Raw genomic sequence first — 144179 nt, 5'->3', positions numbered from 1 at the left:
TGAACCAGTCTGAATATGTAGTAGATGAACAAGTCTGACTATGTAGTAGATGAACCAGTCTGACTATGTAGTAGATGAACCAGTCTGAATATGTTGTAGATTAACAAGTCTGACTATGTAGTAGATGAACCAGTCTGACTCTGTAGTAGATGAACCAGTCTGACTATGTAGTAGATTAACCAGTTTGACTTCGTAGTAAATGAACCAGTCTAACTATGTAGTAGATGAACCAGTCTGACTATGTAGTAGATGAACCAGTCTGACTATGTAGTAGATTAACCAGTTTGACTTCGTAGTAAATGAACCAGTCTAACTATGTAGTAGATGAACCAGTCTGACTATGTAGTAGATGAACCAGCCTGACTATGTAGTAGATGAACCAGTCTGACTATGTAGTAGATTAACCAGTTTGACTTCGTAGTAAATGAACCAGTCTAACTATGTAGTAGATGAACCAGTCTGACTATGTAGTAGATGAACCAGTCTGACTATGTAGTAGATGAATCAATATGACTATGTAGTAGATGAACCAGTCTGAATATGTAGTAGATGAACCAGTCTGAGTATGTGAACCAGTCTGGCTATGTAGTAGATGAACCAGTCTGACTATGTAGTAGATGAACCAGTCTGACTATGTAGTAGATTAACCAGTTTGACTATGTACTAGATGAACCAGTCTGACTATGTAGTAGATGAACCAGTCTGACTATGTAGTAGATGAACCAGTCTGACAATGTAGTAGATGAACCAGTCTGAATATGTAGTAGATGAACAAGTCTGACTATGTAGTAGATGAACCAGTCTGACTATGTAGTAGATGAACCAGTCTGAATATGTAGTAGATGAACAAGTCTGAATATGTTGTAGATGAACCAGTCTGACTATGTAGTAGATGGACCAGTCTGAATATGTAGTAGATGAACAAGTCTGACTATGTAGTAGATAAACCAGTCTGACTATGTAGTAGATGAACCAGTCTGAATATGTAGTAGATGAACAAGTCTGAATATGTAGTAGATGAACCAGTCTGAATATGTAGTAGATGAACAAGTCTGAATATGTAGTAGATGAACCAGTTTGACTATGTAGTTGATGAACCAGTCTGACTATGTAGTAGATTAACCAGTTTGACTTCGTAGTAAATGAACCAGTCTGACTATGTAGTAGATGAACCAGTCTGACTATGTAGTAGATGAACCAGTCTGAATATGTAGTAGATGAACCAGTCTGACTATGTAGTATGTGAACCAGTCTGGCTATGTAGTAGATGAACCAGTCTGACTATGTAGTAGATGAACCAGTCTGACTATGTAGTAGATTAACCAGTTTGACTATGTACTAGATGAACCAGTCTGACTATGTAGTAGATGAACCAGTCTGACTATGTAGTAGATGAACCAGTCTGACAATGTAGTAGATGAACCAGTCTGAATATGTAGTAGATGAACAAGTCTGACTATGTAGTAGATGAACAAGTCTGACTATGTAGTAGATGAACCAGTCTGAATATGTAGTAGATGAACAAGTCTGAATATGTAGTAGATGAACCAGTCTGACTATGTAGTAGATGAACCAGTCTGAATATGTAGTAGATTAACAAGTCTGACTATGTAGTAGATGAACCAGTCTGACTCTGTAGTAGATGAACCAGTCTGAATATGTAGTAGATGAACCAGTCTGAATATGTAGTAGATGAACCAGTCTGAATATGTAGTAGATGAACCAGTCTGAATATGTAGTAGATGAACCAGTCTGAATATGTAGTAGATGAACCAGTCTGACTATGTAGTAGATGAACCAGTCTGAATATGTAGTAGATGAACCAGTCTGAATATGTAGTAGATGAACCAGTCTGACTATGTAGTAGATGAACCAGTCTGAATATGTAGTAGATGAACCAGTCTGACTATGTAGTAGATGAACAAGTCTGACTATGTAGTAGATGAACCAGTCTGATTATGTAGTAGATTAACCTGTCTGATTATGTAGTAGATGAACCAGTCCGACTATGTAGTAGATGAACCAGTCTGATTATGTAGTAGATGAACCAGTCTGACTATGTAGTAGATGAACCAGTCTGACTATGTAGTAGATGAACCAGTCTGACTATGTAGTAGATGAATCAATCTGACTATGTAGTAGATGAACCAGTCTGACTATGTAGTAGATGAACCAGTCTGACTATGTAGTAGATGAACCAGTCTGACTATGTCTTAGATGAACCAGTCTGACTATGTATTAGATGAACCAGTCTGACTATGTATTAGATGAACCAGTCTGACTATGTAGTAGATGAACCAGTCTGACTATGGAGTAGATGAATCAGTCTGACTATGTAGTAAATGAACCAGTCTGACTATGTAGTAGATGAACCAGTCTGACTATGTAGTAGATGAACCAGTCTGACTATGTAGTAGATGAACCAGTCTGACTATGTAGTAGATGAACCAGTCTGACTATGTAGTAGATGAATCAATCTGACTATGTAGTAGATGAACCAGTCTGACTATGTAGTAGATGAACCAGTCTGACTATGTAGTAGATGAACCAGTCTGACTATGTCTTAGATGAACCAGTCTGACTATGTATTAGATGAACCAGTCTGACTATGTATTAGATGAACCAGTCTGACTATGTAGTAGATGAACCAGTCTGACTATGGAGTAGATGAATCAGTCTGACTATGTAGTAAATGAACCAGTCTGACTATGTAGTAGATGAACCAGTCTGACTATGTAGTAGATGAACCAGTCTGACTATGTAGTAGATGAACCAGTCTGACTATGTAGTAGATGAATCATATAATTATTTAGTTGGTAAGCCAGTGTGGTTATGTAGGTGAATCAGTTCATCATCTATGTTGCTGAGTTAGACTGTGTAGATGAACTTTCTTCCAATTTTAAGATAAATAATTACCGCATCCTCTTTCGTCTGAGTTGTCACCACAGTCATCATAGCCGTCACATTGCCAGGAGGCATATACACAGTCACGATTTTCACAGGGAAACTGATGAGCTTGACAACCTGAAATTACGCAATTACTGTATGCTTATTGTTTTGTTTTTACTGGATGTAACACGTGATTATAGGTCGGCTTTTACAAATTTGCTTATGCTCGTGTGTAAAAAGTTACTTAAACATTTGAATTAATCTTGTTCAATGACTAAACAAAAACTACTAAGTTTTCTTTTCATTCAGCCCCCCCTCCCCTTCCCCCCTTATTTCAATGTAAGGCATTGCAGCGACACTCGTGCTAGTTATTTGCCAATACTAGGCTTTGATTGCATAGCGGTTGCTGGCCTGGGATTTTAATCGCATAAATGCGAGGTCAACTACAACCAAAGTAAAACATTTTTTTTATATACTTGCAATATTTTTAAATTTAAAGGTATTGTTTATTACCACAGTATTCTTCGTCTGAGTTGTCACCACAATCGTCCCAATTGTCACACCGCCATGAATTGGGTATACACCGTTTATTTTCACATGCAAATTGGTAAGAGTCACAGACTGTAAGTAATGAAAGCGACAAAATTACTCTTGCACTTAACAACAATTATCTATTGAGATAAACACAATAAAAATGTAGAAACGAATAAAAAAATGTATAAATTGAGAAAATGCATGTATTTAATATGCGATGCAAATTCAATTTAAAGTCACGCGAACGACGAGATGATCAACAAATCATGAGATCTCAATGATAATAAGACATATTTTACTCACATCCACGTTTATTCAATAATGTCTTTATGTCATTAGATTTGGACTGTAACTCGGATTTGGAACTTTTTGCGTGGGGCGGCCCGGTCATCTTCTTTAGTTTCGGATTAGCCATGGTTTTTTTAACACTCTCCGATTTGGTGTGCTTTTCTGGAAGCTGGGCGCGTGTTTTTTTCTTACCATCAATGGTGAGTTTGAATAACTCTTTGACAAGTTTCTTGTGGGTGTCACCAATTTTAACGGTATCATCGTTGATCGTATTCTTGGTGTCAATGTTTGATTTATGCTGTTGGATGCCGCGTAGTAACTTTTTGTAATCTTTTTCCTAAACGTATTGCAAAAAAGATCATAATTTAACAAATATTAAAGCAATCATTTATGTTATATAATATTATTTTTTGATATGGAATGTTTACATCTACCAAGCAATCAGTCTTTTCGAGGCAGCACATTTTATGGTATCCATAGTCTTTACTGTATCAAAACATGGCATGTGAGTCGTGGCATCTCGTGTTTGAACTAAAGTTTATTATACCATTGACTGTTAAAAAAAATATCCTGAACTTAAAGATTTTGATGTATTTTTTCTGCATGTCTCTGGGTATGTGTGTTACATGGCTCCTTTTGTATGAAAGGACAATGGGTCAATGACCAATAAATATTGCACCCAATACATTAGCCAACGGTTACGGTTTCATTTTCACGAAGTTTGTAGACAGTTTTCTCCCAAATAGCAATGTCGGCCATCTGACCGCTGCAGTGTAAATGACATAGGAAGTTGTATGGTTTGATAGTGCAGTTTTATTATGAAAATATTTTTTTTAATCATACCAAATCCTGATAATGCTGTATAAATCGGGAAAAACATTTTGAGAAACAAAACATAAAACCCCTATCGATGGAATCGTCTTCAAACAAATATGTAATTTTATGCGAACTACGATCGCCGGAACCTCGGCAGTATACTAATTTCCTTTTGTTTTAAATATTTATCAGACAACCCATTCTAATAAAAGAACCGAGAGAGTTTCCTAACTGTTCTTCTAGTAACCGTGATTAGCCCTGCATCCACGACGTTGTAAGACTATAAATAGCGCCCACTCTAGTCTGATGTTAATACATGTATGTATCAACGTGAACCATTACAAATCACCTTATTGGCTCACTCGGTAAATTAACCAACCATCTGCATATTCCATCGGTCTTTAAGTAGTCGTCATATTCCATATTGCCATGCCATACCAAAATGCCATATTTTAAACAGTGAGCGGACGATCGAACTTTTACTAGTACTTCGGCCCTCACCTATCGTTAACGGTACATATAATACCAGCTTAATAGAACCGTGAGCCCCCAAGGCTCTTGCGTATAGACACACACCTCCATTGGTGACTTTTACTACTACTTAATATCAGAAATACTGCTACTAAAATATCGGCCAACTGTCTGTTGCTCAAATGGAATGCGGACCATTTCATATGCTAATTAAAACCATTATGCGTACCCTCTACAATGTGTTCATTCACCCCTTTGTCTGGGCCTCAAGAATCGTATCCATGCAACACAAAGTTTGTATTTAGTCTCCAAATACAATGTCAAAAGTGCGGGTAAATCTTCGGCACGTGTTTTGATAACACTTTGAACAACATAAATTCGAAATCTAAGTTTATAAGATAAAAACATACACAACAACAATTACACAATTAAAGAGATTGGCACATGAAAAGGCTGGCGTACGTGACAAAATAATGTCAGCCATACCGCATTCAATTCGCTATATAATTCAACCTAAAATGTTAAGCCATAAACTGCTATGGGCGAATTGAGCAACTATCTTTTATAATTGTTTGGTCTGATCGCCATTAGCATAGAGGCTGTTGCGTCGGACTCATTATCGGAAGACCAGAGTTGAACACAAAATTGTCGACTATTACCCTCTATGAATGTGCCACAGACTAAAAGGGAAAGTTCAGTGAACTGATGTGATTCATTCATTAGTGAATGCGACATTAGAAGAACCTTCGGTTAAGATCCACAGGTGACTGTGTTCGATCGGACCTGCTTAACACCGGGATAGCACAATGAATTACCATAATGCCATTATGGCAGCAAGATGGTCGCACAGTCACCTCACGTAGTCCTCAACATGAATACAACTCTATACAACCAAACGTACTATATGTCAGCATTCACACTTTATATTTTTATATAAAAAAGTCGGGAGAGACAACAGTGGAATTCGATATCCGGAACTGTAGCACAACAACGTTAAAAAACTATCCCTTGGTTATACACCACACCACAAGACATATACTTTCTTTTTAAGTGATCGTTGTTTATTGTGTTCCCCTCTCAATTAGGAACATTTACCTACCTCAGGTTTCGCTGCTGTATAGAGTACAGTGCATGCCAACAGAATAGTCACAATGACCAGCCATCCCGTCTTTGACGTAGCGTCCATAGTCAAACACTCATGGGTCTAACTGAGGAAACCAAATCGAAAGCGCACAGTGTGTGTGGGAGGAGTAAGTGTGCAGGGGTCAAGAGAAGTGACAAGTACGCTACCATCTAGTCAGTAGCGGCTTCAAGATGTTACATAAATCTGGTTGAACCACATAAAGTGAATTGTTTTTGTTTCCTCAATTTCCAGTACTTTTTTTCATGTGCCAAATGCTGTTGACTGTTTATTGGTGATGATGTATATTCGCAAAATACTTATTGGAACGTCCCTAGTCATGCAGGGATTGTTTCTCGAACAAAAGCCAGTCTCAGTGTTTATGATCTTAAAGGCCGATAGATCATAGCATCAAAGTGGGAGAAATGAATAGTCCGATCCATACCAATTAATTTGATCTACGTTCTACGTTCTTCATCGAACTAAATAATGCCTCATTGTTATATACACCACCAATCTACGAATTGACGATTTTCTTTCATAAATGGAAGCCATGGTGTTACTAGCCTAAATTCTGAAAGTTTTAGGTATTTTAAGTCATAAAGCCGGTTTGGTCAACAGACAATTAAAGAGTTTGTTTGTGGTAAATTATGTTTACGTTGCTTAATTAAAGCAGCCAGTGTACTAGTATAAGTAGCTAACGCCATGGGGCATCCGGGAGTTGTTTTGGGCCACGCCCTCGTAACCTTCCTCCGTCTCGCGGTGTTTCCCACTCTGATAAACTGGTACGTTAAGAGGAAATGTGAAATGTAGTTTTTTCAGGAAAAGTGGTGATAAGGAATCCCCATATAGCACTAAACCTTCACAGTATCGAGACAGTGTGATGAGATTATCGCGCGAATAACGCGTGACAATGTTGCCGCGTCTGACGTGTTCTTGTATGATGTAATATATATACGCACTTTTTCGGAACACGTCATGTACAGCCCTTTACGGACGGGTGGCGTCTATCAAATATATGTATTGCCTCTTAAAGTTTAATTTAAGGTCAATGTCCGGTGACACCTCGAGTTCACGGGTACATAGTAAGCACTGTAATACAATACACTTGAACTCGCAATGTATGACGAACTGGGAGACATGACGCTAACGTATTGTGGTGCGCGTACGTGTGACGGCAAATAATCTATTAATGATATATTTTTTTGTCAAAATAAAAGAAATTCTTCGAGCATAATGGCTCAAACAGAAATCTGCACATCGCTAATTGATTTCATTTTTTACTAGCCCTGAGTACAGTTTTATATACAGTCCTCCTTCCGCTGATCATTCGCCCCAACATAACTCACCGTTTTAATTCGAATAAAGGTAGTATAAGTCGATCGATAATTGCTGCCGATATCATGCTGTGTGAAGCCGCGATTAACTGCAGAACATTTTTTTACCGATGCACTTTTTTAAATAATGGATTAATTTACCAATATTTAACGCGTTTCAACGCTATTTTTAATGATTATTCACAAATTTGAGACGAAATATCGTTTGTTAATATGAATGGAATCACATGAAACTATGATTATCATATTTACGCAGAAAACAACGATGGAATCAGCCGACTAGATGCAGATACAACCGCCAATGATTTTTCGCCTTTCAGAATTATCAAGAAGAACAAGGGAAAACATCAGACGATCGTAGATGGCGCTCCGTAAATTTGCAGTTATAGACAGTGTTTATGATACAAATTGCAATATACATCCAAACTAATCTTGTGATTATATAGAAATTGAAATTGTCCAAAACAAAACGTTCATACAACTGAACGCAAGGTGGGTAATGTTCGACTTCGCATTCGACTGTTTCTTTATATTATAATTCTCCACCGCTCTCAAAGTAACTGTTCTTTCTTTCTCCACGGAACTTTAAACAGCTTGAGAAAATATTTACATAATAACTTTCCCATCACGTTACAGTACATTTTGTCGTCATTTTATATACCTTTTCTACCACCAAATTCAACTTCCCATTTTCTTCACAATCCTAAACCACAGGAGAACATTTATGACGTCATTGGCGACTTTTCCGTCATTTTAGAATATTTTCCGACACTCTAACAAACTTTTCTTGCCGGTGTGATTTGTTAATTGAGACAGATATTGCGCTTTGACGCCTCCTACTTTTCTGTCATTTTAGATTACTTTTTCGGCTTTATTTCGTCTCGCTCCACTTTAAGCATTTAGCAAAGGTTATGCGTTGATATGATTTATACGATTATTTTAGATTACTTTTTCGGCCATAACTTGTCTTTCTCTCACAACAGAACTTTTAAATAGCTCGCACAAAAACCGTTTAAAACATAAAAGAAATCAGATTTGCTTTGACCAGTTCCAGTTAACATTGAAGCCACGTCAGTTTGAAATATAAAATGTTCAGAGTGACCAAATGCGCATTTGTCCGATGAATTGGCACATGTGCATACATTTAAACCCAATGCGGATCACAATCCTGGGACGATACATGAGCCACACAGACTCAAAGAATATGCTAGTACGTAGAACATCATATGTTCTCTATATCCATGGTTCAACTATCGTGCTTTCAACGACCCGTGGAAATGTTATATTTTAACCACACACATAATATACAAAATCTTGTTCACTCTCTGAGATACTATAATATAAATGCGCGGCCGACCTATTAGGTACTACAAACTTGTTGGTACCGTGACCAGTCGCCTTTCTGTAACATATTTCATGTTAAACTTGCAAACCAGGGCTGACGAAAGAAGAACCACAGCTTATGGGCGGCCTCATTTCTTAGGTAGAATTATGTTAATGATGCGATGACGTGACATTATAAGTGCTTGAGTACATATAATTCATAGAAACCACTAAATATCATCGATTTTATTCATAACTGTCTATATTCAAATTAAATATGCTAATCGTTATCTAGAATATCAGCAAATTTGCATATAATTGTGTATGTATTTATAATAACCTTTATATTCGTCACAAAACATGCGCACGCTACTACTGTAGTAGCCAACGGGGTTATACAACAAACTCAGATCCGCATCTGCCACTGTTCGACACACACGATTGCAAAAAGACAACTTTTTCTGAAAAATAGTGTCAGCCATACCGCATTCAATTCGCTATATAATTCAACCTAAAATGTTAAGCCATAAACTGCTATGGGCGAATTGAGCAACTATCTTTTATAATTGTTTGGTCTGATCGCCAGTAACATAGAGGCTGTTGCGTCGGACTCATTATCGGAAGACCAGAGTTGAACACAAAATTGTCGACTATTACCCTCTATGAATGTGCCACAGACTAAAGTGGAAAGTTCAGTGAACTGATGTGATTCATATATTAGTGAATGCGACATTAGGAGAACCTTCGGTTAAGATCCACAGGTGACTGTGTTCGATCGGACCTGCTTAACACCGGGATAGCACAATGAATTACCATAATGCCATTATGGCAGCAAGATGGTCGCACAGTCACCTCACGTAGTCCCCAACATGAATACAACTCTATACAACCAAACGCACTATATGTCAGCATTCACACTTTATATTTTTATATAAAAAAGTCGGGAGAGACAACAGTGGAATTCGATATCCGGAACTGTAGCACAACAACATTAAAAAACTATCCCTTGGTTATACACCACACCACAAGACATATACTTTCTTTTTAAGTGATCGTTGTTTATTGTGTTCCCCTCTCAATTAGGAACATTTACCTACCTCAGGTTTCGCTGCTGTATAGAGTACAGTGCATGCCAACAGAATAGTCACAATGACCAGCCATCCCGTCTTTGACGTAGCGTCCATAGTCAAACACTCATGGGTCTAACTGAGGAAACCAAATCGAAAGCGCACAGTGTGTGTGGGAGGAGTAATTGTGCACGGGTCAAGAGAAGTGACAAGTACGCTACCATCTAGTCAGTAGCGGCTTCAAGATGTTACATAAATCTGGTTGAACCACATAAAGTGAATTGTTTTTGTTTCCTCAATTTCCAGTATTTTTTTTATGTACCAAATGCTGTTGAATGTTTATTGGTGATGATGTATATTCGCAAAATACTTATTGGAACGTCCCTGGTCATGCAGGGAGTGTTTCTCGTACAAAAGCCAGTCTCAGTGTTTATGATCTTAAAGGCCGATAGATCATAGCATATGAACAAATCAGAGTGGGAGAAATGAATAGTCTGATCCATACCAATTAATTTGATCTACGTTCTACATTCTTAATCGAACTAAATAATGCTTCATTGTTATATACACCACCAATCTACGAATTGACGATTTTTTTTCATAAATGGAAGACAAGCCATGGTGTTACTAGCCTAAATTCTGAAAGTTTTAGGTATTTTAAGTCATAAAGCCGGTTTTGTCAACAGACAATTAAAGAGTTTGTTTGTGGTAAATTATGTTTACGTTGCTTAATTAAAGCAGCCAGTGTACTAGTATAAGTAGCTAACGCCATGGGACATCCGGGAGTTGTTTTGGGCCACGCCTTCGTAACCTTCCACCGTCTCGCGGTGTTTCCCACTCTGATATACTGGTACGTTAAGAGGAAATGTGAAATGCAGTTTTTTCAGGAAAAGTGGTGATAAGGAATCCCCATATAACACTAAACCTTCACAGTATCGAGACAGTGTGATGAGATTATCGCGGGAATAACGCGTGACAATGTTGCCGCGTCTGACGTGTTCTAGTATGATGTAATATATATACGCACTTTTTCGGAACACGTCATGTACAGCCCTTTACGGACGGGTGGCGTCTATCAAATATATGTATTGCCTCTTAAAGTTTAATTTAAGGTGAATGTCCAGTGACACCTCGAGTTCACGGGTACATAGTAAGCACTGTAATAAAATACACTTGAACTCACAATGTATGACGAACTGGGAGACATGACGCTAACGTATTGTGGTGCACGTATGTGTAACGGCAAATAATCTATTAATGATATATTTTTTTGTCAAAATAAAAGAAATTCTTCGAGCATAATGGCTCAAACAGAAATCTGCACATCGCTAATTGATTTCATTTTTTACTAGCCCTGAGTACAGTCCTATATACAGTCCTCCTTCCGCTGATCATTCGCCCCAACAGAACTCACCGTTTTAATTCGAATAAAGGTAGTATAAGTCGATCGATAATTGCTGCCGATATCATGCTGTGTGAAGCAGCGATTAACTGCAGAACCTTTTTTTACCGATGCACTTTTTTAAATAATGGATTAATTTACCAATATTTAACGCGTTTCAACGCTATTCTTAATGATTATTCACAAATTTGAGACGAAATATCGTTTGTTAAAATGAATGGAATCACATGAAACTATGATTATCATATTTACGCAGAAAACAACGATGGAATCAGCCGACTAGATGCAGATACAACCGCCAACGAGATTTCGCCTTTCAGAATTATTAAGAAGAACAAGAGAAACCATCAGACGATCGTAGATGGCGCTCCGTAAATTAGCTGTTATAGACAGTGTTTATGATACAAATTGCAATCTACATCCAAACTAATCTTGTGATTATATAGAAATTGAAATTGTCCAAAACAAAACGTTCATACAACTGAACGCAAGGTGGGTGATGTTCGACTTCGCATTCGACTGTTTCTTTATATTAGAATTCTCTACCGCTCTCAAAGTAACTGTTCTTTTTTTCTACAAGGAACTTTAAACAGCTTGAGAAAATATTTACATAATAACTTTCCCATCACGTTACAGTACATTTTGTCGTCATTTTATATACCTTTTTCTACCACCAAATTCAACTTCCCATTTTCTTCACAATCCTAAACCACAGGAGAACATTTATGACGTCATTGGCGACTTTTCCGTCATTTTAGAATATTTCAAACAAACTTTTCTTGCCGGTGTGATTTGTTAATTGAGACAGATATTGCGCTTTGATGCCTCCTACTTTTCTGTCATTTCGTCTCGCTCCACTTTAAGCATTTGAGACAAAGGTTATGCGTTGATATGATTTATACGATTATTTTAGATTACTTTTTCGGCCATAACTTGTCTTTCTCTCACAACAGAACTTTTAAATAGCTCGCGCAAAAACCGTTTAATATTTCAAACATAAAATAAATTAGATTTGCTTTGACCAGTTCCAGTAAACATAGAAGCCACGTCAGTTTGAAATATAAAATGTTCAGAGAAACCAAATGCGCATGTGTCCGATGAATTGGCACATGTGCATACATTTAAACCCAATGCGGATCACAATCCTGGGACGATACATGAGCCACACAGACTCAAAGAATATGCTAGTACGTAGAACATCATATGTTCTCTATATCCATGGTTCAACTATCGTGCTTTCAACGACCCGTGGAAATGTTATATTTTAACCACACACATAATATACAAAATCTTGTTCATTCTCTGTGATACTATAATATAAATACACGTCCGACCTATTAGGTACTACAAACTTGTTGGTACCGTGACCAGTCGCCTTTCTGTAACATATTTCATGTTAAACTTGCAAACCAGGGTTAGCTGACGAAAGAAGAACCACAGCTTATGGGCGGCCTCATTTCTTAGGTAGAATTATATTAATGATGCGATGACGTGACATTGTAAGTGCTTGAGTACATATAATTCATAGAAACCACTAAATATCATCGATTTGATTCATAACTGTCTATATTCAAATTAAATATGCTAATCGTTATCTAGAATATCAGCAAATTTGCATATAATTGTGTATGTATTTATAATAACCTTTATATTCGTCACAAAACATGCGCACGCTACTACTGTAGTAGCCAACGGGGTTATACAACAAACTCAGATCCGCATCTGCTACTGTTCGACACACACGATTGCAAAAAGACAACTTTTTCTGAAAAATAATGTCAGCCATACCGCATTCAATTCGCTATATAATTCAACCTAAAATGTTAAGCCATAAACTGCTATGGGCGAATTGAGCAACTATCTTTTATAATTGTTTGGTCTGATCGCCAGTATCATAGAGGCTGTTGCGTCGGACTCATTATCGGAAGACCAGAGTTGAACACAAAATTGTCGACTATTACCCTCTATGAATGTGCCACAGACTAAAGTGGAAAGTTCAGTGAACTGATGTGATTTATATATTAGTGAATGCGACATTAGAAGAACCTTCGGTTAAGATCCACAGGTGACTGTGTTCGATCGGACCTGCTTAACACCGGGATAGCACAATGAATTACCATAATGCCATTATGGCAGCAAGATGGTCGCACAGTCACCTCACGTAGTCCCCAACATGAATACAACTCTATACAACCAAACGCACTATATGTCAGCATTCACACTTTATATTTTTATATAAAAAAGTCGGGAGAGACAACAGTGGAATTCGATATCCGGAACTGTAGCACAACAACATTAAAAAACTATCCCTTGGTTATACACCACACCACAAGACATATACTTTCTTTTTAAGTGATCGTTGTTTATTGTGTTCCCCTCTCAATTAGGAACATTTACCTACCTCAGGTTTCGCTGCTGTATAGAGTACAGTGCATGCCAACAGAATAGTCACAATGACCAGCCATCCCGTCTTTGACGTAGCGTCCATAGTCAAACACTCATGGGTCTAACTGAGGAAACCAAATCGAAAGCGCACAGTGTGTGTGGGAGGAGTAATTGTGCACGGGTCAAGAGAAGTGACAAGTACGCTACCATCTAGTCAGTAGCGGCTTCAAGATGTTACATAAATCTGGTTGAACCACATAAAGTGAATTGTTTTTGTTTCCTCAATTTCCAGTATTTTTTTGTTATGTACCAAATGCTGTTGAATGTTTATTGGTGATGATATATATTCGCAAAATACTTATTGGAACGTCCCTGGTCATGCAGGGAGTGTTTCTCGTACAAAAGCCAGTCTCAGTGTTTATGATCTTAAAGGCCGATAGATCATAGCATATGAACAAATCAGAGTGGGAGAAATGAATAGTCTGATCCATACCAATTAATTTGATCTACGTTCTACATTCTTAATCGAACTAAATAATGCCTCATTGTTATATACACCACCAATCTACGAATTGACGATTTTTTTTCATAAATGGAAGACAAGCCATGGTGTTACTAGCCTAAATTCTGAAAGTTTTAGGTATTTTAAGTCATAAAGCCGGTTTTGTCAACAGACAATTAAAGAGTTTGTTTGTGGTAAATTATGTTTACGTTGCTTAATTAAAGCAGCCAGTGTACTAGTATAAGTAGCTAACGCCATGGGACATCCGGGAGTTGTTTTGGGCCACGCCTTCGTAACCTTCCACCGTCTCGCGGTGTTTCCCACTCTGATATACTGGTACGTTAAGAGGAAATGTGAAATGCAGTTTTTTCAGGAAAAGTGGTGATAAGGAATCCCCATATAACACTAAACCTTCACAGTATCGAGACAGTGTGATGAGATTATCGCGGGAATAACGCGTGACAATGTTGCCGCGTCTGACGTGTTCTAGTATGATGTAATATATATACGCACTTTTTCGGAACACGTCATGTACAGCCCTTTACGGACGGGTGGCGTCTATCAAATATATGTATTGCCTCTTAAAGTTTAATTTAAGGTGAATGTCCAGTGACACCTCGAGTTCACGGGTACATAGTAAGCACTGTAATAAAATACACTTGAACTCACAATGTATGACGAACTGGGAGACATGACGCTAACGTATTGTGGTGCACGTATGTGTAACGGCAAATAATCTATTAATGATATATTTTTTTGTCAAAATAAAAGAAATTCTTCGAGCATAATGGCTCAAACAGAAATCTGCACATCGCTAATTGATTTCATTTTTTACTAGCCCTGAGTACAGTCCTATATACAGTCCTCCTTCCGCTGATCATTCGCCCCAACAGAACTCACCGTTTTAATTCGAATAAAGGTAGTATAAGTCGATCGATAATTGCTGCCGATATCATGCTGTGTGAAGCCGCGATTAACTGCAGAACCTTTTTTTACCGATGCACTTTTTTAAATAATGGATTAATTTACCAATATTTAACGCGTTTCAACGCTATTCTTAATGATTATTCACAAATTTGAGACGAAATATCGTTTGTTAAAATGAATGGAATCACATGAAACTATGATTATCATATTTACGCAGAAAACAACGATGGAATCAGCCGACTAGATGCAGATACAACCGCCAACGAGATTTCGCCTTTCAGAATTATCAAGAAGAACAAGAGAAACCATCAGACGATCGTAGATGGCGCTCCGTAAATTAGCTGTTATAGACAGTGTTTATGATACAAATTGCAATCTACATCCAAACTAATCTTGTGATTATATAGAAATTGAAATTGTCCAAAACAAAACGTTCATACAACTGAACGCAAGGTGGGTGATGTTCGACTTCGCATTCGACTGTTTCTTTATATTAGAATTCTCTACCGCTCTCAAAGTAACTGTTCTTTTTTTCTACAAGGAACTTTAAACAGCTTGAGAAAATATTTACATAATAACTTTCCCATCACGTTACAGTACATTTTGTCGTCATTTTATATACCTTTTCTACCACCAAATTCAACTTCCCATTTTCTTCACAATCCTAAACCACAGGAGAACATTTATGACGTCATTGGCGACTTTTCCGTCATTTTAGAATATTTCAAACAAACTTTTCTTGCCGGTGTGATTTGTTAATTGAGACAGATATTGCGCTTTGATGCCTCCTACTTTTCTGTCATTTCGTCTCGCTTTACTTTAAGCATTTGAGACAAAGGTTATGCGTTGATATGATTTATACGATTATTTTAGATTACTTTTTCGGCCATAACTTGTCTTTCTCTCACAACAGAACTTTTAAATAGCTCGCGCAAAAACCGTTTAATATTTCAAACATAAAATAAATTAGATTTGCTTTGACCAGTTCCAGTAAACATAGAAGCCACGTCAGTTTGAAATATAAAATGTTCAGAGAAACCAAATGCGCATGTGTCCGATGAATTGGCACATGTGCATACATTTAAACCCAATGCGGATCACAATCCTGGGACGATACATGAGCCACACAGACTCAAAGAATATGCTAGTACGTAGAACATCATATGTTCTCTATATCCATGGTTCAACTATCGTGCTTTCAACGACCCGTGGAAATGTTATATTTTAACCACACACATAATATACAAAATCTTGTTCATTCTCTGTGATACTATAATATAAATACACGTCCGACCTATTAGGTACTACAAACTTGTTGGTACCGTGACCAGTCGCCTTTCTGTAACATATTTCATGTTAAACTTGCAAACCAGGGTTAGCTGACGAAAGAAGAACCACAGCTTATGGGCGGCCTCATTTCTTAGGTAGAATTATGTTAATGATGCGATGACGTGACATTGTAAGTGCTTGAGTACATATAATTCATAGAAACCACTAAATATCATCGATTTGATTCATAACTGTCTATATTCAAATTAAATATGCTAATCGTTATCTAGAATATCAGCAAATTTGCATATAATTGTGTATGTATTTATAATAACCTTTATATTCGTCACAAAACATGCGCACGCTACTACTGTAGTAGCCAACGGGGTTATACAACAAACTCAGATCCGCATCTGCTACTGTTCGACACACACGATTGCAAAAAGACAACTTTTTCTGAAAAATAATGTCAGCCATACCGCATTCAATTCGCTATATAATTCAACCTAAAATGTTAAGCCATAAACTGCTATGGGCGAATTGAGCAACTATCTTTTATAATTGTTTGGTCTGATCGCCAGTATCATAGAGGCTGTTGCGTCGGACTCATTATCGGAAGACCAGAGTTGAACACAAAATTGTCGACTATTACCCTCTATGAATGTGCCACAGACTAAAGTGGAAAGTTCAGTGAACTGATGTGATTTATATATTAGTGAATGCGACATTAGAAGAACCTTCGGTTAAGATCCACAGGTGACTGTGTTCGATCGGACCTGCTTAACACCGGGATAGCACAATGAATTACCATAATGCCATTATGGCAGCAAGATGGTCGCACAGTCACCTCACGTAGTCCCAAAAATGAATACGACTCTATACAACCAAACGCACTATATGTAAGCATTCACACTTTATATTTTTATATAAAAAAAGTCGGGAGAGACAACAGTGGAATTCGATATCCGGAACTGTAGCACAACAACGTTAAAAAACTATCCCTTGGTTATACACCACACCACAAGACATATACTTTCTTTTTAAGTGATCGTTGTTTATTGTGTTCCCCTCTCAATTAGGAACATTTACCTACCTCAGGTTTCGCTGCTGTATAGAGTACAGTGCATGCCAACAGAATAGTCACAATGACCAGCCATCCCGTCTTTGACGTAGCGTCCATAGTCAAACACTCATGGGTCTAACTGAGGAAAACAAATCGAAAGCGCACAGTGTGTGTGGGAGGAGTAATTGTGCAGGGGTCAAGAGAAGTGACAAGTACGCTACAATCTAGTCAGTAGCGGCTTCAAGATATTACATAAATCTGGTTGAACCACATAAAGTGAATTGTTTTTGTTTCCTCAATTTCCAGTATTTTTTTTTTGTTCATGTGCCAAATGCTGTTGATTGTTTATTCGGTTTATTGGTGATGATATATATTCGCAAAATACTTATTGGAACGTCCCTAGTCATGCAGGGATTGTTTCTCGAACAAAAGCCAGTCTCAGTGTTTATGATCTTAAAGGCCGATAGATCATAGCATCAAAGTGGGAGAAATGAATAGTCTGATCCATACCAATTAATTTGATCTACGTTCTACGTTCGTAATCGAACAAAATAATGTCTTATTGTTATATACACCACCAATCTACGAATTGACGATTTTTTTTCATAAATGGAAGACAAGCCATGGTGTTACTAGCCTAAATTCCTAAATTCTGAAAGTTGTAGGTATTTTAAGTCATAAAGCCGGTTTTGTCAACAGACAATTAAAGAGTTTGTTTGTGGTAAATTATGTTTACGTTGCTTAATTAAAGCAGCCAGTGTACTAGTATAAGTAGCTAACGCCATGGGACATCCGGGAGTTGTTTTGGGCCACGCCCTCGTAACCTTCCTCCGTCTCGCGGTGTTTCCCACTCTGATATACTGGTACGTTAACAGGAAATGTGAAATGGAGTTTTTTTCAGGAAAAGTGGCGATAAGGAATCTCCATATAGCACTAAACCTTAACAGTATCGAGACAGTGTGATGAGATTATCGCGCGAATAACGCGTGACAATGTTTCCGCGTCTGACGTGTTCTAGTATGATGTAATATATACGTACGAATATAATTCATAGAAACCACTAAATATCATCGATTTCATTCTCAAAATAAATTTGCTAATCGTTATCTAGAATATCAACAAATTGCATATAATTGTGTATGTATTTATAAAATTATAATAACCTTTATATTCGTCACAAAATATGCGCACGCTACTACTGTAGTAGCCAACGGGGTTATACAACAAACTCAGATCTGCATCTGCTACTGTTCGACACACACGATTGCAAAAAGATAACTTTTTCTAAAAGGCAATGGTATCTACGATCATCAACGCTAGGTGTTGGTGCCATGTGATTGTGTTTTTGACATTGGTAGCCGTGTACGTATGTGGTTTTGGGACGGGGGCACCCCAAAATGCGTGTGGTTCCATGATACCGCAACACGGGGAACAAAGCGGTACATTAGAGATGCAAAGTATGGACACCTGTCCATACTCACTTAATGTTTCACGGGCCGAGTTTGAACCAGGCGAAGAAATATACGGTAAATATAATTTAAGATACAAGATGCGTATCTGTATTTATATCAAGCAAAGAAGATACAAATATAAAAATTAAATATTTGAAACTGAGACATGTCATTTTACTCGCCCCAGGCATTTGGGTGTGGCAGTCTGTACGAGTTTCCGCTTACTGTACGCTGTCATAGCGGGGATATAATAGTGGTTATTTCCAACTAAGTAGATACAATTTCTGTATACAACTTGTATGTTGAGATTTAATTTATGGTTTATACGTCGAATATTTTATTTACTCTCTTGAAAGAAACAAGTATCAAATATGAGATCATGCGTTGAATCACGTGACATCAATGTAGTAACAACAATGAATGACGACTCCACTGAGACCCGCTTTTCCTTGGACGAATGGAAACATATTGATGCGGTTTATACGGTCGCATGAATGTAAACATTTGAACGTCCTTTTTAATAATTAGTAACTTGGTAAAAAATTGAATCTGTGTCACAAAATGGCGGAAAAGCAGCCGAGATGGTCGTCACTTTGTGCAAAACCAACAAAAACAAAACGACAAGTGTGACCGTGTTCACGTCGTTTGCGGGTTAAACTGATCTGATGGAAAGTTTGCTGTGACCGTTGATTCCTGTCAACAATACCAAGCCATCATGTCACAATAGATAGGAGTAATTTCAATGTTTATTCAGGCCTAGTATTGCCGCCATTCGACACTATAACCATGAAATGATAATATTTGCTTGCAGTGGAAGTTACCGGCGACATTTTCCGTGGAATATTAGTTCAGGCACATGAACCTCAGAGTGACACACCCGTCGGAACATTCGGTCCACCACCAGATGGCGCGCAGCATCTTGCGTGTTCAAGCGAACGCGATAGTCTTACTCATACAAACTCGAATTTAAAAACCGGAATAACATTTACGTGGATTGCGCCACAGGCAGGCAGTATTCCTGGAGGTGCAGTAGAATTTGTGTAAGTAGTAGTTTACTTTCATATACCATGGAAGGTACTAACGTTAGTTAGTTAGTATATGCATATACTGAGAAGATATAGACGGGGGGTGCTGCATTCTCGTAAATATTGAGAAATTATGTCAGAAAACTGACCTCCACATGTGTTAGAGTTGAAACCTTAATACACTGACGTGACTTCTACGAACAATAATTGATTTTGTGTACGTATTTGAAGACAAAATTATTTAAAAGAACAAAATATGATTGTCCTCGAGAGTTGTCAACACATTATTCCAAATAGCCCCGAAGGTATTACATATTATGAAGTGATGCGAAGTAAGCCAAGCCATCATTACCCACACAGAATACATAATTGAACCTGTTACAATTTGAACATAACCAAAATTAGCGGCCTTGCAGTACTCCAGGATTCAGTGCATGATTAATATAAATAATGAAGGGTAGTAATAACAAAGCTTTTTTTAGTAGATGTTAATCAAAGTATATTTCTTGATAGGGCAACCATTGTTCAAAGTGTGGACGTGTTTTGGACCGATGTTTTATCTCAGCAGATATACCTAGCTGATAGCGGCCACGATTATACCACTGATCCGGAGGGAGGTACCAGTGACAACGGGGATTTGGAAGGTAACACTTTCATTCGAAATGGCATGGCATATAAACACGTAGATAATTGAAGTAAATGTATTCATTGATTAATGCTTTGTCAAAACAATGATTGGTATCTACACTGAGAATAACTGAATTTCTCAAACTCACCTGTGGTCTTTTCAAAACAATACATTAAAAGTTTTACCCAGTTGTACGCAAAATGGCCGGCATTTGGAAACAAATCGCTACGGTGGGTAGCTGCACCAAACCATTTTCTGAATTAAACACATTGATGAAATCTATAAACCATCAACATATTTTTGAACGTTTAGTTGAACCATTTGCATACTAGTATGCAATGATTTTGTTGATTCATATACTGTATTTTACGTAGATGAACCATGGACACGTTTAACATATTCTCAGAATACAATTGAGATCGTTACTGAAATGGAAAGGGGTATGTCGTGAATATTATGTAATATCATTTTGGCTTAGTCGATTAATTCATCGAATACTAACTATTAGTCTACACCTTGCAATATTTTTTGACTTTTCTTTTGATGAGACGGAAACAATGTTTATATAGGTTAATGCGAAAAAACATTTTTCATATAATTTTCTTATAACTTTGTTCAAATTTGACGTCATATAGGTGAAGATGACGTCACAATATCTGACAATGGTGTAATCACTGATGGTAGCGAAGTTGCTAACGAATATAATGAAGGTAAGCGTCACATCGCTTAGCCATTGTGACATCTTAACATTTGGTGTTAATATTTGTTAAAACCCAGTTTTCAGAAGTAGATTGTCCGGTGCACCATATATTAAAGGCTTCCAATTCCGTAACTTAAATCTTTCTAGACTATACCCTCAATGGAATATCAGACACACATAAACGGGGAATAGTGATTGTAAATTATTAGCAGAGACTACCGCCACGCACATTATTGTATTCTCACAAACGATGATGGTACCACATAAACTGGTAATCGTTATTTTATGATCTGTTTCATAACATTATGATAACTGCTTGCTTATTTAAGTTCTTCTTCTTAATTAAGTAAGCACTGATGAAGATGCCGCAGTGGTCGAAACTTCAGATGACGATGATGTCACCATGTTAGAAGGCACCACTGGAGATAAGAGAGAGGGTAGGTATCATAGCATATATCTGATCTGATGTTTATTTTGATATCTTGCTTTAGTTAACAATAAGGCACATGTCATTCATCTTTCAATCAATTTCAGAGTTTTATTATGAGTAGAACAAACTTAAAATTGTACATATATTAAACACGGATAGAGAGATTTAATATAGTCTTTATCTGAATAACTATTGAATATAAATAGTGGTAGGAATTTAAATTTTCATTTTTCCTCTATAATTGATTATTTATACAGTAGCACTTTTAGAAAATTTCGCACCACATAATAATTTAACAATCTGAACCTGGATGTGAGTTTTGAATAGACAAATTTATCAATGATATCCATATTCGGTAATATGCAATATTGTTGTTTTACTCAATAGCGACACAGAACACAGTTAACGCTTCAAAATGTTTGATTGCTTAAACAGAAATGATCGAAATTATCGCCGTATTCAAAACACAAAATGTAAAGTGAGCAAGCGAAATAGCCAAGACAAACACTACGTATTTTTTTTTTTACAGACACAAATAAAATTGTTAAAGAAGTTTCATGTAATTTCTCAGTCTTCCTCCAAACCGTCCACCGGGTATTACCCAAGTATTCTAACACACAGATTCACTGTCCATTTTTAGATACACCAATAATGTAACAAATCTAAACATAGCCTCACCGTTCATACTACCGGACTTATATCTGTATTTTATTACTCATTCCCGGGCTCATTCTTACGGGCTCCAAATACTTACCTCAACACGGTGTTACAGACGGTTTACTTGTTCTTCGATGCCATTCATTCAATGGGTAGATTTTGATCGCACGTCGAACAAGTCATATCTCAGGGGATCTGTTGTAACTCAATAATTAACGCACCAAGTCACTCTACACAAGTGGCGTATCGATTTTAAGTGTTCACGCCACTTTTGGCGACAAACCATCACTTTTATGCAGTTGTTCTGTTTCGTCGTATTTAATAATTTCGTTCGATAATTTGTGCGGAATTTGTTGTAAACTAAAACTTAGTTTAACCATTGGTCTACACATGCTTCTAAGAATCCTATTATAAGTATTTCAACCATAGAAAACAAACATATATACAAAATATTATATGAAACCAATATAGTTTATTTTGAAGGATAACACAATATTAAAAACGTATACATTCTTTGTGGCGTGAATAATTGTACATTTTATTTTCAGAGCTCGTGACCCTGACTGTAAAAACTCATTCTTCAAATCGTAACACCACTTCTAACAAGTACGTAGATGTGGATGCAGGCAAGTTTTACCAGTTGAATATTATTCTTAATATGTTATTACTCTTGTGCTTAATGCCAGCTAAATGTTATTCATTATGTAAAATTATTGAAAAAAAACAGAACGAGAGAGTTTCATATATTGCTACCAGGTAATACAGTAAAATACTTGTTTATCAAAATTAGAAACAAATTATATATTTACACACATGGATATATCACTTTAGATCAACTGACAGTTTACAATACCTGTACCCAACTTACAAACTTATTAAAACATGCATTTGCGACAAAGAGAAGGAATAGTTCATAATGTATTTTGAAGAATGATGCAAAATAGAACTGCTATAGTACGCGTTCGTCAATATTTTCCAAAACACGGGAATTTTAAAAAACATGCCTCTTTAAGTTTTGTTTTTTGAGAGTTTCCACTAAATAAGTGGGTCGTTCTCATAGCATGTCATTTATTTCAACATGCATAATCATTCTGTCTAGATGCCACAAAAGATAAATTAATTTATTTTGAAATTGCAAGAATACTTCATTGCTATCTGAACAGAAACAATATTATTCATAACAAGTTTTGACAGGGTAATCTGATATATACGCTCTAATAGGAAGTAATTATCTAAATGGGCTTAATTATAAAATAAAAAACATTCATTCCATGGATTCGATTCTTAGACCCTGTGACTCTTCATGACAGAATGCCATGCAAATCTAAATAGACGATCCTTGTTTAATTTTTAATGATATGTCTCAAGCCATTAACACAATTGACGTTTCCACGCTTCGCAATGAATACATACCATATCAGGGTGCTCTGCTTTCAGCTTGGGATCATAATATGTAGATTTCGACATCACGGATGCTACTCAAACATGAACCCCTTGTACTGATTATGACACAAACAAAACATATACGAAGACACAAAAGTCCCGTAAACAATTAACTTTCTGTGAACCATCAGTGCTATTATTATACACGGGTTAAGGAGAGGTTGGAATTGTAAATCATATCGTTGTGTTTCTATTTGCATACAGATGAGAAGAACAAAGCCTGGAGACTGACTGGCACTACTCTCATCATATGTGCATTATTCATTACTATTGTGATGTAATGCATACCAAGGGACTGTTACTTCAATGTATGAAATTACAGAAATAATCAATTTGGCAAACTAATAATTATATTTGTTATTGTATATAAAGAAAAATAGAATTTATTTATGTTATTTCTATAAAATTTCAATTATGTTCGATTAGATTCTTCGCCAGTTCGTTAATATGATATTGACATTTACTTTTATGACTTGCTTTGTTAAGGAATAATAATAATGTAGTATCCGGGTTAATTAAGGCTATATGCAAACACATCATAATACAACTGTTTCAAAGGTGTTACTTATATGAAGGACCAATGTACTGTCTTTGACAGAGATCGCAATTTGAAAGTTAAAGTGTTACAATGTCTCCTCGCATAACAATACATTTTCTGATTAACATTACCAGTGACACATATAATGCGTACACGTGTATGGAATAATGCCAGTATTTTATATTTATCAGGATTGTTCTATGACAGTTGCGATGTTTGTCTATGGCGGTACTTGTAACTGATGAATACATCTAAATAAATGCGTATGTCTGTGTTTTATCATTCTCGCTTATTGGTAAAATTAATTCGATCCGTTTGAAATAAAGCGCTTAATAGGCTTGTATTACAATTATTGTGTGTGTGTGTTTTTTTATTTTAGCTACACTGTGTGAAGCATGAAATGAAACTACAGGACATTTTTTTTACTTACTTACAATCAATAAAATTAATACAAAAATAGAATTGAAAAGCAAAGTAAGTTACATCAACAATTAAACATTTACACACATATAACAAAACACCAAGTATGAAAGTCGTAATAAAACATTCAGGAACTTGGTCGCTAAATAACTAGTCAGCGGGCCCCACTTCAAAATAAAAATTTGTTCGCGTAAGATTTCTTTCTCAACGTTCATTTTCATCTTTACATTTCTGATAAAAATTTTTAAAGGAGTTAAATTTGTATAGCGACTCGTATATAACACGTACTAGTATTTTCCTATTGAAATGAGGTAATTTGAACAGGACATTATAACAGTAGATGTGAAAACGTCTTGGGGCGAAATTTCTAATTTGGCTGAGAAATGAAATTCGTTCTGTGTGTGCGTGTCTGCTGACAGTGGTAATTCGCGTTGCCATAGTGATGAGCTCCAATATCGTACGTGTTCATATGTTGATAATTTGTTAGTATCTATACAACCTGATAAGTGTCAACATTGCCACCAAGCAAAATGTGATCACGGTAGACTGCTGAATCAATGTTTACTTGAAGTCAACGTATTGGACCATGAGAAACTACTACTGTACAATTAGTTTCATACCGTATCACCAAAACATTAATAACATTACTGCATCAATTTTGATAGATTTACTGTTTTGTTTTGTTTCAAAAATATTTACCATTAATACATATTTATCAAGGCAATTGATTGAAAAACGATACTTATATACTCACTATTGACTATAGTTGATTATTTGTTTCATATTTTTGGGCATTGATATCATATAAAGAGTTCTTGGTAGGTCAGGACTTTTGAATCCTGAAAACCATTATTGCGCATTAAAATGCTTCACACAATTGCTTCTCATATATCCAAGCAATGTTACTAACAACACATCTGACGATTTGTGTAAAATTGACAAAATGAAACAAATAATGTATGGATAGATTCTGATTGCAACACATATCACATAGGATAACATCCTGATACAATCGGTTCTCCACTTTGCTAGACTTTTTATACAGTGTGTGAAAATATGCCATGTATGGATGGACAAATCAGTGCAAAGTTCCTTTAGTGTTCATTGAAATGTTGCGATTAATTACAGCAATTGTCGACTTTGGCAAAATAGGTGGCTGTTATAATTTCAACTAAAACAGTTTTCATGTGGTTGGTCAATTGTAGCCTTTACCAGGTCGTGTGGTGTATATATAATGAAATTTAGTAACTTAAATGTCACGTTTGCGTGCAAATTGGCAAAACTAAAGTCTGCATACATAACTGGTACAATTTTGAGGAAAGCTTACAAAGTGGCAAGCAAATTTGTTACTTAATAATTACGTGGAAAATCTGTGAAGTTGTGTACAAAGTTGGTAAATTTCGTGAAAAGTCTGAATTGTTATCTGACAGGTTTGCAAAGATATGTGTAGCGTTGGCAAAGTTACATGAAAAGCCTGAAAACTTGCTTTGAATGTTCGTATTGCTAGGTGAAATGTGTGTAAAATTTGGTGCCAAGTTTCGTGAAAAGTTAGTAACGTGTTAGCCACCACAGGTGTTTAGGTACAAAGACGCATTTAGGTAAAAAGACGCATGTTGCGAGCAAAGTTGACAAACTTACGTGGATAGTCTGCATTTCTACGTGGCGAGTTTTAAATATTACGTGAAAAGTGCATTGCTACATAGCAAGTTTGCAAATGTAAGAGTGCGAAGTTGGTAAATTACAAAAAGCAAACAAAGTTGCGCGCAACGTTTAAAAAGTGTGGAAACTCTTCATTGCTACGTGTCAAGTCTAAAAACTTGCGCACAAAATTGATAAACTGAAATTAGTTGAAAAGCCAGAAACGTTTGAGCTACGTTGGTAACAGAAAGTACACGGAAAACCAGCAAATTTGCGAACAACTTTGGTAAAGCCTGGCATGCAAAGTTGTCAAGGTGGAATGTCTTTATTTCTACGTGGGAAGTCTACATCGTTGCGTACAAAGTTGAGTTGCTAAAATTACGTGGGAAGTTGGTATACGAGGAAGCCAACAAAATTGCACGCAAAGTAACATAACAAAGTTTGAAATAATTACGTGTATTGCTACATGACAAGTTTGCATTTTTATGTGCGCAGATGGTAAAGTTACGTGGAAAGACTGAAAACTTGGGTGTAATGTCATAGAAAATCTGCATAATTGCGCGAAAAGTTTATAAAGGTGCGTGAAAAGCCGACAGAAGCAAAAACTGCAAAGTTGGCAAAGTTACTTAGTAAACTGCAGTTGCGTGCAAAATTAACATGGAATTTCCCTATTGGTACGTATCAAGCTTGCAATATTAGGTGCAACGTTGGAACTGTAAAGTTGATAAAGTCTTAGCAATGATTTACAAAGTTGTTAATGCTACATTGCAGTGTTGGTAAATTAAATAGATTGCCACAAAGTTGCGTGCAAAGTTAGAAAGTTACGACGACGACGTGATCGTTGTTTATTGTGTTCCCCTCTCAATTAGGAACATTTACCTACCTCAGGTTTCGCTGCTATATAGAGTACAGTGCATGCCAACAGAATAGTCACAATGACCAGCCATCCCGTCTTTGACGTAGCGTCCATAGTCAAACACTCATGGGTCTAACTGAGGAAACCAAATCGAAAGCGCACAGTGTGTGGGAGGAGTAATTGTGCAGGGGTCAAGAGAAGTGACAAGTACGCTACCATCTGGTCAATAGCGGCTTCAAGATATTACATAAATCTGGTTGAACCACATAAAGTGAATTGTTTTTGTTTCCTCAATTTCCAGTATTTTTTTTGTTCATGTGCCAAGTGCTGTTGATTGTTTATTCGGTTTATTGGTGATGATATATATTCGCAAAATACTTATTGGAACGTCCCTAGTCATGCAGGGATTGTTTCTCGAACAAAAGCCAGTCTCAGTGTTTATGATCTTAAAGGCCGATAGATCATAGCATCAAAGTGGGAGAAATGAATAGTCTGATCCATACCAATTAATTTGATCTACGTTCTACGTTCGTAATCGAACAAAATAATGTCTTATTGTTATATACACCACCAATCTACGAATTGACGATTTTCTTTCATAAATGGAAGCCATGGTGTTACTAGCCTAAATTCTGAAAGTTTTAGGTATTTTAAGTCATAAAGCCGGTTTTGTCAACAGACAATTAAAGAGTTTGTTTGTGGTAAATTATGTTTACGTTGCTTATTTAAAGCAGCCAGTGTACTAGTATAAGTAGCTAACGCCATGGGACATCCGAGAGTTGTTTTGGGCCACGTCCTCGTAACCTTCCTCCGTCTCGCGGTGTTTCCCACTCTGATACACTGGTACGTTAACAGGAAATGTGAAATGGAGTTTTTTTTCAGGAAAAGTGGTGATAAGGAATCTCCATATAGCACTAAACCTTAACAGTATCGAGACAGCGTGATGAGATTATCGCGCGAATAACACGTGACAATGTTTCCGCGTCTGACGTGTTCTAGTATGATGTAATATATACGTACGAATATAATTCATAGAAACCACTAAATATCATCGATTTGATTCTCAAAATAAATTTGCTAATCGTTATCTAGAATATCAACAAATTGCATATAATTGTGTATGTATTTATAAAATTATAATAACCTTTATATTCGTCATAAAATATGCGCACGCTACTACTATAGCCATCGGGGTTATACAACAAACTCAGATCTGCATCTGCTACTGTTCGACACACACGATTGCAAAAAGATAACTTTTTCTGAAAGGCAATGGTATCTGCGATCATCAACGCTAGGTGTAGGTGCCATGTGATTGTGTTTTTGACATTGGTAGCCGTGTACGTATGTGGTTTTGGGACGGGGGCACCCCAAAATGCGTGTGGTTCCATGATACCGCAACACGGGGAACAAAGCGGTACATTAGAGATGCAAAGTATGGACACCTGTCCATACTCACTTAATGTTTCACGGGCCGAGTTTGAACCAGGCGAAGAAATATACGGTAAATATAATTTAAGATACAAGATGCGTATCTGTATTTATATCAAGCAAAGAAGATACAAATATAAAAATTAAATATTTGAAACTGAGACATGTCATTTTACTCGCCCCAGGCATTTGGGTTGGCAGTCTGTACGAGTTTCCGCTTACTGTACGTTGTCATAGCGGGGATATAATAGTGGTTATTTCCAACTAAGTAGATACAATTTCTGTATACAACTTGTATGTTGAGATTGAATTTATGGTTTATACGTCGAATATTTTATTTACTCTCTTGAAAGAAACAAGTATCAAATATGAGATCATGCGTTCAATCACGTGACATCAATGTAGTAACAACAATGAATGACGACTCCACTGAGACCCGCTTTTCCTTGGACGAATGGAAACATATTGATGCGGTTTATACGGTCGCATGAATGTAAACATTTGAACGTCCTTTTTAATAATTAGTAACTTGGTAAAAAATTGAATCTGTGTCACAAAATGGCGGAAAAGCGGCCGAGATGGTCGTCACTTTGTGCAAAACCAACAACAACAAAACGACAAGTGTGACCGTGTTTACGTCGTTTGTGGGTTAAACTGATCTGATGGAAAGTTTGCTGTGACCGTTGATTCCTGTCAACAATACCAAGCCATCATGTCACAATAGATAGGAGTAATTTCAATGTTTATTCAGGCCTAGTATTGCCGCCATTCGACACTATAACCATGAAATGATAATATTTGCTTGCAGTGGAAGTTACCGGCGACATTTTCCGTGGAATATTAGTTCAGGCACATGAACCTCAGAGTGACACACCCGTCGGAACATTCGGTCCACCACCAGATGGCGCGCAGCATCTTGCGTGTTCAAGCGAACGCGATAGTCTTACTCATACAAACTCGAATTTAAAAACCGGAATAACATTTACCTGGATTGCGCCACAGGCGGACAGTATTCCTGGAGGTGCAGTAGAATTTGTGTAAGTAGTAGTTTACTTTCATATACCATGGAAGGTACTAACGTTAGTTATTTAGTATATGCATATACTGAGAAGATATAGACGGGGGGTGCTGCATTCTCGTAAATATTGAGAAATTATGTCAGAAAACTGACCTCCACATGTGTTAGAGTTGAAACCTTAAGGTAGCGAGACTATTATTTGTGTTGAAAATTACGATTTTCAAATTTATTTATTAATTGATGAAATGCACCATAAACTTTCATATGATAAAGTCAATATAACATAGAATGTCATGTAAGTTGGTTAAAATGTAGATTTTCTGAAGGGAAGCAAGGCAGCCTCAGTAGTGTTTTCCAAAATCAACAACACAGGTTTAATCTGTGTGCCTATAAGTTTCAAAGATAAACTCAAGACAAAGCAATGTTAGGATGTGTTATCAGTGGCTATCTGACACACAATGAGTGTTTCCAAACATTTGAGTGGTTTGTCTCCGCCCCTGTTTGTTTCACAGATTAGTCATTTGCATATGAATGTGTCAGACACAAGGTCACACAGCCACTGAAAACAATCATTGATTTTGGTGTTTTCATATGCCGAATTTATCCAATTATAGCTATCCCATTCCTTTATTTTTTTGGTTTCCAATAGCCTTACACATTTGGATGTCCCTACACATGGTAAAACAGACCTTGATGGGAAAACAAATTGATTGTGCCGATAAACAAGCTTGAAAATCTTTGCTGTTACTTCATGGACGTTTTCTAGGAGTTTATGTTTTTCAAAATACAAGGTCTTTAACAAAAAATAACGTATACTTATTGTCGTCGGATTAACACCGAATTTTCACAGCTTTAAGGTGACAATGAGAGGAACTTGAATGTGTCCAGACAAACTATTTCATCGATTATTTACCAACGAGTTGTGGTTTGAGTTGGGGGGCAATGCGACTAAAACAGTAATTGAAATTCAGGACACTATTTTTTAAAACGCGTTGCTTGAATAAAACTAACCAGACACATTCAATTTACCAGACTATTGAACAACTAGGAAAAGTGAAAAAAATACTTCTTATCGCCAGCATAAATGCGTAATTTTTTTTTTACAGAAAAAGTAATGTTTCACCTTTGATTGAGTAACGCGTCGTAGAATGCAGATACGGGCATGCAAAATACACTTGTGAAAGGCTTGAAGTCTGGCGATTCTAAAAATATATACTTTCCCGGGTCTATTTGTAGTCATTTAGTCACAATTAGAAGATGAAAACAAGTATGCAAATAATAGTCCCGCTACCTTAATACACTGACGTGACTTCTACGAACAATAATTGATTTTGTGTACGTATTTGAAGACAAAATTATTTAAAAGAACAAAATATGATTGTCCTCGAGAGTTGTCAACACATTATTCCAAATAGCCCCGAAGGTATTACATATTATGAAGTGACGCGAAGTAAGCCAAGCCATCATTACCCACACAGAATACATAATTGAACCTGTTACAATTTGAACATAACCAAAAATAGCGGCCTTGCAGTACTCCAGGATTCAGTGCATGATTAATATAAATAATGAAGGGTAGTAATAACAAAGCTTTTTTTAGTAGATGTTAATCAAAGTATATTTCTTGATAGGGCAACCATTGTTCAAAGTGTGGACGTGTTTTGGACCGATGTTTTATCTCAGCAGATATACCTAGCTGATAGCGGCCACGATTATACCACTGATCCGGAGGGAGGTACCAGTGACAACGGGGATTTGGAAGGTAACACTTTCATTCGAAATGGCATGGCATATAAACACGTAGATAATTGAAGTAAATGTATTCATTGATTAATGCTTTGTCAAAACAATGATTGGTATCTACACTGAGAATAACTGAATTTCTGAAACTCACCTGTGGTCTTTTCAAAACAATACATTAAAAGTTTTACCCAGTTGTACGCAAAATGGCCGGCATTTGGAAACAAATCGCTACGATGGGTAGCTGCACCAAACCATTTTCTGAATTAAACACATTGATGAAATCTATAAACCATCAACATATTTTTGAACGTTTAGTTGAACCATTTGCATACTAGTATGCAATGATTTTGTTGATTCATATACTGTATTTTACGTAGATGAACCATGGACACGTTTAACATATTCTCAGAATACAATTGAGATCGTTACTGAAATGGAAAGGGGTATGTCGTGAATGTTATGTAATATCATTTTGGCTTAGTCGATTAATTCATCGAACACTAACTATTAGTCTACACCTTGCAATATTTTTTGACTTTTCTTTTGATGAGACGGAAACAATGTTTATATAGGTTAATGCGAAAACACATTTTTCATATAATTTTCTTATAACTTTGTTCAAATTTGACGTCATATAGGTGAAGATGACGTCACAATATCTGACAATGGTGTAATCACTGATGGTAGCGAAGTTGCTAACGAATATAATGAAGGTAAGCGTCACATCGCTTAGCAATTGTGGCACCTTAACATTTGGTGTTAATATTTGTTAAAACCCAGTTTTCAGAAGTAGGTTGTCCGGTGCACCATATATTAAAGGCTTCCAATTTCGTAACTTAAATCTTTCTAGACTATACCCTCAATGGAATATCAGACACACATAAACGGGGAATAGTGATTGTAAATTATTAGCAGAGACTACCGCCACGCACATTATTGTATTCTCACAAACGATGATGGTACCACATAAACTGGTAATCGTTATTTTATGATCTGTTTCATAACATTATGATAACTGCTTGCTTATTTAATTTCTTCTTCTTAATTAAGTAAGCACTGATGAAGATGCCGCAGTGGTCGAAACTTCAGATGACGATGATGTCACCATGTTAGAAGGCACCACTGGAGATAAAAGAGAGGGTAGGTATTATAGCATATATCTGATCTGATGTTTATTTTGATATCTTGCTTTAGTTAACAATAAGGCACATGTCTTTCATCTTTCAATCAATTTCAGAGTTTTATTATGAGTAGAACAAACTTAAAATTGTACATATATTAAACACGGATAGAGAGATTTAATATAGTCTTTATCTGAATAACTATTGAATATAAATAGTGGTAGGAATTTAAATTTTCATTTTTCCTCTATAATTGATTATTTATACAGTAGCACTTTTAGAAAATTTCGCACCACATAATAATTTAACAATCTGAACCTGGATGTGAATTTTGAATAGACAAATTTATCAATGATATCCATATTCGGTAATATGCAATATTGTTGTTTTACTCAATAGCGACACAGAACACAGTTAACGCTTCAAAATGTTTGATTGCTTAAACAGAAATGATCGAAATTATCGCCGTATTCAAAACACAAAATGTAAAGTGAGCAAGCGAAATAGCCAAGACGAACACTACGTATTTTTTTTACAGACACAAATAAAATTGTTAAAGAAGTTTCATGTAATTTCTCAGTCTTCCTCCAAACCGTCTACCGGGTATTACCCAAGTATTCTAACACACAGATTCACTGTCCATTTTTAGATACACCAATAATGTAACAAATCTAAACATAGCCTCACCGTTCATACTACCGGACTTATATCTGTATTTTATTACTCATTCCCGGGCTCATTCTTACGGGCTCCAAATACTTACCTCAACACGGTGTTTACGGACGGTTTACTTGTTCTTCGATGCCATTCATTCAATGGGTAGACTTTGATCGCACGTCGAACAAGTCATATCTCAGGGGATCTGTTGTAACTCAATAATTAACGCACCAAGTCACTCTACACAAATGGCGTATCGATTTTAAGTGTTCACGCCACTTTTGGCGACAAACCATCACTTTTATGCAGTTGTTCTGTTTCGTCGTATTTAATAATTTCGTTCGATAATTTGTGCGGAATTTGTTGTAAACTAAAACTTAGTTTAACCATTGGTCTACACATGCTTCTAAGAATCCTATTATAAGTATTTCAACCATATAAAACAAACATATATAAAAAATATTATATGAAACCAATATAGTTTATTTTGAAGGATAACACAATATTAAAAACGTATACATTCTTTGTGGCGTGAATAATTGTACATTTTATTTTCAGAGCTCGTGACCCTGACTGTAAAAACTCATTCTTCAAATCGTAACACCACTTCTAACAAGTACGTAGATGTGGATGCAGGCAAGTTTTACCAGTTGAATATTATTCTTAATATGTTATTACTCTTGTGCTTAATGCCAGCTAAATGTTATTCATTATGTAAAATTATTGAAAAAAACAGAACGAGAGAGTTTCATATATTGCCACCAGGTAATACAGTAAAATACTTGTTTATCAAAATTAGAAACAAATTATATATTTACACACATGGATATATCACTTTAGATCAACTGACAGTTTACAATACCTGTACCCAACTTACAAACTTATTAAAACATGCATTTGCGACAAAGAGAAGGAATAGTTCATAATGTATTTTGAAGAATGATGCAAAATAGAACTGCTATAGTACGCGTTCGTCAATATTTTCCAAAACACGGGAATTTTAAAAAACATGCCTCTTTAAGTTTTGTTTTTTGAGAGTTTCCACTAAATAAGTGGGTCGTTCTCATAGCATGTCATTTATTTCAACATGCATAATCATTCTGTCTAGATGCCACAAAAGATAAATTAATTTATTTTGAAATTGCAAGAATACTTCATTGCTATCTGAACAGAAACAATATTATTCATAACAAGTTTTGACAGGGTAATCTGATATATACGCTCTAATAGGAAGTAATTATCTAAATGGGCTTAATTATAAAATAAAAACCATTCATTCCATGGATTCGATTCTTAGACCCTGTGACTCTTCATGACAGAATGCCATGCAAATCTAAATAGACGATCCTTGTTTAATTTGTAATGATATGTCTCAAGCCATTAACACAATTGACGTTTCCACGCTTCGCAATGAATACATACCATATCAGGGTGCTCTGCTTTCAGCTTGGGATCATAATATGTAGATTTCGACATCACGGATGCTACTCAAACATGAACCCCTTGTACTGATTATGACACAAACAAAACATATACAAAGACACAAAAGTCCCGTAAACAATTAAGTTTATGTGAACCATCAGTGCTATTATTATACACGGGTTAAGGAGAGGATGGAATTGTAAATCATATCGTTGTGTTTCTATTTGCATACAGATAAGAAGAACAAAGCCTGGAGACTGACTGGCACTACTCTCATCATATGTGCATTATTCATTACTATTGTGATGTAATGCATACCAAGGGACTGTTACTTCAATGTATGAAATTACAGAAATAATCAATTTGGCAAACTAATAATTATAATTGTTATTGTATATAAAGAAAAATAGAATTTATTTATGTTATTTCTATAAAATTTCAATTATGTTCGATTAGATTCTTCGCCAGTTCATTAATATGATATTGACATTTACTTTTATGACTTGCTTTGTTAAGGAATAATAATAATGTAGTATCCGGGTTAATTAAGGCTATATGCAAACACATCATAATACAACTGTTTCAAAGGTGTTACTTATATGAAGGACCAATGTACTGTCTTTGACAGAGATCGCAATTTGAAAGTTAAAGTGTTACAATGTCTCCTCGTATAACAAAACATTTTCTGATTAACATTACCAGTGACACATATAATGCGTACACGTGTATGGAATAATGCCAGTATTGTTCTATGACAGTTGCGATGTTTGTCTATGGCGGTACTTGTAACTGATGAATACATCTAAATAAATGCGTATGTCTGTGTTTTATCATTCTCGCTTATCGGTATAATTAATTCGATCCGTTTGAAATAAAGCGCTTAATAGGCTTGTATTACAATTATTGTGTGTGTGTGTTTTTTATTTTAGCTACACTGTGTGAAGCATGAAATGAAACTACAGGACATTTTTTTTTACTTACTTACAATCAATTAAATTAATACAAAAATAGAATTGAAAAGCAAAGTAAGTTACATCAACAATTAAACATTTACACACATATAACAAAACACCAAGTATGAAAGTCGTAATAAAACATTCAGGAACTTGGTCGCTAAATAACTAGTCAGCGGGCCCCACTTCAAAATAAAAATTTGTTCGCGTAAGATTTCTTTCTCAACGTTCATTTTCATCTTTACATTTCTGATAAAAAATTTTAAAGGAGTTAAATTTGTATAGCGACTCGTATATAACACGTACTAGTATTTTCCTATTGAAATGAGGTAATTGGAACAGGACATTATAACAGTAGATGTGAAAACGTCTTGAGGCGAAATTTCTAATTTGGCTGAGAAATGAAATTCGTTCTGTGTGTGCGTGTCTGCTGACAGTGGTAATTCGCGTTGCCATAGTGACGAGCTCCAATATCGTACGTGTTCATATGTTGATAATTTGTTAGTATCTATACAACCTGATAAGGGTCAACATTGCCACCAAGCAAAATGTGATCACGGTAGACTGCTGAATCAATGTTTACTTGAAGTCAACGTATTTGATCATGAGGAAGTATACCGGAGTTAACCGAAGGCTATTAGATAATATTTTGACAGAATGAAACATTTTACGGAAACTACTACTGTACAATTAGTTTCATACCGTATCACCAATACCATTAATAACATTACTGCATCAATTTTGATAGATTTACTGTTTTGTTTTGTTTCAAAAATATTTACCATTAATACATATTTATCAAGGCAATTGATTGAAAAACGATACTTATATACTCACTATTGACTATAGTTGATTATTTGTTTTATATTTTTGGGCATTGATATCATATAAAGAGTTCTTGGTAGGTCAGGACTTTTGAATCCTGAAAACCATTATTGCGCATTAAAATGCTTCACACAATTGCTTCTCATATATCCAAGCAATGTTACTAACAACACATCTGACGATTTGTGTAAAATTGACAAAATGAAACAAATACTGTATTGATAGATTCTGATTGCAACACATATCACATAGGATAACATCCTGATACAATCGGTTCTCCACTTTGCTAGACGTTTTTATACAGTGTGTGAAAATATGCCATGTATGGATGGACAAATCAGTGCAAAGTTCCTTTAGTGTTCATTGAAATGTTGCGATTAATTACAGCAATTGTCGACTTTGGCAAAATAGGTGGCTGTTATAATTTCAACTAAAACAGTTGTCATGTGATTGGTCAGTTGTAGCCTTTGCCAGGTTGTGTGGTGTATATATAATAAAATTTAGTAACTTAAATGTCAAGTTTGCGTGCAAATTGGCAAAACTAAAGTCTGCATACATAACTGGTACAATTTTGAGGACAGCTTACAAAGTGGCAAGCAAATTTGTTACTTAATAATACGTGGAAAATCTGTGAAGTTGTGTACAAAGTTGGTAAATTTTGTGAAAAGTCTGAATTGTTATCTGACAGGTTTGCAAAGATATGTGTAGCGTTGGCAAAGTTACATGAAAAGCCTGAAAACTTGCGTTGAATGTTTGTATTGCTAGGTGAAATGTGTGTAAAATTCGGTGCCAAGTTTCGTGAAAAGTTAGTAACGTGTTAGCCACCACAGGTGTTTATAACCTTGGTACATTTAGGTAAAAAGACGCATGTTGCGAGCAAAGTTGACAAACTTACGTGGATAGTCTGCATTTCTACGTGGCGAGTTTTAAATATTACGTGAAAAGTGCATTGCTACATAGCAAGTTTGCAAATGTAAGAGTGCGAAGTTGGTAAATTACAAAAAGCAAACAAAGTTGCGCGCAACGTTTAAAAAGTGTGGAAACTCTTCATTGCTACGTGTCAAGTCTAAAAACTTGCGCACAAAATTGATAAACTGAAATTAGTTGAAAAGCCAGAAACGTTTGAGCTACGTTGGTAACAGAAAGTACACGGAAAACCAGCAAATTTGCGAACAACTTTGGTAAAGCCTGGCATGCAAAGTTGTCAAGGTTGAATGTCTTTATTTCTACGTGGGAAGTCAACATCGTTGCGTACAAAGTTGAGTTGCTAAAATTACGTGGGAAGTTGGTATACGAGGAAGCCAACAAAATTGCACGCAAAGTAACATAACAAAGTTTGAAATAATTACGTGTATTGCTACATGACAAGTTTGCATTTTTATGTGCGCAGATGGTAAAGTTACGTGGAAAGACTGAAAACTTGGGTGTAATGTCATAGAAAATCTGCATAATTGCGCGCAAAGTTTATAAAGGTGCGTGAAAAGCCGACAGAAGTAAAAACTGCAAAGTTGGCAAAGTTACTTAGTAAACTGCAGTTGCGTGCAAAATTAACATGGAATTTCCCTATTGGTACGTATCAAGCTTGCAATATTAGGTGCAACGTTGGAACTGTAAAGTTGATAAAGTCTTAGCAATGATTTACAAAGTTGTTAATGCTACATTGCAGTGTTGGTAAATTAAATAGATTGCCGCAAAGTTGCGTGCAAAGTTGCAAAGTTACGACGACGACGTGATCGTTGTTTGTTGTGTTCCCCTCTCAATTAGGAACATTTACCTACCTCAGGTTTCGCTGCTGTATAGAGTACAGTGCATGCCAACAGAATAGTCACAATGACCAGCCATCCCGTCTTTGACGTAGCGTCCATAGTCAAACACTCATGGGTCTAACTGAGGAAACCAAATCGAAAGCGCACAGTGTGTGGGAGGAGTCATTGTGCAGGGGTCAAGAGAAGTGACAAGTACGCTACCATCTGGTCAGTAACGGCTTCAAGATATTACATAAATCTGGATGAACCACATAAAGTGAATTGTTTTTGTTTCCTCAATTTCCAGTATTTTTTTTGTTCATGTGCCAAGTGCTGTTGATTGTTTATTCGGTTTATTGGTGATGATATATATTCGCAAAATACTTATTGGAACGTCCCTAGTCATGCAGGGATTGTTTCTCGAACAAAAGCCAGTCTCAGTGTTTATGATCTTAAAGGCCGATAGATCATAGCATCAAAGTGGGAGAAATGAATAGTCTGATCCATACCAATTAATTTGATCTACGTTCTACGTTCTTAATCGAACTAAATAATGCCTCATTGTTATATACACCACCAATCTACGAATTGACGATTTTTTTTCATAAATGGAAGACAAGCCATGGTGTTACTGACCTAAATTCCTAAATTCTGAAAGTTGTAGGTATTTTAAGTCATAAAGCCGGTTTTGTCAACAGACAATTAAAGAGTTTGTTTATGTTTACGTTGCTTAATTAAAGCAGCCAGTGTACTAGTATAAGTAGCTAACGCCATGGGACATCCGGGAGTTGTTTTGGGCCACGCCCTCGTAACCTTCCTCCGTCTCGCGGTGTTTCCCACTCTGATATACTGGTACGTTAACAGGAAATGTGAAATGGAGTTTTTTTTCAGGAAAAGTGGCGATAAGGAATCTCCATATAGCACTAAACCTTAACAGTATCGAGACAGTGTGATGAGATTATCGCGCGAATAACACGTGACAATGTTTCCGCGTCTGACGTGTTCTAGTATGATGTAATATATACGTACGAATATAATTCATAGAAACCACTAAATATCATCGATTTGATTCTCAAAATAAATTTGCTAATCGTTATCTAGAATATCAACAAATTGCATATAATTGTGTATGTATTTATAAAATTATAATAACCTTTATATTCGTCACAAAATATGCGCACGCTACTACTGTAGTAGCCAACGGGGTTATACAACAAACTCAGATCTGCATCTGCTACTGTTCGACACACACGATTGCAAAAAGATAACTTTTTCTGAAAGGCAATGGTATCTACGATCATCAACGCTAGGTGTTGGTGCCATGTGATTGTGTTTTTGACATTGGTAGCCGTGTACGTATGTGGTTTTGGGACGGGGGCACCCCAAAATGCGTGTGGTTCCATGATACAGCAACACGGGGAACAAAGCGGTACATTAGAGATGCAAAGTATGGACACCTGTCCATACTCACTTAATGTTTCACGGGCCGAGTTTGAACCAGGCGAAGAAATATACGGTAAATATAATTTAAGATACAAGATGCGTATCTGTATTTATATCAAGCAAAGAAGATACAAATATAAAAATTAAATATTTGAAACTGAGACATGTCATTTTACTCGCCCCAGGCATTTGGGTGTGGCAGTCTGTACGAGTTTCCGCTTACTGTACGCTGTCATAGCGGGGATATAATAGTGGTAATTTCCAACTAAGTAGATACAATTTCTGTATACAACTTGTATATTGAGATTGAATTTATGGTTTATACGTCGAATATTTTATTTACTCTCTTGAAAGAAACAAGTATCAAATATGAGATCATGCGTTGAATCACGTGACATCAATGTAGTAACAACAATGAATGACGACTCCACTGAGACCCGCTTTTCCTTGGACGAATGGAAACATATTGATGCGGTTTATACGGTCGCATGAATGTAAACATTTGAACGTCCTTTTTAATAATTAGTAACTTGGTAAAAAATTGAATCTGTGTCACAAAATGGCGGAAAAACGGCCGAGATGGTCGTCACTTTGTGCAAAACCAACAACAACAAAACGACAAGTGTGACCGTGTTCACGTCGTTTGCGGGTTAAACTGATCTGATGGAAAGTTTGCTGTGACCGTTGATTCCTGTCATCAATACCAAGCCATCATGTCACAATAGATATGAGTAATTTCAATGTTTATTCAGGCCTAGTATTGCCGCCATTCGACACAATAACCATGAAATGATAATATTTGCTTGCAGTGGAAGTTGCCGGCGACATTTTCCGTGGAATATTAGTTCAGGCACATGAACCTCAGAGTGACACACCCGTCGGAACATTCGGTCCACCACCAGATGGCGCGCAGCATCTTGCGTGTTCAAGCGAACGCGATAGTCTTACTCATACAAACTCGAATTTAAAAACCGGAATAACATTTACATGGATTGCGCCACAGGCAGGCAGTATTCCTGGAGGTGCAGTAGAATTTGTGTAAGTAGTAGTTTACTTTCATATACCATGGAAGGTACTAACGTTAGTTAGTTAGTATATGCATATACTGAGAAGATATAGACGGGGGGTGCTGCATTCTCGTAAATATTGAGAAATTATGTCAGAAAACTGACCTCCACATGTGTTAGAGTTGAAACCTTAAAACACTGACGTGACTTCTACGAACAATAATTGATTTTGTGTACGTATTTGAAGATAAAATTATTTAAAAGAACAAAATATGATTGTCCTCGAGAGTTGTCAACACATTATTCCAAATAGCCCCGAAGGTATTACATATTATGAAGTGATGCGAAGTAAGCCAAGCCATCATTACCCACACAGAATACATAATTGAACCTGTTACAATTTGAACATAACCAAAATTAGCGGCTTTGCAGTACTCCAGGATTCAGTGCATGATTATTATAAATAATGAAGGGTAGTAATAACAAAGCTTTTTTTAGTAGATGTTAATCAAAGTATATTTCTTGATAGGGCAACCATTGTTCAAAGTGTGGACGTGTTTTGGACCGATGTGTTATCTCAGCAGATATACCTAGCTGATAGCGGCCACGATTATACCACTGATCCGGAGGGAGGTACCAGTGACAGCGGGGATTTGGAAGGTAACACTTTCATTAGAAATGGCATGGCATATAAAAACGTAGATAATTGAAGTAAATGTATTCATTGATTAATGCTTTGTCAAAACAATGATTGGTATCTACACTGAGAATAACTGAATTTCTGAAACTCACCTGTGGTCTTTTCAAAACAATACATTAAAAGTTTTACCCAGTTGTACGCAAAATGGCCGGCATTTGGAAACAAATCGCTACGGTGGGTAGCTGCACCAAACCATTTTCTGAATTAAACACATTGATGAAATCTATAAACCATCAACATATTTTTGAACGTTTAGTTGAACCATTTGCATACTAGTATGCAATGATTTTGTTGATTCATATACTGTATTTTACGTAGATGAACCATGGACACGTTTAACATATTCTCAGAATACAATTGAGATCGTTACTGAAATGGAAAGGGGTATGTCGTGAATGTTATGTAATATCATTTTGGCTTAGTCGATTAATTCATCGGATACTAACTATTAGTCTACACCTTGCAATATTTTTTGACTTTTCTTTTGATGAGACGGAAACAATGTTTATATAGGTTAATGCGAAAACACATTTTTCATATAATTTTCTTATAACTTTGTTCAAATTTGACGTCATATAGGTGAAGATGACGTCACAATATCTGACAATGGTGTAATCACTGATGGTAGCGAAGTTGCTAACGAATATAATGAAGGTAAGCGTCACATTGCTTAGCCATTGTGGCATCTTAACATTTGGTGTTAATATTTGTTAAAACCCAGTTTTCAGAAGTAGGTTGTTCGGTGCACCATATATTAAAGGCTTCCAATTCCGTAACTTAAATCTTTCTAGACTATACCCTCAATGGAATATCAGACACGCATAAACGGGGAATAGTGATTGTAAATTATTAGCAGAGACTACCGCCACGCACATTATTGTATTCTCACAAACGATGATGGTACCACATAAACTGGTAATCGTTATTTTATGATCTGTTTCATAACATTATGATAACTGCTTGCTTATTTAATTTCTTCTTCTTAATTAAGTAAGCACTGATGAAGATGCCGCAGTGGTCGAAACTTCAGATGACGATGATGTCACCATGTTAGAAGGCACCACTGGAGATAAGAGAGAGGGTAGGTATTATAGCATATATCTGATCTGATGTTTATTTTGACATCTTGCTTTAGTTAACAATAAGGCACATGTCATTCATCTTTCAATCAATTTCAGAGTTTTATTATGAGTAGAACAAACTTAAAATTGTACATATATTAAACACGGATAGAGAGATTTAATATAGTCTTTATCTGAATAACTATTGAATATAAATAGTGGTAGGAATTTAAATTTTCATTTTTCCTCTATAATTGATTATTTATACAGTAGCACTTTTAGAAAATTTCGCACCACATAATAATTTAACAATCTGAACCTGGATGTGAGTTTTGAATAGACAAATTTATCAATGATATCCATATTTGGTAATATGCAATATTGTTGTTTTACTCAATAGCGACACAGAACACAGTTAACGCTTCAAAATGTTTGATTGCTTAAACAGAAATGATCGAAATTATCGCCGTATTCAAAACACAAAATGTAAAGTGAGCAAGCGAAATAGCCAAGACGAACACTACGTATTTTTTTTACAGACACAAATAAAATTGTTAAAGAAGTTTCATGTAATTTCTCAGTCTTCCTCCAAACCGTCCACCGGGTATTACCCAAGTATTCTAACACACAGATTCACTGTCCATTTTTAGATACACCAATAATGTAACAAATTTAAACATAGCCTCACCGTTCATACTACCGGACTTATATCTGTATTTTATTACTCATTCCCGGGCTCATTCTTACGGGCTCCAAATACTTACCTCAACACGGTGTTTACGGACGGTTTACTTGTTCTTCGATGCCATTCATTCAATGGGTAGATTTTGATCGCACGTCGAACAAGTCATATCTCAGGGGATCTGTTGTAACTCAATAATTAACGCACCAAGTCACTCTACACAAATGGCGTATCGATTTTAAGTGTTCACGCCACTTTTGGCGACAAACCCTCACTTTTATGCAGTTGTTCTGTTTCGTCGTATTTAATAATTTCGTTCGATAATTTGTGCGGAATTTGTTGTAAACTAAAACTTAGTTTAACCATTGGTCTACACATGCTTCTAAGAATCCTATTATAAGTATTTCAACCATATAAAACAAACATATATAAAAAATATTATATGAAACCAATATAGTTTATTTTGAAGGATAACACAATATTAAAAACGTATACATTCTTTGTGGCGTGAATAATTGTACATTTTATTTTCAGAGCTCGTGACCCTGACTGTAAAAACTCATTCTTCAAATCGTAACACCACTTCTAACAAGTACGTAGATGTGGATGCAGGCAAGTTTTACCAGTTGAATATTATTCTTAATATGTTATTACTCTTGTGCCTAATGCCAGCTAAATGTTATTCATTATGTAAAATTATTGAAAAAAAACAGAACGAGAGGGTTTCATATATTGCCACCAGGTGTGCTATATTATTGTAATAAATACAGTAAAATACTTGTTTATCAAAATTAGAAACAAATTATATATTTACACACATGGATATATCACTTTAGATCAACTGACAGTTTACAATACCTGTACCCAACTTACAAACTTATTAAAACATGCATTTGCGACAAAGAGAAGGAATAGTTCATAATGTATTTTGAAGAATGATGCAAAATAGAACTGCTATAGTACGCGTTCGTCAATATTTTCCAAAACACGGGAATTTTAAAAAACATGCCTCTTTAAGTTTTGTTTTTTGAGAGTTTCCACTAAATAAGTGGGTCGTTCTCATAGCATGTCATTTATTTCAACATGCATAATCATTCTGTCTAGATGCCACAAAAGATAAATTAATTTATTTTGAAATTGCAAGAATACTTCATTGCTATCTGAACAGAAACAATATTATTCATAACAAGTTTTGACAGGGTAATCTGATATATACGCTCTAATAGGAAGTAATTATCTAAATGGGCTTAATTATAAAATAAAAACCATTCATTCCATGGATTCGATTCTTAGACCCTGTGACTCTTCATGACAGAATGCCATGCAAATCTAAATAGACGATCCTTGTTTAATTTGTAATGATATGTCTCAAGCCATTAACACAATTGACGTTTCCACGCTTCGCAATGAATACATACCATATCAGGGTGCTCTGCTTTCAGCTTGGGATCATAATATGTAGATTTCGACATCACGGATGCTACTCAAACATGAACCCCTTGTACTGATTATGACACAAACAAAACATATACGAAGACACAAAAGTCCCGTAAACAATTAAGTTTCTGTGAACCATCAGTGCTATTATTATACACGGGTTAAGGAGAGGTTGGAATTGTAAATCATATCGTTGTGTTTCTATTTGCATACAGATAAGAAGAACAAAGCCTGGAGACTGACTGGCACTACTCTCATCATATGTGCATTATTCATTACTATTGTGATGTAATGCATACTAAGGAACTGTTACTTCAATGTATGAAATTGCAGAAATAATCAATTTGGCAAACTAATAATTATAATTGTTATTGTATATAAAGAAAAATAGAGTTTATTTATGTTATTTCTATAAAATTTCAATTATGTTCGATTAGATTCTTCGTCAGTTCGTTAATATGATATTGACATTTACTTTTATGACTTGCTTTGTTAAGGAATAATAATAATGTAGTATCCGAGTTAATTAAGGCAATATGCAAACACATCATAATACAACTGTTTCAAAGGTGTTACTTATATCTCAGACTAGTAATACAACAGACTCGCAACGCGGTGTTTTCTTTTGAAGTAATGCGTGCTACGTTTGTTTAGGTTATCAGTTCTTATCGTACCGAGTAAACGTTGCTGAGCAACAACATTTTCATTGTATTTCACAAAATAACGCGAGATCTATTCATATTACAATCAACTATCGCGATGCATCGCGAGACATAAAGACAGGAAGTGACATAGACGACAGGAGTTGTCAGTGAACTTCGAAAATGGCATTTACGGAAAAATTTGGCGAATCTGAAGACGATAATTACGAGTGGGAAGCTATTTTAGGAGAACATTTTGACGAAGATAATGACAATTTCTCTGTAGAACTTTGCAACCCCTGATCGATCTCGTGTTTTTCATTTCCTGAAATTAGGAATAAAAAGAAATATACTGGGCTATTTTTATACAAAACTATGACGGAAGTCAAACAAAATCAGTGAAACTCGAAATAGCAACAATACTGACACACAATAGAAAATTGAAACAGTCACTGAACAACGCGTAGATCGCGTACTATGAAGTCGAACGCAACAAAAATAACGCACCTCCAGTTTTTACCGTTATTGGATCACGCTGATTCGCTGAGAGAGATATGTACATGACACTAGCTATCTCATGTTTCGGCATCCCGGAACACAAAAACAAAACGGGTAACACACAAGGAAGTATGATCGTTCAAAACGCAGCGATAAGCTCTCTCCAAATAAATGTTGGAAACCTTCCGCAAAATCCGCAACAGCGAGAAATATCGTTTCAAAGTTGCTCATTATATATTCAAAAACTATTTGAGGTAAACACTAAGACATTCAGTTACTTGTAACTCCCCTGATTCTTGGTCGATTCTTAAAATTCTTACACAGCTGCAAAGGTCAAAATGTCCAGAACGCATCTCCCGTTTTTTTAAATATATCCGGATCCGTTTTACGAAGAAATACGCAATTTCCGAAGGAGCGCGAAGTGTGCAGAATATCCAGTGCTCGGTAAACTTCGACGGTGTCTATGCCAATGCTGCAGAGCGTGGCACGCATAGCATATACAATTAAGCCGATTAACACCTTAAACAATAGGCGTTGCGAGTCTGTAGTATTACATGTACTAGTCTGAGCTTATATGAAGGACCAATGTACTGTCTTTGACAGAGATCGCAATTTAAAAGTTAAAGTGTTACAATGTCTCCTCGCATAACAATACATTTTCTGATTAACATTACCAGTGACACATATAATGCGTACACGTGTATGGAATAATGCCAGTATTGTATATTTATCAGGATTGTTCTATGACAGTTGCGATGTTTGTCTATGGCGGTACTTGTAAAATGAATACATCTAAATAAATGCGTATGTCTGTGTTTTATCATTCTCGCTTATCGGTATAATTAATTCGATCCGTTTGAAATAAAGCGCTTAATAGGCTTGTATTACAATTATTGTGTGTGTTTTTTTTTATTTTAGCTACACTGTGTGAAGCATGAAATGAAACTACAGGACATTTTTTTTATTTACTTACAATCAATTAAATTAATACAAAAATAGAATTGAAAAGCAAAGTAAGTTACATCAACAATTAAACATTTACACACATATAACAAAACACCAAGTATGAAAGTCGTAATAAAACATTCAGGAACTTGGTCGCTAAATAACTAGTCAGCGGGCCCCACTTCAAAATAAAAATTTGTTCGCGTAAGATTTTTTTCTCAACGTTCATTTTCATCTTTACATTTCTGATAAAATTGTTTAAAGGAGTTAAATTTGTATAGCGACTCGTATATAACACGTACTAGTATTTTCCTATTGAAATGAGGTAATTTGAACAGGACATTATAACAGTAGATGTGAAAACGTCTTGAGGCGAAATTTCTAATTTGGCTGGGAAATGAAATTCGTTCTGTGTGTGCGTGTCTGCTGACAGTGGTAATTCGCGTTGCCATAGTGATGAGCTCCAATATCGTACGTGTTCATATGTTGATAATTTGTTAGTATCTATACAACCTGATAAGGGTCAACATTGTCACCAAGCAAAATGTGATCACGGTAGACTGCTGAATCAATGTTTACTTGAAGTCAACGTATTGGACCATGAGAAAGTATACCGGAGTTAACTGAAGGCCATTAGGTAACATTTTGACAGAATGAAACATTTTACGGAAACTACTACTATACAATTAGTTTCATACCGTATCACCAATAACATTAATAACATTACTGCATCAATTTTGATAGATTTACTGTTTTGTTTTGTTTCAAAAATATTTACCATTAATACATATTTATCAAGGCAATTGATTGAAAAACGATACTTATATACTCACTATTGACTATAGTTGATTATTTGTTTTATATTTTTGGGCATTGATATCATATAAAGAGTTCTTGGTAGGTCAGGACTTTTGAATCCTGAAAACCATTATTGCGCATTAAAATGCTTCACACAATTGCTTCTCATATATCCAAGCAATGTTACTAACAACACATCTGACGATTTGTGTAAAATTGACAAAATGAAACAAATACTGTATTGATAGATTCTGATTGCAACACATATCACATAGGATAACATCCTGATACAATCGGTTCTCCACTTTGCTAGACTTTTTATACAGTGTGTGGAAATATGCCATGTATGGATGGACAAATCAGTGCAAAGTTCCTTTAGTGTTTATTGAAATGTTGCGATTAATTACAGCAATTGTCGACTTTGGCAAAATAGGTGGCTGTTATAATTTCAACTAAAACAGTTTTCATGTGATTGGTCAATTGTAGCCTTTACCAGGTCGTGTGGTGTATATATAATGAAATTTAGTAACTTAAATGTCAAGTTTGCGTGCAAATTGGCAAAACTAAAGTCTGCATACATAACTGGTACAATTTTGAGGAAAGCTTACAAAGTGGCAAGCAAATTTGTTACTTAATAATTACGTGGAAAATCTGTGAAGTTGTGTACAAAGTTGGTAAATTTCGTGAAAAGTCTGAATTGTTATCTGACAGGTTTGCAAAGATATGTGTAGCGTTGGCAAAGTTACATGAAAAGCCTGAAAACTTGCGTTGAATGTTCGTATTGCTAGGTGAAATGTGTGTAAAATTTGGTGCCAAGTTTCGTGAAAAGTTAGTAACGTGTTAGCCACCACAGGTGTTTAGGTACAAAGACGCATTTAGGTAAAAAGACGCATGTTGCGAGCAAAGTTGACAAACTTACGTGGATAGTCTGCATTTCTACGTGGCGAGTTTTAAATATTACGTGAAAAGTGCATTGCTACATAGCAAGTTTGCAAATGTAAGAGTGCAAAGTTGGTAAATTACAAAAAGCAAACAAAGTTGCGCGCAACGTTTAAATAGTGTGGACACTCTTCATTGCTACGTGTCAAGTCTAAAAACTTGCGCACAAAATTGATAAACTGAAATTAGTTGAAAAGCCAGAAACGTTTGAGCTACGTTGGTAACAGAAAGTACACGGAAAACCAGCAAATTTGCGAACAACTTTGGTAAAGCCTGGCATGCAAAGTTGTCAAGGTGGAATGTCTTTATTTCTACGTCGGAAGTCTACATCGTTGCGTACAAAGTCGAGTTGCTAAAATTACGTGGGAAGTTGGTATACGAGGAAGCCAACAAAATTGCACGCAAAGTAACATAACAAAGTTTGAAATAATTACGTGTATTGCTACATGACAAGTTTGCAATGTTATGTGCGCAGATGGTAAAGTTACGTGGAAAGACTGAAAACTTGGGTGTAATGTCATAGAAAATCTGCATAATTGCGCGCAAAGTTTATAAAGGTGCGTGAAAAGCCGACAGAAGCAAAAACTGCAAAGTTGGCAAAGTTACTTAGTAAACTGCAGTTGCGTGCAAAATTAACATGGAATTTCCCTATTGGTACGTATCAAGCTTGCAATATTAGGTGCAACGTTGGAACTGTAAAGTTGATAAAGTCTTAGCAATGATTTACAAAGTTGTTAATGCTACATTGCAGTGTTGGTAAATTAAATAGATTGCCACAAAGTTGCGTGCAAAGTTAGAAAGTTACGACGACGACGTGATCGTTGTTTATTGTGTTCCCCTCTCAATTAGGAACATTTACCTACCTCAGGTTTCGCTGCTGTATAGAGTACAGTGCATGCCAACAGAATAGTCACAATGACCAGCCATCCCGTCTTTGACGAAGCGTCCATAGTCAAACACTCATGGGTCTAACTGAGGAAACCAAATCGAAAGCGCACAGTGTGTGGGAGGAGTAATTGTGCAGGGGTCAAGAGAAGTGACAAGTACGCTACCATCTGGTCAGTAGCGGCTTCAAGATATTACATAAATCTGGTTGAACCACATAAAGTGAATTGTTTTTGTTTCCTCAATTTCCAGTATTTTTTTTTGTTCATGTGCCAAGTGCTGTTGATTGTTTATTCGGTTTATTGGTGATGATATATATTCGCAAAATACTTATTGGAACGTCCCTAGTCATGCAGGGATTGTTTCTCGAACAAAAGCCAGTCTCAGTGTTTATGATCTTACAGGCCGATAGATCATAGCATCAAAGTGGGAGAAATGAATAGTCTGATCCATACCAATTAATTTGATCTACGTTCTACGTTCGTAATCGAACAAAATAATGTCTTATTGTTATATACACCACCAATCTACGAATTGACGATTTTCTTTCATAAATGGAAGCCATGGTGTTACTAGCCTAAATTCTGAAAGTTTTAGGTATTTTAAGTCATAAAGCCGGTTTTGTCAACAGACAATTAAAGAGTTTGTTTGTGGTAAATTATGTTTACGTTGCTTATTTAAAGCAGCCAGTGTACTAGTATAAGTAGCTAACGCCATGGGACATCCGGGAGTTGTTTTGGGCCACGCCCTCGTAACCTTCCTCCGTCTCGCGGTGTTTCCCACTCTGATACACTGGTACTTTAACAGGAAATGTGAAATGAAGTTTTTTTTCAGGAAAAGTGGTGATAAGGAATCTCCATATAGCACTAAACCTTAACAGTATCGAGACAGTGTGATGAGATTATCGCGCGAATAACACGTGACAATGTTTCCGCGTCTGACGTGTTCTAGTATGATGTAATATATACGTACGAATATAATTCATAGAAACCACTAAATATCATCGATTTGATTCTCAAAATAAATTTGCTAATCGTTATCTAGAATATCAACAAATTGCATATAATTGTGTATGTATTTATAAAATTATAATAACCTTTATATTCGTCACAAAATATGCGCACGCTACTACTATAGCCAACGGGGTTATACAACAAACTCAGATCTGCATCTGCTACTGTTTGACACACACGATTGCAAAAAGATAACTTTTTCTGAAAGGCAATGGTATCTACGATCATCAACGCTAGGTGTTGGTGCCATGTGATTGTGTTTTTGACATTGGTAGCCGTGTACGTATGTGGTTTTGGGACGGGGGCACCCCAAAATGCGTGTGGTTCCATGATACCGCAACACGAGGAACAAAGCGGTACATTAGAGATGCAAAGTATGGACACCTGTCCATACTCACTTAATGTTTCACGGGCCGAGTTTGAACCAGGCGAAGAAATATACGGTAAATATAATTTAAGATACAAGATGCGTATCTGTATTTATATCAAGCAAAGAAGATACAAATATAAAAATTAAATATTTGAAACTGAGACATGTCATTTTACTCGCCCCAGGCATTTGGGTGTGGCAGTCTGTACGAGTTTCCGCTTACTGTACGCTGTCATAGCGGGGATATAATAGTGGTTATTTCCAACTAAGTAGATACAATTTCTGTATACAACTTGTATATTGAGATTGAATTTATGGTTTATACGTCGAATATTTTATTTACTCTCTTGAAAGAAACAAGTATCAAATATGAGATCATGCGTTGAATCACGTGACATCAATGTAGTAACAACAATGAATGACGACTCCACTGAGACCCGCTTTTCCTTGGACGAATGGAAACATATTGATGCGGTTTATACGGTCGCATGAATGTAAACATTTGAACGTCCTTTTTAATAATTAGTAACTTGGTAAAAAATTGAATCTGTGTCACAAAATGGCGGAAAAACGGCCGAGATGGTCGTCACTTTGTGCAAAACCAACAACAACAAAACGACAAGTGTGACCGTGTTCACGTCGTTTGCGGGTTAAACTGATCTGATGGAAAGTTTGCTGTGACCGTTGATTCCTGTCATCAATACCAAGCCATCATGTCACAATAGATATGAGTAATTTCAATGTTTATTCAGGCCTAGTATTGCCGCCATTCGACACAATAACCATGAAATGATAATATTTGCTTGCAGTGGAAGTTGCCGGCGACAATTTCCGTGGAATATTAGTTCAGGCACATGAACCTCAGAGTGACACACCCGTCGGAACATTCGGTCCACCACCAGATGGCGCGCAGCATCTTGCGTGTTCAAGCGAACGCGATAGTCTTACTCATACAAACTCGAATTTAAAAACCGGAATAACATTTACATGGATTGCGCCACAGGCAGGCAGTATTCCTGGAGGTGCAGTAGAATTTGTGTAAGTAGTAGTTTACTTTCATATACCATGGAAGGTACTAACGTTAGTTAGTTAGTATATGCATATACTGAGAAGATATAGACGGGGGGTGCTGCATTCTCGTAAATATTGAGAAATTATGTCAGAAAACTGACCTCCACATGTGTTAGAGTTGAAACCTTAAAACACTGACGTGACTTCTACGAACAATAATTGATTTTGTGTACGTATTTGAAGATAAAATTATTTAAAAGAACAAAATATGATTGTCCTTGAGAGTTGTCAACACATTATTCCAAATAGCCCCGAAGGTATTACATATTATGAAGTGACGCGAAGTAAGCCAAGCCATCATTACCCACACAGAATACATAATTGAACCTGTTACAATTTGAACATAACCAAAATTAGCGGCTTTGCAGTACTCCAGGATTCAGTGCATGATTATTATAAATAATGAAGGGTAGTAATAACAAAGCTTTTTTTAGTAGATGTTAATCAAAGTATATTTCTTGATAGGGCAACCATTGTTCAAAGTGTGGACGTGTTTTGGACCGATGTGTTATCTCAGCAGATATACCTAGCTGATAGCGGCCACGATTATACCACTAATCCGGAGGGAGGTACCAGTGACAGCGGGGATTTGGAAGGTAACACTTTCATTCGAAATGGCATGGCATATAAAAACGTAGATAATTGAAGTAAATGTATTCATTGATTAATGCTTTGTCAAAACAATGATTGGTATCTACACTGAGAATAACTGAATTTCTGAAACTCACCTGTGGTCTTTTCAAAACAATACATTAAAAGTTTTACCCATTTGTACGCAAAATGGCCGGCATTTGGAAACAAATCGCTACGGTGGGTAGCTGCACCAAACCATTTTCTGAATTAAACACATTGATGAAATCTATAAACCATCAACATATTTTTGAACGTTTAGTTGAACCATTTGCATACTAGTATGCAATGATTTTGTTGATTCATATAATGTATTTTACGTAGATGAACCATGGACACGTTTAACATATTCTCAGAATACAATTGAGATCGTTACTGAAATGGAAAGGGGTATGTCGTGAATGTTATGTAATATCATTTTGGCTTAGTCGATTAATTCATCGGATACTAACTATTAGTCTACACCTTGCAATATTTTTTGACTTTTCTTTTGATGAGACGGAAACAATGTTTATATAGGTTAATGCGAAAACACATTTTTCATATAATTTTCTTATAACTTTGTTCAAATTTGACGTCATATAGGTGAAGATGACGTCACAATATCTGACAATGGTGTAATCACTGATGGTAGCGAAGTTGCTAACGAATATAATGAAGGTAAGCGTCACATTGCTTAGCCATTGTGGCATCTTAACATTTGGTGTTAATATTTGTTAAAACCCAGTTTTCAGAAGTAGGTTGTCCGGTGCACCATATATTAAAGGCTTCCAATTCCGTAACTTAAATCTTTCTAGACTATACCCTCAATGGAATATCAGACACGCATAAACGGGGAATAGTGATTGTAAATTATTAGCAGAGACTACCGCCACGCACATTATTGTATTCTCACAAACGATGATGGTACCACATAAACTGGTAATCGTTATTTTATGATCTGTTTCATAACATTATGATAACTGCTTGCTTATTTAATTTCTTCTTCTTAATTAAGTAAGCACTGATGCCGCAGTGGTCGAAACTTCAGATGACGATGATGTCACCATGTTAGAAGGCACCACTGGAGATAAGAGAGAGGGTAGGTATTATAGCATATATCTGATCTGATGTTTATTTTGACATCTTGCTTTAGTTAACAATAAGGCACATGTCATTCATCTTTCAATCAATTTCAGAGTTTTATTATGAGTAGAACAAACTTAAAATTGTACATATATTAAACACGGATAGAGAGATTTAATATAGTCTTTATCTGAATAACTATTGAATATAAATAGTGGTAGGAATTTAAATTTTCATTTTTCCTCTATAATTGATTATTTATACAGTAGCACTTTTAGAAAATTTCGCACCACATAATAATTTAACAATCTGAACCTGGATGTGAGTTTTGAATAGACAAATTTATCAATGATATCCATATTTGGTAATATGCAATATTGTTGTTTTACTCAATAGCGACACAGAACACAGTTAACGCTTCAAAATGTTTGATTGCTTAAACAGAAATGATCGAAATTATCGCCGTATTCAAAACACAAAATGTAAAGTGAGCAAGCGAAATAGCCAAGACGAACACTACGTATTTTTTTTACAGACACAAATAAAATTGTTAAAGAAGTTTCATGTAATTTCTCAGTCTTCCTCCAAACCGTCCACCGGGTATTACCCAAGTATTCTAACACACAGATTCACTGTCCATTTTTAGATACACCAATAATGTAACAAATCTAAACATAGCCTCACCGTTCATACTACCGGACTTATATCTGTATTTTATTACTCATTCCCGGGCTCATTCTTACGGGCTCCAAATACTTACCTCAACACGGTGTTTACGGACGGTTTACTTGTTCTTCGATGCCATTCATTCAATGGGTAGACTTTGATCGCACGTCGAACAAGTCATATCTCAAGGGATCTGTTGTAACTCAATAATTAACGCACCAAGTCACTCTACACAAATGGCGTATCGATTTTAAGTGTTCACGCCACTTTTGGCGACAAACCATCACTTTTATGCAGTTGTTCTGTTTCGTCGTATTTAATAATTTCGTTCGATAATTTGTGCGGAATTTGTTGTAAACTAAAACTTAGTTTAACCATTGGTTTACACATGCTTCTAAGAATCCTATTATAAGTATTTCAACCATAGAAAACAAACATATATAAAAAATAGTATATGAAACCAATATAGTTTATTTTGAAGGATAACACAATATTAAAAACGTATACATTCTTTGTGGCGTGAATAATTGTACATTTTATTTTCAGAGCTCGTGACCCTGACTGTAAAAACTCATTCTTCAAATCGTAACACCACTTCTAACATGTACGTAGATGTGGATGCAGGCAAGTTTTACCAGTTGAATATTATTCTTAATATGTTATTACTCTTGTGCCTAATGCCAGCTAAATGTTATTCATTATCTAAAATTATTGAAAAAAAACAGAACGAGAGAGTTTCTTATATTGCCACCAGGTGTGCTATATTATTGTAATAAATACAGTAAAATACTAGTTTATCAAAATTAGAAACAAATTATATATTTACACACATGTATATATCACTTTAGATCAACAGACAGTTTACAATACCTGTATCCAACTTACAAACTTATTAAAACATGCATTTGCGACAAAGAGAAGGAATAGTTCATAATGTATTTTGAAGAATGATGCAAAATAGAACTGCTATATTACGCGTTCGTCAATATTTTCCAAATCACGGGAATTTTAAAAAACATGCCTCTTTAAGTTTTGTTTTTTGAGAGTTTCCACTAAATAAAGGGGTCGTTCTCATAGCATGTCATTTATTTCAACATGCATAATCATTCTGCCTAGATGCCACAAAAGATAAATTAATTTATTTTGAAATTGCAAGAATACTTCATTGCTATCTGAACAGAAACAATATTATTCATAACAAGTTTTGACAGGGTAATCTGTTATATACGCTCTAATAGGAAGTAATTATCTAAATGGGCTTAATTATAAAATAAAAACCATTCATTCCATGGATTCGATTCTTAGACCCTGTGACTCTTCATGACAGAATGCCATGCAAATCTAAATAGACGATCCTTGTTTAATTTTTAATGATATGTCTCAAGCCATTAACACAATTGGCGTTTCCACGCTTCGCAATGAATACATACCATATCAGGGTGCTCTGCTTTCAGCTTGGGATCATAATATGTAGATTTCGACATCACGGATGCTACTCAAACATGAACCCCCTTGTACTGATTATGACACAAACAAAACATATACGAAGACACAAAAGTCCCGTAAACAATTAACTTTCTGTGAACCATCAGTGCTATTATTATACACGGGTTAAGGAGAGGTTGGAAGTGTAAATCATATCGTTGTGTTTCTATTTGCATACAGATAAGAAGAACAAAGCCTGGAGACTGACTGGCACTACTCTCATCATATGTGCATTATTCATTACTATTGTGATGTAATGCATACTAAGGAACTGTTACTTCAATGTATGAAATTACAGAAATAATCAATTTGGCAAACTAATAATTATAATTGTCATTTTATATAAAGAAAAATAGAATTTATTTGTGTTATTTCTATAAAATTTCAATTATGTTCGATTAGATTCTTCGCCAGTTCGTTAATATGATATTGACATTTACTTTTATGACTTGCTTTGTTAAGGAATAATAATAATGTAGTATCCGGGTTAATTAAGGCAATATGCAAACACATCATAATACAACTGTTTCAAAGGTGTTACTTATATGAAGGATCAATGTACTGTCTTTGACAGAGATCGCAATTTGAAAGTTAAAGTGTTACAATGTCTCCTCGCATAACAATACATTTTCTGATTAACATTACCAGTGACACATATAATGCGTACACGTGTATGGAATAATGCCAGTATTGTATTTTTATCAGGATTGTTGATGACAGTTGCGATGTTTGTCTATGGCGGTACTTGTAACTGATGAATACATCTAAATAAATGCGTATGTCTGTGTTTTATCATTCTCGCTAATTGGTATAATTAATTCGATCCGTTTGAAATAAAACGCTTAAGAGGCTTGTATTACAATTATTGTGTGTGTGTTTTTTTTTATTTTAGCTACACTGTGTGAAGCATGAAATGATACTACAGGACATTTTTTTTTATTTACTTACAATCAATTAAATTAATACAAAAATAGAATTGAAAAGCAAAGTAAGTTACATCAACAATTAAACATTTACACACATATAACAAAACACCAAGTATGAAAGTCGTAATAAAACAAAACAATCAGGACCTTGGTCGTCCAAATAGCTAGTCAGCGGGCCCCATTTCAAAATAAAAATTTGTTCGCGTAAGATTTCTTTCTCAACGTTTATTTTCATCTTTACATTTCTGATAAAATTTGTTAAATGAGTTAAATTTGTATAGCCACTCGTATATAACACGTACTAGTATTTTCCTATTGAAATGAGGTAATTTGAACAGGACATTTTAACAGTAGATGTGAAAAAGTCTTGAGGCGAAATTTCTAATTTGGCTGAAAAATGAAATTCGTTCTGTGTGTGCGTGTCTGCTGACAGTGGTAATTCGCGTTGCCATAGTGATGAGCTCCAATATCGTACGTGTTCATATGTTGATAATTTGTTAGTATCTATATACAACCTGATAAGGGTAAACATTGCCACCAAGCAAAATGTGATCACGGTAGACTGCTGAATCAATGTTTACTTGAAGTCAACGTATTTGATCATGAGGAAGTATACCGGAGTTAACCGAAGGCTATTAGATAACATTTTGACAGAATGAAACATTTTACGGAAACTACTACTGTACAATTAGTTTCATACCGTATCACCAATATCACATAACATTACTGCATCAATTTTGATAGATTTACTGTTTTGTTTTGTTTCAAAAATATTTACCATTAATACATATTTATCAATGCAATTGATTGAAAAACGATACTTATATACTCACTATTGACTATAGTTGATTATTTGTTTCATATTTTTGGGCATTGATATCATATAAAGAGTTCTTGGTAGGTCAGGACTTTTGAATCCTGAAAACCATTATTGCGCATTAAAATGCTTCACACAATTGCTTCTCATATATCCAAGCAATGTTACAAACAACACATCTGACGATTTGTGTAAAATTGACAAAATGAAACAAATACTGTATTGATAGATTCTGATTGCAATGAAACACATATCACATAGAATAACATCCTGATACAATCGGTTCTCCACTTTGCTAGACTTTTTATACAGTGTGTGAAAAGCTGCTAAGAAAGTCTGTGTTGCTATGTGGCTAGCCAGCTATGTTATATGCAAAGTTGGTAAAGTTACATAGAAAGTATACAAAATTGCGTGCAAATGACTTAGTCCAGCAAAGTTGCTTGCGACAGTTGTCCATCTGTAAATTGGCATGCAAAAGTGTTAAAGTTACGTGAAAAGCCGGCAAAGTGGCAAGCAAAGTTAGTACAATTACGTGGAAAGCTACATGGTTCCGTGCGAAGTTGATAAAGTTGCGTGAAAAGTCCACATTGAAACATGGCTAGCAAGCAATATTGTTTACAAACATTGTAAAGTTACATGGCAAATTTCCGTATGACATTATTAAATTTACGTTTAAAATCTACAAAATGTTGTGCAAAGTTAGTCCAAGCCTACAATATTATGTGCAACGTTATTCGAATTGCGTGGAAGGCCGGCAAAAGTGCATGCCACGTTCATCAAGATAGCTGGAAGGCCGGCAAAAGTGCATGCCACGTTCATCAAGATAGCTGGAAGGCCGGCAAAAGTGCATGCCACGTTCATCAAGATAGCTGGAAGGCCGGCAAAAGTGCATGCCACGTTCATCAAGATAGCTGGAAAGCCTACAAAGTTGTGTGTAAAAGTTGTTAAAGTTGCTCGGAAATTTCGTATTGCTAGGTGGCGAGTCGGCAAGGTGGCGTGCGACGTTGGAAAACTTACGTGCAAATTTAGTCAAATTACGTGGAATACCAGCAAAGTTGCATACGACCTTTGCCAAGTTAGGAGTAAAGCCTGTAAAGTTGCGTGCAAAATTGGTAAAAGTGGTTGGAAAGTTGTGCGCAAAAATAAAATGAAAGTTGGTACAATCACGTTGCAAAATACAAAACAAAATGCAAACAGCCAGCAAAGTTGCATGCAAAGTTGTTAAAGCTGCGTGGAAAATCCGTACTGTTAAGTGGCTACTCAGCAAAGTTTCTTAAAAAATTTTGTAAAGTTACGTTGTGAACAAAGTTGCGCAAAGTTTGTAAAGTCACTTGCGAAGCATTACTACCGGTACATAGCATGTTTGCAAAGTTGAATGCAAAGTTAATAAAGTTACGTGGAAAGCTTACAAATTTGCTCGATAAGTTGTTAAAGCTACAAAGAAATGTCTGTTTTCTATGTGGCTAGCCAGCTATGCTGTGTGCAAAATTGGTAAAATTGCATGGAAAGCAATGCAAAGTTGCCTGTGACGTCGGAAACTGACATAACAAATTTACAAAATTGCAGATAAAATTCTCATAACAGTACTTGTATATTGTATCGGTTGCCATGCGAGATGATCATGACCGCAATATGTTAAAAACAGCGTGCACACTTGTGAAAAACTATTGAAAAGTTGGTGACGAGGCTTGGAGTATGTTGTTGTCAAGTTGAAAATTGGAGAAGCTGATTGAAGCGCAACAGTTGTAATATATACATTATATCACTCGAACGTCATCGGAAGCATGTCAGGGTCATAGGCCAAGTCTCGGTTCAATAACTTCAATTGTTATATTTATATTTTGAATTTTTTACAAAGTCGACAAGTGTCAACTGTTTAAATGTCAGTATTACTTGCGTGAGAGATCAATTGAACAAACGGTGCAATTGATTATATCACTCGACTGTCATCAGAAACATGTCGAGGTCATAGGTCAAATCCCGAATCAATAATTTCAATGAATATGAATTTTGAAAATCTTCCAAACACTAAATGGCCAATTAAATTCCGCCAACATAAATGTTATCGATTGGTTGCATAATGTTGATGGGGGTAAATATATTATATTATATATAATTTCAAGAAAGTGTAATATACATAACTTGGAGTAGAATATGTGCTAAGATTCACACTATAAGTATAACCTGAACAAGAGAACTGGTGATGGTTGTAGAACCATAACTGCCTCAGCTCAAAGACTGTTATGTAATACAAGGGAATGTAAAGGGAAATGTAATGTAGTGTTACCTCTGTGTAATTTACAATATATCTGTATTAACCTTCACTATTAAGGACAATATGGGAGTAGAAGCAGTGTTCTCCCCACATAGAACAAAGCATGGCGGTACCGCCATGCTTGGCGACACGGCCGCCACGCTTGGGCTCGGACCGCCATGCTTACAACTTCACCACCATGCTAATAGGATGCATTGTTTACATCCATTTGACCCGCTCACACGTAGCACTGCATAAATTAACACTGTCAACGCCACCGTGGTTTGAACTTGCCAGGACGAATTAAACAGTCCCATTGTTAAACACGTGTGAAGTACAGACGCTGTCAATGGGGAACAAATTGTCACTCAAGTTGCAAACACCGAGATGCTATATGACAAAACATGTAAAGGAAAAAAAGGTGATGCCGCCCGGCTAAAACGTACAATCACCGCTAGCACAACACAGAAACGGAAGCGTGTAGAAACACAGAAACGGCGTGAGGCTGGTTTTGATGAGTCGTGGAAGAAGACATTTCCCTGGTTAAGGTCAACTTCAGATTGTTCAGGTAAGATTTCGTAATTTTAGAAATAAAATGCCAGTAGGTGTTTGTTTTGCCGATCGTAATAACACCGAACATGGTAGGCCTACACCGATTTCAATCAACATCTTAGACGCGAGGCTGGTATAGACACGGCATGAAAAAAAACCATCACTCGTTACTGTCAACTTTTTTTAGATTATTTATGGATATCTTCATAGATTAATGGGTACGCGTATGTTATAATTTGTCCAAGCAAAAAAAAATTCTTCCGGTCACATGTTGACCTGTGTGGGTATTTCCAAGATGGCGGCCTCTCAACGTCTTGCGAACGACAGCTGCTATCGTCATGAGCTATGATCAATGGAATCCCGATTTCTATACATACCAGTAATTCTATCGTTACGTTTTAATTTTAATTGAATAGTGACCTCATGTTTTTTTCCTCGAAATTCCCGAGTCCTTGTCGTAGACCTGACAAAACCAACATGTAAACAACATGTTTTGCAGACGGTATGCTATCCATACGGCACTGGGTTCCCGATCGCGACACAATTCAATCGTTATGTTTACATTTATTTGAACCTCAATCCTCATTGTGTTTTTTTTTTATTTTTCATTTTTTCCCACTAGGAATGTTGTGCAGTTTATGCTCAAAGCACAACATGATTGCAAAGAGTGGGTCTTCTTTATGGAACAAAGTCCCGTGCACGTCTATGACGAGTTTAACTACAGCATGGAACTATAGTTCCATGACTACAGTAAGGCAGCCAATGTTTGGAGCACAGCAAAGTCAAAGAGGATTAGTTTAGACTAAGTTTTATGGAACAGTTCACATTAAATGACGATCTTGTCAAATTATGGTATATTATGTAAAGTATTATGTAATTTAAATAAAGTCTCTCATACATTTTAATACTCTCTTGTATGTTTGTTTTTGTGAGAGTGAATCCTGAAAAATATGCAAATTAGTATGCAAATTAGTCCGCCATGCTTGCCTCTGAGCCTGGGGAGAACACTGAGAAGCAAGGCTACGCAAATTTGCGAAATAGTAGTTAGTTAGAATTACCACACATTGTTGGATATAAAGAAGTGGAATATTAACCCAACAAACATACTCGCACATATCCATACATGTCTTATTGTGTGGGGCAAAGTTGTCATGTACACATTCATAATAACTGGAAATGGTTTCACAACAGAAAATAAGTGTTATTGCTGTAAATAATTATGAACAATAAAAACTGAAATTTAGAAAAACTATGAACAAAAAATAATGAAAGTCTGTGATTTTCTGCACAGTTTCCAGGAAATTATTAACCGAACCATAACATTTATAAAAAGCACAGTGCTGAGATTCACTTCGAGTATATCAGAAATATAATCTTACAATTGCATACGAGTCGTCAAAACGTACAGTTTGGTGACATAATTCAAATTTTGTATAGTTCAATATGCAATATATACAACCACCCATGCACTAGTACATTTTGACCATAAACCCTTCTTTCACATTGTGCAAATACAAACAAGACGTTAAACTTTCCTGACAGTAACATGTAAGCGTTGTATTAACCCGAATGAAAAGTTTTGAGTCACGGCGAATACTTCTATCGAGTCGCCCATTTAAAAACCGCTTCAACTAGCCAAGGCCAATCAATAATGTGCGGGGTCATTAATTAAATAATATTAATTTTATTAACACTTGCACATTCCCCGGAGGGGTTGGCAATGGCTATAAATGTTTAAGAAAGAATAAAAAGTTAAAAAAATTAAATAAATAATATAAAATAAAAACATACAAAAAACTAAGCTAATACATTACTGTAACAGAGAAAGAAAATATTAAGACTAAATTATTATACAATAAAAAGATAGAAAAAATGCAAAACTTAACTGTGAACGAAAATTGTCACTGGGGTTGCTGTCTTATTTCAAAACACTTCTTTAGGCACCTTGCTACAGGGAGTGTTAGACCACTGTTGTTTAGCAAGGCTGTGAATTGTGTCTTTGGTGACAAATTTTGGTTTTTGCCATTTCAAATAAGACATTTCTATCGGGGGTACAACTTTTGCATGACATCATTAGGTGATATTCATCTTCTACTTGATTCTGATCACAAAGGTTACATAATCTATTAGCAAGGGGTATTCCGTTGTGTCTGTCAGTCACAATATTTTGCAGGGTAACAAGGTAGGTTTCAAAAGCAAAATTGTTTTTTTTAATTCTCTGTATGTTCTTAATTTATTTATATTTCATTTTGGTTTGATTAATTGTCGTTTTGTAATTCACTTTTCCAAGTTGATATAAATGATGTTTGTATATTTTTATTAATTTGTCCTAATTGCCTTGTTGTTAGAATTTCATTGTTGTCAACCAGGTTATACTGGTTGATGTTAATCAAAAGGGAGTCTACCATTTACTATTAATTTCTTAATATTAATAATTTATACTATTAAACTCAAAAACATCGTAATGTTATTACTTCTACACCAGGCAACACCAATTAAAACCAACATCGATTTAGAATTACTGTGGTCAATGACATTGATATTTGTTGCTTTTCCATATAGCAGCAGTTTCCCTTTTTTAATAATCAAAACTACCCTTGATACCCTGGAGAAGTATGTCCATTGTTTCATAACAACGACTATCCCAAGAGATTTTCGTATTCTCAATTTCTCAAGATAAACGTCCCACGGTACGAGGTTTTACCCAGAATTCAACACGTTCTGTACCAACGCATATTGCTATGCGCAGAACTGAAATTCTGGCATCGTTCTGCGCAAAAACCGTTTTTAGCGCTTGAGTTGTTTCCGGGTTAGCCTTCCATGTGCTTATCGTGCGATTTATTGTACCAATATCACATTTTCTGGACGTATTCCTACACAATCATGCTAAGAGTATCCAAAAGAGTCAAGCAGGCAAGTTTAGCCGCAAAATTACGTGGGAAATTGGCTTCAACTGCTCACTCGATCGCCGATGTTGTCCGTCGGCACACAAGGTCGTTCGCTTTCTGATCTTTCTTCCGAGATTTTGACTCGAATATTCGGGTTTTGTTGCTTTTTTAATGACAGTGATGACTATAGTTCACAGTTCGAGAAAGTTAAAACGATGTGCTCACTTCGAATGGTTTGTAGGCGATTTTATGCTATCGCGTCGAATGATTTGTTCGTTATGGGAATGACGGCAAGCTCTATTGCCAGCCGTGCTTTTCACAGATTTAAGCTGATGAAGGCGAGATCGCTCGTTGCTAATGAAATAGGGTAACTTTCCGATTTGATCATTCAAAAAGGGCCATCTCAAGTAAGACAAGTGGTGAGAAATTTGCTGGAAAATTTAAAGGGTCACGAATGGGATGATTCAAAGAAATATTTGGAAGTCTCTCTTGCAGTTCTATTTAGCACGAAAAGATCAGCAATTTCTAAGAAAGCCACTGGGAGTCGAGCCTTAAAATCTTAAATCAGCACCAGGCAGTAGGTGAAAAGTTGTCTGGATTTGATGAGAGTGCCCTTTGGCAATTACGATTAAATAAAGATAAAACATTTGCCAAATCAGTATTATCTGTATCATTTTTCAAGGAAGCCATTACATCAGATATTCTGCCTCCTTCTGTTAAATTGGCTTTAATAGCAGCACCATCTTCCCAGAAATTAGATCCAACTACAAATGACACTAAATTATGGAATGATTCTGAAGCAGAACACATATTTATCCATCTAGGGGGCGGTCTATCTGAATCTGACAATGATGGTTTAGAGAAATCTCTGAGAACACAAGAAAATGTTCCAAGAATTCTCAAATTAACCACTTTGTGAAATAATTTGAAACGGTTCCACACTATGGTGTCAGAAACTGCCTCTCAAAATAAAAAGGGCTGGTTTGTTCATGATATTGAAGGCCTGGTTTGGAGAAGTGTCCTCAACATATTGACTGAAAAGAAATTGGATTATGACCTTGATGAAAATGAGAGACAGAAGTTAGAAATATTTGTAGGTGAGGGTGGCCACACTTTCCAAGATTTCAAGGGAGTGTCCCAAAATTTCAAAGTATTTGCCATCAGTGGTGCTATACGTCTGATAAAATATAATGGTAATGAAGTATGGAGAAATCCAAATCCAGTCTTCTGATGCAAGCCACATTCCATTTGCCATTATAAATGCCCCAGAGAGTGATGCACTGATAGAAGTTGATATTCTTCCTGTTCTGGCATGCACTGAAAAATTTGCCCAACATGATATAAAGGGGATGAAATACTGTAGAAAACTGGAACGAGATGAAAAGTATAAAAGTTTGGTCTTGCAGAGAAAGAATACCAGTTTTTTCTGCAATTTATGTTTGGCTACAGTTCATAAATGTCACAATCCAAATCATGAATGGGATATGTCTATCACTCATGCGGACGCATGCGGATATGAATTCATGGGCAGAAGAAAAAAGTAATGGTCAGAGTAATCATCCTCTTATAAAGTATGACCCCATAAATGAATACACTATGGATCACCTTCATGCTAAATTGAGAAACATGGGTAAACTAATTGACAAGCTCTTCAACGAGGCTCAAAAGATCAACCAACAACTGGAATTTATACAAAAGTTTGCAAAGTTATCTGAAGATCAAAAACATAATGTGAAGCAATATGAAACAAAACTGGTCGACCAATTTGATACCAAGGTTGACATTAATGAAGCAAATCATTCAGCAAAGTTACTTCAAGTTACTAAAAAGGATGATCTTAACAAACTTGATAAGAAACTTGAAGCAGCTTCACTAGCATTTGAAATTAAATACACTGAACACACTGAAGTGAATTTGTTGGATTCTGCTGAATCACATTTTGAAATTTTATTTGGCACACACAAGGAATACAAATGCACACTATGTGCATCACATCTCCATGTTGTATATAAAATCAAGCCAGGTATCACTCGTCACATGCAAACTGTCCATGGTAAGTTCAGCACAAAAGATCTGAAACAAAACACAAGATGCATTACTAATCTCAATATTTAATATCAAAAATCTGTCATAATAATAAATTATTATTTACACTTGGTAAAACTATTCCAAAGTCAGCCTAAATTGCCAAATTTGTAATGACACTATTTTCTATGAAGTCTTTGACTGTAAAAAATGGGGCATGTGGAGGGGGCCTGGCACATTTTCTTTGAAAATCATTTGTTATTAAACTAATCTCAATATTTAATATAAAAAATCTGTCATAATAATAAATTATTATTTACACTTGGTAAAACTATTCTAAAGTCAGCCTAAATTGTCAAATTTGTAATGACACTATTTTCTAGGTATTAATTCTTCAACTTCAAACACATCAATGTGTGTCACGTTTACTGGAGAAATGGGGCAAGTGGAGGGGGCGTGGCACATTTTTTTTGAAAATCATTTGTTATTAACTATATTTAGTATATTCTCACTTTAATATTACATAATTTATTATGAATAATATGTCAGAAAATAATATTGAGAGAAACGAATGAAATGCATTGGTATCAAAAACAGATACATGGAAAATGTTCATTTTATCCCTATACCCATAGTATCTCAATAGTGTATATATTTATTATCTCAATAGTGAATATATGGTATGCAAATTAATGACAAAATACATTATGACACTTTATTCACTACTCCTATGAGGGACATAACGTGTATATGGTCGATCTACATATCGTTGTAAAGCTCTCGAAATCCCCAACAAAATTACGTTTTTCATTTTCACGACCAGCATTTTTGCAACAAAAAAGGCGCCAATAATTGAAGAAATCGAACGTTATTTTCTAAAAATTGCTTTTTTTGTGTGTAAAACGTAAAAAAAGGAACTTACCGAACGTAACTTTGTGAGCCGCCATGTTGACAATCCATAGGAGGCACTCTCGCGGTAATTCTAACATAACAGTGAGAGGAGTAGGCCAAAAACCACCAAAAATGCAGTAATTTCGCATAATCAATTATAGTCTATAACTATTTATTGAAATGGTTAAAACGATCCGGGTAAAAAACTTTAAATACATCAAAAAAATGAGAATTCCAGTATCAAGTTGGGAATGAGGCTGGTGGGTCAATTGAGGTCATAGAATGGTAATAGCGTGTATGCTAGTTTTTCTTTCAATTTGAAATTGCGCCCTCGTGCGGAGATAAAGTGTATATTGGATGGTACAAAACGCATTGAACTCTGGGATATCACATTTGCCGTGCGTCCGTCCCAGGGTTGTTTTGTTTACTAGAAGGAAATGTCCTTTGACAGCATTACTTGAATTAATTTCCATTGCACAAAAAGCAGCAAATACTCTTACTGAAGCACAGAATTGGCATGATTTTTTCCCGGCCATTCACGCAAACTGCAAATCAAGACTTTTACGGCATCCATAGTTGTTGACAGCCGATGGATGATGATGGATGTATTGTGACGTATTTTGACCCCCGGATTCTGACCTTGCATTCAACTTGCCACATTTACTTTCATACCCGTTCAATTTCCTTTCATTATTTCATCCAGATTAAATGATATTTTATATTTAAAACCAACCTTTATTTTACAGTCACTCAAGTTTTCACTTTTCTAAAATTATCTTACTGATCAAAAGACTTTTCACTCCCATCATGCAATCTCCCATAGTACTTCCGCAGACACAGCGGCGATCACCAACATATCTACAAATACTAGTAACCTCGCTCTCAGGAGCTGAGGAATAAACTCAGCATAAACGATTGGGGTTACCATATCTAGTACCGGCCATATGACGCGCTGGATAAGCGTGACCCATTCACCCTGATTATAATGGAATCGTCGTATCACGTGACTGCTTGCTCAGCTGGACTTGGCGCTGCTTTTCAACAACTCGTTACCGATTGTAGTTGTTTGTCGAGAATCCTGCCGGAGTTCTTGCCGCCATGTCCATCTTTGTGGTAAAACGCGGTATGTGAAATTACCTTTAATTAATCATGGTCTTCCCAGCACTGTTATCTTTTTATGGTACGTTTTAACTTGCCTATTTCGATAAATTTCAGTCACTGACCCTTCTTTTTTTGTTTTTGATCCTAAAGATGGCCGTTCGGAGAAGGTGATGTTCGATAAGATCACTTCCAGGGTGTCCAAACTTTGCTATGGATTAAATTCCGAGTTTGTGGAACCGGTGAGTATATATACGTCATTTTTGTGCCAAGTAGCAAGGTTTTTGAGCAAAATTCTGTTTGTTTGTTGTCAACTTAAAAATTGGCGGGAAGATGTAAACGAACGATTCCGGACTAGATAAATAAAACAATAATGCACTTTACTTAATTTGAGTCTTGTTCGTCTTCTGAATTTTTGCTATAATATATATATATATATATAGAAATTAATTAATTATTGTTGCTACAGTGACGCAACATTAATTTGCCCTTGCACCATACTTTTTACTACCAATAAATTATACAACTTCAGTTCCAAACCACCCACCCTAGTAAAAAACTATTTAATATTCATGTTCAGGAATGATGCCCAAAATTCACGATTGCCTGTTGTAATGTCTGGTTGTTGGAAAAGGAAGGACTGGCAGTTCTGTTTTTCTTTCTTTTGGGGGGGGGGGGGGGCTGAGCAGCTGCTCTTTTGCTTGAAGAACAATGTCATATGTGTGGTACTTTTTGTTTGAATAAACCCAACAACCAAGAGTGTCACTAGTTGTACATTTTTTTATTATTATTCCACTTCTAAGCCAAAATGACAATTGTTCTATCATATTTGAAAAAAAAGTTGTAATTTTTTGGTCAAGTATTATTGGGTCATGTAACATATTTAAACTATTAACATGCAACATCCAAGAAAAAACTGATTGCTTGAACACAAACTAACAATTCATCTGCATTCCTGACCGGATATCATACAGTAAACAACTATTAAAACAGTAAAGTGATTCTTATTAAAATTGTGCCCATTTCAGATCTCAACTTTTCTAAATAATGTAAACCACTCTGTCCAAATTTAATCACATAATTTTCCCACAGCGTGAATTGTTTATTTGAAGGAAAAGTTTGGTTCCAGCATCTCGAAAACATAACTAAGGTTGTGTTAACATTCAGTAGAATGTCTCACTCTTTCTTTATTTTTAGCTTGGAGAAATTTTGCAAAAGCAAATTTCTCTTGAGTAATCACTTGCCTAAAAACTAATGGTCTGGTGTTTACATTGAATCTTATTTTTTGATGAATCATCCAACTCATTCAAATTATTTGTTTGATAAATATGTCCTTTGTAAAGGCATTTATCCAACCTTTTTGCTGGATGGCCTGGCACATACTCAGAATGGAAAGGGAACAAATCCCAAAAATGGCCCCGAATTTAATTCCTCTCGGCAAAAGTAAACTTGGATGCCCCAAAACATGTTGCAGACCTGTTACAGCTGAGCTGGCAGAGATGAGACTTTGGCTAGGTACAGCAGGCTCTGCAAAAGACAAGTCCTGTTGGAACTGTATTGTCACAGCTTTAAGTCTCGCAGAGCAGTAGTAGTAGTACTTGACCATTTTATCTTCTTGGTAAAAATCATCTGTATTTCAATTATGTAACATTTCACATGCTTTGATTGCTAGGCCGCGATTACCATGAGGGTGATAACTGGTGTTTATCCTGGTGTAACTACAGTGGAATTAGATACATTAGCTGCAGAAACTGCTGCTAGTATGACCACCAAACATCCTGACTATGCTGTATTGGCCGCAAGAATTGCAGTCTCTAATCTACATAAAGAAACTAAGAAAACCTTCAGTGGTAAGTTAGTATGTGTAGTGAATGACAGCAATTTTCAACATATTAGAGAAACGGCATACATTAGTTACATTGTGGTTGTTGCATCGCATCAGATTTACAATTGATAAACCAGAGCTGAAATCCTGCCTGTATACCAAATGCCTGGACAAATTTCATTCAAACTTCACACATACATCAAGATGCACATACACGTCCATTGTTGTGTAATTAGATTCAAGATTAACACGTGTCGTTATATACCAAATGTTCATCAAGCAGAAACTTAAAAGAAATGTAATAAATATCATGTTAATTTTATATTTTATTGAATCTTTATCAGGATATAAAGTGAAAAAGCTTGTACATTTTTTTTTAATAAAAACATAAAAAGAAACTGCATACACATTTAATAAACTAAATGTTCTCAAATATTCATCAGCCCTTTTAATACAAAAAATGTGTTTAATTTTGATGTTTGTTAATGTCAACCAAATTTGTTTTCAGCCGTAATGGATGATTTATTCAATTATGTCAACCCAAGAAATAATAAACCTTCTCCGATGATCTCCACAAAAATTCATGATATAATTACAAATAATGCTGAGGTAAGTGAGGAATTCTGAATTCGTACTCCTATCAAGATTTATGTACCTCTGCACTTATGACATCTTTTAACATATTTTCTATTTCTTTTGCAGCGTCTTAACTCTGCAATCATCTATGATAGAGATTTCAACTACAATTTTTTTGGCTTCAAGGTGAGTAAAGGCTTTTTAAATAAAAAAAATACTCAAATCATAGATCTGTCTTACTGCTTAATAGCAAACCTCACTTGCGAGGAATATTTATCTGGAGGTGGATGAATACTGTAAAATACTTTATTTTAGCTGGAATTTATTTTTGCTGAGATTATTTTTGTGTTGTCTATAGTTTATTTTCACTGAATCCACTGAGAGAAAATACTTTCCAAGTGAAAATACTTTTCCACATGAACATGAAGTATTTCACAGTATTAATTTGTACTCTAATTACCTGCAGCGTGATACTAGATACTAATTTCCAATTGTTCTTTTGCTCTGAGACTGTTGTATTACTTATATTTTGATGGTGTTCTACAAACTGATCAAGAAATTCAAGTTTGTTTTTAGGCCATCATAAAATAATATTGAATCACTTCACCCACTGCTGTAAGTCTCCATGACTACCAATATACAGTGAGTGGTTTTGCTGGTTCATACATATTCTGTAAGTTTCCACGACTACCCATATACAGTGCGTGGTTTTGCTGGTTCATACATATTCTGTAAGTCCCCATGACTACCAATATACAGTGAGTGGTTTCGCTAGTTCATACATATTCTGTAAGTCTCCGTGACTACCAATATACAGTGAGTGGTTTTGCTGGTTCATACATTTTCTGCAAGTCTCCATGACTACCCATATACAGCGAGTGGTTTTGCTGGTTCATACATATTCTGTAAGTCTCCGTGACTACCAATATACAGTGAGTGGTTTTGCTGGTTCATACATATTCTGTAAGTTTCCACGACTACCCATATACAGTGCGTGGTTTTGCTGGTTCATACATATTCTGTAAGTCCCCATGACTACCAATATACAGTGAGTGGTTTCGCTAGTTCATACATATTCTGTAAGTCTCCGTGACTACCAATATACAGTGAGTGGTTTTGCTGGTTCATACATTTTCTGCAAGTCTCCATGACTACCCATATACAGCGAGTGGTTTTGCTGGTTCATACATATTCTGTAAGTCTCCGTGACTACCAATATACAGTGAGTGGTTTTGCTGGTTCATACATATTCTGTAAGTCTCAGTGACTACCAATATACAGTGAGTGGTTTTGCTGGTTCATACATTTTCTGCAAGTCTCCATGACTACCCATATACAGCGAGTGGTTTTGCTGGTTCATACATATTCTGTAAGTCTCCATGACTGCCAATATACAGTGAGTGGTTTTGCTGGTTCATACATATTCTGTAAGTCTCCATGACTACCAATATACAGTGAGTGGTTTTGCTGGTTCATACATTTTCTGCAAGTCTCCATGACTACCCATATACAGCGAGTGGTTTTGCTGGTTCATACATATTCTGTAAGTCTCCATGACTACCAATATACAGTGAGTGGTTTTGCTGGTTCATACATATTCTGCAAGTCTCCGTGACTACCAATATACAGTGAGTGGTTTTGCTGGTTCATACATTTTCTGCAAGTCTCCATGACTACCCATATACAGCGAGTGGTTTTGCTGGTTCATACATATTCTGTAAGTCTCCATGACTACCAATATACAGTGAGTGGTTTTGCTGGTTCATACATATTCTGCAAGTCTCCGTGACTACCAATATACAGTGAGTGGTTTTGCTGGTTCATACATTTTCTGCAAGTCTCCATGACTACCCATATACAGCGAGTGGTTTTGCTGGTTCATACATATTCTGTAAGTCTCCATGACTACCAATATACAGTGAGTGGTTTCGCTGGTTCATACATATTCTGCAAGTCTCCATGACTACCAATATACAGTGAGTGGTTTTGCTGGTTCATACATATTCTGTAAGTCTCCATGACTACCAATATACAGTGAGTGGTTTTGCTGGTTCATACATATTCTGTAAGTTTCCACGACTACCCATATACAGTGCGTGGTTTTGCTGGTTCATACATATTCTGTAAGTCTCCATGACTGCCAATATACAGTGAGTGGTTTTGCTGGTTCATACATATTCTGTAAGTCTCCATGACTACCCATATACAGTGAGTGGTTTTGCTGGTTCATACATATTCTGTAAGTCTCCATGACTACCAATATACAGTGAGTGGTTTTGCTGGTTCATACATATTCTGTAAGTCTCCATGACTACCAATATACAGCGAGTGGGTTTTGCTGGTTCATACATATTCTGAAAGTCTTCTTGACTACGCACTGAATGGTTTTTCTGTCTTTTTTTTTTTTTTTTTTTGGTGCATTATTATCTTTAATTTTTGTGTACTCAGACTCTTGAAAGGTCATATTTGTTGAAGATAAATGGTAAAGTTGCTGAACGTCCTCAACACATGTTGATGAGAGTATCTGTTGGAATTCATCACAATGATATTGAAGGTGCTATTGAGGTGAGAATTATATCTTGTACATATTAGAAAAATGTGTATTTGATTGAAAAATCATGTTTTGAAATAATTTCATTTGTATTCTATTGTACATTTCAGACGTACAATTTATTGTCAGAGAAATGGTTTACCCATGCATCTCCCACTCTATTCAATGCTGGCACTTGCCGACCACAGCTTTCAAGGTAGAAATTCACTCCACTATTCCTGACATACAAGAATTTATTCAATGTTTTTCTTAAACACAGGTTGCAAAATGTTGTTTTGCATATCATTTGGGTAAACACCACAAAGATGCAAATTCCTCTCAAATTCAGATTGACACAGGTTTTTAGCCAGCCATCTGTCTACTTGTTTTTAGCTACCCTGTCATCGCAGATGACCCAGCAGAGCTGTTGGTATGAGGGTTTTTCTTTAAACAACTTCTTCAAAAGTACTTTCACCAATTACATTCATATTTGTACCAAATGTACTTGGAGTGGTCCTCTCAGATTTATTAAATTTGTGTCAAAATGTGCAAATTTGGATTTTTAGTGAATATTTTTGGTAAAAAATGTTATTTTCAACAAGTAGTCCAAACCACAGTCAACCACAATGCCACTTTACTGATTCTTGTTCCATGATAATGAAGACAGTGGAGCTATTTCAACTGTCAAGTTGCTTGTTTAGACGTGCAATCCACATTTTAGACACGTACAAAATTTCTACAAGCTTGTCCAATTTTGATTGAAAATTACCAGTGAATGACGAAATAACCATAAATAATCAACAAAACATTGTTGACCTGTGGTAAGACTAGTAACTATCTTTCATTTTGAAAGTTTTTAGACAGGCACTTTCTATTTTCTGGCTATAACTCTGGATTGAAATGTTATGTAGTATTAAAGTTTGCTGCATTTTTTTTTTTTGAGTGCAATCCTGGTTAATTATTGGACCTGGTAAAATAAAATCAAACTAGACTCTTTGAAGTAGAGGCACCCATACAAAGCCAAAATTTATGAAAGTCGTAGCATATTCACATAGGGAATATCAAAGGTCATCATGACAATTGCCTTTGTAATGTTTAGGCCCTTCCTAAGGTTCATTGTTTACCATCTGTCTAAATCAAACTAGGTTATGAGGTACATTTATACCACTCGATTGTAGTGTTTCGTCCATGCTGGCAGTGGTTATGAAAACCCAAATATTATCACAAATATTTAGGAGACCATATTGTATTTTGTAGCTGTTTCCTGTTGACCATGAAAGATGACAGCATTGAAGGAATCTATGACACCCTAAAACAATGTGCCTTGATATCTAAGAGTGCTGGTGGCATTGGAGTGAATGTTCACTGTATTAGGGCATCTGGTAGTTACATTGCAGGGGTAAGTTTCTTCCTGTTTGCAACTGAAATCGTCAACTTTCATTATGTTGTAACAACCCTGTACAAGTTTCATTTTAGGCCACACTGATTTAATTTTATGGATAACATCCTCTGGAGACCCCAAAACTAATGCGAGAGGGCGAAAAAAAAAAATTCTGCCAAAAAAAAAAATGCTGCTAAAACCACAGGACTGCGGAGCTGGTATTACGAATTGAACCACAGAACAGAGTGTACTAAAAAAACAACAAGAAGTCTTTATTTGTAGGAGGTACATGTTGATGTACACCTCTCGTACTGTATTACTGTCACAGGTACATGTATAACCATTTCAGACAAGCTCTAGTACATGTAGTCATGATGAAGTATCTTCAGTCAGAAACACTGCATTCAAGGTACAGCATGCACACCATTTTCAAGTCGAGGCAGAATGTACACATGTACATGTACATATCACTACTTTATGACAATAACTAACTGTGTACAAGCAAATTATCCGAATCAGAAAATAAGAAGAAAATTTTCTTCACCTCCAAAGCGGAACTTCCTCTGCTTTTTTTGCAGTTTTGTGGACTTCAATGCTAACAAAACAACCCAACTGACTTGTCGCCTGACCAACTTTTAGGCCACCATACACCTCCACTCCTCTCCCATTTCTCTCATCGTTGCAGAAGAAACGCGGGATAGCCACTGTGGACAATATGTTGTCAGCGCGAAACCCGCTTGCTGCTACTGACCTCTCGTATAGCTGTGTAAACGCCACATCTCCCTGGCCGACATCAATTGCAACGTCTACAACAATCCCTCAGTTTTTCCTCTGAACTTTTATGCTCGCGTATTTTGGTGGTGTGATCGCCATGTTGGAATCATTTACGTCAAAATTGGCATGTTTTGAGGTAGTCCAAAATGAGTTTTACGACAAGCCGGCGCTTTGTGGCAATGCGAGTCGGCAAGTTCCGACAGAAAACCGATCTGCGTAGACTCGTCGTCGGAGATTTTTTTTTCTTTTCTTTTTTTGAGAACAGACGAAAACTAATGCGCGCGGATGTCATCCATAAAATTAAGTCGGTGTGGCCTTTAGGATCTGTTTGGAAAATAGATTTTCCTGGGTTTTTTTAATAAACTTAAATGATGGAAAATTCATTTAAAAATAGAAAAATTGTATAAAAAAAACAAGAGGAGAAAGCCTTGATCACAATAAAAGTTTTATAAATCAAAATGGCTGTTAGAATTTAAATTGACCAATCTAGAAAATATATTGACATCATTTGTTTAATTAAAATTAGTTAATTCATTAGCCAATTAGCTTGTGCTAAATTTTGAATAAGTAGGCATTTGCAGTTGCCATGTCATGTGCATTGAACATAGACAATGTTGAGCTTTTGAGCCAATTGCTATTAACTTATTGGTCTGTATAATTTACCCTTTTCACCACCTAGATTTTCTAGCCCAAGTTTTTCAACAATATTTTCTTATATTAGGCTATGTTTGTCTTAGTCTTCTAATAGAAAGTGCAGACTATAACTGTACTATTTTGTGATCAAGAGAAGGAACTGATGGTGAAACGGTTAAGGTACAGCTTTCTGCCTTTCACTGTAGTAATTCACCAACATTTGGGAAGAAAAAATTTTCATTGAATGCGTTAATGTTTTAAATCTGAATCAGTTTTCACATGTAAATATGTTGATTCACTGTCAATCTTCCTGACTAGATTGAATAAAACCTCTGTCAACCAATGACACGTGGGTGTAATATCATTTTTTATTTGATAGACAAATGGCAGCTCCAATGGTCTACTTCCCATGTTGAGGGTGTATAATAACACAGCTCGATATGTTGACCAAGGTGGAAACAAGGTAAGCAACAAATCTCAGATTTCAATTTTCTCAAACGAATATAAGCAGATTAAAAAAAAATGTATCCAAGCCTGTTTCTAGTTTATGCAATGTACGTACAAGTCCTGCCCCTTCATTACATTAAATTTGGTATTCTTTAGAGGGTTGTATTGGAGCTTTCTGAGCACGAGTACTACAAATCACGGCTTAAGGCATAATGCTCCTTCTGCTATACACAGGGTTTAAAATTAGTGGTTGCCCCAACAACCCTTTCTATGTGTACAACCAATTTTGGGGGATTTTTAGTCCCCGTTCGGACGTAGTCCGAAAACGGGGACTTATGTTTTGCCCTGTGTGCGTACGTCCGTCTGTGATCACCTGTATCTCGAACATGCATGGACCGATTAAGTTCAAACTTCACTCATACATCACACATTATATGGGACATATGCACATGCATTTTTTTCATGATCCGATTAACGATAGCCGAATAGCGGCCATTTTAAGGCTGAAAATGCATCAAAATCGCACATTTTCACCATTCCGGACCCGGATCTCAGTTATGCATGGACGGATTTCGTTCAAATTTGGTACATAAAATGGCCGACTGGCGGCCATTTTGTTTTAAAGAATTCAGTTCTGGATCCGTATCCAAGGCATGTCTGGATTGATCGAGTTCAAACTTCACACACACAAGGTACATCATGTCACAAATATGTATGTGCATTTGTTTCATGATCTCATTAACGATAACCAAATGGGGGCCGCTTTAAGGCCGAAAATGCATTGAAATCGCACATTTTCACTATTCCGGACCCGGATCTCAGTTATGCATGGACGGATTTCGTTCAAATTTGGTACATACATTAAACATAATAGGACCTTGATGCACGCCATTTTTTTTTTTCGGATCAAGTTCGAAATGGCCGACTGGCGGCCATTTTGTTTTAAAGAATTCAGTTCTGGATCCGTATCCGAGACATGTCTGGATTGATCAAGTTCAAACTTCACACACACATGGTACATTATGTCACAAATAGATATGTGCATTTGTTTCATGATCCGCTTAACAATAGCTGAATGATGGCCATTTTAAGGCCGAAAATGCATCAAAATCACATATTTTCACAATTCCGGAACCGGATCTCAGTCATGCATGGATAGATTTTGTTCAGATTTAGTACAATGTGTTGTACATATGCAGGTGCATTTCGGTCATGATCTGCTTTGAATGTATATGTCACTCAAATATGAACGGAACGGGGACGTGTCATTGACAATGACTTGTTTAAATTTGGCCCTGATAGTCTAGTGAACATGTATATAAATATACTTCGTTGCCGTGCATAATAAGAAAAGTAATGGCTATTTTACCACTTTTTGATGGGATTTGTATAAAAACAAACTTACTTTAATCGTAAATGACTAACCCAGTATGGATGTTGAAAGTACAATACAATTAGAAGAAATCACTCATTCCATTGTTTGAACTTCTGCTTATGTATGTATTACATTGTATAAGTATCAACCAAACATGCAAGATCTGACCCAGTAGAAATTTTATTAATGTGGTAGAATTGTCTCCCACCACCATTTCTCTAGAGTATCCTAGTGATTAATTAATAGATTTATATTTTAGCCAAATCAGTTTTGACTTGCACTAAAATGTATTCACTAATATCAGCAAAGTTGGCATTTAGGCTAATTTCATTGAAAACAATATATCATAAGGATTATTTCTTCTTTTTAGCGTCCTGGTGCCTTTGCCATTTACTTGGAACCATGGCATGCAGACATCTTTGATTTCTTGGATGCTAAGAAAAACACAGGAAAGGAAGAACAAAGAGCAAGAGATCTTTTTTATGCTCTGTGGATTCCTGATCTGTTCATGAAACGTGTTGAGACCAACCAAGATTGGACATTGATGTGTCCAAATGAATGTCCTGGTCTTCATGATGTCTGGGGAAAAGAATTTGAAGACCTCTATGAAAAGTAATGTTTTTTTTAGATTTTAAGACTTTCTTGTGTAAACACGTTTGGCTGTAAAATTGCCATTTGAACAACTGAATTCTCGGTGGGCTGATGTGCCACCTAATGTTCTATGTTGCTAAACATTCACCATATATTTCTATGGGCTCTGCAAGCTGTTGTGGAACACCAGCCTAAATCTGGGAAAACACCACAAACTAGAGTAATTCTGAGCAACCAAATTTATACATGTTGCATATGTAGGAGTCATCTTGTTGTACTGTTCAGAAAAGTTCCAACAACTATTCCAAAGTAGTTTTGTCTTTGTTTTCACATGAAAATTCTTGGATGTTCACTCCCAAAACTAGTAACTCTGGCCAAGTAAATATATACCGATAAGCAGCATACATTTTCAGACAGGTTAAAAGTTTTATGTAAGTCTTTGAACCATTTTCGCCTACAACTGTCTTTCTACTGTGACTCACCAGAAAATGTTATTCTACAAGTTGTTTAAATATGTACATTTTTTGTTATCCAAGGGCTTGACCCTCTTAATTGAGATTTTCGAGGCCAAAATCAATAAAATTGTCTGGGCATTACAGGAATAATGTAAGGAATATATCAAAGGGCACCAAGACAAAACTCATTGGGCATTGAGGCAATTACCTTTCAGCACTCCGTGAAGTTCAAGCCCTGATATTCCATCCACATTGGTACCAGTGGCATATCAAAAAATGTCAGCCTGAATAGGTGTGTATAGCATCATATTCAACTGTTTAATTGTTGTACTTTCAGATACGAGAGAGAAAATAAAGGTACCAAGACCATCAAAGCCCAGTTGCTGTGGTATGCAATTATTGAAGCACAGACTGAAACTGGTACACCATACATGCTGTATAAAGATGCTTGTAACAGGAAATCCAACCATCAGAATTTAGGAACAATAAAATGCAGTAATCTTTGTACTGAGATTGTGGAATTCAGTTCTCCTGATGAGGTCAGTCAAATTAAAAAAAAAAATTGTATAATTGTAACAGTACAACTAGAGTACGTCACATAATATTTGCCTGAGACTAGCCTGGCTAGCTATCAACATTATTACAGTACAACTTGGAACAACATTGCATAAAAATCACCAGAAATTAATTTGGCTAGCTATCAACATTACAACTTAGCACAACATCACATAAAAATCGCCAGAAACTTAACCTGGCTAGATATCCTCATCACTGCAGTACAACTCAACATAAAAATCACTAAATGCCTATCACTTTAGTAGTCAGGCAATATTTCAAGCCTATAGTACAAACTGGAATTGTCATTTACAACGACTTCTATTAAGCACAAATTGATGCAGGAAATTTGCTTTTACCCGAATACACAATGTATAGGATCCAACTAGACTAGTCTGTGACAGTGTTTTACTACATCACTAAACATATTTAACATATTATTTATTGCTTAAAGGTTGCTGTGTGTAATCTGGCTTCCATTGCTGTGAATATGTTTGTTAAACCAGACAAGACGTATGATTTCAAGAAACTGGAACAAGTTACAGGAGTTATTGTTAGAAATCTGAATAAAATTATTGATGTCAACTTTTATCCAGTGAAAGAGGCAAGTATTTTACTCTAGTTACTCACCTATACAGCCCTGTGTATGGCCAACTTGGTACAAGTCTGCATTCATATGCATAGTCTAGTGCATGGCCAACTTTGTACAAGTCTGCATTCATATGCATAGTCCAGTGCATGGCCAACTTGGTACAAGTCTGCATACATATGCATAGTCTAGTGCATGGCCAACTTTGTACAAGTCTGCATTCATATACATAGTCTAGTGCATGGCCAACTTTGTACAAGTCTGCATTCATATGCATAGTCTAGTGCATGGCCAACTTTGTACAAGTCTGCATTCATATGCATAGTCCAGTGCATGGCCAACTTGGTACAAGTCTGCATACATATGCATAGTCTAGTGCATGGCCAACTTTGTACAAGTCTGCATTCATATACATAGTCTAGTGCATGGCCAACTTTGTACAAGTCTGCATTCATATGCATAGTCCAGTGCATGGCCAACTTTGTACAAGTCTGCATTCATATGCATAGTCTAGTGCATGGCCAACTTTGTACAAGTCTGCATTCATATACATAGTCTAGTGCATGGCCAACTTTGTACAAGTCTGCATTCATATACATAGTCCAGTGCATGGCCAACTTTGTACAAGTCTGCATTCATATGCATAGTCCAGTGCATGGCCAACTTTGTACAAGTCTGCATTCATATGCATAGTCTAGTGCATGGCCAACTTTGTACAAGTCTGCATTCATATACATAGTCCAGTGCATGGCCAACTTTGTACAAGTCTGCATTCATATGCATAGTCCAGTGCATGGCCAACTTTGTACAAGTCTGCATTCATATGCATAGTCCAGTGCATGGCCAACTTTGTACAAGTCTGCATTCATATACATAGTCCAGTGCATGGCCAACTTTGTACAAGTCTGCATTCATATGCATAGTCTAGTGCATGGCCAACTTTGTACAAGTCTGCATTCATATGCATAGTGCATGGCCAACTTTGTACAAGTCTGCATTCATATGCATAGTCCAGTGCATGGCCAACTTTGTACAAGTCTGCATTCATATGCATAGTCTAGTGCATGGCCAACTTTGTACAAGTCTGCATTCATATGCATAGTCCAGTGCATGGCCAACTTTGTACAAGTCTGCATTCATATGCATAGTCTAGTGCATGGCCAACTTTGTACAAGTCTGCATTCATATGCATAGTCCAGTGCATGGCCAACTTTGTGCAAGTCTGCATTCATATGCATAGTCCAGTGCATGGCCAACTTTGTACAAGTCTGCATTCATATGCATAGTCCAGTGCATGGCCAACTTTGTACAAGTCTGCATTCATATGCATAGTGCATGGCCAACTTTGTACAAGTCTGCATTCATATGCATAGTCTAGTGCATGGCCAACTTTGTACAAGTCTGCATTCATATGCATAGTCCAGTGCATGGCCAACTTTGTGCAAGTCTGCATTCATATGCATAGTCCAGTGCATGGCCAACTTTGTACAAGTCTGCATTCATATGCATAGTCCAGTGCATGGCCAACTTTGTACAAGTCTGCATTCATATGCATAGTGCATGGCCAACTTTGTACAAGTCTGCATTCATATGCATAGTCCAGTGCATGGCCAACTTTGTACAAGTCTGCATTCATATGCATAGTCCAGTGCATGGCCAACTTTGTACAAGTCTGCAATTCATATGCATAGTCTAGTGCATGGCCAACTTTGTACAAGTCTGCAATTCATATGCATAGTCTAGTGCATGGCCAACTTTGTACAAGTCTGCATTCATATGCATAGTCTAGTGCATGGCCAACTTTGTACAAGTCTGCATTCATATGCATAGTCTAGTGCATGGCCAACTTTGTACAAGTCTGCATTCATATGCATAGTCCAGTGCATGGCCAACTTTGTACAAGTCTGCATTCATATGCATAGTCCAGTGCATGGCCAACTTTGTACAAGTCTGCATTCATATGCATAGTCCAGTGCATGGCCAACTTTGTACAAGTCTGCATTCATATGCATAGTGCATGGCCAACTTTGTACAAGTCTGCATTCATATGCATAGTGCATGGCCAACTTTGTACAAGTCTGCATTCATATGCATAGTCCAGTGCATGGCCAACTTTGTACAAGTCTGCATTCATATGCATAGTCCAGTGCATGGCCAACTTTGTACAAGTCTGCAATTCTATACACAAAGTTACTTTAGTTAATTGCCCCAATCCTATGTATTTCAGGCATGTTAGGAATGTATGATATACTTAATATTGAACAGTGCAGTTCTTGTTAGACTTGTAATTCGGTTTTCGTCATATTTCAGAATCCGTCTGACCGATTCTATTCATTCTTTGCATGTGCCTAGTACTTTATGTGGGACATGTGCACATGCAGTGGTTTAGTGATTCGATTCAAAATGGACGACTGGCAGCCATCTTGTTTTTTGAAAATGGCGTGTTCATTCAAAATTGGTACATATTAGGATACATGTCCATGACAATTTCCTTCGCAATTGGATAAAAGATGGCAGGCATCTTGTTTGTTTTTTTAAATGTGGTATCTTGGACATGCTTTGTCAGTTTTCATTCAAATTTGGCACATACTTTATACATGTTAGGATACATGTCCATGACAATTTATCAATGACAATTTGGATCAAGGATGGCCGATGCACAGCCATCTGACTTTTTGGCTTTACTACTATATTTCCAAGATTTATGTACCATTTGTATTTGGCACATACGTCTTACATGTCACTTTGTTTATAATCAGATTAAAGGTGGCCGAATAACGGCTGTTTTTATTTTTGGCCATATTACTATATCTGTCACCCATGTATCATTTTCATTGATATTTAGCATGTCATAAATGGATACATGTACATGTCAATTCAATTTAATCAAATATGGCCGACTGGCGGCCATCTTGTTTGTTTAAAATGTGATATATTTGACATGCTTTCACTTGTGATCTATGTTTTTGTTTGCTATGTCTTAAACTAGAGGTCGTCACGCAACACGTGTTCTAATTTGATGTAAATGAACAATCTGTTGTATACGCCACTCAGTTTCAAGGACATGCTCGCGACAAACCCTCCACTTTAATATGACAAGCACAAAGAGAACTTTCAGAAATGTAACGAGGACTGTCATTTTCAATGACTTGTTTGTCTAGGAGCCATAAATTAACCCAAGTTTATGAAATCTTTTTCTTGCAGGCAAAAAATAGCAATATGCGACATCGTCCCATTGGTATTGGTGTTCAGGGTCTTGCTGATGCATTTATATTAATGAGGTTTCCTTTTGACAGTGATAAAGCAATGTTATTGAATAAACAAATATTTGAAACTATATATTACGGTGCCTTGAAAGCCAGTTGTGAATTGGCTGAACGAGACGGAGCATATGAATCTTATAAATTTGGAGATGGATGTCCTGTTAGTAAAGGAGTAAGTAATTTTTATATTACATTTTCTGACTGAAGACTGCTTTAGAACAATTCAGTGTTTCCTGTGCCGTGTTCAGGTATTGGAGATATTCCTGTCTTTTGTTCAGTACAATTGTGTTGGTCTTTTTGAGATGTCTTTTGTATGTTACTTGTCATTGCTTGCTTTGACAACCTTATGGTTCATTAGATGACAAATTAATAGGTTCTCTCGTACAATGTCATTTTGTATTAACAGATCTTACAGTATGATATGTGGGATGTAACTCCAACCGATTTACATGATTGGAATGCACTGAAGAAAGACATTGCTACACATGGTTTACGTAATAGTTTATTATTAGCACCTATGCCAACAGCTTCAACTGCACAGATACTGGGTAACAATGAATCAGTTGAGCCTTATACAACCAATATCTATTCAAGAAGGGTCTTGTCAGGAGAATTTCAGGTTTGTATTTTGATACCTTGTTTATATTTATAGATGTTAAAGCGAGTAGGGGTCCCAAGGAATAGTCCCAAGCAACGATAACATGTGATAAAAACGCAAAGATCTCGTGGGTAGACGCTTGTTTGTAAACAATGACACGCTTTGGCCATCTAATGAATGCACAGGTGACTACTCGCTTTAAGGATCAAGTAGTTGTACTTCGAATGACTGTTGGCTCACCATGTTAAGCAAGATGCAGAATTTTTTGAGTTACAAAAATGATCACTCCCATATTTTAGAAACCATGCTCAAATTGTAACTTGTGTGTTCAGTTAACAGAGTTACTGGCAACATACCTTTTTTGTTTCGTTTAACATTGTGTATTTCTGCTATTCAAAGTTTGGTTAACTAAAATTAGTTACTAAGTGTGAATGTTTAACAAAAATAAAAATCTGTTGTCAGTAACTCGAAGCTACAATTTGGGCGTGATTTTACAAAAGTGGGCGTGGTCTTTTTTGTAAATCAATGTTTGTTACTCAATATCTGTAACTCTAACAATTCAGTATCTCCTGTATGTATAAACAGAACACGTGTGTTGTTGGTCCCTTCCATTGTGCTAGGTTGGTAAAACCTTGTACCATGGCCACCAGTTGCCTGTCTTTATTTAAGAATTTCCTCAGAGTTTACTAATTATCTTTTCAGGTTGTGAATCACCATCTACTGAAAGACTTGACTGAGATGGGTCTATGGAATGATGATATGAAGAATTTGTTGATTGCTAACAATGGCTCTATTCAGGTACTAATATTACCCAATAGTTCTTATCACTGTTAAAACTGTCATTAGTGAAAGTATAACAATTAGATCAACTAATTTGTTGTTTGTTTCAGAGCATCGATGGAATTCCAGATCATATCAAGAAACTGTACAGAACTGTGTGGGAAATCTCTCAGAAGAATATTTTGATCATGGCTGCAGATAGAGGAGCATTCATTGATCAAAGTCAGTCATTGAACATTCATATTGCAGAGCCAAACTATGGAAAACTGACCAGTATGCACTTCTTTGCATGGAAGCAGGTATGTTTTTTTGTGGGGCGTTTCAAAGTCATCTTGTATAGATGTTTTTTTTTTAATCGCATAATTAACATTTATCCTTTTCACCACCAGCTCCCTCTTTTCGTCACCAAATAGTCCTGTTTTTAGTCCGTACTTTCCTTCAGTACTTTGGAACAATAATAGCCTTTTTTTTTTTAGGAAAAAGCATTTGATCATGCAATGTGGAACACTTTCTACATTAAGGTAGCGAGATAGTTTTTTGGCATGGAAAATGTAAACATCTATAATCGGAGTAAATTTTACAAGAACCTATACAATCTATATATGTTTGGAAAGCCCTTGACTTGTACTTTTCTATTATTAATATTTTGTGAACACTGTGTTTGTTTTAGCGTCACGTGATTCTGAAAATCGGCGCGGCTGATAATTAACTAACGTGAATACATTTTTAAATGTCAGCTCTACGGTCATGCATGCGGCCAAAAACTTTACACTGTTTTGAAGCAAAGGTCATGAAGTTTAAATCCGTATTTCTATTTTTTAAATTAAGTTTTTTTTTCCTCTCCAAAAATGGAAAATTTCAAGCACGTTTTTTGGTGTTGAAGTTAGTGTATACCGGTGGTTTGCGCGAGGTTTGTGAAAATACGCGATAGAATTTCGCAAAAATGTAAATACGGATACGAAGCCAACATATTCGAGAGTACGGAAAGCCAAACGGCGACATCGTAGCGCTACTCACTGAAACGCCATTTAAAATTAGGTCAACGGCAATTGCCAGAAATCGAACACCGAGAAATCGGCACTTTTATGATTTTAAACTTCAATCAAGGTTAACTCCCGTTTTAGCAGCAACAATTATATAGGTTGGCAGTAAATAAATTACCTTGAAGGTTGTTTTCAGAAAAAATCATGATTCGACATTTATGTCTGTGAAAAAACTGTATTTTTACCGTTTTCTTTCACGCTATGGAGTTTTGACACGGTCTGTGCTGATAACGAACGGTGACGTCATTCATTACAGCTGGGATTATGCAAAGTGGGCGGTTCTGTTTGCAGGTAGCAAACAACACAAATACTACACTGGGCAGTTGAAGTGTTTGTCAACATAGCGTATTTATGTTTGGGCCGTTTTATTTGCAAACTTATTTTCTTGAGTATTCCACAAGTTTCAAAGTCTTTTAGAGACACAAGAACACTTTCCGACAATAATCAGACTCCCGCGAGCAAACTTGCGCAAATTACGGTAGAATAAGAAAATGGAATGACGGCTGTGGGGTAAGTTTTTTTATGTGTGGAATTGGAAGAAATGCAAAGTAAATTTTCAACACGAAAATATTGTAAATCATCATCCGACGAGACCGTTTTTGTTGGACTTGTTATTTTCGGGATGGACCTTTTGTAGTGTTCGTGCAAGTTTAGTTTTCATTTTACCTGAATAAGCCTAAAGCGATTTTCAGACAAATTCGAAGGAAACGCTGCCCCTCCTTACCAAAGTGTTCGTCTTACAGCACATTTACATGCACTCTTTTTGCAGGTACGTCGGACTTTGGTTTGATTTTATTTTAAGATAGTAACAACCACCATCAGCTAAATTCAAGTCCATTTTGTTCGCAAATAATTGTGCTGCATCAAGTTTTAAACTTGCCACTTTATCGTGAAGATTCTGGCGATCTCGGCAAAGGAAGCTACCGTAGTGTGGCTCCCCAACAGCAAGTATATTGCGGATAACTCTTTTTCTCATGATGATAACAGTGATCAATCACTGTCAACAGACTGTAATATTTGTTTCAATTGACGACTCTTTCAACGTAATTCGACCAATGAAAATGCAGTGTTCTAAAATATTGACAGACTAAACAACCCCACGTGGTTTCTTGTTATGGCTATGACGGGGCTTCAAAGTGTCTTTTTGTCGTCTTTTTGATGCTTTAACCGGACTTTTCTGGTCTGTTTATAATTCACACTTACGCATTGAATACGTCGTACTATCTTGGGAAACATCCTTTACCATTGTGAGTACCGCCGTTGAGGAAACGAAAACTGCTGTGAATGACGGTGGAGTCAATGAAAGTAAATTACTGAACAGCAAACTTCAAGAGGTGTTAGCTGGGGAAGCTAACTGTGGAGAAGAAGATGGCGAATTTGACTTTTTAGACGAAGACAGTTTGAAGGTGAAGATATCACAGATGCCCTTCAAGTATTTGTGAATGACGCTGACGAATCCGACGTTGGGGGCTTTTAGTTTTACAGCCAAAACAAAGTCAGCTTGGACTTTCAGTTGCGAGACGTGACCCCCAAAAAAACGCAGCGAGTGATACATTTCGAAGACAAAAATACAAAACAATCGCAATCAAAGACGCCGACCACGCGCGTTAGAAATAAATAGAACACGCTGTTTCACTGGCTTCTTTCACTCACGCAATATAATTATGCTATTTCCAAACGCTTATATTAATCACTGTAAAAGTGGATATATTCAAACCAGCCATCAAATTAAAAATTCGGATCTCGTTGAATGTCAATCAACACGGAACTCGGTAAGGGTCAAGGCCCCCTGATCTGATCCTAAAAAGCATATAATGTATCAAACAGAAATAAAAAAAAATAAAAAATCTCCAACTGTGACATTGTACTTTTATTTTGACAACAGATTTATTAAAATAACATTTAGAACATAAATTTGTCTTTCCAAAATATTTTTAAAAAAATCTTAAAAAATACCAAACTGCCGTTAAACGGCCCGGGCGAATTTATGGCAAAATCCGGTAACATGTGATACACTCATGTACTATTTTGTTTATACAAAATTTGTTGTGTTTCGAAAATGTTTTTTGTTTTTGTTTTTGCTGTACAGCTTCCTCCTCTTGAAACGAAGCAGTGCACACATCTTATCAGCTGTGTGTAAACTACAAACAGATATCTTATCAGTTGTTTGTAAATAGCTTAGCCCCAGTTCAGTTATGTTTGTTACCATGAATATTAATGAGAAGCACTCATGGGGTGTACACTGGATAAACAAAAAACTTGGGTATTTGTTTGCACACAAGGAAAAAACCAGTTTACTTGTACAAGATATTATTTTTTCAATAAAATAAATACACTAATGTATGTGGCATGCCTTATGGAGCTATGCTTGTGATTTTCAAAAAAAAATGTGAAAAGTGCCCAAAAAACTATTTCGCTACCTTAAGTCATTGTGTCAATTATGGTAGAGGAACAGTTTGCATACAAAACCATCTTGTTGGAAATTGTGAGCGTTATTTACAAGTATTGTTCAGACAAGCTACAGAATTTTTGATCTAAATTAATGGGGCTACAGGAGATCGGCCATGACAGTTGGATCCCAATGCACATCTGGTTATTAGTAGTAGTACACTTAATCAAAGATGAAATTGATTAATACTCTATTTATTAGGCTATTTTAGTACCCTATTTAACAAAAATATTTTTTTTCTAAGATTGAAACGTTAGAGAAATGATTGCATTTCATGTTCGTAACATTGGTTGACACAAATATTTGTCAAACGAAATTTCATGCATTCTTATTCTTTCACTGTTTTGGTATAAATTATGCAAAAAATGTCTGATTTAACAGTACTTGATTCTCCAACCTGTCGCCTACATTGTTTTCAGTTAACTTTCTGAAGTAGTAATCTTACAAATGTTTAATTTTTTTTAACAAAGGGCTTGAAGACTGGCATGTATTACCTTCGTACACGTCCGGCAGCCGACCCAATCAAATTTACAGTTAACAAAACCTCCTTGAAGCCAACAACCAACGTTGAGGCAGCAGCAGAAAAGGAAGAAGAAAACCAGGCAGCAATGGTGTGCTCCTTACAAAACAAAGATGACTGTTTGATGTGTGGTTCCTAAATATCTCAGTATAGCTGTAACCTAATACTATTGGTATATATATACACAAGTATTCACAGTACTTTGGTTTATAAACTAAGTAAACCAAAATTTTGTCTGCCAGTTCTGATACAACCCCTATAAACAATACACTGCCATATCAAAAGGTATACATCTATTTATTTTTTACTATGATTTGTCCATAACAGTACAGTCGCTCTTCAACTGTCTGAGCTCCAGGAATCTGACAATTGACTATAATATTGATTTGAAATATACTTCAGATATTTGATTGTATTTATACCCTAAATTGTTTTCCTCCCAGTAGATACCAAATATATCACAGATTGCTGCCTACATGTTCATCATTTTAGATTGAGATTAGTTATATTTTTGTACTATGTTAATTCATTCTTTCACTGTCAGCTGAGTGGTCTTTCATTCCTGAAATATTGGTGAACTTGCTACATGTATGACCTTGTAATTACACACTTATTCAAATACAAAAATACCTGGAGTTTGTCACTCCAGTCGCAGACATCACTGCACTAACCTACTTTAGGGAGGACGTCAAAAGATCGATGTCGGATAAAAAACTTAATTCCTTTAGTTTTTTTCCAAACCCCCCTACCCCCACTAAAACTTAATTGATAAATATTGGTCATGGCGTCAGACTACATTCACTATTAAATACAAATTGATAATCGGACAGTAGTGTTGCATAGCAGTTGGTTGTCGGGTGGGTGTAAAGAGTTTACAAGTGCACCTCATTTGACGCACAGATTTACACTCGAACCAAACCATTTTTCTGTTGTTTTTTTCCCTTTTCGGTTATTTCTGTCCATGATTGGATAGAACTACAAATACTCCAAGATTTTTTTGACTTCATTAAAAAATAAAATCGTTTTTGTAGGATGGAAACTTTTTGAGGTCAAAAACCCCCACCCCCCACCCCCAAACTAAAGGAAATAAGTTTTTTATCAGACATTGATATTTTGACGTCGTCCCTTATGATATACGGATTTCTGTAGTTCATATATTTTACTGCACCATTATGCTTCCTTGGGAAATCTTCATTTTCTCAAAGGTAATTTTCTGCTGTTTTTCAATTTGCTGGAAGAAACTAGTCAATATAAAATCTTGTGGAAATGCATTTGTCATTGTACATGACCAGCTTAGAGCAGACACAACAATCAATTTAATAAATTATACATTCTTAATCACGATTTATAGTGTAAACTGGTTTAATTGCCCATGTGAAATCAATTTATTACAATGTCTAATGCTTTGAACGCTTTGATTTGACTTCATTGTCTTCAGTGTACAATTTAAACTGTACCTGTATAATACATTTATGTTGAGAAATAAAATATTTTCACAAGCAAAACCTTGTAAACTATAGTGTTAAGAAAGCCTGTCTACTCTGTAATGCAGATGATTCACTTGCATCATGGGAAAGAATTTGGAATCGTGCTGGATATATAGACCAAAATTTAGCATTTCTACCATTTAGGATCCGAGAATGTTTTTTCTAGGACTTTATTTGCCACATGCCTAGACTACCGGTAGTTGAATTCACATTTTGGGGATGTCCGTTCCCTACAGACTTGACATGCTTTGTTGTCATGCTTGACAATGTTATTTTATACATTAATTTCATACATTTGGTGTGTGTGTGTGTTGGTGAGAGTATTGTAGACCAGTCCCTAAAGATAAATGATTTGATAAATTAGTTCTAGGATTATGGTAAAGGTTTGGTTATTATACAGTGTATTGACCTAAAGCCAAAAACAATTTCTTTAAATTCATCTTGGGAAGTGCTGTATTGAAATGCATTAGTGTTGTGATACTGGAGACTTTCATTAAAGTTAATACTGTTAACATAAATGAGTGCTTTGTTTTTCAGCAGTGCTACATTTAGATATATACTCCTTCAGTAAATTCTAAAACTACAGCAAGACTAAGCTTTTACCAATTTACAGTACAGCAATGTTGCTTTCTCAAAATCAAGCCAACGTTTTTCTTCCATCTTGGATAACACATTTTGAATAATTTGAACGATTCATTGCACTTCATGAAATTAAGTTAATCGTGTGTTTTTTTTGAATTTCATGATTTTTAAAGTGCTTCGCAAATTATTGTTCAGTCTTTTGACGTTTGCTGAAAAGTTCATACCTGATCTAAGCAGTCGCCAGTTATGAATCTGGACATTAACCACTTGTGTAGAAAGAAAATTGAATGGAGACTTCATTGACTGGTTCTTGTGGGGTTTGGGTGATTAATCGTTGGAGTTTCACTGTTAATGTTGGAGGTGTTGTACCAAAACGTCATGGCAAAGAGTTAATTAAAAAAAAAAAAAAAAGGACTATGCTTAAAATACTGCATTATTTTGATGCCAGTGGAATAAATTTGTATAATAGTTTGTACTCTTTTGTGAATGTTTAAAGAGACGATCATCAGAAATGGCAGTGAATACACACAGTGAAGGTGTCTACAAGAATCTAGCAGCCCCTCAAATTGAAAAAGCATTCTGGTAGGTTTAAGCCAGTTCGATGAACAAGAATTGTCGTGCACTAAAGGTTGCAGGACAGTGGAGCCATTTTATCAGTCAGATCACTTTATTTTTTTTAAATAGAAAATGTCACTAGTTGAAAAAAATATATGGAAGAAATTTAACTGAACTTCCCCCAACTCTGTATACTGGTAATTCCATTAACTCCACATTTTTTTCACAAATGTTTAACGTGCATTAACTGACATTGAAATACCAGGTTCTCATTCATTGGCTAAATGTTATTGTGTGGAAAATCATCAGTTAGCGGTGAATTGATGTCGCGACGTGAACGGATACCCAGTACAAAAAGTGCACAATAGTACTACCGTAGTATTGTTAAAATCTGTTGTGGAGTAGAGCGCCCTCTATCTGCACATCGATATTTGGGTCTTGCTTTAGATGAGGGCAGTGCAGTCTTTAGCCTGGAATCCAGCCATTCAGTTTTCTTCCCAGTGCGCTCAAGAATGGTCTGGTCACAGTCCCTCTAAGAGTAACATCATGCAGTTTCAGATCTTTAGCACTGCCAGGAATTGAGTAGGCAGGCTTTTTGGGGGGGGGAGGCTGATGAGAATTTATTTACGGGCGCAATTTCGTTTTTGATTTACTGAACTTACTCGACGTGTTGTCAGCGGGTTGGCCCCTTTTATAGTAAGAAAACTGCGTGCAACCATATTTGTTTTCAAAAAACATTTACCTTTTGCTCGTGTGGTTAGTTCGTATGTTCGTATTTTGAGATATCACGGTAATATGTTCCGTTTTGTTTTGAGTTTGTGATTGCAAGTGTACGCCCGGGGACTATGATCAACTGTTCGCAGTCTCGATGGGGGGGGGGGGGGGTATCGGCTGGTATCTAGTTAAAGAAATAGGCAAGGGATGAATGCTCTAGCCAGCTCACATATTTTGAACTCAAAAAAAATACAAGGTGCGCTGTAAAATATTTTGGCTAAAGAAATCGCCTCATCGTTTTAAAAACAATGTGACCAGAAACATTTTTTTGCGAGAAATTGCAAGCTCGGATAATTAGTGTGGAGGTGTTTGCACCATTTGAATACTAAGGTGTGAACCATCAAAAGTCAATTAACCTGCCAGTACCTTATTTAGTAAATGTGCTATGTCAGCACCTTGGCCATATTGTCTTTCTCTCCAATCCTGATTGGTTAATATTTATACTAATAAACCAAGTCTTAGTTAGTCCTTTGAGGTACATGAAGGCGATGAGAAAATATTTCTGAAGATGAAAACTCTGGATCAGCTGAAAAATAAATGCTATTTTAACACAAGAGATAGTCTGATATTTGTATAGTAAATGTCAAAGCCATATATATACACGATAAAAAATGATATCTTGAAGCAATGTTCATCAACTTATCTCACTTGATTCGATCATAATACCTAAACTACTATAATTTTACGAATGATGTCTTTGTTATCTTCTAGAGAATGTTATATCGATCGTCATTCACACATATTCCCGTCAATGTACGTCATTTTGCCCTGAAATCCAATATTCTGCCTGGCACCATATATAAATAATTTAATGTTGAGTTTCCATCTCATGTGCCGGTGGTTGGACGCACGCACGTGAGTGCCTGTGTGGGTGTGTGTGGGTGAGCGGAATTAACACACAGACAGCTCGAAGCTAGGACCCGCTCGAGTAGATATGGTTTATATTTTCAGATTCAGATACTACTTACGAGTGTTCAAAATACATATCACGTTCTCACTAGCGAACTCGATCCGGATAGAGATGGATTTGAATCCCGGCACGTGTCGAACCTCGTGTTGGGAACGGTCGGAACAAATTCAGCACGTGCTCAGTTTTTGCGTATATCGGAGTACTTTTCATTAGAAGGACCAGAAATGGAATGGAACAGAGCCGGGAATGGAACAGAGCATGAGCCGGGAATGGGGAAGGATAAGGGTCGGTAATGGAACAGGGCAAGGTCTCAGACCGGGCAGGACAAAAACAAATACGAATGACTGGGAGTTGAGTACATACAACTTCCCAGATTGCGTAACTAAAATTTGTATTGTATTTATTTATTTGCCATAGACAGGTTGTACAAAGAATTAAAAACATACGACAAGAGAGAGAGAGAGAGAGTACATTACGATACAATAAGTATTAAAAAAAAATTAAAAAAAAATGAGCAACTGATCCATGGCTGGGGTAACAGAAGATAGCAATCGTAATGCTAGACAAGTCTGTTCCCCTGTATACAATTATTTCAATGAGAAAAAAATTACAAGGGCGTAGTATTCACCTAACACAATTGATTATTACAAAAATGATATAAAGACTGGTTACAACAGTAAATAAATAATACATAGAACTAAACATAGAAATACAGAGTAAATAAATAAGGAAATAAATTAATCAAATGTTAATGAGTTTCAAATGACTGGGTAGAGCATTCCATAGTCTTGAACCATTATAATCAATTGAATATTGACCTTTATGCTTAACATGTGGTTTCCAAGTGAGGTATCTATCCAGAACCACACCAAGATACGTTGTTTCGTCAACTTTGTTTAGAATGGTATCATTCATATGGATAGGCTGATTGTCATGATTTACTCGTTTATGTGACGAGGAAAATAACATGTAACTAGTTTTGTTTGAGTTGACAGTTAATTTGTTATCATTACACCATTTGTTAACCAAAGACAGATTGTACTCTATATCTGGTACAGGAATGGAATGTGATGTTAGTGTGTGAAACAAGTTAGAGTCGTCAGAAAATAATTTAAATTGGAAGAAAAGAGAGGATTTATGAATATCATTTATATATAAAAGAAAAAGTATAGGACCTAAAACAGATCCTTGATAGGTTGGGTTGAGGAATGATAACCATCTACCTGAACATATTGTCTACGGTTAGATAGATAATCTTTAAACCAATTTAGAGGAGTACCCCGGATGCCATAATTGAGTAACTTGGATAGTAATATTAAATAACAAACTAATATCCATCAAATATCCTTGAAAAGCTTTTAGTTGATCTGGCATATACTTCGTGGTAGCTGTTGACGTATGTAACACTGTAACAAGAAGAATCCAGCATACTGAAAAATTCATCTCAACTAACGCATGGGCATACGTTGCCTGGACGACTCAAATTTACATATAAGCTTTAATACGAGAGAGACTATGAAAGCTATAAAACAAAGTTTTGATTGTATGCAGTGTACTTTATTGTACTGACACTAAATACTATATTATCAATTTCATCTGTGATCTTTATTTGGAAATTGAGAAATTATAGGAGCCTGAGAAAAAAACAATCAACAGGAACTTTTGGTCACAGTCAGAGAATCGGACCAAAAAGTGGGGCGCTATATCGGAGAAAACACACTATCTCGTGGTGCTACATACACGGTCAGAAAAATGCTATTTTCATTATTTTGATGTTTTGAGAAATTTCACTGGTATTTAATTTCACAAACTTGGCAGGGAAATAAGTTCTATTGTCATTCTACTTATGTTCACGTAGATTTAATTTAGCGAATTTTACTTATTCAGCGAAAACAGCGAAATTAAACACCAGCGAATAACTAAGGGCATTCACAATGGTGATAACAGTATATACACCAGACACGGACTGTCATATGACGCATGCACCGTGATAGAAACACGTTATGAATGATTTATGGATCGTGAATCTTCACGTATTTTATCAAGAGTGCATAGAAATTGATATAACAAAATGTTGAAATGTGAGCAAAAGGTCAGAGTGTTGAATGTGCTAAGTGAGACGCTATAAATCTACTAGGTGTCAACTATGTTCAGGAATACATTCCAGGGAATATTCAAAAAAAATGTCGATATTTGGATTAGTGACGTCATTCCCACGTCATCAACACAAAGCCGATACCTGGACGTCTTTATATGATGACCTTGCGCATATAAAGAAGACACATTAGGTGTTCTAAATTCTTATGATGTCACGGTGACGTCGGAACAGCCGTTTCCATATTTCCCCTCCAAGTTTTAAGTCACGTGGTATATGAGTTTGTCTTTGTGACGCCAGTCTTCAAGTGTCTGTGGCGATATAGTTTCCCTGGCGACAGTATTGAATGGTTAAGTTTTTCCCATGAAAAATACAAAATATTATTAACAAATGCAGGCATGATGACCAAACCAATATTACAAGCTATATTCAAATTGTAGTTCTTATTTGATTGCTGACTTAATAATACAATACACCATGGAAACATCATGATACAAAATACAACTATAAAAACAACATATTTGAAAAAGTGAAGTAAAAAGTGTCTTAATTCAAGTAAATAATAATTCGGTCGATAGAGGGCGTGTCTGATCCGGAAATCAAATTTTAAAAAATAAAATGTTTGGAAAATATCTACGATTTTTTCACAAAAACAATCTTGTTTTTTTAGTATAAATACATACATCATCGGACCCCATGAGCGAGTTGTCATGGAACTGATCTGTAATATCAGAATGACGTCAATTCGATCGATTATCGATTGGGCGATATAGATGAGGTCCATTGCTACGATTCTACTTAGATAGCTGTAACAGCTAATATCGATTATATACGTCATTCCGCAGTGCCAGCTGTCATCACGTGTTGACACTGGGGCTTGTATTTAGCAGCAAAGTCCCTAGGATCTGGAGATACTCGCATAAAAAAGAAAAATATGCAGATTCTGCTGTATCCCCATCCCATCTCTCCTTATTTCACTGTGTACTCAGTACACTTTTCATGGAGGGATTATGAAGAACATTGAGAACATTGAGTTGTGACATTGCATTATAGTCAAAATGTGCAATTAATATGCCCCTTCCCCCTAATTGTCGACATAAAATTGAATTCTCAAGGCGTACAAAGATTCGCCACGAGTTGACATCCGTTCTACAAAGGAAATGACACATGAAGGGTTTTAACACATAGGTGCATGGTGATATGGTACTTGGCATATACCCCCGGTATATATTTATGATAATAGCATCCAAATAACTGGAAATTGTTTTTTTTCGAATTATTATTATAAATTGTATATTTATTTATTCGCTGTGGTACTAATTTTAAATCGGGGGCTCACAATAGATGTACATATACAGGAATAAATCAATTAGGAGCGGGGAAAAATATGTCTGAAAGTGCAAATAATTACAAACAGTTATCAAAAACGTATTCATATTCCACAACAGCGATACGTACAGTACTCTATATCTATACATTTTCTTTTTTCGTATGTAAGATCTGGGGTGTGTGATCTTGCCCCTTTTAAATTGTTCATGGAATTGAAATAATTTTCAGACTTGTTTTGTTTCATCATGTTTGCTTTCCACTTGAACTCATCTATATCTTCACATCCTTTTTATTGTATAATATGGTAAGTTTGTAATCTGTGATTAAACCTATTTTAATGCTTGTACATTAGTTTTACCCAATCCAGAGCATCCGCAGAGGGCGCTGTTTATCAGGTCATTTCCGCGTGTTGGTAACTTAGCATGGGATGTTTGTTTGCATTAAGGCGTTTTAGTCGATAATTAAAGGATGTATTCGACAGGAGGTGGTTTATGTCTAAAACTATCTAAATCGGCTAAAATAACATGTTTACAACTTTATAATCTATTATATGCTGATGAACTGTATGTGTTTAATTAAATTAAATAATATTTAAATTATTATTATTATTATTATTATTATTATTATTATTATTATTATTATTATTGTTGTTGTTGTTGTTATTATTATTATTATTATTATTATTATTATTGTTGTTGTTATTATTATTATTATTATTGTTATTATTATTATTATTAAATTAATCCTACGTAACTATGCCTATAATGCTACAATAAGGAGAGGGGTAAAACTGTTCGTCAGGAAATCCCAAATATTCACGTACATCATCGTCAAATACTGGTTACACATCTTAAGTATGAGTCAAAAATATGGTAAATCTTATTGAAAAGATTATGAAGGTCAGTTAACCCTTTGTTCACACATATTTACAATCAAGATTTCTGTTTAAAACGTCGCGTGGTTAAGAAATCACATTGATCGTCACTCCTGATATAGTTATTGCTTTGTGTGTGTGTGGGGGGGGGGGTATGTGTTGCTGTTAGAAGACGTGACTTCCTGCAATCATTTATATCAAAATGTCAGCTGAATATTGATACTTGCCACTTGACAAAATCATCCATATTGTTTAATCAAGAATACAGGATATCCACTTCAGAAACAAACAAACGAATTTGTTGTTGTTTTTGTGGCCTGGAGTGACCTTTTTACGTTTGAGACTGTCTGGTCTTAATATACATAGATAAGGTATCTGGTTTACTTGCAGTTAACATTGTTATCTCCGGCACGTACGATCGCTTGTGTATCTAAAAATAGCTTCTTCATTGAGTAGATTCACGTGATCACGTGGTTTAATACAAACACACAGTGTTTAACGGGAAGGCGCGTGATGGGTAAATATTTATGTTTTTCACTGAATAACTGTTAGTACCGCGCCGATCGAAATTAATCACATGCCCTATGTAAGTGTATTGTTTTGTTGTTGTTATCGATTAACGGTATTGGTCAGTAGCACAATGGGATTACGGCGTGGATATTAATCGCCGAATGCTCATCAACAACAATCTACAGTAGTAACGCGTGTATAAATCCACCTGCTGCTCAGTCTAGTCACGTGATAGACCGCATTTAGCGCAACGCAACAACAATGTAGGGGTGTTTATGATCCACAAATATGGTGTAAGTTTGCGTTGCGATTACTGCAATAATACAATTTGTTTATGTGTCACAGAACAGATGATGTTTAGTGCCGCAAGGGAAACACGGATTTTGCCGTTAAAATTAATGCAAATGTTTCAATTGCACGAAACTCCTTCATTTGGTAAGACAGTATTAAATCTCAGCAAACATTCAGTGACGACATATTTACAGTTTGCAATGCAGTGACAAAGAAACAGACAATACGCCTTTCCTATAAAATGCGCCCTCCAGTGACGAGGCGGTGTTATGACGTAAATAGATGACAGAAAGACAACTCAAAGCGTCGACATTGTTTTTATCTTTAGCCATACAACAATGATGATGGTTTTTGGGAGATTTTACCTAACCTAGATTATGAACGTCTACACAACCAAACACAACTGTCGATTTAAGCGATATTTCCTTCACCCAAGTACGTCATTTTAACGCCATGGAAGCGCTCTAACACTAGAGCGCGCGATTTATAGGAAAGGTTATAAACCAGCATGGTCGCGCGACTTCTATGTCGATGATTAGGTATTGATTTAACATATTGGCCAACCATGAACACTAGTACAGACAACATCCCTTTCAACCATCCAATATTTATTAGAAATTATTTTGGAGCAACTTATTATTGAGTATTAATCGTACAATATTGTGCATATATAATCAGAGGTACATACGTAATATTTGAGCGGAATAATGCGATGCAGAACCATGACAATAACAATAACAGGGATGTGACAAAATTCTTGTATCAAATAAAATAGGCTTAAGGCTATTTTTGTATCTATGGAGACGTTATGCATTTAGTAGCTGTTCTCCGTGTTACCCACTGCACCCTGACTGTGTTCACTGGAGCCAGACGAGCCGTTATAGTATACAAACCGCATATAATTTATTGTCCCTTTACGCAAACAGCTTTGTTTTTTACACTCTCCCACGTAGTGGCACTATTGGAAAACAACAATTCGTCTCTGCTGCGATATTAGGTTGACACAAATAATATTATATTGCGTTTAGGTTGACACAAATAATATTATATTGCGTTTTGTTATTCAATACTTTGTATTTACGTATTTATTACTGGTGTATATTTCATTTTATCTTTTCCGCTGTGCAACGGACACGTGTATGGCCTTTAATACAACTGTTCGTTTGAATACAGTTTCATTAAAATGTCATGGAGACACCGATTTAGAGGATAGTGTTATTGCATAGTTGAGAATCATTCTTTCATGTGAAATACTTTTATTATTTCATAAATTCTTGGCTATATTTAATTGGCGCATAGACCTTATTTTTAAGGTCTATGATTGGCGCGATGGAATTATGATGTTGTTTGGGTATTCCCATTATCCCTGAAGAACGAGCATAAACATTGACCAACTTGGCCTTGAACATTGTGTTAATTCAAATCACGTGGTCTTTACACAAAATGGAATTTACTATCAGTTGTGTATCAATCGCTCACATATCACGAATCGTGTTCACGGTCTTGTATGTACTCGTGGTGTTTAAAATTGTTGAGATTCTTTATCCCATCAACATAAATGTTTGCAACTAGTTACCATGGTAATACGTATGGATTAAGGTCTTATTGATCGCCTGTTATGCGACGTTCAATGTTCTAGGGTTCGTTGAAATGACCTCATGAAAAGAGAATAGAATGGTCACGTGGGCAACCATTCGAAACGTGCAGACTATTGAGCTTCATTTTCACTTTATTGAAACATCGAATCAGAATTTATAGAATTACAGGATCAATTCTGTATTTTATTTTATTTGACTTTAGATGAATGCACCTACACTATAAATATTAATGTATATGCGCCCTGGTATTGATAGAGAAATGAGAATGTCGTCTGCGTCGCGTGTCACGTACGCTTGAGTCCGTATTTCTGCCCTGTTTAATCTCGTCATAGACCCTGCTGGTGCGAGATTTTGGATTTTTTGTCAGCATTTTTTTTTCACACAAATTTTTCGATTTTGTCAGAATAGTAAAACGCACGTGGAAGGTCACGTGTTTTGTTTCGGTGTTCGATCAAGGCACTATATAAGTGGTTCATATTACCTTCGTTCCAAGGACAAAGTACCATACTAGTCTATCACCAAGCGTAACCTGTTTTCATTGTCGGGGATTATTGACATAAACAGCTACTTCAATTTTCGTATTGCAACAAGTATACAATAATACTAATTATTTGGAAATGCAGCACAAAAGTCACTATGTTTAAACGTCCGCCACTATGCTAAATTGAGATTATTTTAAAATTTCAATTTAAATTGAATTCACTTGTGTCACAGAAATTCCCACTTATAGATCACAAAGTTTACATTAGTGCTACAGAAACTCAATGTTGCCATGGTTTGTACATTCATGGTGTTACTGAGGAAACCGGATGAATAGTTTGGGTAAAAGAGGGATAACCCTACAAAGATTTACGTCGGTCATGAAAGATCTAACACCTATCTGATCATTGTGATGTGCTGTTTTACGTGTAGCAACAGTCCAGGTGGAGGTTTCCATGGAAACCATTTTGTGTATATGCATCTTATCTTCGTTATCACATTGTACAGGGCCATAGTAAACATTGTAAAAGGTAATGTTGTTTTATATATATTCAGGGCACGGGTAATTGTGTACTAGTGTTATTATGACTATCGCCGAACTATCACTATTACACCATGCTTCGGGAAAGTATCGGTCAGTAGACGCTGGAGGAGGCGATCAAGGACGTACCAAGTACCGACCGTAACAACATGCCTTGTCACTCCAAATAGGTCAGACAGCGCTCACAACAGTAAACAAAGTGCACACATTCCGAAACAAACATGTTTTCAACTATATACCATGACTCCAAATCAGACGTGTTATCCACAATAAATATTAAATTATTTAATATCAATAAAACATACAATATAAAAAGTGTAAATAAAGTATTGGCAATGACGTCAGATAGTATAACTATTGGAAATGCACAGGTTCAATGACTGTCTGAACAACTTTACAAAGACTGTTACAGAGAGAATATTGTTCGCCATCAAAAGAAATGGGGCATTAACAAGTCTATTTCTAAAATGCAAAAGAAAACACATTTTAGTTATAGAACACCTGAAAACAGATTAATTCACTCTCAAATCCAAAATATTAACCAAATTCAACAAATGTGAATTCTCTGTGCCGCCTCCGATTTACAAACGTATCCTTTCTTCCACTGATATGGGCGTGTAGGTATAGTCACCGTATTCGGGATGACTAAATATGGGGCTCCACCCAATTCAAAGAATGACTCTTTGTGTGAAAGCAAAAAAAAGGTATTGTTGTACTGAAAGTACAAAGCATTGCATTCACGGAATACGAATAAAGCATAAAACAGCAAATATTCTGGAAACGTAGTGTATAATACAAGTTCGATCACCGAACAGGTCAGCAGTGTCAAATACAATATATCACCTCAATCGTTCAGTACGGTACACTCTACGCACCGTAGTCACCTGCTACATTAAAATTAGAATGTTCAGTACTATGAGTCGCCAGCCAACCTTTCTAGTCGGTATATGGCATGTCTGCTTATGCCGAGTCCTATGTTCGTAAGGCTGTTGCTTCGCCGAAAATCAACAGACTTTCTTTTCAACTTCGCCGTCCGGGAATCGTTCACAAGTGTTGTTTTTTGCTCTTCCTCCGCGTCGCTCTCGTCGTCAGCCTCTTCTTGCAGTTCTTGAAGACTGGGCAGTATACTGGTTGCCGATCGCAGTGGTGACAGTGGCGCTACACGCAGTGCTGTAATCCAACTGTCCAAATCGGTCTTACTGTCCACGGTAAACGTCAGAGAATTCCCATCTCCGTCTTTGGGAGCGATTGTAAAGTTATATTCATCAACGACTTCCACTCGGCAATTACGCAGTTTCATGAACCCACAGGAATTGCAGAATTTCTTCTCCTGGTAGAAGACGACAAATGGGTCGATCGCTTTACCGTATACTTTCACCACCAGCCTTCGGAGTCGATTGGAGTGCTCTCCTTGTCTAACTACCAGCGTACCACACATAGTCTCGCTGCCTGCTTGTAGATACTGTGATACGTTATTATTGCAGCCACAGTTCGCCAGGTTTTCTTTGTTCATACTGTTGTGATGGCACATCGTGTTGTTTACAGTACTCAACCAGATATCGTGGTTATTGAATGAGATATACCAGTGTGTCCTGTAATACTACTCAGAACATCGGGATATGATGAATCGCAGCACCACCCAAGTCTTTTTATACACTTCTAGCGTACAGAGGTCACTGGCACCGGGGAAGACTGGAAATCATAAACATGTTGTTGACTCACTACCACTTCATCACATTAGAATATGAACATTGGCATCTGATTGGTCGACACGCCTCGTACTTTGAACCCGATGTGAATATAGCACGTACATCATTAACATAATATATGGCGGCGAGGACATTCAGATCGTGAAGTCGGTGGTCTTCAACCTTGGAGTATAGTTTGAAATTTGAGCCATACAATGACTGCTTTGGCCTTCTCAATGTCAAGTAAATTATGAATTAAAATGCAGTCTCGGGAAATGCTCTTTGATGATGATGACAAGCTTCTGCTCGCGGTCGTCATACTTAACCAGATTGAATACCATTTGATTCGTTTCTCTATTTGCATTTGAAATAGCATCGACAGGCGGTCCGCGTATGAAGCACGTACTCGTAAAGGGGGGGGGGTGCTTCAAAAAAATATATAGTCTGTCTTCTGAGCTAAAAAACATCGACCTTGCTCTCAGGAAATTATTAACAAAACGTTATTTTTGGGGCAAAAAAACATTTTTGTTTAAAACTATATTATGGGCGGAAAAGCAAGTTTTGGGTAAAATGGCGTCATTTCCGGTCAATCTTTCGGGAATTTTGGGGAAAAGTAGCTCATTTCACGCATATGGTTTCCAATGCGTGCGTGTGTTCCCAGGATTGTGAGTCAACCTAATTATTCATCTTACAACACGTATTGATAATTATTCCAGGAACTTTTGTCACTCGTCACGTGGTAAACGCCTTCCTTTGCAAAGTTGGTACAGCACAACTAGATATATTGACCCACAGCTAGGTAACTAGGGGAAAACCCCAGGGAATGCTACAAATAGAAAATACCCCCTGAGTCAAAGTTTGGGATATGGATTGGGTCACATTGCTGCTCTCTGTCGTATCTTGGAAAAGGGGGGTATATTCACGGTGGAGGTGGGTGGCAGTCATCCGTACTTCCCAGGCTGACGCGCACGTGAACATGTGCCTAGCTTTGAGGCGGCAATTCGCGGAATCAGATGCTTCATATTGTGTGTACTAAAAACAGTTTTTTTACACTGGTTTTCATTTGGCTATATTGTATTCTCACATGCCTGAACTCTGGCTATTCCCTCTATTATAAACGGCCCCTGGACTAGCTCGCTGGGAATGTTGGATTCAAATCGTCCTCAAACTACGTAGAATAATACAGAACATATCAGAATGTATCATCAGTTTTGTCAGCCACCGAGTAAATATGTATTTCTCTATACTCTTTTGTATGTGCAATATACAAAGTATAGTATTTTATATTGTTTGTACGAGTCCCCGGGGTACTTCATTTTTGTTATGATGACATACGGTTCAGGGGTACATATATCGCACACGTTATGATTGCTATAAGATTAGGTAATCATATAATCATTTTGGCTAAAATTTTATAAAATCCAGATTTTCAAATAAAAAAACTACACAACGTGACATGCCCGGCCAAACATTCATTTTGAATGTTGTAAACGTTTATAAATATTGCGGTTTACAATGTCATGTCACAGATACATGAGAACCACAGTGAACCGTCTTATCGCTTACAAAACATATTTTGTCAATACATATATAATAATATAACTCAATTGTAATCACTAGAGTCATCATGATAACACATATCAGCCGTTTCATGTTGGCATGGCAACACTTGTGAGTACGCGAAAGAACATAGATAACTGAACCGTTGTAGTAATCACATCATATACTGCGATAAATCTAATGATGTTTTGACGGACGTTGTACTCTCATTGTTCAATGTGATTAAACCTCAGTCTCACTGGTGGTAATACCCTGGGTCACGTGACACTACTTCAATGTATGACTTGTGACACACTTCTGACGCATGAGTCATGTGACCCCGTTCTTACCGCTGTGCTGTACGTGTTTACAGTTGTGGTTCACTGGCTGAGCGGAAATGAAGGGCGAATGTACGTTCGGTGATTGCCAATTCAGTCAAAAGATTAACGGTTTATAAGCAAGTATTATGATGTTTACCATTGCGCTGATATATAAGAAACATAGCAAGAAATATAGCTTACACATAAATTAATACATAAATCTCATTTACGGAGTTGGGGATGGAATTCACGCAGTGTATGAAATATAACAAGTGCCCCCACCCCAATGAATTCGATTCTCAGGTGTAGTATATGACTAATAAGCTGTAATCTCATCCACTGATTCACGGTATACATCTGATAGGAGTGGTAATATATTTTTCTAACACTCATTATATATTTTAATTAAAGCTACACTCTGAGATCATCCATTTGGTCCGAGCACTAATACTATACGGAGATCCGAAAATACAAAGGGTTGTTATTTTGAAAATAAAACAAAATTCAAGAATTGGAAAATATGCTTGAGAACGTATCTGACAATTGTATGTCGTAGTTTGAAAGTGAGGCTGCAGAAACTGTGGGAGGACTCTGAGATCAGTGGTCGCTTAGTAACCAAGTTTTGCGCGGCAAAGCCGGCATCTTGTAGAATCACTTTAGCCAAGTTACATCAGAATCGTTTATTGCTAAATGTGAGTTTACTAAATTGGCTGAGACAAACAAACACACGCATGCACACAAGGCAAGAATAGGGGGCGTTCTACTAGCTTTGTGCTTCATTCAACCAATATTGGAATTTGCGTGAAGTCAGGAGATATAAACTGAACGCCCAATATTGAATAATTTTTACCGCGTTCGATAGTTGGCATTCGTTTTCGACTTTCTATTTGATTAATCGTTTGTTCGAAATTTAGTTGCTTTTCAATAGCCAAATTAAGAAAATATTGACCCATTAAAATTATCTATAACTATCATAAACAAATATAAACATCAAACAAATATATATATATATAAACTTCATTGTCTAATACGAACAAAATTATATCTAATATATTGTTGAAATGTATTTGCTGATAAGGGAAAGAGATACTGTGAGGCCAAGATACATATCAGGTACGTTCTTACAGTATCATGATTTCAAAGTACTGTAGCTATAAACGGATTTCAAGAAGTGATCAAAAAAGTTGTGGGCAACAATTAAGAAAGTTATTTTAAATTAAAAATGAGAAATGCTACCATTAAATGAATAAATTGGTTGTTGGGGATTGGTGGTACCTACATGACAATTACTAGTTCCATCAAATTCTACCCCCCCCCCCACACACAACCATTTGGTGTAACCCTCCCCATTTGAAAGTGTTGTTTCTTTTAGAGCTATGTTCCCAAATTATTTGAAACATTCCATTCATTCGACGGTCATTTTTAAAAAAAACGTGCCTGCTTTTGCGGCATGAGGTCACTTCAGGATAATTTCAGTTAATTTTCCATCTGAAGCGAACACAGTGAGTAATAATGCAAACAATGTTTCAAATGATGACACACCGTCCACGTTCACGTTATACGCATGCGTGAACTCGATTGACACGCGTCCCAGATACACCTGCTGTGATTAATATGCAACTAAAAATCCCTGGAAATCTCTCGCCTTGAACTCGACCAAGAAAGTCACACAATTAACTCCTCCAATTCTGATTTTACGGCATTTTACCTGTCGGGTTAGCTAACGGCCACTTTGATTCAAGTATTACTGCTTTGTTCAGGGACGTCTCTAGGCGAAGGAGGCAATTAATACATTGAGTTATTATTTTTATTTTCGTCTCGCGTGCACAACTGCAGGACCTGGGTAATATTTCGTGAAAACTTGCTTGCTATATTGTTGTTCAGTCAGTCTCAATTATTAGCGTGACGAGTGGCATAAAGTGTGGATGGGTACTTTCTCCAGGCTGTACGTAGGAATGCCCACATGTATAAGTAAATTGGCCTCTCGCGGGTGTTAGAATCCAAGCAGAAAAAAAAAAACACCCACGATTCATCGAGAACGGGAAGATTGGAAAACTTTCGCTTAGACATGCTGAAACTAGAGATCAAAATGACGACTTGTTCACATAGCAATCTGAGGCAGTACCAGCCGAGACTCGGAGTGGGAAACTATGAAACGGAAACTCGGAAATGGAGTTGCAAATTGACACTTTATCGAGTAATTGAAGTGGCTGTGGGTATTAACTGCCGATGAAATCGACACGGTTTGAAAACAAATAGATTCGCCGGCACCGATTGTCTCACATCGACCCTTTCAACGGCTGATTAAATTGGCGAAGAAACGATATAATTTCTTTCAAAACTACTACGAATAAGACACTAACATTTTTGGGAAGCCATCCAGTTCGTACCCGCCAATTAGGTCACTGTAAAAACAAATGCAGGTAATTTAGAAACACGTGCGTTTTTCCTATATTTAGACTTAGCAGACGTGTGAACATACTTCTTTCATACAAAAACATTAACCCTAGGGTGTATGATGACGCAAGGGAGATTATTATCTTATAATCCCTACTAAAAATACATTCGTCGACATAAGCAACGGTGTTTAAGCATACGTTGAGAAAGTGGACTATACGACCAAATCAGGAATTATTTCACTCGATCACGGCATTAACTCTGGTAGTATAATACTCGAAGTGATTTTCTTTGTTTATTTGTTGCCACCCACATCGACACAGCTCACTTGAATAGACAAATAGTTTGAAAAAATACTTAGAGCTCTGAAATATCTACTATTTTCTCTTCCAATTGCGCAATTTTATTGCTATTTTGATAATTTAATGGAATAAGAACAGTAAGTGAGCGTTAATCCAAGGCCCCATGTGTTGAACTCCCATGGCTGACATGATGTATTAAGTCAACATAGCGTGCGTGCAACGCCATCAAGGCTATTACCCGGGATAATATACGGCTGGTCAATGAACCAGGGAATGTTGTGGCCCAGGCCTCGGAAAATCTTCATTTAGGTTCATTAATTCAAGTTACCGGTATGCTCTGAAATGTTAACTTTTCATCTTCGGCAAAACACAATCAAACACTGTCCGCGAATACCCCGTCAATTACGTGTTTACGAGATTCTGGCACGTGCCGAATACTTTGATGTCTGTACAGGGACCATAACAGTTGCGTCCATGTTAGGACCCACTAGGCTCGAGCCGAAATCGCGCCCTCATTCGTCACATGGCAGGCGGTACCGGTATGCATGTTCCGCTGTATATATCCGATGTTATTTTCTGTTATAGTATTCATTATTAACCATTGTGTAATAGAACGGCAAAGATGAATGCGAAGAACCGCCATTTTTTTCATGTCGGTGTAGCATTGCAAGTAGAAACTGATTGCAGCGTAAATGTGTGCTGCAGATACCCCTCCCCCTCCCGTGGCTGTGGCGGTGGCGGTATTCGCCTGTTGAACACGTACACAACTGGCTGAAAACTGGGCCCAAAAAATGACGCTTTTAGGGTAAAAAATAGCAGAAAATCTTTAAAATATTGGTCAAAAGGATCGGCTCGACCGTAAAATTGGGGATCAAATAACTGGCGCATACCGGTATACTTCTTGTATAAATGATTTTTTTTTATTAATTTTGTTAGAAACCATGACATTATATGTTTATTAAAAACATAGTTAGAAAATAGTGTTAAGATTAGTGTACCAGATAATTATTTGTCTTTTAGATAAAACAGGCAGAAGAATAAAAATGCTAGGAAATCCTCTGGAGGTATAGTAATTCTATTTAAATCTACACTAAAGGTAGGTTTAAGTAAAATTACAAGCAAATGTAAGGAGTCTTTTTGGATGAAATTGCATAAAGAATTCTTTGGTTTAGATAAAGATTTGTACTTAAGTAATGTATATATCACACCATTGGGATCATCGTATTATCTCAACAGTAATGTTACTGATGAAGATATATTTGATATCATCACAGATAAAACTGCAGTTTTCAAATTATGGAAATGTGTGCATTCTGGGTGACTTAAATTCCAGAACAACAGAACAAAAGGATACTATGCAAGAAGTTGCAGCTATACCGTACATAGAACTCAATAATGACATTAGAGAAAGTATGGACAAGGTGAATAATAAATATGGCCAGTATTTATGTAGTCACTGTATAACAACAGATATGATAATTGGCAATGGTAGAATAGTAGGAGATTTATCTGGTAAAGTTACATGTTACCAGTACAATGGTGTAAGCATGGAGGTAACTTTTTACCTCCATGGTGTAAGCCAGGTAGACTATTTTATTGTTCAAAAGATCTTCTTATCGCAGATTAGATATTTTAGAGTTAATCAGCTAAACCACTTATCAGAACAGATTAAATAACAGTTTCAATTAATGCTGATTATGTTACTGACAAGGACATTGACACCTCATTGGTTCCTTACAAACAATATATCTGGAACAATTCTTCAAAATCAAGATTCACTTTGCAACTTAATTCCCTAGAAACTGCTAGCAAAATATAAAAAAATCTGGAAACTAACTTTGAACACAAGAACGGTGATAGCTTGGTATTAGAGTTCAATGACATAATACATTCTGCCGCAGACAAATTTGTCAAAAAATGTAAATTCAAACAAACACTGTTAAACAATTTATTAAGTATGGAGAAATATAATCTGGCACATTTTTGGCATACCATTAAACAAATTAAAGAATTTAACAACTGTGATGCACTAGAGAGAGCATTACTAATCTAAGTGGTAACCCTGAATTTGATAAAAAGAAATGATTGATACTATCCACAAACTAAAAACTGAGAAATCACTTGTTCCTGACTCTATAACCAATGAGATGTTCAAATATTTTGTATAAACAAACTTTTCAATCAAATCTTACAAGTGGAAGATTTCCAACTGAGTGGAACACTAGTTATCTAGTACCACTGCATAAAGCTGGGGATATTACAGTTGTTAACAACTATTGGGAAATTGCCCTATCAAATTCCATTTCACAACTTTTTAATATTATTCTCAATAACATGCTTTAATTATATATGGACAACCAAAACTATATTCAACATGAGCAGTTCGGTTTTCGGAAGAACCACCGTACAACTGACAGTATTCTCATATTAAAATCACTCATTAATAAATATACCAATAAGGGAAATAAAGCATATCTATATGCTTGTTTTGTCGACCTGTGAAAGGCTTTTTATAGTGTTTGACTGGAAGGCATGTTGTTTAAATTACTGAAAGCAGGAGTCAGAGGTAAATTTTTCTACTTGATAAGGTCAATGTACTCTACCACAAAATATGCAATCAAAACAACACATGGTTGCACTGATAGATTTCTGTCATCAACTGGTGTAAAACAGGGGTGCAATCTAAGCCCACACCTGTTAACATTTTTTATTAATGATCTTTCTAAAAATATTTATTCAAATCCTGTGAATCTGGAAGATGTATCAATCAATTCATTACTCTTTGCTGATGATGTTGTGATACTCTCAGATACAAGAGCAGGAATGAAAAATACTCTTGATAAACTTGAACACTGCTGCAAAAAGTGGAAACTTCAAGACAATATCATTAAGACAAAATTATTGTATTTAATAAACTAGTTACTCTTATTAATATGGATTTCTACCTAAATAACAACAAAATCCAAGTAGTTACATCATATAACTATCTTGGTATCATTTTTCAAAGTAATGGTAATTTTAAACTTGCCATTGAAAATCTGGTGATGAAAGCACAGCGTGCATTAGGTATTCTTAGGCAAACTATCACTTTACATAACCAAACTCTTTCTATTAGTAATGCTTTACAGCTTTTCAAAGGTTTCTTAAAATTATAATTGCTTTCGAATAAAATCGTGTTTTTGTTTGTCTTGTCGCACGAATTTTAATAATTATTGGAATGTACATTACAATGTGCACTTATGTTACCGAGACATACGTGCACTAATATAGTGTAAGTATCTCACTTGCAGAGTTCATTCGAATCGTGTCATTTGAGAAATTACGTCGGTATCATCGGTATACTGGCTGTGACTGGGTACTCACTTGCAGACTACGGAATTCATGCGAACCATGGCATTTGAGAAGATACGTAAACAACGATATACTAACCATGAGTGGATACAAGTAATTTAATGTTGTCACACTCAATGAATACATCGATTATGTACAGTATATGCTCGTTTGATGTCACAATTTTACTGTTTCCACTGCAGTCACGCGACGTAGTCTTGCTAACACCGGTTACTGCCAGTTGTGTATTACAATTACTTCATTCATACATAATACATGTCTTTTAGTTTTTAAATATAGGTCAGTAACTGGGTCAGCCCGTGACTAATTAACCTATAAAGCACAAAGCGAATTTTTGTTTGTATCCAAACTCAGTTTCAGTTTCAATTCAGTTTCAAGACTTGATCTTGGTACCAATGTGTTCCCTGGTATCTAACATATGACGTCCTCTCCATTTTCGCATTTGCATTTTACAGTTTTAATTTAAAAAAATCTTGCACGAGCTGGTAAATCTCTCAAGGGCATATATTGGTGGGTAATATCTAATAAATGAGTAATCTAACACAGACCATGAACTTAAACACCCAAACAGTGAATGGTTTTGACCGGTCTGTATGAAAAGTATGAACCTATTAAAGATTACTTGTGGTATACCAACTGTTTGTTTTTTGTAACATAATACAATGTAATCAAATAAGAGCACTATTCTTCTCAGAGTGGACTAGGTTCAAAGTTTGAAATTCCCACCATAGAATATGGCGTTGAGATTTCTTAACTTTATCATAATTGGTAATCATTAAATGTGTATGGCACGTTATTGATCGTGAAAATACTCCAAAGAATGTGTTCACACCACTACGACGTGGGATTTGTAATAACCTCAATTTTGGCCACATCGATATTGTATTGGTCAATCAAACTGTATATTTCAAGCATACTCACAGACGAATTCGCATGAAACCAAGAATTTTCAGCTTAAAAGTCGGGTCTTTGGTAAATTTTAACTTCACGATTAGAGAGGAATGGATTGTTTAGTTAGTGGGTTGGTTTATTCAGTTGGTTGGCTTGCAAACCTCTGAGCGCGACCGCTTGGTCATCGTCTTGAAACCAAGTTACGTGCCATTTGCAAGTACGCTATCATATAATTAATGGCCCCACATATGTGCACGTACTCGTTCCAACAAAGACTTCAACTTTGTATGCAACTGTCGAAATTAATAAGTAGGTATAAAGCTGAATTAGTCTCAGTATTAGTGTTTTTGAAAAGAAATTACATGTACGTCATGTCATGTGACAAGTGTCAGCTAAAAGCAATTACGTCATATCACGTGATGTGAAAGTCGATGAGAAGAAATTACGCCACGTAACCAATTTAATGTAACGTTAACGTGTCAGCGAAAATAAACATAACATCTCGTGATTAATAGTATTTATGAGAATAACATATCGAATTAATCTCCAGACGCCAGCCGTTTAATTGGGTCATTTCCTCGCACAGGGGAGGATGTTTACATCGAGTTCACCAAAGCGTGCAATTTGGACGATGATCGAAAGATGTTTTTCATCATTTTCATCCCTTCTGTTGTAAATTGACATTCTTTATCGCGTGGAACATGGAAGTGTTTATAATCCTACTCGGAGTGAGTCTATTGGAACCTCTGAAATTTGCCAGTTGTATGTTTTAGGGTGAATTCCATATATATAACCTCGCTTGATAGTCCCAAACCCGCCCCTCGGGCCAAACAAAGCCTTGATGGGTGTTTGTGTTCCACTCTTGGCCTTAATGTATGGATTTCAAATAAAATGTATAATTTCTAGTTTGTTATCATTTTGTTAACATAATGTTTGTTTTATCACTATGAACATATGCAATTAAAGCTAGAAAATTTGGCCTGGATTGCGTACATGCATTACGTACGATTAATTCCTGACATTCAGATTCTAGCTGGTTGAGGGCGCTGTTAAATAGCTAGACGCCGATGAGGATATCGACCACCCAAGTATTAAATGCACTTATGAAAACCCCTGAGTGAGAGCTATACCGCTGATCCTTGATATTATCGATATTAACACATCACGCACTATATTAACATCAAGTTTTTAAACAGGCTCTCGAACTGCTTGCGGCTCATGTGTTTGACTATTTTCGTACATGGAATTGCGTTGAACCCAACCATTCATACTACGTCACCGCTACATAAGTGCAAAGACGCGTCTTTATTAAACTATTGCGTGCAATATTACAATAATATTAATCTTCACTAATCCGCTGCCTTCGTCATGGGAGCTTTGATGAGCGAGTTCTATTTTTAAGAATCGAGCGCGACGTTCGACATTTTGCTGAACACGAGTCTAGTTACACCAATCAGATTTCAACAGGGTCTAAATTATGACATTATCTCAGCACAGGATATAATTTTAGTGATTCTTACACGAGGTGGGTTAACATTCCCGGATGTAGCCTGGCTGGGGTGCAGAAATACAAACATGTCAGTTTGCTGATATCCAATAGAAGGGAATTTCATTACTGTGTCGTCAATTGGAACATCTAGAAGCACAATATGACGCGTGCAATTTTACGCGCATGCGAAACGGAGTGTCACAGTGGTATCTTCGGCTTCCGGGAATGTGGTATATCCCGGTAAATCGTAACAAAGTTATTTTCAAACATCTTTACATATGAGGGCGCACTTTACAGAAGCAATATTATGGGAGTTCGTTTTGAATTTTCTTTCTGAGAAGAGTATAATATCTGTGTATAATGTGCAAATAGTATATCATGCGGCAAAGACGGAACTGAAATCGAGAATTCATCTCCGTGACTTGTTAACACGTACATATTCCGTTCCCATTGCATCTACTACATTTATGTAAATTATCTCATCAAGAACGAGCCTGACATGTAGACGTGAGTTGCGCCCTCGCCGACCGAACAAATATCACACTAACACGTGTTGGGTTTAGAGCTTCGCGGAGGGCGCAAGTCATGCCACCTTGTCAGGCTACTTTCTAAGATAATAAAAAAAACGTGAGTGATTTCATGGGAACATATACATTTTATCTCTCTATATCAGATAACTAAGCCCTAACAGTCAAATTGTGGAATTATTTTTTCTGCGAATACAAGAGCTCTCATTCAAATGAAAGATATGAACAAGTAATGTACGCACCTACAAAACTGATTTTATTGTTTAATTGGGGAGGGGGGGCACTCAACGAGTGTACAAAAATTCATGTAAACAATGCATTTTACATGTGTTTTGTATGTTGCTATGAGTCCCATATCGAACAGGACGCGGCGCAGCGACCACCACTCTTTAATCCTTTGATTATTTGAACAGCAACAAAAAATCTGATTATTAATTAGTGTCCGAAAACTTATTTTCAACATTTGAAATATGTATATCTACGAACCTCAGTCTATATGCAATTATTTTATTTATTTAACTTTTTTCAAACTCGTTATTCAACATCTTTACTGACGTCATTATCAGTCCTGATCAGTTCTTCTTGTCATCACTTGTGGTCTTGGTATTTTGATTTGTCGCAAACCTCTAACTTCGGGGACTAAATATTTTACAATTTGAAAGCTGCGGCAACAACCAGTCACGATTGTTTTTTTTTATTTCAGAAATATACCAACTCACCCTCATAAGTGCCTATTAATAATGTGGCTGGGCGTGTACATTTCTGAAATCACCTCTACACTATGCATGACTGTGTGATAGAACCATAACAATGTATCCGAAAGATCTAAACGTATTTGTTACTAACAGCTTGTAAGAACCGATGAGCGCCATCTATGTTGAACTTTGGGTTAAAAATGTCCTTTATTTGCCTATAGGGCAGAAATGTGTGGATTTTAGTCAATGATAGGATATCCTCGGGGGCGGACATCCGGGCATTTTCACCGCTTGGCAACCCTGGCGGTGAAAACAAAGGCCAAAAGCTCCCAGAAAACGATACTTTGGGATGGTGGTTGAGACTACCCTGAACAGTGTAACAAGATTACCCTACATGTGTAACATATATAAATTTGGTTGTTCAGGATTACTTCAAAGTTGAGTTTGTGTTGTTTTCACCGGCTCGACCGTCATTCCACAGCAGAGCAAAAAGAGCCCATAGAAATGCATGTACAGTGGTGCACGTCTTAGCAACGTGGAACGTCATGTGACGTAGCTCTGCTTTTTAGTAGGCAAAACAGATTTTTTCCCACTGTGATATGAAACATAATAAAACATAAATTAGAATGAAAGAAAGAGTGGAAATCGGATACACTTAACTATCTCCAACGTTTCTACAGATAGACAGCTTAAAGCTAAAAACAGTAAAAACTCTTTAAAACAATCTTCTGAATGAAATTTATTAAAAGTCCAACAATATAATCATACAATTTAAAAAAAACAAAAACATGTTGTTTTAAAACCTGAAAGGTTTACAGTTTTTGTTAGCATAGGGTTGTATGGAAAAGACATGAGGCCCCCCCCCCAGCCCTCCAATTTCCATCCTATAATCCTTTGCAAAATTTAATATGGTGGAAATAAACTTCTGCCCTATATTTGCCTTGCTGTAATTTAGATGCCATTTTGTTTTGCTTCAAATGTGTTGACAAAAACAATTTAGTCATTATTAGTACATAAACAAATAATTAATATTCCTGTTACTCAAATAATACAACATGTATTTTATAAACCTCAATATTCATTGTAGGATAATAAAACAGGAATTGTATAAAAATTCCCAAATAACAGTACAAGTAATAGATATAAGCAAAATCTCGCTAGCCAGATTTGACAGGGAAAGTACATTGTACTGTAATTTTTTATTTAATACTACATAATGACTACACTTTGACAGTTAGAGAGAATATTACTAACATTTGTTATTCAGTATAAATGTCTTCAATCTGCATGTTTTATTTGAACCAAATTTTATCATGAAAATTGCACGCATCAAAATTTTGTTTGAGTTGTTGTAACCACGAGAAGACAATTTTAAATGAAATTTAACCAATATCTTGAAAAATATACATAGAACACATATCAAATCAAAGGAAATTGAATAAAAACAGTTTGAGTTGTAATTGTAAGCAGAACAAAAAACTTAGTCAACATAGAAGATGACGGCAACATAAACATGTAAATGACAATAGAACTCATCATTTCTCTCTCAAGTTTGTGAAATTAAAATCTAGTGAAATTGCTCAAAACATCAAAATAGTGAAAATAAATGGTTATCAGTGTTCTCCACAAGGGGTTTTAGGCGGGCGGCCCGCCCATCAAGTTTTACGGCCGCCTAGTAACTCTCAACACCCGCCCACCAACGTACATCTAGCTGAAATTATTTGTAAAAAGCTTGCATTGTTCTTCCCAAGCCTAAACAAAAGAGTAGTTGCCCAACCCTTTATTTTGCTATTGTTTCAAGAGTCCAGACATAAACAATGACCACTGGAAGTCTGCAAGCAGTTATCAAGTGTATTCATGGCAATGTGTCAATCGCCTGAATTCATTGTCGCCTGACATTGTTGCCACTTATTGCTCACAATACGCAACTACAGTGGTTTCAATTTACAGCTGTATTTTTAATAATCGTCTTCCGATCACGAACGAAAGAAGTAAATACGAACGAAATGTATATGCACAGAAAATAAACAAATATATTAGCAGATTGCATGTAAACTCGAACAAAAATTAAAATTCTAGCCGTATTTACAACGTTCGCTCGATTTTCATCGTGAAAACAGCATGGAGAAGGCAAACTGGTGACCTTTTGGCCTACCCCATTCAACGACCGTCGGTCACCCACCGCTGTTGGCGCTGTAACGATTTAGTATCTAAGTTGCATAGGGGAACAGCGCATTTTGGGTGTTCGTGTACTGAATTCGGAAAGCGGTAATAAACATCAAACATGGCTGCCGGATTAGTTTACCGCGAGTATTTGTAATTGATTAATATTTTAGTTATCTTTTCCACGTACTTTTTTCAATTTATCCATTTTTTATGTCTAATCTTTCGAGAACATAGCAGATTCTTTTATTTTGCCGATTGCTAGCATTTTTTCTTGAATTCCAAAACAACGTGTGAAAACACAACGTATCGTGACCGTACATGCGTAAATGCATCTTAGGGTCATTCCAGTTTTTGTCCACACCCCCCCTACGGATGGTTTAAATCCGAGGGGTCATAATTCTACAAAAAGTAAGGATGGTTCAATTCCGAGAGGTGTCATTTTTTGACTATTTTTTTTTCCATATCCACACCCCTACAGATGATTTAATTCCGAGGGGGGTCATATTTTTGATTTTTTTTTTTTCATATTATCCACACTCCCCACAGATGATGTGAATCCATGCGGTCGTAATTTTTAAGCTTCCAAGGGGTAGGTTTGTAAAAAACAAACTGTCAGCCAAGAGACCTGGGGGAGGGTGTACGCCCTTTTAAAATGCATGCAGTCATACGTGGCTGTACCCCTGCTTGCAAACTGTTTTAATCCAACAAAATTTATTTATTATTCTACGACTGTGTCGATCAAGCCCACACAAACATATCAGTCGCAACTTAGAATAAAGAATAAACCAATGTGTTGGGGCAAATACTAATTCATGTGTATACTTGATACATTCATTTAAAAGAGTCTGACTTACTTGTACATTTCAGTTGTTCTCAAATTTCATTGGCATTCATGAATAGTTCACATTATAAATTAAAATAAACTCAACTCGACATGTGGCTATTACATAGGACATTACAACACTTGTATACATTTTATTTATAATATTTTAAATCTCTGTATTTTACTGGCTGGCATAATTAGAAAGCTTCGCGTTCATTCCCTTTATTCTAACTCTATTTTATTCACACGCGTAAGTCTGGTTTGCGCGCAGGTTATCATTAGAATGCCATGCACAAGTCTGATTTGGGCGTACGCGCAAGTGGCATATATACAAAACTGCGTCTCACCTTTTCCACGTGCAACTACCCTGTAGAGGCACCCTTACTAGTACATACACGGTCGTGTATGGTAGGCTCGCACGGCAATTCACATTTATTGTCAAGACCATGAATGAACACAAGGACTGGGAAATTACAAGGATCACAAAAATTTCAAATGGAAAATTAAATAAATTTTGCTTAGTCAAAAGCTTGGAAACTAGTCTATAATAGTTGGCAGAAGAACATTTCTTTTATTTGCCTGAGCCTTGGAATGAAAGACGTACATAATATAAAATATGATTTTGTGAATATACATCATGCATGGTCTCAGATATTAATGTTTAGAAAGTTTAATGTTCCGCGTAGACCAAATATAATCACGCAAAGTATAAATTCAAAGTGTTTTAATACATTGGTGAGAGGTCGTATTTTACGTGAACAAGAACATGCACTTAGAAAAAAAAGCCGAAGTCAAAATTTGGTACAACATACGCCGCGACAACTGAGTGATCAGCGACATCATTTTGGGCGCAATTGAATTCAAGTACTTTTTTGCGAAACTTGCTGCGCTGCGATGCTGACATCAAGTGTATGTTGACCGAAGTTTGGCACGTTACCTTAGCAACCCCTTTCGTTCTTGCCTCGTGTGTCGTTCTAGTAAAATTGTTATGATATCCGACGGTACTGTAATTACGCAACTTGTACACAACTCTGTACTGGCTTTTCTAACTACGCAATTTTGTTTACAATATTGTACCGGCTCTGATTAATATTTCAACATTGTAATTGCTTTCATAATAATTACGCAAACTCAAGTTATTTTTACTATTGTTAGGGTACTGACCCGGGGTATTGGGTCTGTGAGTATCTCAATATTACCGACTTGATAATGTTGCATTCGTAATAATTACGCAAACTTACACATGTGCACATTTAAATCATTGAAAAAGATAGTAGTCAGGTGTCTACCGAATGTCGGGAAAATATTTTAAATACTTCATCGATGTTCCTATTGTGAATTATTTTATTCGAAATGAAATGAATATGCAATTTAAACCATACAATAACATACCATATCATGCGCAATGTTTAAATTTTACTATAATATAATAAACTCTGGGCAGCGCACTTCGATTACATTATTCATGTACATTTCAACTGATATCCACATGTTTGAATTACATGCGACGATGGGCAATGACCTCCAGAGTTCATGCACTGACATTTAAAGCGGGAGAGTTGTCATCTACGCATGCGTCCATAGTGTGTCTACCCATGCCTACCCTTAGCTGAAGTTGACAATACATAAATACATACATTATGTATTAATTGATTAACTTGTGTCTTTTGTCACACCAAAATGGTTCAATATTTCAGGGCAAAAGTATTGAGGACTGTTCACAATTATAATTATCAAACTTTTGACATATCATATGAACATTTAGGTTTTAAAGTTGTATTATGTTTTAATTTTTGTTGAAAATTGATCATTTCCTCTTTTCAGAAATATGTTTACAGCATACATTATAAGGCCTGAAACCAGTTGGTTTGAGTTTTCAACAACTTAGGGAGTCTCAATTCAACATTGTAAATAAACTATGAACTTTTGTACTGCTGGCAGGTTCTACTGTTATCACAATACTTTTTCGCTAAGTTTCGCTGTGTTACAACATTTCTTTTCATTAGTTTACACTTTTAATGTGCAGCCAGACTCCACAGGCCAATGTTGGTAAGTTACTCACTGTTGCATCATGGGATTTAAGTTGTTTTCCTAACTTAAATAACTTGGCCATTTTTCAGGCAAAACCCATAGATGTTGTCCTGGATTTTGTTTTTGGATTTAGTTAAGGGGGTCAAATTAACCTATTTACAAAGGGCTTTCAACTAAATATAAAACATAATATATACAACTTTAAATTAATGTTTTTGTGACATTAAATCCAAAGCAGTAAACCTGTGTATTAAAGTTTTACCAATAGTCATTAGACCTTGCTTGCTTTTATGTATAAAGCAAATTGTGAGCAATAAAAAAATGTTATTATATAACACTACATGTATATATGCACTCTAGATGTATATTTTTGCATTTACACTGAGCGCCATATTGCCTCATACATATGATTTGTGAATCAGTCTGCAAATTACCTGACCCTTCAGTCAGTGTTCTCCCCAGGCCTTTCAAGCACTGCGGGCCCGCGTCGCTTAGACAAACAGCCGCGTCGCTTTTGTTTCGCCCACGATCTTTGAAATCCTGCCCGCGATGCTTATTCACGTTGTATTGTTTACAAGTGTCAGCTTCGTCTAGCACATTTTTAAAACAATAACATGTATTGATCGAAAGGTAATCCCGCCTTTGTACATAGTTAGCCTTACAAAAGCAGTGATAAAAACGGAAGTCTACAAGAAGTTACCAAGTCTATCAAGGATGCGGAGCTGGCAAACCCAAAATACTAGGGTAGTAATAATTTGCCCATTGTGTCGGGATGGTCTATCCCGAGTTGCTGCACTGCGGTTAATTGTGTTTTTACTATTTCATCGCCAGTGACACTAATTACCAAGAATTAAAAAAAACAAATAAAATTAAGTCGCATTGGAAAGAAAACTGTAAATAAATCGGAGTAAAAATTATTCAACTGCAGACGAGATGGACAAGGAAAAAACGAACTCTGACCTCTAGAAATACCTCATTCATAGTGCGTCATTACCGAGGAACGCCACCCTAAGGCGACGTAACACATGTAGTGACATCACAACCGATGCATGCTGGGTTACAACGGAGATTCTGATTGAGGTAACAAAGATGGCGGCGCAGAGTGCACGTTTTTTCGCGATGTATAAAAACAACATTTTGTTGGCGATTTTCATGTCATTTCTAAGTTAATCATCAATGAATCGTTTTAATTAAGCAAACATTCTAAGTTTGTGTATTTTTAAACAAAAAAGTCAGGAACCGATGATCATAACAGCAGCGGTGAATACCCGTTCAACGCAATGCCGTCAACTGACAATGTTACGTGATCGTAGCGTTACACAAATAATAGACAGATCAATGAAAAATCGCTGACTTTAGTTTTGAAATGCCGTTGTAGAAAAAAATGTCATTATTGATTTATTAATTTCTTCATATTTTGATAACCCGCAATCATGCAGATTTTACAAATTTAACAAACAAATCCCCCCCCCCCCGTATGTACTGGCAGTAACACTGGCACTAAAACTAAACTGACTGTACTTGTACACAAAATAATGACGAACCAGTTACCTCCACGGATAAACAATATATTCACGATTGGCTATAAGTATTTCCATTTCTTTCCTATTCTATTTCAAACATTATTTGACTTGATGCACACATAAAACACAATGAATTTAAATGATATAAAATATATGAGATATGTATCTCTCCTTCATTGCAGTTATAATGTTTGTTGGGGAAACTAATTATTATGCAAACAAAATTATGCAAATAAAATGTATTGTTATGTAAATTAGCCGCGATGCTTGGCTTAGAGTCTGGGGAGAACACTGATTCAGTTGAACATACTTCTACATTGCAATTACTAGAGACATATCACAATAAAAAAAAAAATCAACACCAATGACAAAAGTCATTCAACTAATTTTCGGACCGATTTGCAAATCAGGTGCACAAAACAATGTGGGACACACACATCCCTCTAGGTGACGTCATCATATTATGACATCACTCTAGTTGTGCAGACCCCCCCCTCTCCAAAAAAATCATTGATTCCTTCCAACTGCACTGCTCTTCGCAACATACCATCCCAATTCACCAATTTCTTTTTTATAATTAGAAGACCCAAGTAGGCCACTTGCAAGTCACACTGCTTTTTTTCCGAGGGGTTCTGTTTTTGTGTGTATCCGAGGGGTATAATTTTTTCACATACCCATCCGTACACGTCAAATCAGTAGTTTCCAGGGGGTGTGTTAGTTAACAAAAATCCGACACCTGAATGGTGGATTTGAATCCATAGGGTGTCATAACCTTAATATCCATCCGTAGGGGGGGTGTGGATAAAAACTGGAATGACCCTTACCGTCCGTCGGCACGGGTGAGTACTGAAGCCACAAATAAAAATGTTATGGGTTTTGTTTTGACAAATCGTCCGTTTTGGCTTTGGGGACAAATCACCTAGTATATTTTCTACATTATAACTCAATTATGTTTTGTACTTGCTCTTCGTTACTCGAATTGCATTTCATGAACGCAGAATAATTTACGAACGTATAAATCACCGATTTCAAACTTTTTGCATTTCGTAAATATTGATATTGACCAATCTGTTTGTATTTCAAAAAATTGTAACATGTTTCAATTAAATTAAAAAGAGAATAGTAAATAACTTAGTGTGTATTGCAGGTTCATGACATAAATGCTAGAATGCTGTATGTAAATGATATGCAAATTAATATGCAAATTTATGCTAATTAGGGCCGCCCACCAGCTAATTTGGATTGTGGAGAACACTGGGTTATGCTAATTAGTCATCTAGCTCGCATTTTAATTTACATTCCAGTCAAACTGTACACAATATTTGTTCTATTAGAAACACATCTCGAATAGGAACATTCATTGTACAATGCACCGTTAACATATAACCTAAAAATAAAACAACAGATATTTTCCTCTCGTATACCTTCATCTATGTTGATATAGTTAAAAAATGTTTGAAAATCATGTTCACTTCGTAATTGGAAATCCTGATAGCTTTTCTTTGCAGAGAGGGTGAAAGTGGAACCATAGTAAAGTAGGAATCCATAGTTCCTACTAAATCGTCATATTCAATACTATGTTGTCATCACATCAGATACACGACAATCTGCTCAATATCATGAATGACATTATGGCTGTAACTTTTCTTGCTTCTTTTTCAATATATTCGTTAGAAAGAACTCGCCTATTGAAAAGTAATTTAAAAAAATATCCTACAATTAGTGCTAGATGTGACTGTGACTGAGGTCAGTAATGAATGTGAGTATGGCTGAAGTTTTTGCTTTATACCATTTCACTCTCATCTAAATGCCTTTTTGACTACGACACTTGAAACTGATTTCAGTCTTTTGTGCATAATATTGTATAGATGGATCCATTCTTACCTGCTTTATATGATGATCGAACTAGTGGTCCACTGGCCGTGTATGTAAATCCGAGTTCTTTTCCGAGCGATTCCCAATATTTAAACTTCTCTGGTGTTACATACTCCTTGACCTTCAAATGACGTTTTGTTGGCTGCATATATTGACCAATTGTTAGACAGTTTACATCAATGGCACGTAAATCTAATCAAAATAAGTAACATTTATTACTGCTATGTCTAAACAAAATATAAACAAAGCACAAATATTACAACCTTGCCATCACTTACAATGCATGATTCCAGAGAAAAAAATTCAGATACGTTATTTATGATTCAGTTTATATGAGAAACACTACAAATTTGTTGCTAAATAAAAATAATTCAGTTCAGATGGTGGTGGATGTGTAGGAGAGATAAAATACAAGTTATATTTTTCTTTTGTTTTTACTTAGGTAAAGTGGAGTTTGACAAACAGCAAAATCATTGTGGAAATAAAAATAATTTGATGAAACAGACCTGATAACTAACAATAGGTTGAGTTAAAACTATTTGGCATGTGGAAAAATCTCCCTAAAAAATTGGTTGATGAAAGAGAAAGATCTATGATGACAACAACACTGAAAAGAAAACCCACAAAAAACTTACAAGTCCTATGATCAAGAACAACTCACCTTTCATGGTTTGTACCATCTCATCATCTGTCTCACCAAGACCAACCATGATGGACGTCTTAGTAAGAATTTCGCTATTAACTTTTTTTACATGCTCTAACACACTCAAAGACTGTTTGTAGTTTGCTCTATAATCACGGACCAATCTGTAATGAACAAAAGATAAATACCATCATCCTCTAATAGCACAAAAGTACATTATACCACCTATGACACTTTGTGATTCCACAATGCTAACCTCTGGATCACAGAGACACAGATCACAGAGCATACACACAATTCTAAGAGAAACATCATCTACTAGAGAGGCAACTCTCATGGAGACAAATTTTTGTGAATTTCGAGTCATCAAAAATCACAGAATTTTCTAGCAGTGACAATTTATTTGGGTTCTATAACATGAAGTGTCAGTGAATTAACTGAATTTTGTCTTCACAAATACCATTAAAATCCTTAAATCATTAAAATATTTAGAATACACTTACGGTTGCAGAGCTTCCACTGTTTCAACATTATGTGCATAAACATTCAGACCAGATTTGGCAACAGTTGTGACTGACTCTAAATCACCACGGAAATCAGGAGTAAGACATTCAACTAAAATCTTGGGATTACTATTAAAAAGAAATACATAAAAGCACACATGAAATATTTCTCCTAGACCCATGGTACACTGAATATACCGGTATATGCTGTAATGCAGGCCTTGAACAGTTGAGAGGATACCCATTTTCAAGACCAAAATTTAAAAAGTGGTGGCAATGTAAACTCATTGGGCCTCAAGGTACTGGCTTTTGATGCCTTCGTGAAGGAATGATACGATGAACATCATGATATATGAATGTAGGTATTGACCAGTCATGAATAAACTGATAGTGTACTCCAACAGCAAGAACAAACACGCCCATAAAAAGGTTTCCTTTGGATAACTAATTCTATAAAGTTTACACATGACTTTAAAAAGTATCATGCAGTCTAAATAAGATATCGGTAACAATCTACCTAAATCAGCATAATTTTGTGCCAGATTTCAGATAGCTCTGTGGGTCACTGTCTATTTTGTACCAGATTCCAGACAGTTCTGTGGGTCAATGTGTATTTTGTGCCAGATTCCAGACAGCTCTGTGGGTCACTGTCTATTTTGTACCAGATTCCAGACAGCTCTGTGGGTCACGGTCTAGTTTGTACCATATTCCAGACAGCTCTGTGGGTCACTGTCTATTTTGTACCAGATTCCAGACAGCTCTGTGGGTCACTGTCTATTTTGTACCAGATTCCAGACAGCTCTGTGGGTCACCGTCTATTTTGTGCCAGATTCCAGACAGTTCTGTGGGTCAATGTGTATTTTGTACCAGATTCCAGACAGCTCTGTGGGTCACTGTCTATTTTGTGCCAGATTCCAGACAGCTCTGTGGGTCACTGTCTATTTTGTGCCAGATTCCAGACAGCTCTGTGGTCACTGTCTATTTTGTACCAGATTCCAGACAGCTCTGTGGGTCACTGTCTATTTTGTGCCAGATTCCAGACAGATCTGTTGGTCAATGTGTATTTTGTACCAGATTCCAGACAGCTCTATGGGTCACTGTCCATTTTGTGCCAGATTCCAGACAGCTCTGTGGGTCACTGTCTATTTTGTACCAGATTTCAGACAGCTCTGTGGGTCACTGTCTATTTTGTACCAGATTCCAGACAGCTCTGTGGGTCACTGTCTATTTTGTACCAGATTCCAGATAGCTCTGTCGGTCACTGTCTATTTTGGGCCAGATTCCAGATAGCTCTGTGGGTCACTGTCTATTTTGTACCAGATTCCAGACAGCTCTGTGGGTCACTGTCTATTTTGTACCAGATTTCAGACAGCTCCGTGGGTCACTGTATATTTTGTACCAGATTTCAGACAGCTCTGTGGGTCACTGTCTATTTTGTACCAGATTCCAGACAGCTCTGTGGGTCACTGTCTATTTTGTACCAGATTCCAGATAGCTCTGTCGGTCACTGTCTATTTTGGGCCAGATTCCAGATAGCTCTGTGGGTCACTGTCTATTTTGTACCAGATTCCAGACAGCTCTGTGGGTCACTGTCTATTTTGTACCAGATTCCAGACAGCTCTGTGGGTGACTGTCTATTTTGTACCAGATTCCAGACAGCTCTGTGGGTTACTGTCTATTTTGTACCTGATTCCAGACAGCTCTGTGGGTCACTGTCTATTTTGTGCCAGATTCCAGACAGTTCTGTGGGTCAATGTGTATTTTGTGCCAGATTCCAGACAGCTCTGTGGGTCACTGTCTATTTTGTACCAGATTCCAGACAGCTCTGTGGGTCACTGTCTATTTTGTGCCAGATTCCAGACAGTTCTGTGGGTCAATGTGTATTTTGTGCCAGATTCCAGACAGCTCTGTGGGTCACTGTCTATTTTGTACCAGATTCCAGACAGCTCTGTGGGTCACTGTCTATTTTGTACCAGATTCCAGACAGCTCTGTGGGTCACTGTCTATTTTGTACCAGATTCCAGACAGCTCTGTGGGTCACTGTCTATTTTGTGCCAGATTCCAGACAGTTCTGTGGGTCAATGTGTATTTTGTACCAGATTCCAGACAGCTCTGTGGGTCACTGTCTATTTTGTGCCAGATTCCAGACAGCTCTGTGGGTCACTGTCTATTTTGTGCCAGATTCCAGACAGCTCTGTGGTCACTGTCTATTTTGTACCAGATTCCAGACAGCTCTGTGGGTCACTGTATATTTTGTGCCAGATTCCAGACAGCTCTGTGGGTCACTGTCTATTTTGTGCCAAATTCCAGACAGCTCTGTGGGTCACTGTCTATTTTGTACCAGATTCCAGACAGCTCTGTGGGTCACTGTGTATTTTGTGCCAGATTCCAGACAGCTCTGTGGGTCACTGTCTATTTTGTGCCAGATTCCAGACAGCTCTGTGGGTCACTGTCTATTTTGTACCAGATTCCAGACAGCTCTGTGGGTCACTGTGTATTTTGTGCCAGATTCCAGACAGCTCTGTGGGTCACTGTCTATTTTGTGCCAGATTCCAGACAGTTCTGTGGGTCAATGTGTATTTTGTACCAGATTCCAGACAGCTCTGTGGGTCACTGTCTATTTTGTACCAGATTCCAGACAGCTCTGTGGGTCACTGTGTATTTTGTGCCAGATTCCAGACAGCTCTGTGGGTCACTGTCTATTTTGTGCCAGATTCCAGACAGTTCTGTGGGTCAATGTGTATTTTGTGCCAGATTCCAGACAGCTCTGTGGGTCACTGTCTATTTTGTACCAGATTCCAGACAGCTCTGTGGGTCACTGTCTATTTTGTACCAGATTCCAGACAGCTCTGTGGGTCACTGTCTATTTTGTACCAGATTCCAGACAGCTCTGTGGGTCACTGTCTATTTTGTGCCAGATTCCAGACAGTTCTGTGGGTCAATGTGTATTTTGTACCAGATTCCAGACAGCTCTGTGGGTCACTGTCTATTTTGTGCCAGATTCCAGACAGCTCTGTGGGTCACTGTCTATTTTGTGCCAGATTCCAGACAGCTCTGTGGTCACTGTCTATTTTGTACCAGATTCCAGACAGCTCTGTGGGTCACTGTATATTTTGTGCCAGATTCCAGACAGCTCTGTGGGTCACTGTCTATTTTGTGCCAGATTCCAGACAGCTCTGTGGGTCACTGTCTATTTTGTACCAGATTCCAGACAGCTCTGTGGGTCACTGTGTATTTTGTGCCAGATTCCAGACAGCTCTGTGGGTCACTGTCTATTTTGTGCCAGATTCCAGACAGCTCTGTGGGTCACTGTCTATTTTGTACCAGATTCCAGACAGCTCTGTGGGTCACTGTGTATTTTGTGCCAGATTCCAGACAGCTCTGTGGGTCACTGTCTATTTTGTGCCAGATTCCAGACAGTTCTGTGGGTCAATGTGTATTTTGTACCAGATTCCAGACAGCTCTGTGGGTCACTGTCTATTTTGTACCAGATTCCAGACAGCTCTGTGGGTCACTGTGTATTTTGTGCCAGATTCCAGACAGCTCTGTGGGTCACTGTCTATTTTGTGCCAGATTCCAGACAGCTCTGTGGGTCACTGTCTATTTTGTACCAGATTCCAGACAGCTCTGTGGGTCACTGTCTATTTTGTACCAGATTCCAGACAGCTCTGTGGGTCACTGTGTATTTTGTGCCAGATTCCAGACAGCTCTGTGGGTCACTGTCTATTTTGTGCCAGATTCCAGACAGCTCTGTGGGTCACTGTCTATTTTGTGCCAGATTCCAGACAGTTCTGTGGGTCAATGTGTATTTTGTACCAGATTCCAGACAGCTCTGTGGGTCACTGTCTATTTTGTGCCAGATTCCAGACAGCTCTGTGGGTCACTGTCTATTTTGTGCCAGATTCCAGACAGCTCTGTGGTCACTGTCTATTTTGTACCAGATTCCAGACAGCTCTGTGGGTCACTGTCTATTTTGTGCCAGATTCCAGACAGCTCTGTGGGTCACTGTCTATTTTGTGCCAGATTCCAGACAGCTCTGTGGGTCACTGTCTATTTTGTACCAGATTCCAGACAGCTCTGTGGGTCACTGTGTATTTTGTGCCAGATTCCAGACAGCTCTGTGGGTCAATGTCTATTTTGTACCAGATTCCAGACAGCTCTGTGGGTCACTGTCTATTTTGTACCAGATTCCAGACAGCTCTGTGGGTCACTGTCTATTTTGTACCAGATTCCAGACAGCTCTGTGGGTTACTGTCTATTTTGTACCAGATTCCAGACAGCTCTGTGGGTCACTGTCTATTTTGTACCAGATTCCAGACAGCTCTGTGGGTTACTGTCTATTTTGTACCAGATTCCAGACAGCTCTGTGGGTCACTGTCTATTTTGTACCAGATTCCAGACAGCCTTGTGGGTCACTGTCTATTTTCATGTGCAAACTATAGGCAGTGCATTTTACTACAAAAGCTACATTTCATGTCTGTGACTCGGTGACAAGGCAGTGTTATTATGGCAAGGTAAGGCTCTATCTCAGCATCAACCAGATCTGATTGAACACATATGAACCTAAACCAAAGTTCCCAGTGGCTTTGATCTCCTATAGTTTCTTTCACAGTTTCTAAGAATACATTGATATTTTCCATGTGGACATGTAGTCGCATGGACTGCACAGACACTGGTGACTGAAATACTGGTACAGTAAAGTACATCAAGAGTGGCCAAAAAGTGTGAAATAGTCTCCACCAACAATAAAAGGATCATAATGTGCATAATGTTGAAACGATTAATGAGCCACAAGGAATTACCTTTTTTTTATTTCTATTACAGTGTTGGCAAAATGTGAAGCACCTCCATCTTGTATATCTGAAATAGTTAAGCATCATCAGAACCAAAACATTAATTTATATGCATGTACAACCCATTATGTTTGCATCAAACAATATTGGTGCAAAAACAAAATGACCAACTAAATTGCTGTGCCCCAACTCAATTCTGAGCTGAACATTTGTACACTATATTATTTTTCTCACAAAAATTGTGAGGCAACATTTTGGTTTTTTGCAATATGTATTTTGATGTTTTGAAAAAAAAATTAAAAATAGGATTTATTTTGTTGAAAAAAATTGACTTTGATGCTCAAGGATCAAAGAAAAATAATTGTCAAATGTTTTCACCTTTGCAGGAATAATAAAGGTTGAAGAAAACTTAGTGGCATTTGATCACTTATTTCCCAGTAAATATTGATGGAATATACTTGTCAACTTATTTTCTTTTCTCATGATTTTCCAAGGCAATGTTCATAATGACCAATATTAACAATTAAATACAAATATTTTTCCTGCAGTTTTAACTGTTGACAGTTTTTGTTGCAAATGAAACTAAAAACATGTCAATAATTATTGAACTGTGATTGTAATAAGACAAAAGTTTTTCCATGCTTAACATACTAGGAATAAAGCAAGGACAACTACAGAGGACGCCGTTTTCAAAAATTGTGGCAGAGAAATAATTCTGAAAACTTGAGAAACCAAAGATTTGTTTTGGTCATAATACTAACAAAATAAAAATGTTTATGTTAATCAGATGCAATTTAAGTCATCTAGCTAACATTTAAATTTGAGGCAAACTTGATGATGTAACAAACAGCCTTGATACATGGCAGCCAAACTATCATTTTAATTTTAACATTGGTACATATTAAGAGATCACATCTTTGACAAGTATGAGTTCTGAAACATGTAGAACATGAATAAAAAGAATACAATTTAAAATAATTTTAGAACATAACCAAATTTAAATAAAAGGATATATTCATTTAATAATTAGTGTTTTAAAATGAATGCCGTTTATATACAACAACTCAAGAATTCAATGTTTAAAATAATTTTTAAAACGCTCAAAGCTTCCACAGTCGAAACATCAACCATTGAAAAAAGCTATAGCCAAAAGTTATGGTTACATGCTTACCATCTCTGTCTACTGATGTCAAGACAACATAGTCAAGTCCCCACGATGCAATGGCAAGGGCTGTATTAACAGGTTCCTGAGGATCAGGTGGTGGCGGCGCCCTCGATGTTTTGACAGAACAAAACCTACATCCTCTGGTACACGTGTCACCAAGAACCTGAATAATACAAAGAAAGATTATTTTTTGGTTTCAGATTGTGATCATAAAGGTTCCATAAATTGTATCCTTTTACACACAATATGCAGTAAAATACGCAGCTTATGAGTCATTATGAACATGAGTAGAATGCTAATTAGGGGACAACCATTTGAAATCAAGGGGGTGGCAAGAAGAGTAGTTGAAAACAAAAATTGCTAGCTTAACACAGAGAAAAAAAATTGGAAGCAAGGTCTTTTTGACGTATTCAAGAAAAATATGAATATACAATAAGACACGACGAAAAAAATTACACGAGTCGCACTATTCCTGCCAGCCACCACCCCTCCCCATTTCCAATGGTTAACTCCTTAGCCTGCAGCAGTGTTCAGCAGAAGCCCCCTGTGGGTATTCAGGTTGTATACTTGTGTAAGCTTCATTTATCTGTCAGTTATTGATCCATTTACTCAGTAAAACACTATGTACCTTTAAAATTCTGACAATTATCATCGTTCGTAACCCAATTATTTACTTGACTTTAATAAAAAAATGCATGTTTTCTGAAATAAATTTTACATTTGCATTAGAGTATGTGTGTGTACTGCTCTTACCATTATTGTGGCTGTAGCTGTCTCATGTTTACCGCCTCCCCAGCATTCACCAATATTGGGACACCGAGCTTCTTCACAAACCTAAAAAATGTGTACAATTCTAAAATCCTTGTTGTAGTTTTGCCAATAAGTATTGTGTTAATTAGAAAACGTGTCATTTGTCTTAACACAAATAATTCTAACATGCTATTCATTTTTTAAAGAGTGATTTCAATTTCAGTGCTTGGGGACTAAAGATATTGGTGCATACATTAACAGTTGAATCAAGCATTTGAAATTTGGGATCTTTTTATACAACCTTGCATATGCTAAAATAACTACCGGGTACAAACTATTGTAGCACTCTCTTGTTTGTTACTGAGCAAGACAATCTATATACATTCTAAAAGCTTGAATAAAAGCAGAGGTCAAACCATAAGTCCTCATTTTTGCACTGTGTTTGAAATAGCAGATTTGTGGCAACTGCAGTGGTAAAATTGCTGCTACAGCTTGTTTTATTTATCATTACCAATCACACATCTTGTTTCATCTATCATTACCAATCACACATCTTGTTTCATCATCATTACCAATCACACATCTTGTTTCATCTATCATTACCAATCACACATCTTGTTTCATCTATCATTACCAATCACACATCTTGTTTCATCTATCATTACCAATCACACATCTTGTTTCATCTATCATTACCAATCACACATCTTGTTTCATAAATTAGTACACACTTATGCACAATTGTATTTAAGTTGAGTTGGCATTTCAGAATGCCTGCTGAAAATATCACTGAGGCATCAAAGTGTGTGTGCGAGTGGAAATAACCAGTTTTAAATATCTAGGCAAAACATGGTGAAATGTTTTTCATTTCTGTTCAAAGGGGAATAACTTTGCTGGAGCATGCAATAATATGAAAATTGCACTTACTGTATGAAGCTTTAATGTTCTCAGTTGTCTTTTTAATTTGCTATAATTTGAACCCATCGGTATTTCGGTTTTCAACCATGGAGGTAAGCGTAATCTAAAAATAATATTATACATGCGACGTGAAGTTTTAACCAAGTTCTTATTCCCTGACCAACTTACAACAATAATAAAATTTCCACAAACAAGTTAACACCATTTTGATAACTTTCCTGTTACCACGGTTATAACTGTACTTACTAATTCATACGAACCAAACATATTTATATATCAGGTTGCCATGACAACTGTTTAACAAGTCTAGAATTGTAATTTGTGTATGTTTAGTGTAATTTGTGTATGTTTAGTGTTCTCCCCATGTACCCAGGTACGCATCTCATTTGCATAATACAAACTAATTAACCTTACACTGACCTTCGTCAGCATAACAATTGCTTCTATTGTATACTGGTAATCTAATTAGCAATACAACAGGTTCTAAACCTTTTTTGGCAAAACATGAAAAAAAGTGTTCAATGAGACTTGAATAAAACTGAATTTGTTGTTCTAAATTTTTGATTTCATAAAAAAATCATTAAACATACATTTTGTAATTAAGTATTTATCAAGCTAAAAAAAATGGTAAACGATGAAGGTAGGAAAATATTATAATCTGATCTACCCTTTTTTTGTTTAATGTCTTAACTAAAGAAGAAAATAAATAAAACAAGGTCAATGCGACAATGGTTTTAAAGAAAATCATATTGGTATATAGAAATTAAATATATGATCATTTCTTTTTTAGTACGGTAATAACAAAACCTAATACATGTAAGTGTTTCCATCTATCCATGGCTTGATAAATTACCTTTTGACACCGGGCTCTAATTTTAACTTTCCAAGATAACTATTATCAACATCAGCGGATATAAAATCAGATAAACCAGGACCATCGGCTATTTTATTTTTCTGTTCTTTAGAAAGTGATGAATATTCACGATGAGACTGGACTTCATACTGAGAAACAATAACATTACTTATCACGTTGGTTGGCAGTTGGTTGTTTGAATCATGGAGGTAAAAGACTATACCTCCATGTTTGGATATAATCACAGACCAATAAAAAAAGTAAATGTGGTTGACACGAATTACTGGTAATGGCTAGAATGTTACTAGGGTTTGAGATGTTACACAATGTTGATTAAATCATCTCAAATTGGCTCCATGACAAGATGCAAAATAACATTATCTGCTGTATATCCTTATCCTTGCCATTATAATAAAAATATTATGGTCACATGTCTTGCGTAGTCCAAAATATAGAATACATTTAAGGTTTTTGTGACACTTGCAGATAGAGATATCCCAATATATTCGGAAGATTTGAATCCACTGCCTTGGCCAGTGTGAATATTGAAAAAAAACAGTGAATATATCATATCACGGATATACAAAATGTACAGTACTGTACATCTAAACTTGCACTGTAACAAGGATTTAAATCAGCTATACATCCAAAGTTTAAATTTTTTTTGTTTAAGCTTGATTAGCCCATAGACCCTCCAGTAGAGGGTCTATGATTAGCCATATTTTGTGTTGTTGCAGGCACACATTTGACAATAACCTATACTGACCATATGATTCTATGACCACACAGTATACAGTTGTACTGCACTATAGGAGTCCATGTATGCACAATAACCCGGTAAGACAAAAACCAGACAAACAGAATCCTGCCAGAATTATCCTGATACAATGTATGTGATGTGTTTTAATATATGTATTTTTTTTTTCATAACAATAAAACAACTATTATAATTATGAGCTGATGAGTAAAATCCACTAAATTAAATCTACATGAACATGTGAAATGACAACAAAACTTATTGTTTCCTTGACAAATATATATATATATATATCGTAGAGATTTTTCTACGAACAGATTTTGCACTCCAAAATTTTGCACCTCCTATGCCTTGACTGCCAACAATTTGTTTGCAACTGGTAGATGCATGCATTGTTGTCACCAAGTACACAAGGATAGCAGATAATTTATGATAAAAGTTTGTTTAGCTATTTCTGCGTGTTTCCAGTAACATGACATTGATTCCGCCATATTTGTACCTCCTAACTCAAACCCTCACCCCCAATTCAATTGCATAGGTGTCCCTTTCCATGAAATGTGTTGTCTGTAAATTAAAACAACAATGTTGTTGTAACTATAAAATATTAGTATTGGAAATTTATTCCACCGAACGAGAGATGAGATGTAGTTCATGATCATGGATTGCAAGCAAGTCACGAGTAAACGGCACGAATTTAAATTCACACCTGTTTAATTCATTAAGAAGACAAAGATTGATAGCTTACCTTGCACAGTTCTATCGTATCTGCGGATACTAGTAATCGTCGTCTGAAACAGCACTTTGCTGACGAAAACACAGCTCTGGAAGTCATGGCCGCCATGTTTGATTATTTGTTTTGTGTCAGGTTAAAAGCTAAAGGTTAAAGGTAACCAGTTTCCGAGAGATGAATTCTACTCAGGCAACCCTGTACTTGTTATCGGGAAAATACAAAATACCGTATGCTTTGTTGAGCGTGGTTGTTAGTTTTCTAAATATAGATAAAGGGAACAACCAAAATACCCCAAATATCAAAGAATCGATAAAGACCTCAAAACACTTCCGCACAGCCTTTGTCTTTTTCTAGAGTAAATATCAATCCGCACCTAATTTCGGCAATGTTCAAAATCATAATAACATGGAACAATTTATATTATTATATATTTTTGTATCATAGTTTAATTTATAGAATAGCTGCGTTTTCTCATCTAGCATTTCTGTCAATGAGTATGAGGGACTTTTTTCTCGAAGATTTTTACATCGTGGAATGACACAAACAAAAAACGTCGTGATCAGGCCATTGTATATTTGGCTCGTTTGCAGAAGACATTTATTTTCATTCATTCGTATTTGCGGGTGTTTTATGCCACGTTGTTGTTGGTGCTCATATCTACTATTCGTATCGCCTCTCTACATTCGTCGCGCTTATTTTGTGCAACAGATCTGCATCATACAGGTATTTTGCAAAAAAAAACACTGATTTGTATTATTATTTTATTTTGATTGAAAAGCTGTAGCATGCTATTCAATCAGCTGTAATGATATCAACATACGGTTTCTGGCGGTTTCGTTAGCAATTGCGGGAAAAAATGAATTGGAATTACTCTTGTTTTTTTAATTTATCTTTTAAAAATCTATTTTTTGATGCTGTTATTTATTATTTAGTTGATATTGTGTGTACCTTTATTGTCGCTCCAGCGTATCTCGTTTATTCGGCTCAAGTATCACCATATCATTTAACCTACTACTAGTACATTGTATATAAGAACTTTATCGTTTATTTTTTCCATATATTATTTAAGTACTAATTTTTTTAACCTGCGGGCAAATTGTTAATCTGTCAAATATTTGTAGTTAATGGAAAGCCCTGTTTGCAGTTGTATGATATATTATTATTATTAAATGTAGTTTAGGTTTTATTGAAAATTAGTAAACATTTTTCAAATGTCTCTCTGGAATTGTTAATGCACAAATGGCTCAACAATGGATACATCTTCCATAATCACATGGTCATATATTGTTTATGTGTGTTCAAGGATTGAATCTGAATGCAACTAATACTTTTTGATATAAATTTTTTGCTCATGATTAAATTAGCATTATAAAGTTAGTTTTGATATTTAAAACACTAGTGATAAATATGATATCATTTGTTCTGTTTCTGCGAATAAAAATAATAAAAAAGATTATTTTGAAAACTACAACCAATTTTCAACCAATCACAGCAACGATGAATATTATTATTATGACTGAATTATTTTAGTACTACAAATCTAAAATTTTTTGACAGAAATTAAAAATTTGTGCCATTTGTACTATACAATATTTAAACCTGCCGAAACTTAACAAATTCTTTGATTATTCGGACCCATATAATTTACTATAACTATAGCCTGTTTCACATTTGAGGCCTGCACAATTTTTTTAATGTAGGTTTTTTACACCAGAATTTTCTAACTTGTTTTCTCCTCTGAGATTTTTAAAAAGTAACAGCAAATCTTGATGAAGATGTATTTTGCATCATCAGAATGGTGTCATAAATCACCTTGAGTTCTCCAAACTAATTTAAATCATGGATGGTGGAAAGAGTGGACACAAACAATCAGTTTAATTTGATTTTGGATAGCGTTTGTTTCGAACTGTTGAACAGAAAAATCAACAACAGTGGCGAGACCTATCTGGACTCTCAACAAGACAATAATTAATGGATACAAATAGTTTTCGGCAATTGTTTTTGTCAATTATTACATAAATTGGCCCACAGAAGTATCAACTGTCTTCTGCTGCTGTTATTCCTATTTCAATATCTCCCAAGTGAGTAGTGATCATTAAAAGGGCAATGCTGACATTGGAAATACCATTGATACTTCATTGCATTTGATCTCCCTGCCATATACCGATCAATGATTTTGCCATCATTATCGAGATTGTGAACAAGTTTTGAGACTGCTCATTAAAGGTTATAAACCTAATTTGCATATTTAGTCGAGGATAGTGGCAATTACATAATCTGGCACTTGAGTATCAAAATAACGGCCGGTCCAGGCTTTCCTTCCTAGGCCTGATTAATTTCTTATGGCTTGCTTTATTTTCAAATATGAAATCACCTTAGATTATATAATAATCATAGCTGTGTCATGTACAATTAATTAAAAATGGCTCACCTGTGACAAGATTATAGTTTACAAATGCCAATCCTAATGTAATTGGTCTGGTTTGAATAGAATTTGATTTAGATTTGTCTTTCTGAATTTGGATACTCATTGATTTGATTTGTCTGTTTCTTGATTTACTGGCTGGATTGTAAATTCACACGTAAATCTACCAGTTTTCAAGACATTCCAACAATCAGTACTACTGTAAAATCGTTTATTAAAATCAAAGTTAAAATCTACAAAGCTTTTGTGTAAATACAAAATATGCAAGCATTGGTGTTTTATAAAAAAAATTATTGAGGAATTAAAAATTCCCGACAGTCTGTAAAAGAGCAAATGGCATTATGATCAGCCAACAGATGTTCAGCTCAAATATATAGCAAATTTGTAGATTTTGCTTTAAAATGAAGTAATATGCAAATTACCTGCTTAATGTGCTTAGACTTGACCCTAAAACTAGTCATGACTGCACATTATCCCAAAATTTGATCAAAAGTTTTGGAGAATTTGCTTTCACGGGCTAAATTAATATGCAAATCAGCTACTTATTATGCACAAACCTGGCCCTAAAACTGATCATATCTGCAGATTACCCTAAGATACCTGCATGTATGTACTAAATTTTTTTAAAAGTCTGCTCAGAAGTTTGTGAGATTTTGCTTACACATACACCAAACTCATTACCTCGCTTCGCACACACAGGAGCTAATGATACAATGCAACAAAGTGAATGCGGTTTCTATTAGAACATCTACACATATGAGAAATGGTGAATGTTTGGTTCTCAATTGTTCAAAAAGAGTGTATGCGGCTTTTATTAGGGATGCGGCTTCTAATACAGATTTGATGATACATAATTTAAACATCATTAGACTTGTTCTTTCATCAAAAACGCTTGTGTCTAATGAAGTTAGACGGATGTGATTGAGTTAGGTGCATTTATTGAAGCAGTCTGTAGAATGTCAATGGGGTTACATCAGCATTACAAATGTACAAAGGATTATCATATTATTCAAAGTGTAAAAGTGCCGCAGTAATGAGTATCCAAAGTAAAGAGTGCCGCAGTATTCAAATTATAAAATACAAATGCAGGAAAACTTTGGCATGTTAAACATTTACGTTTACTTCAGGATACGTTTTGTGTAACATTTACGCCCAGTGTGCCTTGTAGGGATTCAGATTCAAATGAAATCTCTCAAAATCAAGTCAGTTTGTTGGCTGCTGGGGGGACAGAGAGGTCTTTAAGAAAAAAAGAATAAAGTTATTTGGGAATTATGTTTTTGTTATACAAATTCTCTAACTATAGTCAAATTCAAGATTTTCAAGATCACTTTACGTGTATATATATATATATATATCAATGTACTGCTAATATTTTCATTATTTAGAATTAGTTGTATATTCAGTAAAAAGTGGTCATCGTCTCGTTGCGTACTGTTCCATATGGATTCTATGCAACATAAAATACACAAATTTATGTGAATGAAAATTTATGAAATCAGTTTCTTTTTTTTTATGACCCAGTGTGTTTTATGCATGATATTAAAATTATCTGGATTGAGAGACTGTACCGCCAGATGCTGCTTTATAATGTCACAGTTTTTTTTAAATACCATTTGAACAAAGGACAGCGTATTGATAGCGTTAAAAGCATGAAAAATAGTAGAATTTCATGGATAATGCTTCAATTTGGAAGGATAAATGGTATCATGCAGGATTAGAACAGTGAAAGAAAATGAAATAAAATATTGTTGTCTAATAGAACTTTTGAACTTATCACTGAATCAGCTTGACTAATTTTTTGTGGGTGCATTGGCCAGTCAGGAAATTAGCAATTTTTGAAGATAAACTGATTGTTGATGATGTTGTTATAAACTACTTTTTCAGCTCATTGCCTAAAAATCGTTTAATGATTCCTGTGCGTCACAATGTCTGGATTCTTGAATCTGAGTCTAACTAAAACAACTTATATTCTGGTATACTTTTAGCAGGGAACTGGGGCGCAGCACCTCATGCTGAGTCTGACTAAAACAACTTATATTCTGGTATACTTTTAGCAGGGAACTGGGGCGCAGCACCCTCATGCTGAGTCTAACTAAAACAACTTATATTCTGGTATACTTTTAGCAGGGAACTGGGGCGCAGCACCCTCATGCTGAGTCTGACTAAAACAACTTATATTCTGGTATACTTTTAGCAGGGAACTGGGGCGCAGCACCCTCATGCTGAGTCTGACTAAAACAACTTATATTCTGGTATACTTTTAGCAGGGAACTGGGGTGCAGCGCCCTCATGCTGAGTCTGACTAAAACAACTTATATTCTGGTATACTTTTAGCAGGGAACTGGGGCGCAGCACCCTCATGCTGAGTCTGACTAAAACAACTTATATTCTGGTATACTTTTAGCAGGGAACTGGGGCGCAGCACCCTCATGCTGAGTCTGACTAAAACAACTTATATTCTGGTATACTTTTAGCAGGGAACTGGGGCGCAGCACCCTCATGCTGAGTCTGACTAAAACAACTTATATTCTGGTATACTTTTAGCAGGGAACTGGGGCGCAGCACCCTCATGCTGAGTCTGACTAAAACAACTTATATTCTGGTATACTTTTAGCAGGGAACTGGGGCGCAGCACCCTCATGCTGAGTCTGACTAAAACAACTTATATTCTGGTATACTTTTAGCAGGGAACTGGGGCGCAGCACCCTCATGCTGAGTCTGACTAAAACAACTTATATTCTGGTATACTTTTAGCAGGGAACTGGGGCGCAGCACCCTCATGCTGAGTCTGACTAAAACAACTTATATTCTGGTATACTTTTAGCAGGGAACTGGGGCGCAGCACCCTCATGCCATGGCCATGCATTCTGGTATACTTTTAGCAGGGAACTGGGGCGCAGCACCCTCATGCCATGGCCATGCATTCTGGTATACTTTTAGCAGGGAACTGGGGCGCAGCACCCTCATGCCATGGCCATGCGTCCCTTTACCCTAGGGAGCAGATCCTCTGGCAACCATGAAATTCTGATTCACCAGGGATCACATGTGGCCACAGTCTTTAACTGTGACCTGTCTGATAGTAATTTCGGCCCCAAGGAAACCATACAATGCTCCATTTTAACTTAGAAATATCAAAAACTCCACACCCTGGTAGGGAGAACCCTATCTCCCTCACATAGTGGCGCCGCTGAATTGCAGTGCTCCCTCTTGCATTTTTTTTCTAGAAAATAACCTGTTTTTAGCCTCGAGGATGTTTGAAATGTTCCAAAAAATAATGCCTTTGTGTCTTAGATATTTACGTTACACTACAATAGAATACTTTATTTTCACTGGGAATAAATTTTCTCTGAAGGAATGATTCAATGTGAAAAAAATCCAGCGAATATACCTTTTTCTCAATATTTTACATTCAACTCATCAAAAATCAGTGAAAATAAAATCCATACAAAACATCCAAAAAGTCTTTTCAGCATAAATTAATTCCAGCTAAAATAAAGTATTTTAACACTAAGAAAAATGAATGTTTCATATATCTTCTCATGTTATACATTTCCTTTCATCTTCACTTACTAAAGTTACATCAGTAATACACATTTAATAAGAATTTTTTAATTGTGTGAGCAATATTATGTCATAACTAGAATTTGAATTTCTCCCATTTTTGAAACTATCTCGCTTCCTTAATAAATTGTAAAAAAAAAATGTATGCAATATCATCATTGTACATTTCAGTTCTACATGTGTCCTCGATATATTATAACATAATTGATATCTTTGCTTTCTTTCACTTGTACTACATCGAGGGTTATCTATCGATTGACGTCATATTCACTGTCACTATCTGCAGTGCATATAAGGTTGTATGTTTGTATAGTAGGAAAGTACACCTGCAGAGTGTTGATTTAGTCTCCTCTCGGACCAAGAGATTTAATTTAGTCTTTCCTGTTGACAATCTCTTGTAATTTAGTGCAGTACAAACACTTGTTTGCTGCTACATGAATTGATATTCATTTCTAATAAATATTTGAAAAGCTAAGCACTCTATGATTCAGATTTGAAAGCAAAATGTGAAAAGATGCAACACACAACCATGTACTGTTAAAGGGTTAATTATTCACTGGGTTTTAATTTTGCTTATTTCGCTGACTGGAAAATTAAAACCCAGTGAATATGTGAAATTTAGCATAGAACACATTATCTAAATGATGAAATGGTAAATCAGCGAAATTTAAACCCAGTGAAAATTAGCCATTTTACAGTATCAAGGAAATAAGGAATCTATATAATCACATATCCACTGTATCTGTTGCAGGGGATAATCAGTATAACAACATGGAGCTTTTGTAAAATATAATTAACACATGGAGATTTACTAGTAGTAGTGTTTTGATTTAATAAATGATATTTAATTTATTATTGTTGTTAAATCATCCAGTTCTGGTAATGGGTTTGTCAGTTGAACTGTGTATTTACCATATTACCTTATACAAAAATATGTTTGGATATTTAGAGTACTAACAAATTCCCACTTCCGGTCCGATTAGACTTACAATACACCACGAATATTCCTTGGATATTTTGAATAAATAAAAAAAGTATATTCCGGTATATAAAAAAAAAAAACAGTCAAGCTTAGTACACTGGCTCATAGTAAATTATTTTACAAATAATTAAAACATAAAATATTGTGTTTTATGTAAACGATGTAATTGAAAAAGGGTTTTAGAGTAGAACTGTAAACAGTAAATTAGAAGCATATGTCATATTTTAATGATTCAGTATACAGCCAATGTGATTTTTGGTTTATATGCACTTCTATTAAGAATAAGTTTGATACATTAACATTATTATACAAAAATACTCATTTCAAGCAAAAAAGTATGTAAATATTGGTGTATTTTCTGCTAAATAAATTTATGTAATATAATTCACATATATTGAGTCATAATAAACATTTTTAACTTTTTAACACTTTATTTATATAAAATAAGTTTTCTATAATTTTAAAATATTGACAATATACAAGCTGATGTATTTCATGTATTTTCTTCAGTGATTTATCAGTGATAAAAAGGAAAATAATGTTTATTTAATAAATAAATCAATCAATCAATAAGATTTTATTTAAAACTTCTTAAAAGTAAAATCCACTAAAATTACCGGTACATTAAAATTATATACTCTACGGTACATTTAATTATTGGTAGAAATGAAAATGGAATATTTGTGGAATAATAATAATAATCACTTTAGAATAGTTGTTAAAGTTATGCTGTAAAATACTTTATTTTAGTTGGAATTATTTTTTGCTGAAAAGACTTTTTGGATGTATTCGCTGGATTTTATTTTCATTTATTTTTGATGAGTTGAATATAAAATATAGGAAAAAAGGTATATTCGCTGGATTTTATTTTCACTAAATCATTCCTTCAGCGAAAATAGAGAAACCTTATTTCCAATATTTTACAGAAATAAGGTTGGTCTGAATCAAGCCTAATTGGCTGAAGCAAGATCTTGCATCTGGCACGACAAAACCAGTAATTCTGCCCCGAAAACTGGAAAACTGGCTTAAATATCCAACTGAATTGATTGCATATGTATAATCAACTGATCAGAACGGGGAAATCTGGTAGTACCCCGGTAGTAATACAAATTATTATTGCCAAAAATGATAACATTATTGCACATTTGCACTTTCATTGCTGCATAGCATACGAATAAAACACGTAATGTCAGACATGTCCATCTATTGTCTGTTTCATAAACCAGATTGAATGCAAAGCTTCACTACTAAAAACATTGTTTTTTTTTTATATTGCACATTGGAATGTTACAGTTTTAGGAATACAACACTATTAGGTGTTTCTAAAAAATCTAAGGCTTTTTGTTGGAATAGTACCGGTAATATAATCCAAGAAAAGACGTTGGGAGAATTGGGAATTTACATATAGCATTATGATATAAATGGCTATTTTGTAGCGTATTTCGTATGCGATCATTTTATAATGAGGTAATAAACGGTATGCTTGAGTGTTCCGTAGTGCATTTAAAACTTCTCTTATAAAAATTAGCATATTTGGCTGGAGATAATAACCTTGCATACTATAGCTTGCTTTTTGTAACCTTTATATCCTTCCACTCATGCACGTTTTCTTAACTCACATACTGTAAATCATTCATTTCTTGTCACGGGATATTTTAAAGGTCGCTGCAACTCCTTCATTATGAGCAAATGAATTGTTCGCTGCAATTTGCGAGTCATTGCGAAAATACTCATAATACAGTGCCAGATTAGCTACCTAAGTAACCCAACACAAACACATAACTGTAGGAGCAGTCAAAGAGCAGCTTTTTTGTTGACATTTTTTTTCAAAATATCAAATTGTGCCTTGTATTAAGCCTCGAGTAAAATTTTGAGGTGTTTTATCACAGAGCCAAAATGTCCATTGAAATACTGCTTATACATGTAGAGTTAAAACATTACCGGTACTGTAAATGAATGATTCAGTGAAAATAAAATCCAGCGAATATACTTTTTTTCCTATATTTTACATTCAACTCGTCAAAAATCAATAAAAATAAATTCCATATGAAACACCCAAAAAAGTCTTTTGAGCGAAAATTAATTCCAGCAAAAATAAATTATTTTACAGTACAATGTTCCTGTTATGCAAAAAGCACCTGGACAGATAGAAAATGGATTTTCTGTTGATTGATGCTATTTACATACTATTATCTTGACATATCATCATGTGCTGACTCATTTGGTCCCATAATACCTCATTTCTAACATGTTTGCCCTCTGAGAAGGAAATATCTGAGAGAAGTGCATAAACCATACATTGCATACTAAATCATTAAAAAAATTCATGTGAAGTACGTAAACACATGTGCTACCAATATAGCAAATGTGTATTGTCAAACCAGTGCCCACCTCTACATGTATATAAAAATCACCTCCCTATGGTGACAAGTTTTTGGCAGTCCCAAGGCATAACACCTCCCTATGGTGACCAGTTTTAGGCAGTCCCAAGGCATAACACCTCCCTATGGTGACAAGTTTTTGGCAGTCCCAAGGCATAACACCTCCCTATGGTGACCAGTTTTAGGCAGTCCCAAGGCATAACACCTCCCTATGGTGACAAGTTTTTGGCAGTCCCAAGGCATAACACCTCCCTATGGTGACCAGTTTTAGGCAGTCCCAAGGCATAACACCTCCCTATGGTGACAAGTTTTAGGCAGTCCCAAGGCATAACACCTCCCTATGGTGACAAGTTTTAGGCAGTCCCAAGGCATAACACCTCCCTATGGTGACCAGTTTTAGGCAGTCCCAAGGCATAACACCTCCCTATGGTGACAAGTTTTAGGCAGTCCCAAGGCATAACACCTCCCTATGGTGACAAGTTTTAGGCAGTCCCAAGGCATAACACCTCCCTATGGTGACAAGTTTTAGGCAGTCCCAAGGCATAACACCTCCCTATGGTGACAAGTTTTAGGCAGTCCCAAGGCATAACACCTCCCTATGGTGACCAGTTTTAGGCAGTCCTAATAAGGCATAACACCTCCTTATGGTGACAAGTTTTAGGCAATCCCAAGGCATAACACCTCCCTATGGTGACCAGTTTTAGGCAGTCCTAATAAGGCATAACACCTCCCTATGGTGACAAGTTTTAGGCAGTCCCAAGGCATAACACCTCCTTATGGTGACCAGTTTTAGGCAGTCCCAAGGCATAACACCCCCCTATGGTGACCAATTTCAGGCAGTCCTAATAAGGCATAACACCTCCCTATGGTGACCAATTTCAGGCAGTCCTAATAAGGCATAACATATGCGCAACCTGTTTATAAAGACTAACCACTCTTTCAGCAATATTTTTGCAGATTTGCCTTTGAGTTTGGAATATAAATTACCGGGATAGCATTCAGTTTCTAAAACAATTTTTAACTTTTAACAAGTCAAACTTATTTTGACCAAATATATGTGGTTTTGTTGCAATAATTATCATTTCATTATTTTCTGGACAATTATCATGTCAGATGGTATGAGTTGGCGATCCGTAAAAAAAATAATCCGACCTTTTTATAAAGACCACATGTCTAGAAATACAAGTCCCTTGGGTGATTGCTACACACAGGTCTTACATGGATTTAAAAAATATTGGAAAATAATTCAGCTAGACATGCCTTTTTAATGTTGTTCTTATGGATTCCTCTTCAGTTACAATGTCAAAGCATTTCAGACTGTTTGTGATGTAGTAGGTGTTCAGACAAGCTTCATTTTAAATATTTATAATAAGTATACCAAACTATAACTCATTGCCTAGTACTGGTCATCATATTTGTGTTATTAGGTGTTGTAATACTATGGCCATCTGTCGTCTCCCTAGGATACGATTATTCCTGTTGCAACTGATGTGTTATACTAATTGTTGGGCTGATATGCAGTGTCCAAGCAGCTGACACTTGAATACCATCAGATTGTGATAAACTAAAGATGGACATGCTGTCATTATCGCGTGTGAACAAATAATGTCGCCTGCTTTCGTTAATGGTTATTATTGTCATATATATATTACATGTGTAATTGCTGGTCGTGAATCAAACATTTATTTCTACTTAAGTTATAATGTTACTCGTACATTTCCTTGTATTACACATACACCTATTGTTTTGTTGTAATTATCATTAATCACTTTAAAACAGATTTAAATCTGAATGGAGAATAATTTGCGAGAACCATCTCATTGCTTTTAAGACTTGCCATTTATATAATTGACCATATGGAAGCTATATCTATTCTAATCTGATCTGCGTCAATTAATCACCAAATGGATATCTCCCACAGTTTGTCATCTTGGCCATCAGCCATACGTGTAGGTACATGTATACATTACATGGGTACCAGATAATCTGTTAGAATAGAATTTGTTATTCTTTATTCTGTTTTACGCAGACTACCTAATGTACATGCATCAAACCGGTAAATGTATAAATCTATCGTATTAATATTATATGAGAGCTACACACAAATGTGTTTGTATATGCCCTGCAGTCTCGTTTTTGGCTAAACATTTAATTTTGCTTTGAATGTAAAAAGGCCATTATTTTATCTAATCTTCCTGCCAGCTGTATAAAGTTCTGATTCTTCTTATGTGATTACACCGTAATTAGTTTGTGTTTTGTTTTGTGGACTACGTAAGTACATTAATGTTACAATACAATAATTGGGTTTACATGTATAACCGTATTGCCATGAGGGTAAGGTAGTATTGCTTTCATACTGCACATTAAAACATCATGACTTGAACCTTATGAAGGTTTTATTTTTATCATAAGTAGTCATAAAATATTCATATAAGGGTCAGTTCCCTAATACAGTATTTCCTGTTTTGTCATACATCCTGTAGTAATAATATTATTGATTCATCCACAGGTGGAAGTGGTGGTTATTATAAATTTACACATTAAATTACAAAATTCAACCATGTTTTGGGTTAGGGCTTTGTGATGGGTGTCATATTTTGTAATGTAATGAAATAAAATGCTTTTATCTTTCATAATTTGCTCTTATCATGTGGCAGCCATTGCTGACGTTTCCAGCCTCACTTCCGCATTAACACAGCGTATCGGCAGAGAATAGTGTGTATTGTATTCTTACAGGGGACCTGAAAACGAGGCTTGGAACACAAGTTAGTCAGCAATGGTCACAGCATGATAAAGGATTATGATATCAC

The 144179-nt window shown here is 36.1% G+C and overlaps 6 protein-coding genes, 3 long non-coding RNA genes and 1 other non-coding gene across 11 annotated transcripts in view; 7 read left to right on the top strand and 3 right to left on the bottom strand.

Moving 5' to 3' along the window:
- The window catches only part of LOC100370651 (uncharacterized), a 23712-nt gene extending 17422 nt beyond the window's left edge, over positions 1-6290 (bottom strand). For both annotated transcript variants that reach the window (XM_085497664.1, XM_085497665.1), the window contains exons 1-4: positions 6098-6290; positions 3727-4048; positions 3403-3510; positions 2917-3024 (exon numbers count right to left, since the gene is read on the bottom strand). In XM_085497664.1, the coding sequence (XP_085353790.1) occupies positions 2917-3024; positions 3403-3510; positions 3727-4048; positions 6098-6184 (625 nt within the window). In that variant the 5' untranslated portion in view covers positions 6185-6290. The remainder of the gene's footprint in view (positions 1-2916; positions 3025-3402; positions 3511-3726; positions 4049-6097) is intronic.
- A 14637-nt stretch (positions 6291-20927) lies between these two features.
- Positions 20928-24435, top strand: LOC146746186 (uncharacterized). Its single transcript, XM_085498200.1, has 5 exons — positions 20928-20937; positions 21133-21207; positions 21545-21634; positions 22833-22910; positions 23932-24435. Exons 1-5 carry the CDS (start codon positions 20928-20930, stop codon positions 24006-24008), a joined length of 330 nt encoding a protein of 109 aa, XP_085354326.1. The 3' UTR covers positions 24009-24435.
- A 4016-nt stretch (positions 24436-28451) lies between these two features.
- On the top strand, positions 28452-44716 carry LOC102803938 (uncharacterized). The gene is made up of 15 exons (XM_085498199.1): positions 28452-28683; positions 29419-29647; positions 31260-31390; positions 31749-31814; positions 32010-32084; positions 32422-32511; positions 33708-33914; positions 39443-39610; positions 40347-40575; positions 41074-41204; positions 41563-41628; positions 41824-41898; positions 42236-42325; positions 43522-43599; positions 44640-44716. Exons 1-15 carry the CDS (start codon positions 28452-28454, stop codon positions 44714-44716), a joined length of 1944 nt encoding a protein of 647 aa, XP_085354325.1.
- Positions 44717-50354: 5638 nt separating this feature from the next.
- On the top strand, positions 50355-55687 carry LOC102808813 (uncharacterized). The gene is made up of 8 exons (XM_006822561.3): positions 50355-50586; positions 51323-51551; positions 52050-52180; positions 52539-52604; positions 52800-52874; positions 53212-53295; positions 54492-54569; positions 55611-55687. The coding sequence occupies exons 1-8, from the start codon at positions 50355-50357 to the stop codon at positions 55685-55687; spliced, it is 972 nt and encodes a 323-aa protein (XP_006822624.2).
- Positions 55688-59923: 4236 nt separating this feature from the next.
- LOC144344253 (uncharacterized) lies at positions 59924-60884 on the top strand. Its single transcript, XR_014929130.1, has 2 exons — positions 59924-59995; positions 60602-60884. It is a non-coding gene; the product is annotated as an uncharacterized LOC144344253 (long non-coding RNA).
- A 3892-nt stretch (positions 60885-64776) lies between these two features.
- LOC146746185 (uncharacterized) lies at positions 64777-66037 on the bottom strand. The gene is made up of 2 exons (XR_014929129.1): positions 65815-66037; positions 64777-64940 (listed from the first exon to the last, which is right to left on the bottom strand). It is a non-coding gene; the product is annotated as an uncharacterized LOC146746185 (long non-coding RNA).
- Positions 66038-66732: 695 nt separating this feature from the next.
- On the top strand, positions 66733-88770 carry LOC100373543 (ribonucleoside-diphosphate reductase large subunit). Its single transcript, XM_085497663.1, has 17 exons — positions 66733-66906; positions 67035-67123; positions 68554-68731; positions 69215-69315; positions 69409-69468; positions 71731-71847; positions 71944-72029; positions 73070-73211; positions 74980-75063; positions 76793-77034; positions 77806-78007; positions 78478-78627; positions 81817-82047; positions 82282-82494; positions 83176-83271; positions 83364-83552; positions 87216-88770. The coding sequence occupies exons 1-17, from the start codon at positions 66882-66884 to the stop codon at positions 87402-87404; spliced, it is 2394 nt and encodes a 797-aa protein (XP_085353789.1). The 5' UTR covers positions 66733-66881; the 3' UTR covers positions 87405-88770.
- LOC144343653 (small nucleolar RNA SNORA79) lies at positions 69813-69952 on the top strand. Its single transcript, XR_013419025.1, has one exon. It is a non-coding gene; the product is annotated as a small nucleolar RNA SNORA79 (small nucleolar RNA).
- LOC146746184 (uncharacterized) lies at positions 83639-86764 on the top strand. The gene is made up of 2 exons (XR_014929128.1): positions 83639-83774; positions 86723-86764. It is a non-coding gene; the product is annotated as an uncharacterized LOC146746184 (long non-coding RNA).
- A 30125-nt stretch (positions 88771-118895) lies between the features above and the next one.
- LOC100376563 (lipoyl synthase, mitochondrial-like) lies at positions 118896-132349 on the bottom strand. Its single transcript, XM_085498450.1, has 10 exons — positions 132036-132349; positions 130534-130682; positions 129690-129783; positions 128766-128846; positions 128019-128175; positions 126857-126914; positions 122055-122183; positions 121570-121715; positions 120918-121100; positions 118896-120718 (listed from the first exon to the last, which is right to left on the bottom strand). The coding sequence occupies exons 1-10, from the start codon at positions 132129-132131 to the stop codon at positions 120663-120665; spliced, it is 1149 nt and encodes a 382-aa protein (XP_085354576.1). The 5' UTR covers positions 132132-132349; the 3' UTR covers positions 118896-120662.
- Between the last annotated feature and the right edge of the window lie 11830 nt (positions 132350-144179).

The sequence above is a fragment of the Saccoglossus kowalevskii genome, chromosome 4, assembly GCF_978046115.1.
Source record: "Saccoglossus kowalevskii chromosome 4, keSacKowa6.1, whole genome shotgun sequence".
Lineage (NCBI taxonomy): Eukaryota > Metazoa > Hemichordata > Enteropneusta > Harrimaniidae > Saccoglossus > Saccoglossus kowalevskii.
Note: the sequence above shows the minus strand (reverse complement) of the source record. Positions and strands in the feature narration are given on the sequence as shown.

Excerpts from the sequence above, each read along its gene's own strand:
- LOC146746186 (XM_085498200.1), top strand. Across the intron at positions 21,635-22,832 it reads CACTGGAGATAAGAGAGAGG|AGCTCGTGACCCTGACTGTA; the intron begins GTAGGTATCATA and ends TTTTATTTTCAG. Across the intron at positions 22,911-23,931 it reads GTACGTAGATGTGGATGCAG|ATGAGAAGAACAAAGCCTGG; the intron begins GCAAGTTTTACC and ends ATTTGCATACAG.
- LOC102803938 (XM_085498199.1), top strand. The coding sequence starts at position 28,452 with ATGGTATCTGCGATCATCAACGCTAGGTGTAGGTGCCATGTGATTGTG. Across the intron at positions 31,815-32,009 it reads CGTTACTGAAATGGAAAGGG|GTGAAGATGACGTCACAATA; the intron begins GTATGTCGTGAA and ends GACGTCATATAG. Across the intron at positions 32,512-33,707 it reads CACTGGAGATAAAAGAGAGG|AGCTCGTGACCCTGACTGTA; the intron begins GTAGGTATTATA and ends TTTTATTTTCAG.
- LOC102808813 (XM_006822561.3), top strand. The coding sequence starts at position 50,355 with ATGGTATCTACGATCATCAACGCTAGGTGTTGGTGCCATGTGATTGTG. Across the intron at positions 51,552-52,049 it reads GGAGGTGCAGTAGAATTTGT|GGCAACCATTGTTCAAAGTG; the intron begins GTAAGTAGTAGT and ends ATTTCTTGATAG. Across the intron at positions 52,605-52,799 it reads CGTTACTGAAATGGAAAGGG|GTGAAGATGACGTCACAATA; the intron begins GTATGTCGTGAA and ends GACGTCATATAG.
- LOC100373543 (XM_085497663.1), top strand. The coding sequence starts at position 66,882 with ATGTCCATCTTTGTGGTAAAACGCG. Across the intron at positions 71,848-71,943 it reads ATATTGAAGGTGCTATTGAG|ACGTACAATTTATTGTCAGA; the intron begins GTGAGAATTATA and ends TGTACATTTCAG. Across the intron at positions 73,212-74,979 it reads CTGGTAGTTACATTGCAGGG|ACAAATGGCAGCTCCAATGG; the intron begins GTAAGTTTCTTC and ends TTTATTTGATAG.
- LOC100376563 (XM_085498450.1), bottom strand. The coding sequence starts at position 132,131 with ATGGCGGCCATGACTTCCAGAGCTGTGTTTTCGTCAGCAAAGTGCTGT. Across the intron at positions 128,847-129,689 it reads GAACATTAAAGCTTCATACA|GTTTGTGAAGAAGCTCGGTG; the intron begins GTAAGTGCAATT and ends CACATTTTTTAG. Across the intron at positions 126,915-128,018 it reads GACATCAGTAGACAGAGATG|ATATACAAGATGGAGGTGCT; the intron begins GTAAGCATGTAA and ends TAACTATTTCAG.